General features: G+C 44.1%; 1 protein-coding gene across 2 annotated transcripts; it reads left to right on the top strand.

Annotated features, from left to right (window-relative positions):
• The first annotated feature begins 28,679 nt into the window (after positions 1-28,679).
• Positions 28,680-121,878, top strand: WBP1L (WW domain binding protein 1 like). Of its 2 annotated transcripts, none has more exons than XM_068257531.1 (4): positions 28,680-28,844; positions 103,418-103,520; positions 111,047-111,208; positions 114,248-121,878. In XM_068257531.1, the coding sequence occupies exons 1-4, from the start codon at positions 28,779-28,781 to the stop codon at positions 114,955-114,957; spliced, it is 1,041 nt and encodes a 346-aa protein (XP_068113632.1). In that variant the 5' UTR covers positions 28,680-28,778; the 3' UTR covers positions 114,958-121,878. The 2 variants fall into 2 exon arrangements, with proteins under 2 accessions (XP_068113632.1, XP_068113633.1); XM_068257532.1 differs by lacking the exon at positions 28,680-28,844 and adding an exon at positions 75,696-75,813.
• Positions 121,879-144,179: the final 22,301 nt, after the last annotated feature.

The raw sequence follows: 144,179 nt of genomic DNA, 5'->3' as shown, positions 1-144,179 counted from the left end.
GCTCTCCCAGAACTAACTGCATTCTATCTGACTGGGCTTTTAACAGATCCACATGGACCGTGCTTTCACCTGGGGTGTCAGTTACATGGGGAATGGGTTCACTGGAGTAGTTACCATTCTCCCTGTACACCTGTAGTGGAGCTTCCACTGCTGGCGGCTTAGCGGTCTGGCCACTAAGCGCACGCAGGTTGGAGTCACTCTGTAGTATCCTCACGGATGTGGGACTACAAGTCTCAGCCAGCTGCCTAGTGCGATCTGAGGTCAGCTGCTGAAAATCAAACTCTCTGGGGTCAGAGCTGACAGGAATGCCTGCAGGCTCTGAGCTCAGGTTACCAACAGTACTGTGTGTGTCTGTCTGCACAGGTATACCACAATAAACATCACCTTTTGGGTAAATCAAAATCACGTCAATATTGACATTGGTCTGGGGGTCAGAGATATCAGGGGAAGTCGAGACTCCTCCAGATAGTCCTGAGCCCAGACTACTGGTGACACTGAAGGCGTCATCCAGCGTACTCTCACAAACATGCACAACATTATCAACAGCATTTGCATAACATGATATGTCATTTTTAGCATGAGTGTCACCCGCCTGAAAGTCAGAATTGTCAGAGGGAATCCCTGCTGTCAGCTCTGAGTTCATGCGGCTGGCCATAGAGCATGTAATGGCCAAAGAATGTACAGCGTTTCTATCACAATTATCCCTGACACATGCAATTTCATTAGTAATAACAGGTGCAGAAAGAGATAAAAGACAGTCAGTTGCTGGTACATGTAAATCTGAGGGTACCTCCCGCCCAGCGGCGTTAGGTACAGTAGCATTAGCAGGTAAGGGTTTGACATCTCCCTGTGTTACCAAAGGCTTGTACAGTACCTGGTGGTCAGGGAGTCCTGCTGGGAACTCCTGCATATCAGCAGAAAATTCCGAAGGGCACACAAGCGTGCCTAGATCAGTGCCAAGCACAGGAGGAGAGGGAAACTCAGCAACAGCCCACTCTGGAAAACCCACCCCCCATCCGGCCTTCTCGGGACCTGGGATAACAGGGTTGTGGTGGTTGGGCCTGACTTCAGTCAGGGTGAGGAGATTTTGTGGGAGAATATCTTCCTCTGTGGCAAGGTCGGAACAGACCAAGGAAACATCTGCTTCTGGAGCACTGGAGCAAAAGATGATCTGGTCGTCCACTGGAGCACTGTGACGATTTCCGGAACCGTAGAGCATCTCTGACACGCTGACAGGCAGTGCAGAGGGCGATGCAGGTGACGGATCAGGGTTGCTAGCCATCTTCGGGCTAGGGACGGTCGTTCTCTTCCTCTTGGGACAGAAGAACTTTATGTGGCCAGTTGGGCCACAAAGATTACACGTGCGAATGGCAGGTGTGTCAGACTGGGATGCAGCAATAGCAGCAGCTGCAGGTCTCAGTGGCACAAAGCTCACTGGACCAGGAGGAGCAAATGCAGTAGGCTTACCTCCTTCCAAGTCTTGGGACAGTGTTCTGTGACTGTCCAGCACCAGAGTTCTCTGGCTGTCAGGTACAGGAACCTGATGGTACGCCCTCTCAGAGGTGCGCACAGGAAAGTCTCGTTCCGTGCCCTTTTCCATGGCAGGAAGTTTTGCTGTGGGGGTCACGGGTAGAGGTTTGCGTCTCTCCACCGAAACACATAGTGAAGAGTGCTGATTTGATTGGGTTAGCTGGGCCAACTCCAATTCACGCTGGAGCCGTAGCTCTTCGATCTGGAGATCCCGCTGGCGCAGACACTCTCGGTGCTCCTGGTATCTGCGCAGTTCCTCGCCGGTCAGGTTTGCCAACTCCAATTCCCACTGGAGTCGTCGCTCCTTGGCCTGGAGATCAAACTGGCGCAGCCGCTCTTGGTGCTCTGCTTCACGCTGGAGCATCCTTGCTTCATGCTGGCGCTGACATTCTCGGGACTCCTGGTACAAGCGCAGATCCTCGCCGGTCAGGTTTGCCAACCACTCCGGGGTTATCAGGACTGCAGGGAATAGAGGCATTAAGCAAGGTGGCGACAAGGATTCCATCTCTGGGGTTATGCCACCAGCTCAGCCTTGTTTGTGCTGCAAGCAGCAATGCCGTGTGATTCGCAGAGGGCTTGGAACTGACCAATTTTGGTGAAACTGAACTGAATCAGACATTCAGAAGAGAAGAGTATAAGAAAAAATAGGGTATAGCAAAGAAAAAGTTAGGAAATGTAGACCAATCTATTCGCTATCAATGTGTACCGTTTTGTGCCCAGAACTTCGGTTCTGCAAGACAGGATACTTAGCGACCTGTGTCTTATTATTCTGGTTGCAAAGACTGAGTTTGTCAGATCTTTGCGCTCTGATTTCCCAAAAGCTGGCTATGCCTGGTTTTGGGGTGTGCTATCACCACCACTGCCAACCAATGTGACAATCCAGCCCCGCGATCCCGTCGAGATCTGCTCCCGTTAGCGTACGCAGGAAGTACGGGCGCAGACGGACAACGAGACCGGTTGCTGGATCGTCAGAGGTAAGAAGAAAAGGGCGACAGAGTGTGCCAATCCCGTCTAATCTGCTCCCGTTAGCATACGCAGGAAGTACGGTGAACAGACTGACAATAAAGATTGGTCGCGCAGCTGCCGACAATATGTAATGGGACAAACATCCACCAATCCCGTATTACTAGGCCACTGTTGCCATGCAGGTCTCATGCACTAGAGACTGCTGGAGGCAAATTCACTGTGTGCGTAGTAAACGGTTAAGATTGGTTGGAGGTGCCCATACATGTACAATTCTGATTGTATATACAATCGGTAAACTAAAAATATCGATTTCGCGCTGGAAATCGGGTAAATAAAATAAACTGCCACCACTCTCTCAAGTTCAGGGAGGAAAGAGACTCCCGCTATCATAATACGGTAGCCAGCCCAATCACGTTCAACACGCTCAAGTCACCGTTCGGGGAATAGTCCCTTCCGACGGCTTAAAGACTGTGAGCAATGTGACGTTAAAGAAAGGTTGCTGGGTTCCTATATGATGCAATCTCGAATTGTATTTACAATCGAGGAACGAAAGTTATCGATTTCGCACAGGAAATCTGGTACTAGCTAATCCTAGAAGGAAGAAACGGTTATTTACAACCTAGCTAGCAAATCAACAGTCATAAGCAAATCATAAAACAATGCGGTAGTATGACTGACTCTTCAGAGGGCAGATTCGTTATAGCAGCAATCAGATGACCAGAAAAGGCACACAACTGAACAATAAAATCGTTAGTTTATTTCTAAACTACATACACACAGCTTATTTTAGAACAGATGGATTGGACAGAGAGAAGAGAGGAAGAGAAACAGAATGTCTGATTATATACAGTTCAAATACCGTTATTGGTAGTCCATGCGGCAGTCGCAAGTCTTTGGCGAAAGTCCCAAAATGGCGGTTGCCATGCGGCCAACAGGCCTTTGTTAGAAAGTTCAAAGATGGAGGTTGGCCCGTGTCCCTGCGGGCTGCCAGGATGTTACTAGGCATCAGATTGAAGGTAAAGGACCCTGGACTTTTGGATCATGTCAGTTTTGTTCCTCACTGTAGGTGGGAGGAGTTATGACACATACAAGTCCAGCCTTGCAATTTGAATAAGGCAATGCCCCCTTAGGCAGGGAGAGGTTTTGGGCCAATTCAAATTTTGCCCGCTCTCAGCATGCCCGTAGGTAATATCAAGAACCCGAATGAATATTCACAATCAGCGTAAGTGTGTGAATCTGCTAATACCAAACACGAGGAGTCTGGATCGCTAATAGCACCGTCCCCCCCTTTCACCTTACTGGCACTGGTTCCGAAAGATCCAGAGGGCTAAAAATCTCTCAGGACCAGTGTCATGTGGAATCTAATAAACTCCGTGAATTTGAGGGAACTGCGATCTTGGGAACACCAGAAATATTACCAAATTGTGCCTATTTATTAAATACAGTTTCTACAGTTTGGTTGAATCTTTGGGTGCCCAGATGGCGTGATAAGGATCATTCCTGTCTCCTTTCAACTCAGGCCACAAGGCAGCTAGGTGTCGGACTCCTGGTGGGTCGGTGCCGATCAGGCTGGAGAAAGCTACAATTTATGAGCTTCTGTCAACTGATATCTACCCTTCACCTGATGGATGAGGTCATAAACACCTCAGGGGGTCCCCTGTGCTGGCAGAGAATCTTTTCAACAGGGGGCTCATTAACTGACCATGAAAAGATTTCTCCAGCCCTTTGGTGAAGGGAAAAAAAAGTGTATTTAAACCAAAAACTGTCAGTTTGGGTGGTTTGCGAAGAACTAGCGTTGGTAACTCCATGACGCATTCGATATGTCATATCGACCGCGTCACAGGAGCCTAGAGGCACAGATGTCCTAGCTTCCTAGACTTCACCCTCCACGAGCCTATAAACCCCCACCGAACTGCACCACAAGTGTGCTGGATGGTCCAGCTGTCACTTCTCCTTTAGTTCTCTTGCCCATCAGAGCCACAGGCATCCATTAGTATTAGGTAGCCAGAGCTCTTCAGTATTAAGTAGTTAGAGGTTCCCCCAAGTATTAGGTAGCTAGAGTTGAACCCAACCGAAGGGAGACCTGGTCCGTGGAATGCCAAGAGCCATGTGAGTAACCTCACATTTACACTCTGCTTGGGACTCTGCATAGGAAAGGAGGGAGGGAGGCACTAGGGGAGGGGAGTGAGCCGCCTTTCCATCAGCAGGCACCTGCAGGCACATGCCTACAGTGCCTTATGGTAAATCTGGCCCTGATCGTGGCCCTGGCCCTGAAATTAGAGAATATGCTTGTCTGAAAAAGTGAGTTTTGTGGGAGCCCTTAAAGATTTAAATGCTTGGAGAGATGGATGTGTTTTGAAAGGGGATTCCAGGAGACAGGTGAGATTTGTGAGAAATCTTGAATTTTTAACGCACTTTATATCAATTGGGGTACAGGGGGAGGGGCTATTCCAGAACTATAATTTATAGAACTAGAACTTGTAATCACATTTATTTTGGAAGCAGGTGAAATAGAGTTTGTACATTTGCTATGTTTTGGTTGGGGTGTTCTTAGTCTGCGTATTGCTACAAAGGAAGAAAATGGCAAAGTCCTTGGCCAGTGCTGCAAAGAATCCTGGGTATGTTCTGAGAGAGGCAGAAAACCTTTTCTCCTCTCTGTCAGTGACTATGGTTCCAAATAAGTATCTTACCAAATTAAAAATTTCACTTTTTAAATCAAAACTGATTTGGCTAATTTCCCAGCACATCCATCCTTACCAAGCATGCCCAAAACACAAAAGGGATCCACACCTGCTACAAACATGGGCACACCAAAGCTGAAAGGCAGTGCTTATATTATGAGTGATATAGAGGAGACCAGCACACAGTACCTTTGGTATCTGACCGCAATGCTTAATATGGGTAACTCAGACACAGTGCCACCACCATTACATCCAAACAAGATTCACAAAGAAAGACAGGGCACCGGTATATCTTCCCCATAACTGTCACGAAAATCTTAAACTTTAAAAGACATACAAATAAGAAGTACATTTCTCCCAGAGTAAAATGAGCCAGAAATTACTTTTCTCCTATGTTGCTGTCACTTACAGTAGGTAGTAGAAATCTGACATTACCAACAGATTTTGGGTTAGTCCATCTCTTCATGGGGGATTCTCAGCATGGCCTTTAATCTTTATAAAGACATTCCCTAGAAATGATTAATACAAAGATGCTCGCCAGCCTCCCTGCTCGCTGTACACTATTTTGGCAGTTGGACAGAGCAACTGCCATTCACTAAGTGCTTTTAAAAATAAAGAAAACCCTGAGAACCTCCCTATGAGAAGATGGGCTAGTCCAAAATCTGTCGGTTATGTCAAATTTCTACTACTTACTGTAGTAGTAGTAGAAAAGTAATTTAACATAGGAGAAAAGTAATTTATTGCTCATTTTACTCTGGGAGAAATGTACTTCTTATTTGTATGTGTTTTAAATTTTAAGATTTTTGTGACAGTTCTTCTTAAAAGGCCTTTATTGGCAGCAGATGGTATAGCCATAGGTGGCCCCCGATGGGAAGCGCTCCCCCCATGGGTCCTCCTGACCCCCATTGGTCTGTTAATAGACCAATGGGGAGACTTGGAGCCAAAATTCAAAGATGCTTTTGCTCTAGCTATACAGAATATAGCTAGAGCTGCTCGGGGATTGGCGGTGTGTATCGGTGGGTGCACATCTTTGATCTTCAATCAAGGTAAGGCTTGCAAGATTAGAGTATATTGGCGTGGGACATTTCCAAGGATATTGGTGTGGGAAAAATTTCTTAAAGGTACAAGTAACTATTTATGGTTAAGAAAATAAACAACTTTTTCATGGTTGTGTTTTAACTTCATTTAACCCTTTGTGGAAATGGGTAAGCGGTACTTTGTACCCCTATACTCATTTCTCCTGGGAGGGGTCGGGCATCTGGGGGTCCCCTTCTTAAGGGGGACTCCCAAATGCCACCATGAACTCCCCCAGGGCATCCTCGACCCCCACCTCCTCCTGGGGCACTGGAAGTGGGGAAGAGCCCCTTGTCCATGGATTGGTCAAGGGCACTGGGGGAAGAGGAGGAGGATTGCGGGACCATGTGGGCTGGTATAGCTCAGGGTGCGAAGCCCGATGCATTCTGGCTATTCCACCCTGCATGGGGGACAAGGGGTTAAAGAGGCTTGGAAGGGGGGGCCCCTACGTAATGTTTTTTACAATTTCCCACACTCTGAACATTAAAAATGTAAAAAAAATACATTTATATACATGTTAATACATTATCTGTGATTTTAGCGCAGTGACTTTGCTATAGGCTGCTATTTTTTCTCTGTGACTTTAAAATTGATTTTCTCAAAATCTATAAGGTCTTTTTGACTATAAAACTATAAGGTCTTTTACCGACTATCCTCCTCTACATACCCACAACATACGTTTTTTCTAGCATTTAAGGGGGCTTTGCTATTATCCGCTAAAATCGGCGGCTAGTGATTTCAAAGTAAATACCGTGAACACAAATTTTTTTCTAATTTGCTTTAAACGTGAATGGCGAACAGTCCATGTTTTCAGAGAACTGTTCTCCCGGCGAACTGTTCGGGACACCTCTACACAGAGCCGGGACAAGGTCCCCCAGCACCCAAGGCTGAGGCACCAAAGTGCGCCCCTCCATCCCTCCCACCCCAGCCGTCACACACTGATTGCTATTAGACTAAGAGGCACCCCAGGACCCCCAACACCTTAATCTCTAGTTATCTGGCCTGCAGTCACTGCCATGTATCCCGCTTTCTTTTTTCTCTTTGCTTCAAACACAATAGGGGAATGATAGCTGAGCAAGTTGTGCGCCCTGATGCTGGAGCCTCTCTTGCCTCATCCCGGCCCTGCAGCTACACACACGTGAAAATTAGCGATCTGTTCTGTTGCTATGAAGGGTGGCAGAGGAACGATGATCGGCGGGTGACAGAGTGGCTTTAATCAGTCAGTGGGGGTGGAAATAGCATTGTGATCGGTAATGCTCAGGCATCAGGGGTTGTTAAAGATCTGACAGGACAGATACTTAATGACCCCTGATCCCATAGCAATATCGATTGTCTGCCGCTGTACACACATGACGATTGTAGGCTGAAACGGTCGTTACGAGCCGTGTTAGCTGACAATTATCAAATGTGTGTACAAAGCTTTAAATCACAAGTTGTGAATCTAAAAAACAAAAGAATATCATACTGGAAGCTCCTTAAGAAATGAAATACGAAATTAAATAAAAAGGGGGCTGAATGGCCCCATAAAGAAAACAACCCAGGATTAAAGTTCACACTCCACCTACTACCTCCTGTGGTTTAAATAATCGTAAACAGCAGATGTAATCATGGCTTATAATCTTAGGTAATATTCACAACAAACTGTGCCTGTGTAACAGATTCAGATACGGCTTGCAGCAGCTGCATGTCTGGGGCAGACAAGGACTTTTCTATGTGTGGGGCCAGCTGTTGAAAGAAAATGATGAAAGGCTGTCCAGTTGGACAAGACTCAAGCATGACAGAGTGTAGGTGTTTGGTAACCATCTTTTAAACCAGAGAGCTTGCAGGCATACTGAAAAAAAGGGATTCACGTAAGTGCTATTAGCCTTAGGAATATATAGGTAAAAAACCACTGTGCCCCATACGTATAACGGGCTATGCTGAAACCACAATAGAAAGCATTGAGTAATAATAGGAGTGGCATAGCTCCCAACTGTCCCTCTTTTGGAGGGACAGTCCCTCTTAGGGAACTAAATCCCTCTGTGCCTCTTTCTTCCTCATTTGTCCCTCTTTCAGGACTTATGTACACGTGTACAGATCTGTGTAAATATATGTATTTTTCTCCTTAAAAAATATGTGTTTTATTCAACATAACTTTATACTCATCCTTTAAATGGATATAGTTTCTTATTTTCAAGTGTTAGTAGAAAGGAAAATGAACCAGGATAGAAAGGACCAGTGTGGTATTTTTCTTATCGTATGCGTGACTGGGTGTGTGTCAGGGGCGTGATTAGGGGTGAGCCAGGGGTGTGGCTTAAGTGTCCCTCTTTCTTATCTCAAAATGTTGGTAGGTATGGAGTGGCCTCAATATGAAGTGCAAATATCTGTAATATATATGGTTCAGAGACTGCTCACACCAGACTATGTGTACAAAGACATGAAACACACTGCCTGTCAGCTGCTTGTTTGGAGGCCTAGTGGATACCCCTGTTTAATGTGTGTGGTGGAATAATACAGCACTCTGCTTGCTGATTGGTGGTGGTCATGTTCTCATTGCATGTCATTTGCTTTAGGGTAGGAACACACCAAGCAGAATCGCATATGCGTTTTCTATAGCACATAGTGGGAAACACATATGCGATTCTGCCTAGTGTGTTCCTATCCTTAAGGATTTTTAAAAGAGACCCGAGGTGGGAGACGTATGAAGGTTGCCATATTTAATTCTGTTAAAACAATACCGGTTACCTGGCAGTCCTGCTGATCTTTAGATCAGTAGTCTTTGAAACACACACCTGAAACAAGTATGCAGGAAATCGGGTCAGAACACTTGATCTGCATATGCTTGTTCAGGGTCTATGGCTAAAAGTATTAGAGGCAGTGGATCAGCAGGAAAGCCAGGCAATGTGCATTGTTTAATAGGAAATAAACGTCAGCCTTCATATGTTTCTCACCTTGGGTTCCCGTTAAATGGTCATACACACATCGCTGGCCTGGCCTGTACGGATGAGTGTCAACTGTGTAGCTGCCAGTGGGGGGGGAGGGTTGGAGGGACAACAGAGTGGTGTGAACGTGATTTCATACAGCAAGCAGGGAGCAGCCAAAGACAATGTTGTTCTGCAAGGCGGATTGCTTGTAATGGTTGGGGGCCTCTGTATGCACACCTATTGGATGAAGCGGTAGTTGTTGGCCTTAGTCAGGCATGTGTATGAGGCTTAAAGTGGCTCAAAGATGAAGTAATGTAAAGATTTGATACTTACCCGGGGCTTCCTCCCGCCCCATAAACACGTTTAAGTCCCACGCCGTCCTCCCACGGTCTGCCGTTCAGCCGCAGTGAGCCCCGGTAACAGGCTCAGTCAGGTCTACTGCACATGCACTGGAGGTCTGCGCGTGTGCGGAGTAGACCCAGACTGGCATCGACTGAGCCTGTTACCAAGGCTTACCGTGGCTGAACAGCAGACCACGGGTGGATGGTCTGGGACTTAGATGTGTTTATGGGGTGGGAGGAAGCCCCGGGTAAGTATCAAAGATTTACATTACTTCTGTCACGTTCCTGTAGCGGAGGAGACCGATTTGCTGAGGGCAGCAACCCCTGCGACTTATCAACCAGAGGCCCTGGGTTGGGAACAGGGTCCTCCCATTAACATGGGGCAGGAGTGCTCGCAGAACCAGTAACTGGAGCAGAAAGGAACTGGAGACTCCCGCAGGACGGGTCTGGTAGTGCAATAACCCGTCCACCAGTAGGACTGCAGATGGTCTTGACACGCAGATCCTGTAGGGACTAAACACAGAAGCAGAACCTTGGACAGGCCGGGGTCGGTAACAGACGCCTAACCTGGACAGGTAACTGACCGTGATAATGCCCCCCCCCCCCCCCCCCACTTACGGGCAGCCTCCGGATGCCTCTAGAAGCTGGCTTACGTGGAAATCTTCGATAGAACCTTCTCGCCAATACAGGTGCATGAACAAAGGAAGCTGGTTCCCAGGTGTGACTTTCAGTTCCATAATTCTTCCACTTGATCAGATACTGTAAGTGGTTACCCCTCCATCTGGAGTCCTGAATGCTTTCAACTTCATACTCTTCTTCACCGCCCACAATATCTGGTGGAGGTGGTAACGGATTCTGTCCAGGAAATAGGTCCGGCACAACTGGTTTTAATAAGGAAACATGAAATACAGGGTGTATTTTGAAATGACTAGGAAGTTCCAATTCATAAGAGGCTTGTCCAATCCTTCTCTTGATTCCAAAAGGCCCAATAAATTTGGGACCTAACTTCTTGGATGGGCATGTAAGCTGCAGATTTTTTGTTGACAGATATACCTGATCCCCGACCTCCAGGTCCGGGTCCCCCCTCCTGTGACAATCAGCCTTCTTCTTAAAATCCTCTTGTGCTTGAGCCATGAATTGCTGAAGAAGTTGGTTGTTCTGTGCTAACCAATTGGCCAATTCCTCAGCAGCAGGAACAGGAGATTCTTCTATAATATCTGGCAGAAATGAGGGATTAAATCCATAATTGGCGAAGAATGGAGTATGTTTTGTAGAAGCATGTATGGAGTTATTGTAAGCAAACTCTGCAGATGGTAATAACTGAGACCAGTTGCCCTGTGCGCCTGGGGTGAAACATCTAAGATACTATTCCAGTGTCTGATTGGTGCGCTCTGTCTGTCTATTTGATTGTGGGTGATAAGCTGATGAAAAGTGCAAATGAATATTAAGCAACTGGCATAAGGATTTCCAAAATTGTGACATAAACTGAGTACCCCTATCTGACACGATGTTATTAGGAATGCCATGCAATCGTACAATCTCCTTGATAAACACCATAGCGGTGGTTCTGGCAGAAGGTAACCCCTTCACGGAAATGAAGTGCGCCATCTTCGTTAAACGGTCCACCATGACGAAGACAGTATTGGCGCCATCCGAATTTGGCAATTCTATGATAAAGTCCATTGAAATTGAGTGCCATGGTCTAGGTGGAACAGGTAACGGATCCAACAATCCCCATGGTTTTAGGTTGGAACCTTTACTCCGGTTGCAGACTTGACACGACCTGCTGCTATACATCTCGCATTCCTTCTTCAAGGCAGGCCATCAGAATGAATGTTGAACCAGCTCATATGTCTTAGCACCTCCGAAGTGACCCGTAAATTGGTGGTCATGAAACAACTTAAATATTTCCGGTCGAAACTTTTCTGGCACAAAAACCTTATTCTTGAAGAACCACAAATCATCTTTCAATGTCAATTGTGACTTGACCTTCACTGGAGGATCTGAGTCGTCCCTGCAAAGTCTTTCTACTAAATCAGGTTGGATTAATAAAAAGTTCTGCTTGGAAAGAACAGTGTCCATTTCCTTTGGTAACTCTTCCTCTGGGAACATCCGAGAAAACGCATCTGGCTTGGTGTTCTTTGAGCCTGGTCGATACGTGATATGGAATGAAAATCTTGAAAAAAATGTGCCCATCTTGCTTGCCTTGTATTAAGCCTCTTTGCTGTCTTTAGGTATTCTAGATTCCTATGATCTGTATAAATCAGAATGTCCTGAGAAGCTCCTTCCAATAGATATCTCCATTCTTTCAGAGCGTATTTAATTGCCAATAATTCCCTGTCTCCCACATCGTAATTTCTCTTTGCATCAGTTAAATTCTTAGAGAAAATGCTATAGGATACAAGATAGCCTTTTCACCTGACCTCTGAGACAGAACTGCACCCACTGCTGAGTCTGAAGCGTCCACCTCCAGAGTATATGGTAATGCTGGATCAGGGTGCCTGAGAATAGACGCGGACGTGAACAGTTTCTTCAATTTTTCAAAGGCGCATTGAGCTTCCGTCGTCCATCTAAACGGGACTTGTTGTCATGTTAGTCTCGTAATAGGTAAAATAATGGCAGAAAATGTTTTAATAAATTTTCTGTAAAAGTTTGCAAAACCTACAAATCTCTGCACTGCTTTCTTGTTCACCAGGGCTGGCCACTCCATAATGACCTGAACCTTTGGGGGTCCATAGTGAATCCCTCAGTAGAGATGATGAGGCCCAGAAATTGGATGGTGTGTTGTTCGAATTCGCATTTCTCGGCCTTGGCGTATAGTTTAACCAGCTGAGCGGTCTGGACGAGCTCAGCTCGTCCAACACCGCCAGCGGCTGCCGCTCAGGCCCTGCTGGGCCGATTTTAACGAAATAAAAAGCAGCACACGCAGCCGGCACTTTGCCAGCCGCGTGTGCTGCCTGATCGCCGCCGCTCTGCGGCGATTCGCCGCGAGCAGCGGCGAAAGAGGGTCCCCCCAGCCGCCTGAGCCCAGCGTAGCCGGAACAAAAAGTTCCGGCCAGCGCTAAGGGCTGGATCGGAGGCGGCTGACGTCACGACGTCGGCTGACGTCGATGACGTCACTCCGCTCGTCGCTATGGCGACGATATAAGCAAAACAAGGAAGGCCGCTCATTGCGGCCTTCCTTGTTTATTCTGGGCGCCGGAGGCGATCGGAAGATCGCCTCCGGAGCGCCCTCTAGTGGGCTTTCATGCAGCCAACTTTCAGTTGGCTGCATGAAATAGTTTTTTTTTTATTTAAAAAAAACCCTCCCGCAGCCACCCTGGCGATTTAATCAGAACGCCAGGGTGGTTAAAGAGTCTCAGACATTCCAGAACCTGACAGACTTGTTTCCGGTGCTCCTCTAGTGATGTTGAAAAGATCAGGATGTCATCCAAGTAAACTACCAGAAAATGATCGATAAATTCTCTTAAAACGTCATTGATAAAATGTTGAAACCTGGCTGGTGCGTTACAAAGTCCGAAGGGCATAACCAGGTATTCATAGTGCCCGTAATGTGATCTGAAGGCCGTCTTCCATTCATTCCCTTCTCTTATTCTTACCAGATTATAAACCCCTCTGAGGTCCAGTTTTGTAAAGATCTTAGCATCTCGTAGTTTCTGAAACAATTCCTCCATGAGTGATAGGGGATATCTATTCTTGATGGTAATTATGTTTAGTTCTCTGTAATCAATACAGGGTATCAGAGTCCCATCTTTCTTTTGTACAAAAAAGATTCCAGCACCGGCGGAAGATTTAGAAGGTCGAATGAATCCTTTTCTTACATTTTCTTCAATATATTCTCTTAACACTTCCTGTTCAGGTTCTGATAGAGGAAACATACGGCTGAACGGAATTGCAGATCCAGGAAGTAAATCAATTGGGCAGTCATACGGCCGGTGAGGAGGTAAGGTATCTGCTTTCTTCTTATCAAACACATCCAGGTAGGCATGATAGTGTTCAGGTATGACCTTCTGTAGAGAAGTTATACATAGAAGATCCCCTGTAGATTCAGATTGTGCCGTGATACAGCTCTTGTCACAATAGGTTGAAGGAAAAAAAGTGCCAGATATCCAATTAATAGCAGGATTTTGTGCCTGAAGCCAGGGTAATCCCAGAATAACAGGATGGAGTGGTGATGTGAGAAGATCCAGTTTTAAATGCTCTTTATGCAGCCTTGGATTGTGGTAGCCAGGGGTAATGTTTCCCAGATAACAGGACCAGAGCTGACCTCACTTCCATCTGCCAGATGGATTAGAAGAGGATTTTGTTTGTGTTGTATTGGTATCTTATGAGAGTTGGCGAAAGTGATGTCCATGAAACAGCGGCATGCACCTGAGTCAATTATAGCTGACACCTCGAGACTTCCTTCGGGTAGCTGGAAAGAAATAGGACTAGAAAAATGATTAGTAGAGGGTCTAATGATCTGTAAATTATATGCAGGTTGATTCCATGAGTTTTGTTTTTTCCTACCAGACACACGGCTTGGGCAGTCTTCTAGGAAATGACCTGCAGCACCACAGTAGAAACATAGGTTTTCCCGGCATCGTCTCTGCCTTTCTTCAGGGGACAAATGAGGACGGAGCATGCCAATTTGCATTGGCTCAGGTTGATCTTGGACCGTCACAGGAGAGGGAGGACTAGCGGGTGCAAGGGGTACCCAATTGAGGCCTGGATTTCGTTCACTAGCTCTCTCCAACTGGCGTTCCCGGAAACGTCGATCTATCTAATGGCCGCAGTGATAAGTAATTCTAAGGTAGCAGGTGGGTCAGCTCGGGATAGCTCATCCTTAACATATGCGGATAGCCCTTTCCGGAACTGGTATTTCAGAGCCGAATCATTCCAGTCGGTGTCGGCCGCCCACCGGCGGAACTCCGAGGTATATTCCTCCACCGTCTGGCGTCCTTGGCGAAGATATCCGAAAGCAGACTCAGCAGTAGCGCCACGCTACGGATCGTCATAGAGCACCGCCATGGCATTAAACAGGGTCTCAGAGGTAGCTAATGAAGCGTGCTTCTGATCCATAAGATTGTGTGCCTACGTTTGGGGTTCACCCTGGAGCAGGGAGATGATAAGTCCCACCTTTACCTCTTCACAAAAATACGTGCGTGGTTGAAGGCTGAAGTACAGCTGACAGGAGTGCCAGAATGCTCGGAATTTAGATCTTTCTCCAGAAAATCGATCTGGCATCAGTACCCGTGGCTCAGGAGGAAGCGTTGCAGCTGGGGGCGCAAGAACAGGACTGGTCACTGGTGGAGGGGTGGCTACTGGGGCTGATGTTCCGACTGCCGACAGTGCACTCACTTTTCCCTCCAGACGTGAATGACTGGCTTGTAACTCCTTCATAGCCTCGGTCAGACTGGACATTCGTTCATACAGAGCTGTCAGAACCTTCGCTGCCTCAGCGGTCTCCATTGTTTGGCTGTAGTATTTTGTCACTTACCTGTAGCGGAGGAGACCGCTTTGCTGAGGAAAGCAACCCCTGCAACTTATCAACCAGAGGCCCTGGGTTGGGAACAGGGTCCTCCCATTAACACGGGGCAGGAGTGCTCGCAGAACCAGTAACTGGAGCAGAAAGCAACTGGAGACTCCCGCAGGACGGGTCTGGTAGTGCAATAACCCATCCACCAGTAGGACTGCAGATGGTCTTGACACGCAGATCCTGTAGGGACTAAACACAGAAGCAGATCCTTGGACAGGCCGGGGTCGGTAACAGAGCGGGTAGTCAGACAGGCCGGGGTTCGGCAACAGAGCGGGTTCTCAGACAAGCAAGGTTCGGCAACAGAGCGGGTAGTCGTAAAGAGCATAGGTCAAAGCCAGAGCGGGAAGTCAGACGAGCCAAGGTCAGCATGGAGCAGGATCAGAAACAAGCAGACAAAGTGTCAGGTTACGGGAACCAACTAGCTGCAATACTACAGCAAAGCTGGTAGGGTTCCCCAGGCTTAAATAGGCCTCTTGGCGCGCACCGCGCAACGCGCGCACAGCGTAGCACGACGCAGCGCGTCACACGCGAATGCGCAAACACGAGCGCGCGCACACACGCAAAACAAGCAGATATGCATAAAGCAGCCGTCCCTGCGCGCGCGTGTGCCTAGCATTCACACCAGCACCTTGCAGCGCCAATGTTTCCGTCGTGCAACACAACGCGCACTGGTGAGCACCGACAGACCACCCCGAGAAGCAGCCTGCCGAGGCCCCCCAGCACGACCGCCAGCATCCGTATGTGCCAGCCGCCTCACCTGGACAGGTAACTGTCCGTGACAACTTCATACCTGGGTCTTTTTGATGGTACATTTTTTTTCATCCAATCTTACCATTTCTATGCAATATAAGGGAACTGCCTAAATTATCCTTTCAGTATATTCACTTAATTTACCCTTATACTACATAGAAATTATAAGATTGGATGAAAAAAATTGTACCATGTATGAGCACCATGAGGTTTCATCCCTTGGGCAACAGTTTGCGGGCAAGTGCTGTACAGACACATCACTAGGCTAGCGTCTGTTACTATGCAGGGGGAAAATGCGACATGCGGCACAAGATGGAGCATTTTTTCGCAGGTGGGAACTGGAGGTCAGTGCGTAACCCTTAAAGATTTGGTGTGCTGGAACTTTAGACGATCTAGCCTGTGTACCGAGCTTTAGGCATGTTATTACTTTTATGTCATAATGGTGGCATTTTTTATGCATCAATAAAGCTTTGGATCTTTTTACATACATCCTGCATACAGCATGATGCTTCTGATGAGTCGATATAGGCGACGAAACCGGTAAAGCGCACGCGGCCAGCAGACGTGGAAACAGCACAGGGGGATATGTGAGGTGTCAGAAGGAGGCCAAAACAACCAGCGCAGCCAAGCCGACCCGGCGGCCCACGATTGGGGTAGAGCCCATAAAAACTCTGTGCCTTAAACAACGGACACGTTTGTAAGTTTGCATTTCTTTTAAAATTAAAGTGGTTTTACAATTTTACGCTATGGGAGCTCTGGTTATGTTTTCTTGAGGTGTATTGATACTGCAGCAGAGTGACAACTGTGGAGGAGATTCCTTGAATGACAGGGGCATCCAGATGACCCCATAAGCGCTGGAGACCCATCTAATAGAGGGTCATTTGTATGCGTTGAGTTCCTACTGCTTGGGGTGTGGTGGAGGTGATTTTCCGCAAGAATTGATCACTGCAATCTGGATGTCATTTAGGAAGGACTCTACACTATTTGTCTTGTGGGACTGACCTGCATGAGAGAGAGAGACACTAGCTTAACAGTATCTAAGTGCGCAGCTATTGGTTGAATATGTAAATATTTAGCTTCCCGGCTCCAGCGCAGGCGCAGTATCGGCTCTCCGCTCGGAGATAGGAGGAAAAAGCCTGCACCTGCGTAGTAGAGCGGACCCGACAGAGATCGGCTATTTCCGCCTATCTCCGTGCTGAGAGCCACAACAGTGCGCCCGCTGGAGCCAGGGAAGGTAACTATATCAAGCTTTGTCAGGCTTGTTGAGCCAGGATTGCGGGACGTTTCGGGGAGCCAGCGCTGGATTGCCTGCAGCTACAGGGATGGGGGGAGCATCATTGGGACCCTGAGGCTTCCCCCTCCCGAGGTACACAGGCCCATACGCAATTAACTGTTTCTCCTGAGTTATCTCCTAGGAGATATTTTTATATTCTCTTTAAAATAACTTTTAAGCATTTTAATTCATTAATTGAAAGAGTACCTAAAAATTGGTGGAATAGGTACTATTGAAATTATTTTGAGTATTTTCTTGCTTGTTGGGGGGTTAAAGGGCATTTTATGGCAATGGCCCATATGCAATTCACTTTTTCTCCTTAGTTTAAAATAAAATAACTTTTTAGCATTTTACAATTGAAAAAGTACCCATGAGTTAAAAAAAAAAGTACAATCAAAATTGTTTAAAGTCTTTTCTGGAGGCTTTAAACGCATGTTATGCAAAGGTGTGAAATTAGCACCAAAAAGTGAATTGCATGTGGGCTAGAGTGTATGCTTTTAACTTCATACATACCCCCAAATATTTCAATAGCGTGTCAAGCTTCTTGGCCGGTATCACAAGTCAGACTCAGGGTGGAAAAAACAAGCCAGGAAAGGTAACCCCGAGCATGACTAGTGGTAGCTGCCAGTAGGTCTGTACATAGTGTAGTAGGTCTGAGTATAGTCGCGGGGGACATTTCCACTCACCTCCCTGGGGATCCAGACACTGGCAGCCATTCTCCTTCATGTCCTCTGAGTCTCTGCAACCCTCAGGTGAGATTGCTGTTTGTTGTCATGACCGCAATCTCACTACAGGGTTACAGCGCCATCCGGAAGACGGAGGGAGAACTGCAGCGCTGGATCCCAGGGAGGTGAGTTAGTGCTGGGGCTGCTGCAGATCTCTCTGCGGTGTGATTTTTTGATCTAAAAGCCTGTAAAAAATTTGCACTGCTTTAGACCCTAAAATCTGGAAAGAATCAGACCGCCAGAGAGGGAGGTTACACTCGTAACCTCTGTGACTTCCCTATATGCTAGGCTTCTCTTTTTATTTGACTACAGAGTTTCCTTAAAGCAGATGGCAAGGTTTCTTTCATCTCCTTGGGGATTTGTAAGGGGGGGGGGGGTCATAGCCATACCATTGCCTCAGGGACCTCCCCTTTCTCAAGAGAACCCTTCAACAACCTCCTATACACTCCCCTCCACAGCCATTTACATTATTGCCAGACCCTGGGGAGTTATGGAGGTGGGCCACTGCACTACTCAGCCTTTCCCCATAGTGTTGTGTCTCTCCTGTGGCAATTTAGAGGGCACAGCTAGGGTGTAGGGAGTAGATGGAGGGGAAAGTTAGAGGAGCATAATTGTTGAATGCAGTGCTTGAGGGGCCAGTGCTGGCATACCATTCAAATCGTCCTCCAGTGTGGGCCTATGAAAAGGGATACTGTATATAGCCCAGAGCTATAGGAGCCCCAGTGCAATGTTTTTATAGGCCCCCTCAAGAACTTGTTCCCTTAACAATATATTTTAAAAATGCTGAGCTTTGGATTTAAATGAAGAAAGCCGGTGAAAATGATAAAAGCAGACAGAAAGAATGCTGTCAGCAGTTACCCTGTATGTTCCCCATGATTCATGAATGTGGACACGTTTCCAGTGTAGTCCAAAACAAGTTTGTTGTCTCACATGACTGTGGTATTGGATTGTCTGTGCCTTTTGTATACAGCGATCCAAGTGAATGCATATGTGTAATGTGTAGTGCTCAGTGGTAAAGTCACCATCATATCATATAAATTAATATGATAAATATAAACTGACAAACGCTTTTGATAGACTCAATAACAATACAAATTGATGTGGTGTAATTTTTCAAATCACAGCTGTTTTGCAAGAGGCAAAAATAAGCAAGCAATAATACTGATGTCTACCACCGTCACATAGCATTGCTGTGCTCTAGAAATAGCTCTTCTTAGCATAGAATAAAAACAACACGGTACTTCCCACATCCTGTCCCTTTAAACATAGTCAGCTGATTTCTACAAGAAAACAAGCTGCCTACGCCCAGACTGTTAGTGCAGCCTAGCGTGCTGGATTGGCCTTTCTAACCTCAATGTTGTATGAGTGGCAAGAGGTGACAGATGCATTTTATGGTTGCCATAGAGACCTGAGGGTGATTGGTGGAGGGAAGGAGATTTACAATAGAGCTTTGCAGAAATGCCACACATCATTTAAGCCTTGATGGGTGCAGCTTGGATACAAATACTAGTTTTTCTTGGAAAGGTTTCTTTAGATCTGCACATTACATGGCTATTGTAAGCCTTTAAAGTGTATGTTAATATGTTTTACTGTATTTCTGTATCTTATTATAGATATTAATCAAAACTTTTATATAGGCAGCACGGTGGCGTAGTGGTTAGCTCTCTCGCCTTGCAGCGCTGGGTCCCTGGTTCGAATCCCAGCCAGGGCACTATCTGCAAAGAGTTTGTATGTTCTCTCCGTGTCTGCGTGGGTTTCCTCCGGGCACTCCGGTTTCCTCCCACATTCCAAAAACATACAGATAGGTTAATTGGCTCCCCCTAAAAAAATTGGCCCTAGACTACAGTACTTACACTACATAATATAGACATATGGCAATGGTAGGGATTAGATTGTGAGCTCCTTTGAGGGACAGTTAGTGACAAGATATATATATATATATACATTGTACAGCGCTGCGTAATATGTCGGCGCTATATAAATACTAAATAATAATAATAATAATAATATAGCAGAAAAAGGCATTCCCATCAGACTATAATCCCCATCATAGAACTCAACTCTTATTATTAGGTTTTATTTATAACACATATTATGCTGCATAATACTGTACAATAAATAGGGGCTGAGATGACAAACTTGCGTTGACAAACTTACACTTATTGTGTAAAATATATCATGATTTGCATCCAAAATATTTTGTGCATTACACGTAAACCATTTTTGCATCAAGCATTTTTTTTTTTACCTGTCTCACAATACTGATTTCCTGTGTGAATGTCAGATGCAGCTAGATTAGACTGAACAGCAGACTGTAAATTGTCCACACTCCTTTTTGTATCCCATTATTTGACATTTGAGATTGTCATGGAAGAGCTGGGACAGAGCACCAGCTAGTTTGTTTTTTTCCTGGAAACACAGAGCTGACCATGCCCACCTTCCTTTTCTATGCAGGAAGAGATCTTGAATCCGTGATGTACAACAGTGCCTCAATAGCAGTGTACGGACTAGTGGTGCTGTACAGACCCAGTTTGATAGCAAAGCAGGAAGATTTTGAATCCGGGAGGGGGGAAAAAAAGGAACAAATATATGGCCCCCGTAACGCAATGTAACTTAACTTTTACCTTTGGAATTGTTAACAATAAGATCAAGCGCCTACATGGACTAATGCTGGCAGTAGACGCGTGTGGGTGTGTGTGTGTGTATGTGTGTGAGTGTGTGTGTGTGTGTGTGTGGGGGGGGGGGTATTTTTCATACACTCCAAGTATATAATTTTATCCCCTGACAAAGACCTCTTTAGGGCGAAACACGTTGGGTGTTTACCTTGCAGTGAGGTTTATGTTGCTTTAATGATATAGTGCTCAATGCATTTATGACACTACTGTGTATCAGAGTTAATTGGGGCAGTTAATATATTTGATGGAGCCTTTGTAAACCACTATCACATGGTTGTATATGATCTGCTTCTATACATACCCCCACTTTTGACTATTGTTACTAGTTGTTGGGTGCCTGAACCCATATTTCTGTCTTATTTCCACTGATACATGTGTTGCCTGTATATCTGACCACCTATTCGGACAGCAAACATTTGTATGTACAAGTAGGCTAGACAGGATAACCTCATGCCTAACCTTGTTGTCCTCATCTGTGTTATATGTTGTTGCCCTTGAATTTAATGTTAACAAAGTTTTAGGGCCAGGTCGGATTTATACTTTTTGTGCCCCTAGGCCAAGTATGTTGTGACTCCCCTTCCTTATGCAGCAGAGCCCCTCCCATTCCATGTCCAGGCCCTCTTCCATGTGTATCATCCATGCACAGCAAACCCGCTCTTTTATATACAACTCACTTCAGCATTAGTTTCTGTTTTTCATGTGTTGCCCACCATTCTCTGCCTCCTCTTTCGTATGAGCAACCCCTCTTTCATGTCCAGGTGCCCTCTTGTGCTACAGCCACCCAAGGCCCAACAAGTCATTGTTGTAGTGGCGGCCCTTATACTGTATGTCACTGTAACTCAGAATAATGCGCTTTGACCATGTCTGGTGGGTTTGGACTTTCTGTCACACTTGAGAGGCTGTGCCATTAACATTTGTGGAAGTGTATGAATGCAGAGCTTTTTTTATTTCCTATAGCAACCATTCTGCTTCATTCTTGCATTTCTGACCTGAAGTTGAACTCTGAAAGGAAGATTTTGCTGCAGTGCTGGTTAATTGCACACACAAAATCCCACGCTATCATTTTATGAGCTGTATTCTCTCCCATAGCGCAAGAACCTAATGTGAGTAGTCTGACTTAGGCCGTTTCCACTAGCGCTGTCTGTCCATACCCGAGATAGACGTTGGCACTTATGTACTGCTATTACGTACCCAAATCTTTATCTATAGGGATTCGGATGCATTGTCCGGAATTCTGAAGCAGTGTTTCAGGTTTTTTTTAACGGACGCGAATTTGGAATCAGCCTATAGATTTAAGTATGTGTGCGTGAGATTGGGCACAATCAGCTGTAGTGAAAATATGCCCTAAAAGTAGTGTGGGGTCTAAGAACAGTGACCTTACCGGATTCAGACGTTTCCCTTTTGCTGACCAGGAGTATACAGAAATGCTTTGCATAGCTATTCCTTCCATGCAATGTTGTAGTCATTTTCAGTAGAGGAGTTTTAGGTTCCTTCAAGCCCACTAAAAAAATCCTCGTACTTTTGGTTCTCCCATTAACTGTGATCATGAACACCCAGGGCTTAACATATAATAGCCTCCCCTCAAGTGTAGCCACACTGCCCCATAAGGATTCTTGTCATATGGTAAGTAGAGATGTAGCGAACGGTTCGCCGGCGAACGGTTCCAGGCGAACTTAGGTGGTTCGCATTCGCTTGCACCAGGCAAACTTTTGCGGAAGTTCGATTCGCCCCATAATGCACTATGAGGGTCAACTTTGACCCTCTGCATCACAGTCAGCAGGCACATTGTAGCCATTCAGGCTACACTAAGCCCTGGAGCCCCACCCCCCTTATATAAGGCAGGCTTGCCGACCATTACACTCACTTGTGTGCCTGCTAGAGACAGACTAGGGACAGCTGCTGCAGACTTGTTCTCCTAGGAAAAGATTAGTTAGGCTCTTGGCTTGCTCCTGGATGATTGTTATTGCTAAAATAGCACCCCTCAACAGCTCTTTTGAGAGCTAATGTTTTCCAGATGTGTTTTTTTTTGTTTTTGTGTTGCTCACTGACATTATACAGCCCTATCTGTTGCAGCTGGACCTTGGTAATTGTTATTACTGTGCCAACCAGGCCCTGCCTAACTATCTATACTGGGACACTTACCTATGCCTACCTAACTACTGGGGCACCTACTTACCTATACGGGGACACCTACCTATGCTAGGGGACCTACCTATGCCTACCTACCTATACTGGGACTCCTACCTACCTATAATGGGTCTCCTACCTATGCCTAGCTAACTACTGGGACACCTACCTATGCCCACCTACCTATACTGGGTCTCCTACCTATGTCTAGCTAACTACTGAGGCACCTACCTATGCCTACCTACCTATACTGGGACACCTACCTATGCCTAGCTTACTACTGAGGCACCTACCTATGCCTACCTACCTATACTGGGACTCCTACCTATGCCTACCTACCTATACTGGGACTCCTACCTATGCCTAGCTAACTACTGAGGCACCTACCTATGCCTACCTACCTATACTGGGACTCCTACCTATGCCTACCTACCTATACTGGGACTCCTACCTATGCCTAGCTAACTACTGAGGCACCTACCTATGCCTACCTACCTATACTGGGACTCCTACCTATGCCTACCTACCTATACTGGGACTCCTACCTATGCCTAGCTAACTACTGAGGCACCTACCTATGCCTACATACCTATACTGGGACTCCTACCTATGCCTACCTACCTATCCTGGGACTCCTACCTATGCCTACCTACCTATACTGGGACTCCTACCTATGCCTACCTACATACAAGAAGATAATAAGGTCGTTGCTTCATTGTGGACAGACCAAATTTGATCAGCTGGATAGTCACTGTTGTTCTATCATTGAGCTACCACAGCCCGGCAAGCATATGGGCTGGAAAACTGCCACGGCCTGCACTCTGGCCATGTTGCGCATCAGTCCAGCACGGCCGTCACTACACAAACAGCTGTTTGCGGTGCGTTACACAGTGAGTTTGGTGTGTCAGTGTGAAGCAGAACTCTAATTACACTCCCTGATTGATGTATACACATGCAAGATGTTTTAAAGCACTTTAGGCCTGCAATTTAGCATTCAATGTGATTTCTGCCCTTAAAACGCTGCTTTGCGTCACATCCAGATTTTTCCCTGGGACTTTGGCCATGTATCCCACTCCGCCATGCCCCCCTCCAGGTGTTAGACCCCTTGAAACATCTTTTCCATCACTTTTGTGGCCAGCATAATTTTTTCTATTTTTCAAAGTTCGCATCCCCATTGAAGTCTATTGCGGTTCGCGAACTTTTCCGCAAACCGAACCTTCTGCGAAGGTTCGAGAACAAGGTTCGCGAACCTAAAATCGGAGGTTCGCGACATCTCTAATGGTAAGGTGTACGTGCTAGGGGCACACCCCTAGTCACGCATATCACAAAGAATTCATAAGCAAAATATATTGTTTTATCATTAGAGCCATGCTGGTTCTATCTATCATTATTCATTTTATTTCATAATAACATTTAAAAGTAAGAAACATATTGATTTAAAGGAAACCTGAAGATACCCCCCCCCCCCCCCCCAAAAAAAGAGTTTCACTTACCTGGGGCTTCTGCCCGTCCCCTGCAGCCACCCTGTGCCTACGCCGGTCTTCAATAATCCTTCAGTCCCCCGCTGTAGTTTCACTTTCGCTATGTAGAGATGCCGCCCACTGCGCCTGCGCACGTCCACTTCCGTCGCCAGGAGTGCCCTGTGCAGATGCAGTGGAGATTTTATCTTACTGTGCCTACGCAGAACGCTACCGGTGACGGGAGCATGAACAAGGACGTGCACGGCCAAGTACACGTAGGCGCAGTGGATGTCAACGTACAAGTTGGCGAAACCGAAACTGCGCCACAGCAGGGGACCGAAGGATGGTTGAGGACCGGTGAGGGCACAAGGCAGCTGCAGGGGGCTGGCAGAAGCCCCAGGTAAGTGAAACTCTTTTTTTTTGGTGTATCTTTAGGTTCCCTTTAAATGAATATGTTTCTTACTTTTAAATGTTATTATGAAATAAAACGAAATAAAACTAATAATGAAAGATAGAGCCAGCGTGTTTCAAATGATAAAACAATATCTTCTGCTTATGAATTCTTTGTGATATGCATGGCTAGGGGTGTGTCTGGACATGGCTGAAATGGATTAAAATAAAGTTTAGAGTCAATTTAAAACATTTTTTAGGAGAAAACTACGTATATTTACATAGATCTGTATATCAGTCCTGAAAGAGGGAGACATGAGGAAAAACGAGGGACAAAGGGATTTGGTTCCCAAAGAGGGACTGTCTCTCCAAGAAAGGGACAGTAGGGAGCTATGAAGTACTAGGCCACGGCAGTCTGGTGTCATCCAAAACTAAATTAATTGCAAGTGGTAAGGAATAATGCCTACTAGAACTGGTAAATGAAGGTAAGCCTCTCAGTGGCACAGCAACAGGGGACTCAGAGGTTGTGACTACACCTGAGCCCCTGGTCCTATGTGCCCACCTAAGGCTCTTTGTTGGCGCTATGGCAGATTTGTACTGTATGTGGTGATTATTAACAAACTATTTCCCTCCTCTTGCTTACATTTCTCTTAGGATAAGTTCACACTAGAGGCCAAATAGGACCTTGTTCAGCAATGGTCAAACAGACATATCAATGGGTCCCATGTCAAAGGTCAACTGTAGCAAGAGGGATATGGAGGCTGCCATATTTATTTCCTTTTAAACAATACCAGTTGCCTGGAAGCCCTGCTGTTCTATTTGAGTGCAGTAGTGTCTGAATTACACCAGAATCAAGCATGGAGCTAATCTTGTCAGATCTGACAATGATGTCAAGAATGCCTGATCTGCATATGCTTGTTCAGGGTCTATGGCTAAAAGTATTAGAGGCAGAGGATCAGCAGGATAGCCAGGCAACTGTATTGCTTAACAGGAAATAAATATGGCAGCCTCCATATCTCTTTCACTTGAGTTTTCCTTTAACTATTGGATTCATTCACACATCTGTTGTGTTGTAACAAGGTAAACAGAGGCGCCACAAGGATAAAATGCAAGAAAAATTTTAAAACATAGAAGTGGTGGAGGTGGATCCTTACCCACTCCAAAGGAGCATACAGCTAAAGCCGTCCAAGTCTAAGAAGAGCGCCTCTATCTTAGACTTGGACGACTTTAACTGTATGCTCATTTTTACTGCCTAATGAAGCGGGGTCACTCCGTGAAACATGTTGCAACCTTTGTGGAGTGTATAAATACATTTTGTGTTATTCCTTAACATGTTCCTATTGTCGTGTCCTTTGGAGTGGGTAAGAATCCACCTCCACCATGTCCATGTTTTAAAAATGTTATTGCATTTTATCCTTGTGGCGCCTCTGTTAATCTTGCTACCAGTCCACCCTTGGCGGAAGGGCGGATTTTCTTCTGATTCTCTGCCTCTAATACTTTGAGCCTTAGCCTCTGAACAAGCATGCAGCAAATCAGGTGTTTCTCACATTATTGTCAGAACTGACAAGATTAGCTGCATGTTTGATTTTGGTGTAATTCAGAGACTGCTGCAGCCAAATAGATCAGCAGGGCTGCCAGGCAACTGGCATTGTTTAAAAGGAAATAAATATGGCACCCTCCATATCCCTCTCACTTCAGTTGTCCTTTAAATAGAGAATATGATTCCAGTAAAGTATGGACTATAGAAACAATTGTTTATCCTGTCAATTTATTTTAACTTCAGGTTTGCTTTCGACCCTTATGCACTAGGTTAATTCCAGGATGAGTTTAAAATGGAGGGGGGGGGGGGGGGGGGGGGTCCACAATATAAATAACCTAGTTCTGTTGTAATTGGGGAACACATGACTTATCTTCAGAAAATCCATATCCAAGGCATAAAATGCCAGATTTTACTCCTGTGACAGTGTGACGGCATCTTGCACAATGTTATCTCTATTTGATGTGTTGCAATGCAGATGTTTTTCAGGATCACACTGCTTGACTTGCATGAGAATATATTGTAATACACTATCAGGTTTGGTTCCCGCTATGTCAAAACTCAATTTTGATAGATTTCAGCTGAATGAAGTGCAACGCTATAGACCATCCCTTCCCCCACTGCTCCTGCTCTTGCATTGAGAGTTTCCAACATGCCCGATCAGACTTTTGAATGATAAACTACAGTGTTCTCCCCATGATCTTTTAGCTGGGTGCTCCACCCTGTTCATTTTGGGGAGCCCCCGGCTCGCCACCTCCTCCTCCTCCTCCTCCTGCTGTAAGCCAAGTTGTGCTGGCCCTGCATTCTACCCCTCGCACCCCACTGGGACACTTTTTCATGCCACCCCTCTGGAAAACTTTTCTGGGGAGAATGCTGAACTGCACAGAATTGATCAAAAGTGGATCAGATATGTTATTTTTTTTTTTTTACCACAGAAAAGGTACAACAGAGTAGAATTATAATTGCAGTAAGCTTTGTGATGCTTATGGTCGTTTAACGTATGTATACTGGATGTCCAGCAATAAAGGATTGAATCTCTAAGGCAAGTGCAGACCTCCTTCCTTACCTTGATGCTTCAGGCTTTGCTGACCTGGTCGGGCTCTGTTTTGAGAGCAGGAGGGTAGCGGTGTTTACCCACTAAGTTCAGTCAGCTCGACAAGCATGCAGTTCAGCCACCTCTCTGAAAGAGGCCTTATGCTGGATACTTTCGATACATTTTTTCCGCTCTATTTTTCACCTGATCATTTTTCTGCTCGATTATCTGCTTGATTCTCTTATCTTCCGCGCGTTTTTCTTATCTTCTTCTAGTTGTTCTTATCTTCTTCTATTCACTTCTTTGAGAAATCGAGCCAAAAACCGATAGGAAGGAATATCTGACATGTCGGAAATTATCTATCGAACCGATCTATCGGGGATAAAAACGTATGTGGTGTTTTCCCAGCATTAGTATGAACCAAAAAGTCTACCAGACCACATGCAATCTCCAGTGCCTGTGGCTTTACCTGTCTGACAAGATCTAGCTCATAGCACTGAACCTCAGTTTCTCTACATAGCAAAAAGAAGGACTGCCTCTTTGGGGGTTGCTAGCTGATAGGCACAGGACAAACAAAAATTGTCTAATGTGAAAAAAGCCCTAAAATAAATTTTTGCAATCCATAATCTGAAGGTTTTTCAACCTCCCCCCTTCACAAAAAAAAAAAAAATTAAAAAAATTAAATGACTACTTTCTCAAAGGACTTATACTAGGCACAGCAAGAGGCAGACAGATGTTTGCACGCTCAAAGGTGAAGCTATCAGTCAGTTAATTGCTCTTTTTCTTTGAAAAAGGGGCAGAGGCAGAAAATCCTCTTTGGCAAACTATATATATATATATATATATATATATATATATATATATATATATATATATATATATATATATATATATATACTGTGTATTCCCGTATTGTAATATTGCTGTATGTCACCCCTAAATATTGTCTGTAACCTAAATTAATGTTCAGCGCTGCGGAATATGTTGGCGCTTTATAAATACAATAAATAAATAGATAAATATATATCCTGCTAGTCATATCACAGCCATGGCTGATTAGCTGTGCAGAATTTTTCTTCCAGAGCACTTGGGGAAACCAGGTGTAACGGCTACGGAACACTAAGTAAACAAACATTCCGCATAGATGCACCTGACAGCGCTAAAGTTGTTGCCGCCTTTGATACATTTCAGAATGTAAATCAGAGAGAGGAAAGGGTGAGGAAAGATTTTACAATGGGCAAACACTGACTACATAATGTAGAAAGTAATATTGTAATAAAAAATAATTTTATTCATTATTTTTAGTAGAGTTCCTCTTTAACTTGCAATCCGGAGTGAAGAGGAGGTGGGATCCCATGGGAAGTATCAGATCAGTTGTCATTTCCTGAAATGACTCTGCAGTCATGTAGTGTGGTCACCCTTCTTCCACGAAACGCGAAAATGTAACAAAGCGCTTACAGTTTCCTTTTTGATAATGATCTTTTGTTATGTAGTTTGCACGCCACACTCAACATGGCTTCCCAAACCAGACAAGATTTCCTCCAATCGCCAGCGACTTCCTGTGCCGGTACCAGCCTATCAGAGCTGTTCTCTTTGTTAGCTTTTGACTAGAGCCTGCGTTTCCTCCCAATCAGCTGGTCAGAGCGGTGAGAAGGGGGCGTGGCCGTGGCTGTCTATCTGAGTGCAAGTACAAGTTAGGTGGCTGTTGGTTTGCCTGTGTGCAGCAGCAGGAGGGGGCTGTGTTGGCTGCACGCACAGGAAGGACTGGAGACAGGGACAAGAAAGGGATCAGGACATGAAGATGTCTCTGCTGCTGTCTCAATCTGTCCCAAGTAGCACATCTGGCAGTATGGAGTCCCAGGTAAGGGGCTGCAATGCTTAGCTATTGATATGGAACAATCACATTCCTGTACACAGTGTAGACAAGGAGATGGTCACCAGCACTGCAAATGTCACCCTCTTCCCCAGTCTGCTCCTGGCACTTTGCTGCCATGTAGGCAGTGATATGACTCTCCTGTGCCCAGACATGTTAACTTACTGACAGCTGTGCCCTGATCTGGCATCTTCTTTTGACTGTGTAGCAAAATACTGCAGGTGTTTTGTTATGATATTGTTGATGGTCTTTTAAAGTGTTTGTTATAGCTTGTTGATCACTATGGCCTGTTGTGTATTTTACATTGTTTTTCTTATTTATTTGTATATATGTTAGTAGACTTTATTTTTCAAGAGCCCAGGAAAAGGCATAACTAAAACATCCTCTCAAAACTTCACCCTTCACCATAGGTGTTAGCTTTTATTATTAATAGTAGTTTTATTGCTATTTTTACATATTGATGATATATACCACAGTGCTTTACATAGTGAATTGAGCTGTTAATGTCCCTCAAGATTGCTCACAATCTAAGGTGATTATCATTGTTCTTGCCATGTATTTATACAGAGCTGACATTTTCCCCAGGACTGTACATTGAACAATTCATGTCACTTATGTTAGAGAGGCTTCCAGTCTAATGTATCTTCTGTTGTCGCAGGTTCAATGAGATGCTAATAATTATGGCTTGCATACAAATTGTATGCAGCTAGGAATTTGGCCAACACAATGCACTACTTTCATATTTTGATCCAATGCCAAGCTATATAATCTGTATGAAATTTAATTTAAGCCAGAAATATTGGCACTAGTATGGTTTATGCAACCCCACAGGAAACCTCATAGGGAAATTCCACTAATTTGATTGAGTGGACAGCCCCCGCTTGAACTTTTAGGTTTCAGATAGGTTGTAGTAATAATACACCCACTTTATTAAGCCAATTAGAAAGCTTCAAGTTGTAGATAAGGCTGTGATTGGAGAACTGTTTCCTGTGAAGTTTCCCCGCTGGGTCACCAAAAACCAGAACTATTTGTAGAGATGGAACGAACAGTCCGCCTATCCCTGTGACAAACTTTGTTCTCTGCAGCTACTTTCGGGTCGTGAGGTCTTTAAATAATGAGCAGGCGCTGGCTGGTGGAGCTCGCCCTTGATTGTGCGCCTGCAATCGGGAGCACTCTGTGCATGCGCACAAGTAGTCACGACTACGTATGACAATGTTGTGCGCAGGTGCAGAGTGCTCCCGGCTGTGAAGCATGGCCACTCCTGGGCACTGCAGCTAGCTCATTACCGGTTTCTATATATTGTCTGTTTAACATTTGCCCAGCTACCATCTCTGACCCTGATTTGGGGGCATTTGCGATCTGCAGACAGAGGATTAGTGTATTCAATTTGCTGCAGGAAGTACCCGCCCCTACAGGTCTCCATGAGGGAAAAATATCTCCATGGGACAGAACATACTGTACATGCTCAGCCAGATTAAGACTGGTTGTGTATACAAGTACCTTTAGGCTGAGGGTGGGTTTACATTTTTAAAAATTTGCATGCGAATGTGTGAAAGCATGTTCACTGCACATCTAATGAAAGTCAATGGAGAATCGCACATAAACATATCTTGCAGCATGATTTTGCAGGTCGCATGCAAATTCCCTTTGACCCTTTGCAGTAAGGAAAAAAAAAGCATGAACATTTGCATACAAATGCAAATTTTAACACAAAAAACACAAGGATGAGTGTGAACCCTGCCTTAAAGAAAATGTGTATTCAGATAATTGATGGTTTGCTTGATATTATGGGTAAATTATATAATACTGCAGGATGTCTCCAAAGCTAGCATTGGTGGTTGTGTATTGAATCCTTACAAATGCACTCTTCGGCCTTGTTCACACCAAGAGCGTTTTGAGGATTTATTTTTTTTTTATTTTTTTTTTAACGCACCAGCGATTTTGAAAATTGCCCTAAAAGCGCTTGGATTCCCCATGAGAGTGACACACATGAGCAGTTCGATTTCGATCCACTCCCCATTGCGCTGCCTGTACCATTTTTCTGGGAGATTTGCCTTTAATGAAAGACATAGGGAAATGGCAAAATGCTTGAAAAAGTGCTTTGTATAGCGATTTCCCCAGCACTTTTATGAATAAATTATTTTTTTATTATTTAGTTTTTATATAGCGCCGCCATCTTGCGCAGCGCTGTACATTGTATTTATTTCCGGGTACAAGAGTTCACTGATGTCAGGAAGTGGAAAAAAAAATCCCTGCAAAAGCGCTTTAAAAAGCACTTTATACAGTGCAGGGAAAGGCGATTTAAAAATAAAATAATAGCAAAAAATTGCTCAGCGCTTGAAAAAGCACTATTTATAGTGGGAACATAGCCTTACAGAAGGAAAAAAAATTATGCCAAAAATGTCTTTTATTCACTGAGTACAGAGATTAGTAGCTTTGGTTGGTGCCTTACTTTTAACTCTTGACATTTTTTTTGACAATATTTTGGAAGCATTTTCCTCATCCTAAGACACGTACCAGAGCTGAAATAATAGCAAGAATCGATACTTACCCTGGGCTTCTTCCAGCCCCATAAGCACATCTGAGTCCCTCGCCATCTTCCCACGGTCTGCGGTTCAGCCGGTAACAGGCTCATTCGCGTTAGTTGGTGCCTTTTGCACATGCGGCAGCGCATACAACGTGAAGGACCTGCTGCGTCCCCCCCTGGCTATACTGCAAGTACCTATCTTTCCTACACCTATCCCTGGCTACCTATGCTGCGGCCACCTACTACTGGCTACTCCTATCCCTGGCTACCTATGCTGCAGCCACCTATCCTGCCTACACCTATCCCTGGCTACCTATGCTGCGAGCACCTACTACTGCCTACACAATCCCTGGCTACCTATGCTTCAGGCATCTATCCTGGCTACATCTATTCCTGGCTTCCTATGCTGCAGCCACTTACTACTGGCTACATCTATCCCTGGCTACCTATGCTGCAGCCACCTATCCTGTCTACATCTATCCCTGGCTACCTATGCTGTGGCCACTTACTACTGGCTATACCTATCCCTGGCTACCTATGCTGCGGCCACCTTCTACTGGCTACACCTATCCCTGGCTACCTATGCTGCGGCCACTTACTACTGGCTACATCTATCCTTGGCTACCTATGCTGCAGCCACCTATCCTGCCTAAACCTATCCCTGGCTACCTATGCTTCAGGCACCTATCCTGGCTACATCTATCCCTGGCTTCCTATGCTGTGGCCACTTACTACTGGCTATACCTATCCCTGGCTACCTATGCTGCGGCCACCTTCTACTGGCTACACCTATCACGGGCTACCTATGCTGAGTCCACCTACTACTGGCTACACCTATCACGGGCTACCTATGCTGAGTCCACCTACTACTGGCTACACCTATCACGGGCTACCTATGCTGCGGCCACTTACTACTGGCTACAGCTATCCCTGGCTACCTATGCTGAGTCCACCTACTACTGGCTGCACCTATCCCTGGCAAAATTTTTTTTTTTTTTTTTTTTTTTTTTTTTTTTTTTTTTTTTTACGGTTATCATACCGTTGCAACCCTAATCCACACTGTTTACTTTTCAGGTATGCTTTAAAAATTACAGCTAGAGCTTTACTTTAGCTTTTATTTGTTTGTTTTTCTTTCAATGGAACTGGCTTAATAGAAGAATTGCTATTTTGGAGGTCATACCATTAGCATTAGTTAATACAAATGTCTTGCATCAGCCAGGTCTGGAACATTGTGATATGACTTGTTTGATTATTTATAGTGTGCCAAGGGTTTGGATGCTGGTGGTCATTTTTCATTTTGAATGAAGTAACTATTTTCTGTATCATTTCCTTGTAATTGTTTGTCTCGTATTCATAATGTATCCCTCTCCTTCCGTGTAGGATAAAATGGTTTTAGCTAAATTGAGCTTAAGCTGGCCATACAATTATAGATTTGCACCCAGTGTTATAAAACGATCGATTCCGTTCAGAATTAAATTGATTCCTGTAACTGTAACACACAACACGTGAAAGCAGGGAATCTGTTGTAAATCGATCGACCACAGCGTAACACTGTTCGATTCATTGCAACGCTTATGGGCTATCGCTTGTCCGCTGCTCCTGTCCCAGCCTCAATCGACCTAGATTTTCCATCCTGTCCAATTGATACTTTCGATCAATTCGGCAAAATCAATCAACCATTTAAAGGAAAAGGAATTTATCTCCATCCGGTTCAACTAAGTGATTAAATCTGCAGGGAATCGAGTAGGGAAATCTATTTGTTGGGGCACCTCTGGTTCTCACCAAGTGCTGCAAGGTTTGCGCACTCGCCTTGCAGCACTTGGCACCTGGCTCATATCCCAGCCAGGGCACTATCTGCATGGAGTTTGTATGTTCTCCTGGTGCCTGCATGGGTTTCCTCCGGCACTTCAGTTTCATTCTACCTCCCAAAAACATACTAATAAGTTAAATGGAACCCAAGGTGTGAGGGATATAGAGGCTGCCATATTTATTTTCTTTTAAACTATACCAGTTGCCTGGCAGTCCTGATCCTATAGTTCTAATACTTTTAGCCATAGACCCTGAACAAGCATGCAGCAGATCAGTAGAGATGGCCCGAACGGTTCCCCGGAGAACTTGTTCACGCAAACTTAGCTGGTTCGAGTTCACAGTGAACTGTGAACACTTGGCTAGTTCCACCTGCCCCCCTATACTACATAATTGGGCTGAACTTTGACCCTCTACATCACAGTCAGCAGACACATGGCAGCCAATCAGGCTGCACTCCCTCCTGGAGCCCCCCCCCCCTTATAAAAGGCAGCAGCGTCGGCCATGTTCTCACTCTGTGTGCTGCTGTATTAATGAGAGAAGGGAGAGACATTGGAGAGATACGGAAAGCGATAGTGAGGTCTGTTAGCTTGCTCCTTGCTGATATTTGTTGATGAAAAGCACCCCAAAACAGCTCTTTTGAGAGCTAATGTTCTTCTGATGCGTGTGTGCGTGTGTGTGTGTGTGTGTGTGTGTGTGTGTGTGTGTGTGTGTGTGTGTGTGTGTGTGTGTGTGTGTGTGTGTGTGTCACTGACACTGCATATACAGCCCTGTCTGTCGCAGCTGGCCCTTGCTAATTGCTGTACTGTGCCAGGCCCAGCACATTCAGTGCATACCTTTCACTGCCTCTGTGTGACTGCACTTTGTTTTATACAATACCACCACCAGTCACTGCATACCTTTTCCCTGCACCTGTGTGACTGCACAATTGTATTATACAATAATTAGCGAAGGACAGGGCGCTCAACAAAGGTTATACAATCAGGGATTCCTATTTTACAATATACATATCATAAAATTCTAAAAAGTCCACATAAGAAAAGTCCTCCAATAAACTTGATGGTGTATTCAGACTATTCCACAGCTTCCATACATCAATAGTACCAGTGTACGCTCACCAGAATATGTGGCTGATCCACTGAAAATCAGCAGTATGCGCCTCTGGCCTCGCCAGCTCAATCAAAATCCTGTAGCTTTACGTCCTGCAATCTTTAATACTCCATACATGCAAAAACATAATGGAATGGCAATAGTGTAATACTGTTTGGTTTACACACACATATTGACACCAGTGCTCCCCGCAATAACCATAAGCACCCAGTGATCCGCCACCAAACAGTAACTAAAGCCTCTCACCAGATCTTGTTGCTAACCCAGTCCAGATCAGCAAAACAGCGCTTATCATAAATGTCACATCCACTTCTTCCAGTTGCCCAGTTACTATTTCCTGGCCCACACAACCACAGGAAGCCGCCTCACTGGCCACGCAGCGCGCTCCTGTCACCAAAGGGTCACAATTGTATTATAGCAGCAGTCACTGCATACCTTTTCCCTGCACCTGTGTGACTGCACAATTGTATTATAACACCAGCAGTCAGGTAAAAAAAGTGTTCAGTACCTCACCTTTATCAAAATGAATAAGACCTGGATCCCGGAGGGCCACTGCCCGTCCGAAGACTAAGTCAGTCTCCAAACAGCATCTCTGCCTGCAGGCCGCTTGACTGCCTTCTCCGCCACCACCAACAGGGTCCAGGACTCCAGGTGGATTCCTGAAGCAGCGGCCGCTAAAAAAAAATTTTTTCTGGCTGCCCTGCAGCTGCAACAACAAAACAAAAGGCATGTACATGTGTTTAATTCCCCTTCGTGATCATTACCTTGCCGCGGTGAAGGGGCTTGCGTATCACAATGCAGCAACGACTGGCTATATGAGTGTGTTGGGGGGCACACCTGACCCAAGATAATAAGGTTGTTGCTTCATTGTGGACAGTTGTTCTGTCATTGAGCTACTTCAGCCAGACCATATGGGCTTGAAAACCGTCATCGTGCGTACCAGTCCAGCACGGCCATCACTACACAAACAGCTGTTTGCGGTGCATTACACAGTGAGTTTGGTCTGTCAGTGTGAAGCATTATACTACTTACACTAACTGCTGATCCATGTATACACACGCAAGATGTTTTCAAGCACTTTAGGCCTCCAATTTAGCACTGCAGTGTGATTTCTGCCTTTTAGGGATTATGACTCTGCTGTGCGTCAAATCCATAATTTTCCCCGGAACTTTTGTCGTGTATCCCACTCCGCCATGCCCCCCTCCAGGTGTTAGATCCTTTGAAACATCTTTTCCATCACTTTTGTGGCCAGAAACAGTGTTTTGTAATTTTTTCAAGTTCGCCTGCCCATTGAAGTCTATTGCGGTTCGAAAAGTTTACAGGTTTGCAAACTTTTTCAGAAGTTCGAATTCGAGGTTCGCGAACCAAAAATCGGAGGTTCGAGCCATCTCTACAGATCAGGCACTCTGAATCAGCCGATTCAGGTTTTACTGGATTAACGATGTGCTTGTTCCAGGGTTTTGACTACTTATGCCAGAAGATCATCAGGGCTGCCAAGCAACATTATTTACAAGGCAATAAATGTCAGCCTCCATATCGCTCTCACCTCTGGTTCCCTTTAATTGTCTCCCCTCTAAATTGGCCCTAGATTAGGTCGGCCATATTACTATGTAAGGGATTACAGTGTAAGATCCTCTGAGGGACAATGTGGATATTGTACTGCCTTGGCTGTCTGTTGTAGTGTAATGCTGGGTACACACAATGAGAGTTTCTGGCAGATTTACTGTCAGATCGATTATTTCTAACATGTCCGATCTGATTTCCGATCATTTTCCAAAAGAAGTAAGCGTAAATTGTCTGGGAAATGATTGGAAATCAGATCGTACATGTTGGAAATAATCGATCTGACTGTAAATCTGACAGAAAATCTTAGTGTGTACCTAGCATAAAGCTTCATTTTCCAACTTCAAACTGATGTTGACAGTGTGTCCAGTTTCCAAGCTTGTAGCTCCAGACTTGTAATCTCCATCTCCTCTAGGTGAGGGCTTCCATTGACTGAGCTGCCACACACTTAGGGCTCAGACACACTATGTAAGCGATTTTCTGAGCGCTTTTTGTCCATCATTGCTTTCTGACAGCTCCCATTGACTTACAGTAAAATCGTGCAGTTTTACAGTTATCACGATTTTTACTGCGATTTTACTGTCAGTTGGAGCATTTTTTGAAAAGCTCTCAAAAAGCTTTGATGGCTAAAAAGTGCTCAGAAAAGCGCTTATAGTGTGTCTGAGCCCTTACTTGATATGCCTGGAAGGGTCAGATAAGACAGACATAAACAGATGCTGTCACAGAGATCTGGCCACTGCATCCTATTAACTCTCCAAATCAAAATGCCAATAATAGGAATAGACCACAGTAAAGTGGGCCATACATGATAGCATTTTACAGCAATAGTTAAAAATGATTGGTTGTACAAGAACATTTAAATTATTATTATTATTATTATTATTATTCTAATGAGAAATCTGATTACATTTCCTATTTGTGGCTGATTTTGATCAATTTTTTACGAAAATTGAATGGTGTAGGGTAGATAGTCTATTTCTTTATTTATAGACCCAAGCTTTTTTTTTTTTTTTTTTTTTTTGTTTTTTTTTTTGGCCTTCAGTCATAATTTTTTTTTTTTTTTATCATAGGTGTAATTACAGTATATTGGGCTGATTTCTCAAATGTTACAATCAGAAATATTGAAATTGCTAATTGATTTGAAATGTGGTACACAAAATATGATTTGTGGCCACCTTTTGAAGACTTTACTGATACTAGACTCTATGAAGCTTAAAGTGTACTAGAGATTAAGGAAGAGAAAGTATCGATACTTACCCAGGACTTCCTCCAGCCCCATAAACCCATCCCTCGCTTTCCTCCCGTGGTTTGCCGTTCAGCCGCGATCAGCCCCGGTAACCGGCTCAGTCGGGTCCAGTCTGGGTCTTCTGCGCATTCTGATATGACTCAGGTGTTCTCTTTATTCCTGACCTGACTTGCTGACTTTGTCCTTTCTGTCTCATTGACAAGCCTTCCTGATATCTGACTTGCCTTGTCTGCCGCTTGCCTCAACCATTGCTTATTGCTGACTTGTTTTGTCTTCTGCCTATCTAGACTACTGCGTTATTGCTGACATACCTCTTCTGCCAACTGCCTGTACTACTGCCTGATTACTAATTTAGCATTGTCTGCTGCCTGGGCCTGAAGTGCCAACTATGCTACTTGCCAGTCATCAGCCATCTGTAGACTGTCCTGTTCTTCTTTTCTCCAATGGGCCAATCTCTGTACCTGGTAGTCACTTTCAGCAAAGTAGTGCAATGCCCACGAGGGGTAGTGGCCCAAAGACCCTTGTGGAATGCTTCGGGGGAAAACCTCTGACAACTTAAGCCTGGTTAACACCTTCAGTTTTGATTGGCCAATCACTGATCATTTTACCACCTCCATGTAGTATGAGAGTTTTCCTACACAATTTGTACATGGTATTGAAAATCTGTTGACTGTTATACTACATGGAGGAGATAAAATGGGTCAATCATTGGCCAATCAAAATGGAAGGTGTGTACCAGGGTTTAGACTGCGCGTCCTGAGAAATCCTGTGTTTACCATTATTACAAGAGGGAACAGGTACCGTAGCGTCTTCTGTGACGCACGTAAACCGTATTGCTTTACAACCTTCTTCATCTCGAAATTAGCTTCTCTTCCGAGAAAAATATTTTTTGCTAAGTATCAAACGTTAACTAAGCAGATAAGCTGCCACGTTTTAATAAGTCATAATCTTGTTTTCATTAAGAAGCCTTAATATAGAATATTGTGTAATACCTGATTTCAAAAAGATAAGGCCGATAAAATATTGTTTTGTAGAATATTTGTACTGTCTCTGGATTGTATTATTTGCAGCAGCCTGGTACCCTCTTGTCCCCAACAGGATCAATATGCTAACGGAGCATCATGGGGTGACATCACCCTACCGCCAGGGAGTGGGGAGAATGGCACCCTCGGCCAAATTGATTTGCTGGGCGAGGCGTCAGGGAGCGTTGGGGGGGGGGGGGGGGGGCGCGCTACACATTCTAGATATACGGCAGAGGTGGTCATTATTGGCTGCCTCGGCCTAGTTTCATCGTGTGTGTGTGTGTGTGTGTACACAGCAAGGATTCAATTGGGAGCTCCTCTGAGGCAGTTAGTGACATGAATATGTACAGTGCTATGTAAATGGATCACCTGAGGTTCCAGAATTTTACTGCTGCATAGAGGTATTATGTACAAATGAAACATTCATTCACGATCCTTTCAGCAATATTAGAATAGCTGAAAGGATCTTGAAGGTGATATCTGTTCTGGCATCTCTAGTCTTCTCCTCCTACCCTCAAAATGTTTGTGATAAGCATTTGGCCTTGGTGGAACTTTTCAGGCAACGGTTTTCTCTCCAGGAAGTGCAGGGAGGCTTTAGCTTCCCCTACCCTCAATAGGAACTGAACATGCAGCTTAAAGGAACACTATTGATTAACTTGTGTGTTGTTTTTTTTTGTTGTTTTTTTTTTTGTTGTTGTTTTTTTTTTTGTTTGTTTTTTCCTGGGATTGTGAGAGATCCTGAAGTGCTGGTATATAATGTATACATTTCATTTGCTTATCTCTTGTTTACTATAACAAATTTTCACTCTAAACTGATGGGAGTCTGCTAATCTGAGGACAGAGTGAGCCATTAGATGAGGGGGAATTCCCTCACAGTGCATCTGTTAACCCTGTGTCTGTGAGAGAGAGAAAGTCTTGTGTCTCTGACTGAAGTAAGTAGAGAGATGAAGAGAGGCACACTTATCCTTGTGTTACTTCAGGTGCATAACTTTGGATGCTAAGCAACATCCCAGCAGAATCCAAGTAGTAGAAAGGGTCAGTTAGCACACCAGCTTCTCAATGAGCGTAATTTATTCTCAAATCGCATGTCAACACTACGGTTAACAATTGTTTCGGGGCCACTCAAGGTTCCCTTCTTCAGAACAGTGTCTGCACTGTTCTGAAGTAGGGGACCCTGAGTGGCCCTGAAACAATTGTTAACCGTAGTGTTGACGTGATTTGAGAATAAATTAGGCTCATTGAGAAGCTGGTGTGCTTACCGACCCTTTCTACTACTTAGTCTCTGACTGAAGTGTCTGAAGAGATTGTTATAAACATTTGTAATTGTGACACCACAGCTTTTCATACTTATTTTTTTTTTCCCTTCAGAAAAAATACTCTGTAATCTGATATGCAAAAAAAACCAAAAAAAAAAACCACTAGCTGTGCATTGAAGCAGACACCCCTTTTGAGAATTTTGTCCCAATAGAGCTAAATCCTACACACAATAAATTAAAGATTTTTGCCTCTGATATTTAACATGAAAAGTAGGAAAATGTTTACACAGCTACATAGACATAATTTGGACGTTGTCATTTTAGAACACTTGGTTTGATGGTGTTCTTTTAAGGGCTTGTTCACATCCTTCACGCTGCTGTGCGTATTTTATTATTATTATTATTATTATTATTATTATTATTATTATTATTATTATTATTATTATTATTATTATTATTATTTTTTATTTATATAGCGCCAACATCTTCCGTAGCGCTGTACATAGTACAAACAAATAATGGGGAACAAATATACATAAGAAATACAAGGCACTGTACAGTCATGACATTGAATAGAGTAAATACAGATACATACATAGTTGATATGTGGTTGGTACATTTACATATGTTAAAATAACAGCAGTATGAGAAACACTAGGAGGAGGTCCCTGCCCTTGCGGGCTTACAATCTAGAGGGTAGTGGGGAGGAAACAAAAGGGAAGGAAACACAAGGATTAGTGGGTGAGCCAGTGTGCCTTCAGTGCTGCCTATAGCAAATTATAGGCTTGTCTGAACAGGTGTGTTTTCAGAGTACGTTTGAAGGTTTCCAGACTTGAGGCATGACGAACCGGCTGAGGGAGAGAGTTCCAAAGGAGAGGGACAGCCCGTGAGAAGTCTTGGATGCGAGAGTGAGAGGAGGTGACTAGGCTGGAGGACAAAAGGGTCTCCTGTGAGGAACGGAGGGTCCGGGCGGGGAGGTATCTGTAGATTAAAGAGGAAATGTATGGAGGCGATAGCTTGTGTAGAGCTTTGTATGCAAGTGTGAGAAGTTTAAACTGGATCCTTTGGGCAACTGGTAGCCAATGGAGGGATTAGCAGAGAGGGGCTGCCGCATTTTGGCAGCGTGTGTGGTGTGCAACACGCAAGAACAGCAGAAGTGCATGGGCTGCACTTCTGCCGTTCATGTCGTGTGCTTTGCAGCAGTGTGATGCGCTATCGCACTGCTGCATGCATTTTCTTGCCAAGTGCAGCGCTGACCCATTCACTGTAGTGAATGGGATCAGCAGTGCAGTGCACAGATGGGTGCATTGCGTCCCGTTCACACAGCCAGTCTGCATGAATGATGTGAATGAGTCCTAACTGAACACTGTGCATGAAAACTGTCACTAGCTGCTGGAAGACTGTGAGTATAATCATGAACATAGTTTCGGCCAGTAAAGTCCTTAATTTCTATATGGGGCTTAACCTCCTGACGGTAACCCTGACCTACACTCGGGGTAGCCGCCGCAGAGGATTGCATGGCCCCGGGAGGGATTTTTGTAATAAAACTTGTTGTAATAGTTGTAGCTAGCACTAGGTAAGCTACCAGTGTCCCCCAGTCCTCCGCACCTCTCTGATTTCCCCCCCCCCCTCTCGATCGCTGCTGCTTAGATTTACCCAGCTCATCGACGTCATGCGCAGTCCCGACCCTCCCTATAGCGAAGCCTGGAGCTGATTGGGAGGCTGCGCCTTTGCGGGATCCCTAGGGGGGGTACGTATACCGGAGGTGATTTGGGGCGATCGGAGGGACTTTGGGGACACAGGTAGCTAGCCTAGTGCTAGCTACAACTATTACAACAAGTTTTATTACAAAAATCCCTCCCGGGGCCATGCAATCCTCTGCGGCGGCTACCCCGAGTGTAGGTCGGGGTTACCGCCAGGAGTTCTAAGTACCCCCCCCCCCCCCCCCCCAGGGATCCCGTGATGGCGCAGCCTTCCAATCAGCTCCAGGTTTTGCTATAGGGAGGATCGGGACTGCGCATGACGTAGATGACGTCATCTCCGATTGTCGCCATGGCGACGACTGAAGCTGATTGCGGAGGCTGCGGCTCTCATGGGATCGCGGCTGGGTAAATCTAAGCAGCGGCGATCGGGGGGATCAGAGAGGTGCGGAGGACTGGGGGACACTGGTAGCTTACCTAGTGCTAGTTACAACTATTACAACAAGTTTTATTACAAAAATCCCTCCCGCGGACGCAGCCACCGAAACTGCGTACTGCCAGGAGGGTTAAGATTCCTCTCTATATTGACAGTTTCAGTTGTGTACAGAGATGGTATTTTAGGGTTTCAGAATGCACAGGGCAAGTCTTTGCGGTTCCTGTGTTGTTAGGTGTAGGGATAATTTACAGGCAGCTGAATGAATTTAGAGGATTTGTATTTTTATTTTGTGTGTCTAGGAGTTTAAGGTGACATTGATTGATGACCTTCCTTTGTTTGGAGAGAGATGGCTCTAGCCAGCTATGGTAATAGAGCCCTAGCAGGTCATGATGAATCTAGGCAAACAATTAGGAGATTGCAAGAGCCAAAGGACATGGGGGATGTGTAGGAGAACAGTGGAAGGCATGGAAATGTCTCAGAAATGTACATGTTTACTGAGAATATAAATGTTGTGAAGCCAACCCTACAATTTAAACCACCTGTCATTGTATTGAAAAATGTCATTTATTTTGGTCCTCATTCAGTTTAGAATTTACCCTTAAAGCGCAAGTACTTTCACGTCTTGCATGTTTTGATTTGTGTTTACAGAAGTGCTTCTTTACTGGGGTGGCCCTGTAAAGCCTTTAAAGGGGGTTGTAAAAAAAAATAAATAAAAATTAAAAACCTAGAAATAGTTAGTGTCCCAAATATATATTTGTGTGTGTAAATTATTATTTTTTTTGCCTTTACTGAACTGTGCCGAACTGTGCATTGCAGTGCCAACAGGATTGTGGGAAGTTGTTGAAAGTTAAAAAAAAAAAAATACATAAATAAAATACAGAAGTGATGACCGTTTTGGCATCACAGAGAAACAGTAAAGATGGAAATCAGCAGAAATATTATTTAATTTTTGTCTCTTGTTCATTTCACATTTCTTTTAAAAGATGCATCCGGCAATCTTAAAAAAAAGTTTCACTCACCTGGGGCTTCTTCCAGCCCCTAGACATCTATTAGATCCCACAGCACAGTTCCGCTCTGAGTGAGGCGGCCTCTCTCCCCTCCGTGAGATCGTGACCTGCTGCTGGGTCAGGATCTTCTGCTCCACGCGCCCCTCCTGTCGCCGGGAGTGCTCTGCGCTTGCGCAGCTCAATTCTCTCTGAGCTGCACAGAGCACTCCCGGCAAAAGGAGTGCGATCACGAGAGGTGCGCCCACGCATTGCAGAAGCTCCCGATCCAGCCGTGGTTTGCGATCATACGGAGGGGAGAGCAGAGGCTTGGGTTAGAGCGGAACTGCGTTTAATAAAAAATTAAAAACGCCATTTATGCATTTAATAAACATGCAGTTCAAGCCAATTATAAACATTTTGTACAATTTTTTTTTTTTTTTATTTTGGTACAATACAACGCCTACTGTCCCCAGTTTATAGAATACCCTCATCTGCTTCTCCCGAACACTCCTCACTGCTGTCGGTCTGTAATATTGACATGCAGCTTAACACATATTGGGAGGCAACTTAAGGTTACTAAGAATCTATGAATTGGTGCAGCTGGCAATTTACCTTTTCATTTTACAAAACCTTTTGTTTTATTTAAAATGTTTTATTTAATGCACATAAACTATGACTGATTTTAAAAAAAACAAAAACAAAAAAACAACAACCAGAAAGTCGCCACTCAAGTTGGTAAAAACAAACAAACCAACCAGCCATTTCAGTAGATTATTGGCGTTGGGCCGAAGTGTTTACACTCTAAGGATGTGTACTCCGAGTCTGACCCTGGATGCATGTCCATGTTTGTTTCTTTTGGGAAAACTGTGGGAAATGTTTTTGATGATCCCAGTTTTCCTACACACAGATGAAAATGCCACATTTTTCATCAGTTCACATCGTCAGCACTGAATGATCCAAAGCTTCATTGCTTGTGATGGGATTATGGGTTGTCAGTCTTGTGTCCCTGTGGGCCATGTGGTGACGTCCGTGTTGTACGATTGACGCAGCATCATGGAAGGGAAAGTGTAAGGACTTCAATATGTGGCCTTTAAAAAAGGCCATGAAATCTGCTTACTTCCAGAGCTATGAGGAAGCTAAAGTAGGTCCATGAGGGGAGCTCTGGAATTTTATGGAATTGGTTTGGGCAGAAGACTAATGTGTTCACAGTGCTAACAGTATATTTAGTTGTGGTTGCGTTTTTAATAGTGGATAAATGGTCCCTGAAAGTATATTCCATGGTCATTTCTTGTTGACAGTATACCCACTGTCCCTGTACAGCCATTGCTGGGCTCACTACCAAGAAGTTTGTATAGTCCTATGCAGTGAGAGAGACTGTAACCAGGAAGCCCTCTCCATTGCCATGGTAATATAATGGCATTGGGGGCGGATTTTCCATCTCGGCAGACTGCAGAAGAAAAGTGGTCTGTGGTTGGGAGACAACTAGATGGACGCACAGTAGATTCTCAAAGGACGATGCAGATTGCCTGGCTGTCGTGCTGACCCTCTGCTGCTAACACTAGGGGGCAGGAGGCGAGGCAGCAGATTCGTCCAATTCCGACAAATTTCATGCTGCAATCAATCGGGAATCTGCCTGCGGTGTATGGGCAGCCGACAGAGCCCTCTCTAATCAGATTTGGTCAAAGAGCGATCTGTGTCTTGGTCGAATCTGCCCATCACCACCAAATCTATGGGCACCATTATCCGTGAACAAGCATGCAGATCAGGTGCTCTGACTGAAGTCTGACTGAATGAGCTGCATGCTTGTTTCAGGTGTGTGATTCAGACATTACTGATGCATGAGAGTTCAGCAGGATGCCAGGAAACTGGTATTGTCTAAAAAGAAAGTAATATGGCAGTTTCCATATCCCTCTGAGGTCAGTTGTAGGTGAAAGGTACACAAACCATTGTGTATGAGTACTGTAGTTCATATTTTCACTGATAACAAGGTAAGATAAATGCTATTGTTTTTCAACACCATAACCTGTACTGAAAGCTAATGTGATTTACATTGTTGCATGTTTTGTGGAGACTATTTGTAACTAAGCAATGAAATGCCTTTACGTTCTGTTTTCTTGTTTGTGCTGACACAATTGATAATTAATGATGGTCTGGTTTTCTTTCCTGGTTTAGGATCCTGCATAGCATCTCTGAACCTTATGTATGTAATCAGACCAGGCAGGCAGTGCGCACAGATATTTAATAGATTTCATGCTGAAACCTATTGAAAAATCTGTGTACAGAGGGTATGGAGGAATTCAATCAGATAGATCCCTCTATGATCAGATTATGATTTGAGAGAGGGGCCTATCTGTAGGACACATCAACCAGTCTATAGGGGCCCATACACTGGTCGATTTCAGCCATCGATCGATTCTATGGAACCGATCAGAAATTGATTCGATCGATAGATTTGCATCCGATTTCAATGGATTTGATCTATCTCGCAGGATGGAAAATCTAGGTTGATCTGCTGCTGGTAGCAGGTCCATAGCCCATAGAGTTGCATTGGATGTAATGGTCCAATAATGCATTTAGATGCATTCATTCTGAAATCTATTGGAAATCTGTTCCTAGTGTGTGGCACACATCAGATAGATTTTTGTCAGATTCAACTTGACAGGCATCTGACAGAAATCTATCTGATGGGTCGAATCTGCTGCAAATCTATGTGTATGGCCACCTTATGCCCAGATTTAAAGCTCCATATGCATGCTAGATTAAAGCTGGTGGAGGTGGCCGATAATTACCGCCTCAGCCATTAATCCGATGTGTGTGTACAGCGGCACCTGACCAGCAATCACCGCTCCGCTAGGCGGATCAACTCAGCTGAGCAATGGTCGGTTACCTTCAACTCACTACTGTGCTGTTCCGCTGGCTCTACACCTCCTTGCACCTAAACAGGCGTAACTACGCGTCTGGTCAGCCTGGCCCAGAGGTGTGGTCAGTTGGGCGATATCAGACGGGTGTGTTTCATGCTGAAACTTATGGAAAATCTGTGTGCAGCATGTGGAGGGGTTTGCTCAGATAGATCCCCATTATCTGATAAAGATCTGAGAGATCTATCTAGAGCACAGGTGTGGAACTCCAGGCCTGGAGGGTTTAGGATGTTTAGGATGGACTGAGAAAGAGAGGAATGTGTTCTACTTGCTGGACCACACCTTTCCTGATTCAGACGCATCAATTCATTTGAGCTGTACCAAAAATGTGTGAGGATCTCGACCCTCGTAGGACCGGTTTGACATCCCTGATCTAGCGCTATCTGCTGGCTGCATCAACCAGTGTATGGTAAGCTTAAATTTTTTTTTTTCCATCTAGGCTCCATGCTGCATTTACCACAGAAGCTGGTGTCCATATAGCGGCTCAGTACCAAATCTCTTCCCTCTGATGATGCACATGGTCCACCTTCTCCTCCCAGATCTTGGATTGGTGCAGAGGGTATGCAGTAAGTGCTGGCTGCTCCCTTGTACCACACTCAGCATGTACTGGGAATGGAGGGGGCTGGGTATGGTCCTTTTATAATTAAGAACACTGGAGAAATGGCAATTTGGAGGCATTAAGGGGTAATGGGTATAAGATACAGTGCCTTCAATTTGGATAGCGGGCCTTAAAGAGACTCTGTAACAATTTTTTCAGCCTTAGTTCTTCTATCCTATAAGTTCCTATGCCTGTTCTAATCTGCTCTGGCTTACTGCAGTCTTTCCTAACTGCACTGTCTCTGTAATAAATCAATGTATCTTTCCTCTGTCCTGTTTGTCGGGCTAAAGCTTGATTGTGTGGAATGTGCAGGGCTACTTGTGATTGGTAGAAGCGATACACACCCTCTGCAGGCCCCCTGCATACTCTGAATGACTCATACACTATGCTTAGCTGAGCCTATTAGAAGCTGGTTAGTTTGTTTGTAAACACTGCCTAAAACTGTTAATTACAAGCCAGGATTGCAGCAGAGAGTGGCAGAAACAGCACAGAGGGGCACAGGAGAAAATAATGAATAGAATGGTATGCTTTTTATTGTAAGAATATTAGAGTACAGATTCTCTTTAAGTTGTAATTTAAATGTGACCTTATCTGTATCTTGAAGTAACAGATTTGCTTACTACACTATGTTTCCATCTTTACTTCTTTCTCATATCTGATTTCTGCTGTTGATCCTTTTTTTTGTTTTTGTTTTTTTTCCTGCTTATGAGAGCTGCCATCTGAAATGATCCGTATTCTGTGTGCAGTTAGCACAGTGGCAGCTGCTAATCAGTGACTGTTACTGGCATAGTGGCAGCTACTACAGTGATGCCTGATAACCTACAGGCGAGCAAAGGTAGAGGCCAAGTGGTGACAAATGGTGGCCCCTGCATGCTGCATCACAGCTATAGCCTGCAGACCGCATGGAGTTAAAAACTGTAGAGTGCTTTGTGGGCCATATTTGACCCCCGGGCCAGGCTTAGGACATGCCTGCCTTAGACAATGTAGAAACACACCACAACAGTTTAACCCATTGACAGCAATGAACAAATGAATCTCAACATTGCGCCTCACAGTCTCTGCACCCAGATGACATGATTTAAATCGGTGTGATCTCTACTCTCATGAACAGTACTGGCCGGTTGCTACTGTATACATTTATGCCAGCTCTGCGAAGCAAGCTCAAACTATATGAAAATCCTTTATTTTTTTTTTATTTTTTTTTTATTTTTTTCATATTCAAGTCGCTAACGGTTCCTTAGAGGAGGTCAGTCAATCCCTTTTATTGCCATAGTCTAGAGTTTCTATCGTAACTTAAGATCAGTTTTTGAGGAAACCGTTGAACTTCTCTCTATGTTTTGGGAATATGGCTGGAATCTGTAGTGCCTGGAGGAAACCTACACAAACATGGGGAAGACCTACAAACACCATGCAGAAAGTTTGAGGCCCAGATTTGAACTGGGGACTTTAGGGCTGCTAGGTAAGAGTGCTATGGTAGTGTGGAGCTGGAGGGACACTAACCTTTTCCTCTATACGTCCAATGTCTGACAGAGTCCAACAGAGAAAAAAGTGGAAGCAACTAGATGGTGATATTGCCAATAAAATCCAGCATGGCGTCATCCTCTTCAGACCAGTGTCCAGACTAAGGCTGGTTTCACAGTGGGACGTTAAAGTCCCACGTTACAGCAGCCAGTAACACAGCCTAACTCACAGCACTGTAAAATCAATGTGCTGTTCACAGTGCACACCTTGTGTTACATAGTAACGCAGCACGTTTAAACAAAGTGCTGCATGCTGTACGTTATACTCGGCTACGCAGCGTTAGACTGTTTGCACATGCTCAGTAATGTTGGAGGAGGAGGTCTCCCCTCCTCCTCCGCGGCCAACCACATGGCTAATTAATATTCACTGCACTGTGGTGACTCATGGTAGCACTGTAGTGTTGTCCGGATCATGAACGAATCGTTCATTTGATCCGGATCTTTTTTGTGAGTCGAATCATCCAGATCATCACAATGAAAGATTCAGTTCACAGTGGATGTCTGTCTGGAAGAAACAGGAACATACAGAATGTACAGTGCAGGGAAAGTCCTGTCTTGCAAGTCACTTCACCCAGTCTGCTTCCCTAGTAAAATGATTCAAATGATTTGGTTCAAAGATCTGGATCTTTTCAATGATCCGAATCCTTAAAAAGACCTGGACTTTCCTATCACTAACCTGGAGCGGCTGCTTTGAGAGCTGCATAACGCAGCTCAATCTGACGTCCAACTTCAACACCACCATGCGTTGCGTTAGGGGCACGTTATGCAACCATAACGTCTCCTAAAACGCAACGTCTTGGTGGGAAAGTAGCCTAAAGGTGCATACACACATCCAATTTTGATTGGCCATTCACGGACCAATTTTACTGCTTCAATGGAGTATGAGAGCCAACAAACTTTGAATGCTATGAACAGACTGTGTAGGTAAGCTCTCATATTACAAGAAGGTGGACAGAGATTTGCTTAAGTCCAACACTCTGATCGCCACTGGCCCCATCCACCAACCCAATAAATATTATGTGGGTGCATTTGGATTGGCTGCGGGGGTACTGCTAATGGATCTGGTCCGGCATGGAGTCCCCCTATGTGGATCAAAGTGTTGGATAATAATAGTAGAATTACGCTGGAGTATGTGCAAGGGGGTGGAGCTACAGCAGGAAAGCTGGCCCCGCCACTGATGCTGGGTTTCCTAATCCCTCTAGTGCGAGGTGGTGCAGAACATCTGCACCGCCAAACCTTCAGCTGCCCCATAGCCAAAAAAAGACAAATTTGTGTTCAGTTCACTGTCCCGTGGTTGGTCGGGACAATGAATGATAATCCCATGAATAAATGAGACTGTTTGATTTGCATTAGAGAGGATCCTGATTCTGCTGCATCTTTCCCTGATAAACTTCTCCCACTGAGGGGAATAGGTTGTGTCCGAACAGTAAGGATTGGTAGAAATAAGTTACAGATGGTCTTTATTTCCACTGTAGGGCCTGATTGAGAGATACCGTAAGTGTCTTTTCTTGCCAATAAAACCCAGACACGGGTAAATCTCTTCACGTTACATATTGTTGGCTTGTGTTTAGCCTGCAGCTCTTTCAGTGTCTGTTATTGCTCCCACACTGTTTCTCTTGGAAACTTTTTTGCTCTAAAACTGAGAATGGTGTTTTTAGCCTTTGCAGCCTTTCCAGATGGCCCTGTTTGTATAATGCAATAGGCTGTAATGTGGAATCGGCTGCTCTTTCTCTTTCACTTACAGTGGTATTCCTGTACTCAGAGCGAAGGCCCTGAGGTATGCAGGTATCTGGAACGCTGTTATCGGCAACGTGCTGAGCAGTGATGACATGCATGAACAGGAACCTATCCAGATAGCATTTTATCCACAAATAACAGAATTCCCAGGAGAACCAGATGCCTTCGTTTGGTACTGTGGGTAATTCGTAACACCATTTATCATTCTCATTAACTGCGATAAACAGAGCAGCTGCCAAGGTTTTGTGGCACGAATGATTAGATTGCAAGCTTTAGAGAACAGGGGATGCTAATTGGTGCTTCAGCCATAATCTGAGTGTGCAGTGCCAACTATTCCAAAGCAATAAGCTTGTCAGCTGCCATGCCAGCAGCTGGTATATAGCATGCCTTTGTCCTGAATATAAAAGACAATGCACCCCTTGGCTGTTAGTTCTTTCCATTCAAACAATCTGATGATATGTTAAGGGGCTCTCCACTTGGGATAAACATTTGTATGGTATCACACCCACGATTTCCTAGTTCTGTAAAAATAATTCTTGGGGGAAAGGCACCTATAGAAAGTCTATTGTGTCTCTCCAAAAAAGTGTGTATAGCACCAAGGTGTCATGAGTAGCGATAAAGTTTTTTATTGCTGGTTGAATAGGGCATAGCTAAAACGTGAAAACTGCTCTAGTGTTATATTCACTGGTCCCGGGTCTGACTGACGATCCCGTCCTCCTCGTGAGCTGGTGCATATGTGTACTAATGACTGTGTGCGACTCTCTCCCAACCTTGTAGCCGCAGTATAACTGTGCACCTGATTGGCTGACAGGCGCCTGCTGACCAGATAGATAGGACATTTCTAGAGCTGGGAGTTAACAATTGTGTGTTGCAGTCAGCATTCAGTATAGAGGCAGTGGGGGTGAATACCCTTGTGGGGAGAGGTCCAGGGCCCACCTGCACTTCCCTCTGGGTATTGCATGTTGGTTTGGGGGCCCCGGTCAGTGAGGTAGTCTGAGACCACCAGCTGTCGTGTGAACCAGCGTTTGTGGTTTTAAATTTTTATCTTTTTTTTGTGCAGCTTCCATGATACTAATGACAGGTGAGTGGTTAGGGAGGGAACCCTGTGGGAGGGATGCATGCACTGGGCGGTCCTGCTAGCGATGTAATCTACGATTACGTCCAACTGAAGCCTGCCACCTGAATGCTACCCAATTTATGCAATTCCTGCTAGGTACGGCAGGCAAAGGGTGTATAACTGTGCACCTGATTGGCTGACAGGCGCCTGCTGACCAGATAAAGGTAGGAAATTGCTAGAGAGGTGTGTGTGTGTGTGTGTGTGTGTGTGTGTGTGTGTGTGTGTGTGTGTGTGTGTGTGTGTGTGTGTGTGTGTGTGTGTGTGTGTGTGTGTGTGTGTGTGTGTGTGTGTGTGTGTGTGTGTGTGTGTGTGTGTGTGTGTGTGTGTGTGTGTGTGTGTGTGTGTGTGTGTTAGCCACAGCGGGCTACAGCACTGGCACGAAGGCCAGGGGATTCAAACCCTGGTCAATTGCTACTCCATGTTGTTCAGTTTTGAGCAGTTGCAGCGTGTTGCCAAGCTGTCTGTGACCATGCCAGTCCTGTCAGCCAGTCCCGTCTTCAACCAGGTTTCACATTAATTCATCCTCCTTCCCACATCGCAGGGTTCCCTCCTCCTGCTGTTCTAGTCCTTGGTGGTGGGGCATCCCTGGGGGTTGTGACCTGGTGGGCACCAGGCAGCAAAGTAGTCCATCATTTGCTAGGGGTAATGGACCATCATCCCTTACGGGGTGCGCTGGTGAAGACCTGTGCTCAGACGCTACACCTCAGGGGCACCCGCACTGATCACTCAGTGGTGTAGCTAAGGAGCTATAGGCCCCGGTGCAAGTTTTACACTGGGGCCCCCAAGCACTCTATACATAATTGATACAGCACACAAAAACCTGCCAAGGACAACCACATTATGTTAGGTGCAAGAGTTGGAGGGGAACAGTTTTTTAAAGCTAATGGGAATCCATATTTAAATAAAGTCAGATACTCACCTAAGGAAAGGGAGGACTCTGGGTCCTAATGAGCCTTCCCTCTCCTCTCCCGGTGCCCTCTGTGTTGCACTGGCTCCCCCGGTCTAATTCCCCACCGCGGGGACTTCAGAAGTCTTCGGGAGCCGAGTCCTCCCGAAGACAGGCGGCTCCACACTGCGCATGTGCGAGTGCGTCATAGAGGGCGCTCGTGCGTGCGCAGTGTAGAGCGGCCCGTCTTCGGGAGCACTCGGGGTCCCGAAGCATTTCCGAAGCCTCCCTTCGGCAGGGAAACAGCGGTATTTGATCGAAACGGTCGAATACCGCTACGGGGGAGCCAGCGCAACAGCGGGGACCGGGAGAGGAGAGGGAATGCTCTATATGGGACCCAGAGCCTACCTCTCCTTAGGTGAGTATCTGACTTTTTTTTATTTAAATTAGCTTTAATGATTACAACTATTAAGCAGCTATAGAATTTTTATAATTACCAAGGGGGAAACAGGTCTAGGTGCAAAGTGGTTAAGTAGCCTACAATATTTTATTTTTGATAGATTTTCAAGAGAAATTACACTTTTGCTCAAAATAAAGTACTGTGAACACAGGTGCTGCTCAATCACAAGTCTTTTTTTCATGGTAATGTTGCTAAAAGAAATCTTTCAGCTTCTTTCTAAGGCCAGCTAAATATTTCTCAACCCTGGCAGTAAGCTTCATACTGCTCTTCTTTGCAGCCTTGTAGTGTGTTGGGAGTACAGTTGCCATAAGACTGTCAGGAACCTCCCACCTTGCTACAGGAGGAATTGGCTGCACAGGGCAGCCTCTGTAAAGCCCAATCTACACGATACGATTCTTTATACGATTCAATTACGATTCTATTTATGATCCAATTAAATCCGATTTGTCTGTTCGGGATTCAATTCGATTTGCCATTGCAAAACAATGGCAAATTTAATTTAAACGAATTAAATCCCGATCGGACATGTCGGATTTAATCAGATCGTAAATAGAATCGTAATCCAATCGTATCGAGTAGATTGGGCTTAAAGTGTTTTCAGCATCCACACTAATCCATTGACTGGCAGCTCTGTGGAATGCTCATGTGTTAAATATTAATAATCAGCTGACAGTCTTTCATCATTTACATCTGTGCCTTTTCATTCTGATGAATGTAAAGCCTCATCTACACGGGTAGATGAGGCTGCGATCCGGTGGCTCGATTAGCCGCCAGATCGCCTCTTCCGCGTCCCCGCTCGACGCGCGTGCACCGGTTCGATTCCCCGCTCGTCCCCGCCGGCGCCGCTTATCTTCCGCTCGATTCCCTGCTATTGTCCCCTCGCGGGGAACAAGCAGGGAATCGGCGGTGGGGAGATCCGTCCTGTCGGTGCTGATGCGGCACGATTGATAAGGAACATCGCCGCCGCATCTACGCGTGTAGATGCGGCTTAGAAACCATATGCTTGTTGTGGACCTGAATTTTTTTTTTATTTTTTTTTTTAAACAAGGGGATAAGTGGACTCGGTGAATAGAAAAAGGAGAATGAGTTTGTTATGCTCCATCAGTGGATGTTTCACCAGAAGTCCCTAACCTAACGCTAGCGCAGAACTACGTTACCGTACAGGATCTGCGTCTGCACGGAATACATGTTAATCTATGGCGATGTAGGTTTTTTGTTTTGAAAAATTTACGGTGGACATACGCGGAAGCGTATTTTTACAATATGCTTCTGTGCACTTATGTATACCCCGAAGCAGGAAGTGACCGCAAGTGTGAGTCACTTCCTGCTTGTTTGGTGGCCAGACAGCGAGTACCACGTACTAACACAGTGCTCCCTGAATGCCTGTTTCTGGCGGTACGGCGGGCGAGACGTACCACATCGCTGCAGCCAGTTTGCTGTGTGAAACTGGCCTGAGTTATGCTTATTAAACATCCTCCCTGATGTTATCACTAGTAAATCCACTAAGATTCTTCTTTATGTATCTGTGAACCTTGCTTTTAAGTTATATGCTAAATTCTGCATCCAACCTTTGGTCCCTACAATGGAAGATTGGATCAGGTAAACAATACTCTCCCATACCATAGCAATATACCAATCTAGAGGTGTTCACTATAGATAACAAGATTGGGTCTGGATGACAGCAAGTCCTTATATACCAAAATACAGTACAGTATACCATTAGACATTAGATTCTTAACTGGAGGCGGTGGGGGGGGGGGGGGGGGTGATACCACTGCTATCGCCTGAAATTTCACCAAAGAATTATTCAATTATTCCGCTACAGTGTCAGGTTTACCTTTTTTCTGAATACTGTCCATTGTATTTAATGAGTAATTATATGATGATTACCACTGGCTTTTTCCTTAACGTTTTGTTTTTGACTCTCTTTTTATTGTTACTATTGTTATTATTTTGTACATACAGTCTGCAGGTTCTTCCTGCAGTGTGGTAATGCTCGGTTGATATGCCTTTCTACCAATAAATCTGTGTTAAGCAAAAATAAATAAAATAATTTTATGTTGAAAAAAAATGTTCCATTATGCCTTGCAATAAATAGCCACATTGGTAACCTAGTGTCGAAAACAAACAAACCTGCCTGCATGCAAGCTTTATCCGGACATTTCATGTGGTTTACAATCAAATACATAACAGCTGAAGAAAATGTTGGTTGTTTTTGGTAGTATCGCGCATGGTGTGTGGAAAACGCAGATCTCCAGTTTCCTCATGCCTCAAGTGTGCTCCCAGCCTTCACCACAGACCCAGAAATAGTACACAACAGGTGCTCTTCACACTGGTTTTTTTTTTTTATTTATTTATTTTTTTCTCTCCAAGGCGTATGATTCAGACAGTGTGGGAACCAAAAAGTTTAGCCAGGCCACAGACATTGTTTAAAAGGAAATAAATAGAACAGCCTACGGACAGTATACATCTCACTACAGGTTCACTTTAATTGGCTTTTTATGACATGGCCTTTCATGGTAGAGAGGATGATTGAAAGCTTGTCACAAGAGATCCCCACAATCCTGTGTCCTTAGCAATGCTGTATAACACAAATCTTGTGTACAACTAACGTAATGTATGTCTAGCAGCAGATCATGTGACAGCGGTTGGCTGCTGGTAGTGTCAGGTCAGGGCATGGTAGTGGTGACTTAGCACACCTTGTAACAGAGTGGAAAATGATCTGAGCCTGTCCTTGGTGTGAACATATTTATTTCTACATTATGATTCATCGCAGTCCTCCTCAGCATCTCCTCCTCTCTAGATCTGCTGCTCTGAGCTGGGCTTTGCATCATGTGATCTAGCTGGTGTCTGCTCATTGTCTTGGAATTTCTTCCCTCTCAGTGTGAAGCAATAGAAATGCAATATCTGCAGTGTATACTTCTTGAGTAGATGTATAGTGTGGTAATCATACTGCTATACTGTAAACCAGGGATGTCCAGTTTCAATTTATTTTCTGAAAGTAAAGCTGTATTTACTGCAGGTCCTGGGTATGCCGAGTCAGCAGGGCACTGAGAACCTCCTACCATCTTTGCACATGTATTAGGACAGCTTGTAGCTGTGGCTCTAACAATGCAGTATCAGCACTGTGGGAAGCCTCAAATACTGACAGTGTTTGAAAAAATTAGAATTTGGACATATATAATCTGTTTAGTTGTTGGTTTTTAATTTGCTTTTTAACTATTTATAACAGTTTATACAATACTGTAACATTTAACAAAAATATGTAATAAAAAAACTATTGTATATTTTGTACATGAATACAACTTTGTATCTGTGAAACATTGTAAGGGCTGGTTCAGACGGACGTTTTTGCGGCGTTAAACGCGGGCTTTCAAACGCGACGTTTTTTTGGATCTACCGCCGTCTCATTCAAGTGAATGGGAGCGTTTATGGCTGGCTTTTGCAAGCTTTCATAAATGCCTGGCGGTTGATCCCGGCGTCGCGTCTAGTCCTGAAAGCAACATGCAGCTTCTGGAAGGCGGTTGCGTCTGGCCGCGTAGCGTTCGAACGTGCTCGAACGCCAGTGAAAGCTTGTGAAAGTCTGCAAAGGCGTCTGGAGGAGGGGACAGAACAGGAAGGAGAACCATAATTCCATGCGAAAGGAAGTGATGATGTGAAAGGAAGTGATGAGACAGGCTAGAGCGATGGCGACAGCAGCAGAGCGCAATGTGGAGCTGGGAGAGCTGGTTGAGCAGGTACATGGCCGCCCTGCCATTTGGGACAGTACCTGCAGGGAATACAGCAACAATGTACGGAAGGCACGCGCTTGGGAGGAAGTTTGCAAACATTTTTTTGAGCTGTATCCGGAGTATAGTGCATCTACTAGAGACAACATTTGTAAGTACATGATGCGGCTCACTGTATGATCTTATAATACATTGTACCTCCCACTGAATGCATTGTACCTCCCCACGGGCCCACCGAATGCATTGTACCTCCCCACGGGCCCACTGAATGCATTGTACCTCCCCACGGGCCCACTAAATGCATTGTACCTCCCCACGGGCACAGTGAATGCATTGTACCTCCCCACTGGCACAGTGAATGCATTGTACCTCCCCACGGGCCCACTGAATGCATTGTACCTCCCCACGGGCACAGTGAATGCATTGTACCTCCCCACTGGCACAGTGAATGCATTGTACCTCCCCACGGGCCCACTAAATGCATTGTACCTCCCCACGGGCCCACTGAATGCATTGTACCTCCCCACGGGCACAGTGAATGCATTGTACCTCCCCACTGGCACAGTGAATGCATTGTACCTCCCCACGGGCCCACTAAATGCATTGTACCTCCCCACGGGCACAGTGAATGCATTGTACCTCCCCACTGGCACAGTGAATGCATTGTACCTCCCCACGGGCCCACTGAATGCATTGTACCTCCCCACGGGCCCACTGAATGCATTGTACCTCCCCACGGGCACAGTGAATGCATTGTACCTCCCCACTGGCACAGTGAATGCATTGTACCTCCCCACTGGCACAGTGAATGCATTGTACCTCCCCACGGGCACAGTGAATGCATTGTACCTCCCCACTGGCACAGTGAATGCATTGTACCTCCCCACGGGCCCACTGAATGCATTGTACCTCCCCACGGGCACAGTGAATGCATTGTACCTCCCCACTGGCACAGTGAATGCATTGTACCTCCCCACGGGCCCACTGAATGCATTGTACCTCCCCACGGGCCCACCCAATGCATTGTACCTCCCCACCTTACAATCAGGATAAGTAATTGAAAGCATATTGTTTTTTTTGTACGGAACCGATGTGAAAGTTACACATATTTGATCAAGTTTCTCTGCCTTTGTTTTCCAGTAAAAATGCTTAAAAAAAAATGGAAGTCCATAAGGGACCGCTACGGGAAAGACCTCCGCCACAGCAGGGAAAGCAGGAGTGGGCAAGCTCCTAGTCGATACCGCTACCACCCACTTTTCGATCAGCTAGGTTTTCTCCGCAACACACAGGAGAGGAGAAGGTAATAAAATAACCATTCTTGTTTGGAAAACTATACTATCCAAAGTTAGTAGTTTTCTGCTTTTTCAGCTAATACTGCAAAATAATATATATATTTTTTGTATATCTTTTCTTATAATTCCAGAACAACGACAAATGCAGCTAGAAGTGAGGCACAGGAGGAACCTGAGGAGGAAGATGACGGCAGTATTGCATCTCTCAGTCAATCCTTGAGGTCATCATCTGAGAACAGAGAGACAGAGGAGGAGGACGACAATGCAAATGTGAGCACACAGTCAACATCCACACCGACTAGTGCGCAACGACCCACATCACCTGTGGTAACTGTCTCTAGACGGAATAGGCCCAGAACCGTCCCGGAAGCTGCTAATGCGGATGTCGTTTCTTTAATTAAAGATGTGGAGAAGAATGTTGCCAAAATAATGGAGCCACAGGATAGTTTGGGGACATTTTTAGGGCTCTAGAAAAGGAGGCACGGGAGGTTCCAAAAAGCAAATGGGACGACATGAAACAGAAACTGTTTACTATGGTTATGCAAATGAAAACCACTAGTGCACCCACCTCAACTTAAACAACGCAACCTTGGCAAACTCAAGCAACACAAGAAGCAGGACCACCTTACTATGGCCCACCCCCCGGCACTTACACCCTTACCAAGCAAGCTGGTATCCGTATAGTCAACAGCAAAGCACTTACGACCAAGGACAGTCCAATCTTCCAGCGCGTGCACCAACATCAACTGTTACCAGTTTAGAAAGTACTGCAGAGGCTGTATCTGCCGCTCTACGGATGCAGTCCAGGAGTGATTCACCAATAATAGACGACATATAACTACACTGCTTTGCTAAGTTGATTGTTACTATGTGTACGTGCCTTGTGTGGTTGAGGGGGAGATGGTCCATCTCCTCATGGTAGGACCATCTGTCTGTGGCTTTGGTAGGCTGCTTAGCTTCCCCCCAGGCCACAGGCAGAGGGTCCCCCATGAGGTGATGGACTGTCTCTTCCTCAGCCACTGACCTCCTTCTTGTGAGGCTATCCCCTGGTGCCTGGTAAGGTGTGTGCTATTTTTGTTTACAGCATATGTGGTTGAGGGGGAGATGGTCCATCTCCTCATGGTAGGACCATCTGTCTGTGGCTTTGGTAGGCTGCTTAGCTTCCCCCAGGCCACAGGCAGAGGGTCCCCCATGAGGTGATGGACTTTCTCTCCATCAGCCACAAACCTTGGCCCTCTCAGGCTCTCCTCCTGTGCCTCCTACTGTGTGAGCTACTGTTGTAGCACAGCATACACATTTATGTGCTCCCACTGTAAACACCATGTGTGGTTGAGGGGGAGATGGTCCATCTCCTCATGGTAGGACCATCTGTCTGTGGCTTTGGTAGGCTGCTTAGCTTCCCCCAGGCCACAGGCAGAGGGTCCCCCATGAGGTGATGGACTTTCTCTCCATCAGCCACAAACCTTGGCCCTCTCAGGCTCTCCTCCTGTGCCTCCTACTGTGTGAGCTACTGTTGTAGCACAGCATACACATTTATGTGCTCCCACTGTAAACACCATGTGTGGCTGAGGGGGAGATGGTCCATCTCCTCATGGTAGGACCATCTGTCTGTGGCTTTGGTAGGCTGCTTAGCTTCCCCCAGGCCACAGGCAGAGGGTCCCCCATGAGGTGATGGACTTTCTCTCCATCAGCCACAAACCTTGGCCCTCTCAGGCTCTCCTCCTGTGCCTCCTACTGTGTGAGCTACTGTTGTAGCACAGCATACACATTTATGTGCTCCCACTGTAAACACCATGTGTGGTTGAGGGGGAGATGGTCCATCTCCTCATGGTAGGACCATCTGTCTGTGGCTTTGGTAGGCTGCTTAGCTTCCCCCAGGCCACAGGCAGAGGGTCCCCCATGAGGTGATGGACTTTCTCTCCATCAGCCACAAACCTTGGCCCTCTAAGGCTCTCCTCCTGTGCCTGTTGTTAGCACATCAAGGCTTTGTAAATATTTTTTGTACATACAGTTACATATAGTTCATATATGAATAATATTGAAACGGAGAATGTTTTCTGTTAATTTTTTTTTATTAAAAAGAAATAATTCAGAAAAACAATGTCAGTTTTTACTTTATTCAATGTGTATTGTTCCCCCAGGATTTTTCCGGGAAGTGGCAAGTGGCTATTGCTTCCCAATGCTACCCGCCCCACCACCCTTTACAAAGCGAGTAAGTAAGCATCACAATATGGACCAGCATGCCATATTTTGCTGCTTCCCCAAGGCCCACTATAACCACATGCTTGTTCCCAAGGATTTTTCCGGGAAGTGGCAAGTGGCTATTGCTTCCCAATGCTACCCGCCCCACCACCCTTTACAAAGCGAGTAAGTAAGCATCACAATATGGACCAGCATGCCATATTTTGCTGCTTCCCCAAGGGTCACTATAACCGCATGCTTGTTCCCCAGGATTTTTCCGGGAAGTGGCAAGTGGCTATTGCTTCCCAATGCTACCCGCCCCACCACCCTTTACAAAGCGAGTAAGTAAGCATCACAATATGGACCAGCATGCCATATTTTGCTGCTTCCCCAAGGGTCACTATAACCGCATGCTTGTTCCCAAGGATTTTTCCGGGAAGTGGCAAGTGGCTATTGCTTCCCAATGCTACCCGCCCCACCACCCTTTACAAAGCGAGTAAGTAAGCATCACAATATGGACCAGCATGCCATATTTTGTTGCTTCCCCAAGGCCCACTATAACCGCATGCTTGTTCCCAAGGATTTTTCCGGGAAGTGGCAAGTGGCTATTGCTTCCCAATGCTACCCGCCCCACCACCCTTTACAAAGCGAGTAAGTAAGCATCACAATATGGACCAGCATGCCATATTTTGCTGCTTCCCCAAGGGTCACTATAACCGCATGCTTGTTCCCCAGGATTTTTCCGGGAAGTGGCAAGTGGCTATTGCTTCCCAATGCTACCCGCCCCACCACCCTTTACAAAGCGAGTAAGTAAGCATCACAATATGGACCAGCATGCCATATTTTGCTGCTTCCCCAAGGCCCACTATAACCGCATGCTTGTTCCCAAGGATTTTTCCGGGAAGTGGCAAGTGGCTATTGCTTCCCAATGCTACCCGCCCCACCACCCTTTACAAAGCGAGTAAGTAAGCATCACAATATGGACCAGCATGCCATATTTTGCTGCTTCCCCAAGGGTCACTATAACCGCATGCTTGTTCCCCAGGATTTTTCCGGGAAGTGGCAAGTGGCTATTGCTTCCCAATGCTACCCGCCCCACCACCCTTTACAAAGCGAGTAAGTAAGCATCACAATATGGACCAGCATGCCATATTTTGCTGCTTCCCCAAGGGTCACTATAACCGCATGCTTGTTCCCCAGGATTTTTCCGGGAAGTGGCAAGTGGCTATTGCTTCCCAATGCTACCCGCCCCACCACCCTTTACAAAGCGAGTAAGTAAGCATCACAATATGGACCAGCATGCCATATTTTGCTGCTTCCCCAAGGGTCACTATAACCGCATGCTTGTTCCCAAGGATTTTTCCGGGAAGTGGCAAGTGGCTATTTCTTCCCAATGCTACCCGCCCCACCACCCTTTACAAAGCGAGTAAGTAAGCATCACAATATGGACCAGCATGCCATATTTTGCTGCTTCCCCAAGGCCCACTATAACCGCATGCTTGTTCCCAAGGATTTTTCCGGGAAGTGGCAAGTGGCTATTGCTTCCCAATGCTACCCGCCCCACCACCCTTTACAAAGCGAGTAAGTAAGCATCACAATATGGACCAGCATGCCATATTTTGCTGCTTCCCCAAGGGTCACTATAACCGCATGCTTGTTCCCAAGGATTTTTCCGGGAAGTGGCAAGTGGCTATTGCTTCCCAATGCTACCCGCCCCACCACCCTTTACAAAGCGAGTAAGTAAGCATCACAATATGGACCAGCATGCCATATTTTGCTGCTTCCCCAAGGGTCACTATAACCGCATGCTTGTTCCGAAGGATTTTTCCGGGAAGTGGCAAGTGGCTATTGCTTCCCAATGCTACCCGCCCCACCACCCTTTACAAAGCGAGTAAGTAAGCATCACAATATGGACCAGCATGCCATATTTTGCTGCTTCCCCAAGGGTCACTATAACCGCATGCTTTTTCCGAAGGATTTTTCCGGGAAGTGGCAAGTGGCTATTGCTTCCCAATGCTACCCGCCCCACCACCCTTTACAAAGCGAGTAAGTAAGCATCACAATATGGACCAGCATGCCATATTTTGCTGCTTCCCCAAGGGTCACTATAACCGCATGCTTGTTCCGAAGGATTTTTCCGGGAAGTGGCAAGTGGCTATTGCTTCCCAATGCTACCCGCCCCACCACCCTTTACAAAGCGAGTAAGTAAGCATCACAATATGGACCAGCATGCCATATTTTGCTGCTTCCCCAAGGCCCACTATAACCGCATGCTTGTTCCCAAGGATTTTTCCAGGAAGTGGCATGCGGTTATTACAGGCAACATGCAGTAAGAAAACATACAACCATACAATTCACAGGGGAAAAAAAAAAAAGGAATTTTTTTTTTTAAATTAAATCTGGCTATATTGAAAGGGGTCTTCTCCCACAGAAGATACAAAATAGTTTGCAAATTTGTCACGGACAGTTCCAGCTGCTGAGGTGTGACGTACGAAGCTGCCAGTGTGATCTGTGAAGGCCGCATCCACAATTTCATCGTAATTCACACCTTCCTTTTCACGCACAAAGTTGTGCAGTACACATGCTGCTTTTACAACATTGTCTACATGGTCAGGGGTCATCACCAGAGTGCTGTGGAAAACCCGCCATTTGTTAGACAACACTCCAAACACACACTCCACAAAACGGCGGGCTTTGGTGAGACGGTAATTAAACACCTTCTTCTTTGTGTCCAGATCTCTCTTTGGGTATGGCTTCATCAAATTGACATGAAGTGCAAAGGCTTCATCTCCGACCATCACATGTGGCATTGGTTCCCCATGTTCCTGGATTGGTTTAGGCCCCGGAAGGTTCAAAGTACCATTGTACAACCGGCTGCCAATGAGAGACGATCGGAAGATGTTGGAATCTGCAGTACTGCCATAGGATCCTACATCAATCGTCAGAAACTTATAGTTGGCATCGACAACTGCCATGAGCACCACTGAAAAGTACTTCTTATAGTTGTAGTACCGTGATCCAGAACCACTTGGAAGTTGTATCCGAATATGTTTTCCATCCACGGCACCAACACAATTTGGAAACTTGGCCTTTTTAAGGAAGGAGTCTGCAGCATCCTTCCACAACTGCTCAGTCGGTGAAGGCATGAAGATTGGCTGCAAGACTTCCCATATCTTCTGGCACGTGTCGTGAACAATCCCTTGCACTGTTGATCTACCCAAACGAAACTGGTAGTGTAAGGAGGCAAAAGTCTCACCCGTAGCAAGGAATCTAGAAAAATGGGAAAAAAAAATTAGCCTTCACAAACACAAAAAAACACTTGTAACACACAGCGAATAAACTACATACATTAGGTGTACTCACCGCAGTGTCACCAGGAGACGCTCAGCAGGACTCACTGGTGAACGCATGTTGGTATGCTGCCTGTGAAGGGAAGGAGATAGCAGGACCAACAGCTCGTCAAAGGAATCCACGGTCATCCGCACGTAGCCAAAGAAACGAGCAGGATGTCTTCTGAGATCGTGGTAAAGGGACATAAATGCACCTCTACTGGATCTCTCTGCAACAATAGGATGAACCCACAGCCTCCCAGCACTCACCCTGTGACCCGTCGGAGGCCTCGACAGAAGCGCCCTGAGAGTCACAAGCTTCAGCTGAACAAGGCACGCTTGAATCTCATCCATATCTCCAGCAAGAAAAACGCAATTCACAATACAAACCAGAGCTCTGGGCAAAGTATGTCACCAGCACTCGGAGTACAGGAAGTACAAAGGTATTTCCGCTTCCTGCAGACACATAACCAAGCCCTTTCCCTTTAAAAACGCCCACTTCCTGTAAAAGCCAGCAAAAGCCAAGAAAACGCAACGCTAGCAAACGCTACTACATGAAAGCTAATAAAAGCCTGTAAACGCTTAGCAGTTAAACGCAAGCGTTCTTGAAAAAAAAACGCGGGCGTTTGAACGCGGCGTTTAAAAACGCTCCGCAGACGTCCGTCTGAACCAGCCCTAACATGAGTTGTTTGCTAGTAGGGGCTGTCTGTATACTACTCTAGTATTTATGTATTGCTACTATTTAGTATTATTGATTTATTGCTAGATGCTAAGCGTCTTCTAATCAAGAGCAAATAGAACTCCAGCTTGAGCTTCTCTATGGGGTTCATATTTAGCATCTCCTCTTCCTGCACAAACTCATTTTTATCTGCATGTATAAAAAGTTAAATGAAAACCAGACGCTACAACAAAAGTGTTTTATACATATCTGGGGCTTCCTCCAGCCCCATGCGCACGGATAGCTCCCACTCCGCCATCCTCAGTCTTCTGTATCGCCGGTACCGGGTCCTGTAACTTCGGCCAGTTGCTGCTAGTCTGGTGCAAGAGAAGTGCGCTCTCTACGTATCTCTCCGGCAGCTGCCGGAATGATACGCAGAGAGCTCACTTCTCTTGCGCAGACTGGCCGAAGTTACGGGACCCAGTACCGGAGGTGGAGATGGCTGCAGACGGCGGCGTGGGAGCAATCCGTGCAGATGGAGCTGGAGGAGAAGCCCCAGGTACGTATAAAACTTTTATGTTCTAGCGTCTCTGGTACACTTTAAGGTAGATACTTACCTCAGTAGCTAGAAGCCTCTGATGGTCCAGAGCTGAACCTACCGTCCCAGCACAGGGTCACGCCTTCTCTCCTGGACATGCTCCTTAGCATAGGCTAGCACATTTGGGGTAAGGTCCGTGCATGACCAGTAAAACACAGCTGCTTGTGCATGGCTGTTTCCTCCTGTATAATCCTATATGATAAACTCCCTGTGTCGCTGCATCCTCCTCTGGTGTGTCACAGTGCCCGTGCTTTCGCGTACCACACATGCGCGACAGGCGGGCGAACTTTAGAGCAGGAGGAGGATGGGACCAGGCAGGCAGTGCGTGGGGGCGCACATGCGCGGTGACGGGCGGGAGGGGAGGCTGGTTGTGAGGATGGCCTAGAGCCCGTTATTGTAACGGGCTGAGGTCCACTAGTAATAATATAATGAGAGCTTAGTTCTACTGGGCATGTCCGGACCTTGCTTGAGCATGCCTAGCTTGAGTGTACTCTTCCATGGCATGGCCGGGAGCGCGACCACAAGAAACCTTTTCGACAAGCTTTTTCAGGAGAATTCTGATGGAATATTGAAACATCGCCAGCGAGTGCTTGCTTTGTACTGCTCAATGCAATGCAAAAGTTTGTAGCTTTTGATAACACCCCCTCACTTCTGCGGCTCTCCACATTCCTGCCGCACTCAATTGTTAAAAAGAATGGGCTCTTCTAATAAAGTTTGGATTGACATTTTGAAGAGAAATCCATGAAAGGCCGAAGCTTTCAATACCATATATCACCGCGGAAAGGCAAATTTTGGGTGTAAAGTGGGAGGTCGGCCTATCCACGGGCAATATACTGTGTGTGACATGTCTGGCGGCCCCATATGCAGAGTGCAATGTGGCGCGTGCTGCAGCATGTATAACTTCCTGTCCTTGCTCCGGCTTGCATCCTCTAGTGTTCCCAGCAGCTTTTCAAACTGACCGCTAGAGCTCCAGGCTCATTGCGGTTACATGACAATGAGCCTGGAGCTCTATTGGCCAGTTCCGAAGCTGCATGGGACACTAGAGGATGCAATGACTGGTATCGCCCCAAAAAAGCACATACTCTAACTATTGTGGGTTTAAATTGCACACCGTCAATAATTGTATAAAGCGTAACTTTTAATATCGTCAATACATCAATAGTTGTATAAAGCATAATTTTTAATATCCAACAAATTATAGGACAGATGCATAAAAACAATTGTACTGCAGTATTGTTTTGCTGGTGCAACCTGATGTGTTGTAATCAAAGTGCCTCTTTTCAACTGATAGAATTCCTTTTTAACCCAAACGCTAATTTTGCGCATGCTACATTTTTGCCTTTGGGCTAAAGCTAATGGGAGCGCAAGAAAATTGCATACTAAATGCAGTGCTATGCGATTTTTCTTGCCTTTTCCCCATTAAACTGCCTAGTGGTATTGACGGTTATACACGTCCATACATAACATGCTGTGAACAGTATTGACGTGCACACAAGTTAATACTCTCCTGCATTGTATACTAGACCCTTGCTTGACACATTTTGGTAAGTTGCAGGGAAAAAAAAAATTATGAAAATTGGTTGGATCACTTTTTGCACCTGGGGAAATTGAACGCCAGGGAGGTTAAATGTTTGTTCTAACGGAACTGTTGGAAAAATGCAAATACAATCACTGCACGAAAATGAATGTAAAACCTGCTAAAACCGGCTTGATATAAATTACAAGAAAATAGTGATCAGTGTGTTTTGTGATTGTGATTTTCAGTGGAAAAAGGCCCCAAAGGAGGGTGTTTAGTTCACCAAGCACCATATAGTGTATTGGAGGCCTGGGTGAGCTCCGAGCTTCTTGAAATTTTACATTCAGGTGCATTTTAGGGATTATCTGGCTGCTTCGTTTTACCAATTGTGCTTCACCAAATAAGCTTGTGTAAGTTTCTGATGATCACTCTGTTTATAATTTCTTATTGTTCCGCTGTGCTTATTGATACTCACGCATAAGTGAAGCCTAAGATATGAATGTTTATTTTTTATTTATTTTATTTTATTTATTTTTTTGCTTTTTTCTTTTTTTTGTTCTTCCACAGGCACATTTTATATGTAATTAGCTGCACGTGGCTGCAAAATCACATGTATGTATCAATCAAACAACAAATGAAAAATACTGGAGCAATACTGAGAAGTGTAACACTGAGATGTGCATAGAAAGAGCTGTTAAAGTTGCAGTCACTTTATTTTGATAAACATACAGCCTATTCATTAATATTACTCCCTGTTATGTTGCTATTTTTTATATACAGCGAAAAAATTGGTAGTAACACTAGTCACAGAAATAGTGGTAATCATTGTGGTTCGGCTGGAGCCAAAAGTTATCGCATTTAATATTTTTTACACAAGGCTTTAAGGTGCCCAATGCCCATGGGCAGATTGACTAAAAGAAAAATCTCTCTCTGATTGGAGAGAGATCTGTTGGGTGCCCATAGACTGCAGGACTATTCACGATCAACTTCAGCATGAAATCTCTCTAGAATTGGCCTAGTGATGCTGCTGTACCCCCAAATGTTAATGCCTCCCCACCCCTCAACTGTGCCTGTGCATTGTAATCTCATCTGCTTCATCTGCTGCGACTGTCCAGCTGCTCCTGGTCTCCTCAGCTGTCTACCTCAAGCGCCGCCATCCTACATAGTGGCGCTTATAGCACGTGCCTAGTGGCGCTCGGAGGAGATGGTGGACTAAGATGGTGGATGCATAGCTTCTGAATGGAGCAAGAATCTCCTTTTAGCACTGTTCAAGATCTCATGTCGTATTTCTCATAATCCTCCTCCTGAAGAGGAGCATCTCCTCTGATTTTTGTTTTGGTGAAATTAGTGGCTGTTGTATATTAGGGCTGCCTGTAGCCAGCAGAGGGCAATCTGATTGGCTGGCTTGGCCTGACTGCCCTCAGTACTTATGGTCCTCTAGGTGCATTACAGACAGGAATGCTTGGCACCACTGGCAGGACTTGTTCCTGCTATGGCAAAAAGGAGAGAGACACTTTGCACAGTCACTGATTGCATTGGCTGGTCCTAGAAGAAACACGGAATTGTACCTGTAACAGCATTCCCCAGAAATGTTTTCCAGCCGGTTGGCATGAAAAAGTAGCCGGGTGGGGTGAGATGACAGAATGCAGGGCCGGTGCTTCTCTGCACAACTCTGCTTACAAAAGAGGAGGAGGTGAGCTGATAACAGCCGGGTGCTCACCAAAACTAGCCGGGTGGACCACCCGCCTAAAAGCCTGGGGAGAACACTGCATATAAAACAAGATCTGCTGAATTATTTCACAGAACTGATGACCCTGACCACATTCTCTAAGAGTAAGGTGATTTTTTTTTTTTTTTTTTTTTTTAACATAAGTATGCTTCATCACAGTCAGCCAAATGAGACCTTGTTACTTTTGGGGTAAACCATCAACACTGATGCAAACAGCTACAGCAGCACTGTTCTCGCTGCAGCATTTTGAGAAAATTGAAAACACGTGCTGCTTGTACCATTTTAAGATCGATTTTTCCTTAAAGAGAACCTGAACTGAAAATAAAATGTCAACATAACCATACACAAGTCATACTTCCTTAAAGTGAACCTTAAGTCAGAAAAAAAAGTTTTACTCACCTGGGGCTTCTACCAGCCCCCTGCAGCAGTCCTGTGCCCTTGCAGCCACTCACTAATCCTCTGGTCCCCCGCAGCCAGCTAGTTTCGTTTTTGCCAACAGGCCCGTCAGGACTGGCCACGCGTAGCTTTTTCCGCATTCCCGACTGTAATTAGCGCTATTGCGGGCCGCAACGCGTACAAAAATACGCGTTGCCGCATATCTATGCGTTTGTAATGTGGCAACGCGTATTTTTGTACTTGTTGCGGCCCGCAATAGCGCTAATTACAGTCCGGAATGCGGAAAAAGCTACGCGTGGCCAGTCCTGACAGGCCTGTCGGCAAAAACGAAACAGCTGGCAGTGGGGGACCAGAGGATTAGTGAGTGGCTGCGAGGGCGCAGGACTGCTGCAGGGGGCTGGTAGAAGCCCCAGGTGAGTAAAACTAATTTTTTTTTTCCTGGCTTAAGTGTCTCTTTAACTGTAATATCACCCACTTGAGCCATAGGGAAACATGGACATTACCTTGCACATTCAGTTGTAACTGACAGCTGCTGATATATAACTGACAGCAACTGGTCTATTTCATTTCTGACAAAATATTGTCAGAACTGGAAGGGATCATTGTAAGAAGAAAATTGTGAGCTTCTGAGAGGAACTGACAGTGAGGTTAGTATGTAATATTCATTTGCAGCTACATCATGTGTTTATTTTAAACTAGCTGACCTAAGCCCATTTAAAAACGGGCTCTAGGTCTTTCGCCGCCCGCCCACCCGTCCGTCACGCGCCCGCCTGCAGGTCGGCTGGCCTGCCTCCTGCCCGTCCTGCGTCCTGTGTCGGTGCAGGACATGCGCAAAAGCACTGACACAGGGACACTTGTATTTTATACATAGAGATAATTTTACTTGCTTCAGGTTCCCTTAAAAGAAATGTGCAAAACGCACATTCATTTAACCCTTTAGCAGCCAATTTATTTATAAGCTTGAAAGTGCTTTAGCCCAATTTATTTTAGCACTTTTTTATTATTTATTACATTTCCTTGTTACTAATTAGTGCTGATGTAATGTGTGTATATATGGCCACTTGTCACTAGGAGGCAGTGTGAGACAACAACAGAGGACCTCTGCTTTCAGTTTCTATATCCTCTGCTAGCAGAGAGACATCAGAGCATTCCAAGAATTTACAGCACGAGTTCTGCTGACTGAGGTCAAAAGCAGTGCACTTATCTCAAACCAGATCATTCCTTTGAATCTGCTAATGGATTAAAAATCGCTCTGAAAATAGTTTTACAAAATTGCAATTGCTAAGCGCTTATCGATTACGCTTTGTAGTGTGAGCTAGGCTTTGAGTTCAAGAAAACATAGGAGAGATTGTTTTTAGTTTATTTTTTCCCCAGTCTCAAAACTTCATATTCTGATCATTTTATTGCATTGGTGCTTATTTAAGAGTCTTATGAGTTTAAACAGATATTTCTGCATAAATGTCTTCTGAGGCATAAACAGGGACAGTATTAATGTGGCTACACTTTGTGGTTAGAAGCTGAGAAGCTTTACAAAATCTTGCAGCTTTTGTGTTTACATAACAGGCACTCCTTAGATCCGGGCTGCTGCTGGTGAGCACTGTGTTTCTGCTGTCTGTGGTGGCACAACATCCATCTTCTAATAAAGCCTCACAAAAGCCATTATAAATGTTTATAATAGGATAGACAAAAGATTCAATAAAACCATCAAATAGAACAAAAACCAACAGAAAAAAGAGCCACTACCACCCCACCCTTCCCCATCTGCTTATAGACCCATTACCAGGCAAAGCTTCAAGAAACGGACACCGTAATTTGTAGTATTTCATGTTTCTAGTTAGCAAATGGTGTTATGTATTAATAAATAGATTGATTGATTTTATATAGTATTTTTTTTTGTACTGTGTGTATGTTTATTGCACTCTAGGCAGCTCCAAAATACAAGCCACTTGCCTAAAGTTGTGTAGGTCCTCTTTGTGTTGCCAAAACAGCTCTGACCTGCCATGGTGTGGAACACATGAGACCAAAGAAGGTGTCCTGTTATCTGGCACCAAGTTGTTGGCAGCATATCCTTAAACTCTTGTCAACTGGAAGTTGGGGCCTTCTTAGATCAGACTTGTTTTTCCAGTACACGCCATGAATGCTTGGTCGGACTGAGATCCAAGAAATTTGGAGGCCCAAGACGCAGCAGACTAGGCCACCACCTTTCATTGTTCCGTAGTTCATTTTTTACTCTTGCCCATTTTAGGAGCTTTTATTAGTAGACCAAGACTATAGACATTCTGGTCTTCAGCTATGCTGCCTCTGTTTACAGCAGATTTTTATTTATTTATTTTAAATTCCTCCAGCACCTCAAATTCAAGATTTGACTCTTCACTTGCGATCTAATCTATCCGCTTCTCTTTCCTTGACAGGCACCATTGTAACAAGATGGTCATTGTTAAGGCTCGTGCACACGCCTGACTGCAGCCTACGACGGGTCCATCGGCACCTCCCGTTGAGCGGGTTTTCAGCAGCCAGTACAGCGTGTGTACAGTCTGTCGGCGGACTAATAAGGCTGTTTCTGAGGGCGGATCGTTACTTGCGTTAGTAAGTCGGGGACTACCTGTATTTACAGTTAAAATGGTCTTCTACCCCAACCATTTTATTTTATCGATGCAGATGCTAAAAGGGAAATTTTTTTTTTCAAAACTTCCAAATTCCATCTAAAAGTGAACAAAGCATAACTGCATGAAGTATCTGTAATGTAAGGCAAGGGGTCACAGAGGGCAGGGAGATGCTGAGGTCCCCTCTATCGAATAGATTAATCCTTGCAAAGATAAAGACAGGAAACGGGCCTCCCATTTCCTGTAAACTGCAAAATGTTGGTGACTTTTGTGCGTTATTTCTTTAAATTCCTGTACCAAACCATGGGAAAATGAAATCTCATGGCATGACTCCTTATGGAGGAAAGGGGCACCTTTCCGTATAACAAGTGGCTCTTTGGTCGGCCAGTGCTGAAATCATGTATGTGCTAGTCCCCGAAGTAATAAAACAAACCACAAAGTTGCCATCAAGTTTATTTTATTGCGTTCTGTGAATGACCGAGCAAACAAAAGCCAACCAAAATATGTGAGCATTGTTCATCAATTCATTAAAACCTATATTTTCATTTATTTGCTGTTCCTGAACACCTGGGTTTAAAGTAACCCCGAGGTAAGAATTTATCTGAAAGCTGCCATATTTATTTCCTTCTAAGCAATACCAGATGCCTGGCTATCCTGCTGATCATCTGCCTCTAATACTTTTATCTGTAGACCCAGAACAAGCATGCAGGAGATCAGATGTTTCTGTCAGTATTGTCCGATCTGATAAGATTAGCTGCATGCTTGTTTCTGGTGTACTTCAGACACTATTAGAGTCAAATAGATCAGCAGGAGAGGAGAGGCGCCCAATGCTTTTTACTACAGCACACCTGGCCTGATGAAGTGATACATTTTGGGCTCACGAAACGCGTTGCCTTTTTGAACAATACTGTAATTTCTGTCTGAGGTAGGCCACCTCAATTTTAACCTTTTTGTTTTATACTCTTGGGTGCCTCACCATCGTGCGTGTGTGTATATACAGATCAAATGTTCTGACAATTTTGTCACATCTGACAAGATTATCGGCATGCTTGTTTATGCTGTGATTCAGACTCTACTGCAGCCAAATAGATCAGCAGGGCTGCCAGGCAACTGGTATTGTTTAGAGAGCCCAGGGTCGGCTCAAAAAAAATAAAAAAAAAAATAGGCTACCTGATCCGTAGGGCTGAGTGGATCAGATAGCTGCAAAAAACGCAGCTCCCGAGGGCCGCAATGGCCCACTTTCACTTGCGTGACCCCTGGATTACGACGCTGCCCTGAGAGACTGTGTTGTCTCTCTTAGTGTGCAGGGGAGCGGCAGGAGGCGTGGCCAGCGGAGAGAGCTGCCCAATGGCAGCTCAGGAAACCCTGTAAGAACGCCCCTGGTGGGCGTTTTAAACAGGGAATTCTCTGGGCAGCTCATTCTATCCTAGGGAGCAGTACATTTGCTGTTGAATTTCTCAGTGGGCACTACAATAGTGGTTGGCTGAGAGATGTCTGTACATTTATAAATTCATGAAGCGCTAAAGGATATATACAGACATCGGGAAATGGGGACAATCACATTCGATTTTCACAGGAAGTATCACAAATGATTGTGAAAATCTAGCTTGTGTATGTAGCCTATTTCTTCATCACTGTACAAAAAATAGGGCTGTTTTGTATTCTCCCTTTTTTTTTTTTTTTTTTTTTTAGCCCCTGTTTTGAGAGATTCTTCATGGCACAATATATACCCAAAGAGGTGATGCCATTCCACCTCCTCCACAACTGCATAAAAACACCACCTTATGTTGGAAGTTACCGTAATATTCTTCTTGGCATTATTGAAACAGTTGGAAGAGCTATATTTATTTATTTAGCTATATTTTTCCTCCCATTTAGCAGTACTGGATACAGTGTGAAAACATTTGATGTTTTCTCAATAATTTCCCTCTATACTTCCATTGAGGTGAAGCAGTTAAAGGACACCTGAAGAGAGAGGGATTTGGAGACTGTTCTATTTACCGTATTTCCTTTTAGGCTGCTTACACACCAAGACGTTACAGGCGCACGTTAGTGCGCCTGTAACGCTCCCCCAACGCACAGCAATGTAACACAAGTGGGCTGTTCACACAGCCCACGTTGCGTTACATGTAACGCTGCACGTTCTGTGCACAGTGCAGCATGCTACGGCGTTGGAGCGGCTATAGCCGCGTTAGACTGTTTGCACATGCGCAGTGGGGGGCGGAGAGGAGGCGGGGAGAGCCAGCTACAGTAGCCGCGCACATGGCTACTTAATATTCACTGCACTGGCGGCAGCTGATTGGCCGGCGGGACCACGTGATGCGGAGTGTCTCGCTCCGCATCACGTGGTCCCGCTGGCCAATCAGCGCCACTCTGGGAGACATTATAGGACTCGAGCCGCCTAACGCGGCTCACTCTACCGTCGGCTTTTGCAGCACCATACGTTGTGTTAGGTGCACGTTATGCGACCTTAACGTGGCACCTAACACAACGTCTTGGTGTGCAAGAAGCCTTATACCATACCAGTTGCCTGGCATCCTCTTTCATACATTTAATAGTGGCTGAATCATCCACCTGAAACAGCATGCGGCTTCAGTCAAACACCTGATCTGCTGCATGCTTGTTCAGGGTTTATGGCTGAAAGCAGTAGAGACAGAGTATCAGCAGGACAGGTAGTGAGGCCTTGGGCACACCAAAAACCACAAGCAGATCCGCAAAACGCTAGTGTTTTTAGCTGCGTTTTTTCTTCTTATATTGAAGCGTTTTGCGCTGCGGTTTTTGGTACAGCAGATTACAGACATTGTTATAGTAAAGCTGTTACTGAACAGCTTCTATAACAAAAACGCCTGGCAAACCGCTCTGAAAAATGCTACATCAGAGCGGGTTGCGTTTTTTTCCTATACTTTACAATGAGGCAGAAACGCCTCCGCAATCCAAAATCTGTAGCAGCCCGGGAGTATGCGTTTCTGCAAAACGCCTCCCACTCTGGTGTGCACCACCCCATTGAAATACATTACCCTAGCGTTTCCACATCCGCAATCGGATCTGAAAACGCTGCCGAACCGCTCTGGTGTGCACTAGGCCTTAATGTGCATTGCTTAAGGAAGGAAATAAACATGTCAGTCTCCATATCGCTCTCCCTTATGCTGGGGATACACTGTACGTTTCTGTACTGTGTATCGACCAGCTGATCCGGCCAGCTGACTATATTCAGCTGGCCCGATCAAGCTGCTCGACCCCCGCCCGCTCGATTCCCGCCTGCGGACAATGGCAGGGAATCGAGCGCTGATAAGGAAGCGGGGACGAGCGGGAATCGATCCGGGTGCACGCGCGGACGAGCGGGGACGCGGCTGGGGTCAATCCGGCGGCTAATTGAGCTGCCAGTCGACCCGTCTATCCCCAGGTGTCCTCTTGGCTGTGTGTGTACTAGAAGTACTGTATGTGAGTGCGAATCTTGTAAATTTTAAAATGCAAAAATACCCATGTAAATGCAAAATCGCATATGCATATATTTTTACATGCAAACTTGCAATCTCAGTTGCCATTTTTTGTGTGTGTTTTTTTGTTTTATTCTAAAGTATTCCTATTGTTGATTGCGTATGTATAAACTTACGCGCTAACACAATTTCATCACACCTGATTCTCCTGCATGCAAAGTTATGGATGCAATTTTTGGATCTAATTGTTATTACATTATTATTATTGATTTATAAAGCACCAACCTATTCTGTGGTGCTGTACCAAGTAAGACACGAACATGGGGTAAATTATAATACAGACAAATGGTATGGACCAATATACAAAATACAGAATTTGGTACAAAATACCAATTTTTTTTTTATTTTTTTTTAGAATGGGCACTGTATTGAAATTCTATGAGGGTTTATTGGCTAACTTATTGCTTTTATTTTCTACTTCTTTTCTGCATTTATGCAACACTTGTATATATATGGTGCTTGTGATCTTTTGATTGCACTTTATCTCCTGATGTTTGTATTACTGGATTATCTGTCAGTACGTCTAAGGACAAGTAATTTTTGTACTACTTACCTTTTCTGACCGTGAAACGTTTTTAAGTGGAGTAGACCTTCAATCAAGAACTATGGCCTTTACCAATTGATTTTTAACTGAAAAACTCTGAACATTGATCAGGTGGTTTTTATCTCCATCAAGGGACAGCAGCGTGGGATAGGGGGGAGTGCAGGTGGGACCGGAAGATGGTCAACTTCTTCATAGCTCTGAACGGCATTATGCAAATTGTTTTGATCAACAATTACATCACGTGGTGCAGGGACGTAAAATGATCCACATTCCCTGATCAACCTGGTCAGGGAAATATTGATCGATTGGAACATCTGCTGACAATCTGTTGTGTATGGCTACCTAAAGAGGGAGTGAGAGGGGATTCGCTTTCAAAAAATTTGCAATTCATTTTTTTCCCTAGGAGATAATTTTTCATTTTCTCTTTAAAATAACTTTTCAGCACTTTGCAAATAAAAGTACCCAAAAATAGATGAGAAAGTACTATCAAAATTATTTTAAGCATTTTCTTGCTTTCTGGTGGCTTAACCACTTATGCCCTTCGTGGCAGTATATCTACACCCTGCAGGACTTCAGTTCTGCCCAGTGGCGTAGATAGTCGTCCATTGCGGCAGGCGGCAGTTGCTCGCGCGCTTGCTCGCTCCTGTGCATGTTCTGGTCGCCGCCCGTTAGACCAGAGATCAATGAATGGGAACACCGTTCCTATTCACCGATCTAAGTACCTGTGATCAATGGCCACCGTTATCAATGAGATGATGTGGTCATTGATAAAAATGAAGTAACACGTACACGCGTTATTTCCTCTAAGCGCACAGGAAGAAAAAGTGGGTGGACATCTTGTGGCCAAATAGTAAAATTAACCCCTTACCTCCTCCACTCTCTCATAGTTACCAAAATCAAACATTTACATAGAAAAAAAAAAAACTACATTAAAAAAAAAATAGTTACCTTAATATGTATATCCTGATGGTATATTACTGTTATGTTTGTAAATATGGGCTTGTAATTAGTGATGGGCGCAAAACAGAAAAAATACACCTTTATTTCCAAATAAAATATTGTCGGCCTACATTGTACTAGGGGAATATTTTTAAATGTTGTAATAACTGGGACAAATAAAATGTGTAGGTGTTATCCCTAGTAGAACATTTTATTTTAAAACTAATGATATTTTTTCCCATTTTTTTTTGTCCTTATTATTCCCATCAAAATGCATTTAGAATAAAATAATTCTTAGCAAAAGGTACCACCCAAAGAAAGCCTACCGGTAATTGGTGGTGAAAAAAAAAAAGATATAGATCATTTTCGTTGTGATAAGTAGTTATAAAATTATTGGCGAATGAATGGGAGGAGCGTTGAAATGTGAAAATTGCTCTGGCACAGAAGGGGGAAAAACCTCTTAGTAGGGAAGTGATTAAAAGGCATTTTATTTACAAGTTCTGAAAATATCACCTAGGAGAAAAAGTGAATTACATATGGCCCAGGTCTTCAGATTGAGACTGGGTTCACACCTAAAAGGTGCACAGTTCCAATCCTGTCAGGTAAAACTGATAGAAAACTGAAAGGACAAGATTGGAATGGAAATGTACAGATTTATGTGTGAGCCAAGCCTTGCAGCTTGGAGCTATGCAATATCCATTTCGTAGGGCTTTAACTGCCTCTGTGATCGTGAAAGACGAGAAGTATTTGGGCTTTTTTTCTTTCTCTAGTTGTGAAACTGTTAATAACAGCTGTTTTGGCCTCTGACATGATGTCATTTCCAGCTTGGCAGGAGTCTCAGATCTGTCATGGTAGGGAGGGGGTTACAGCCAGTGCATGCTGTGTCCCAGGACCCTGTTTACTTTCTGTTCCCTGCCAATAAAGGCCCTGTTTAAATAGGACGGCAGCACGGCTGCCCAGCACACATGAGGAAGCTCTGCGGCTTGTGCTCTTTGTCAGATGAAACGCTGCTGTGGAGAATGAGACTGCAGGATGCCTTTTCTTCTAGGCCTGAGACAGGTAAGGCCCCCCTGGACGGCAGCGGTTTCACTCAAGGAAGCTGTCTGGGTGTCTCCATGGCTGTCGCTGAGAGTTTAGACTTCAGAGGTCTCACATACAAACATAGCACAGGAGACAAACAAGCCTTGCAAGGCTGCCTTCCTTCTAGCACTGCGTTCTACAGCTCAGGCAGACCACAGCTAGTTCTCTGAAACTCGTGCTGAAAAAGTGCTGTCTTTGTGTAAGTGACAACAGGCAGTCACACAGGGTTCCCTGGAATGTGTTTTTGTTGTATGAAATCTATGATCTAAACTTCAAGCACGTTATACATTTTGTAAACCTCAAACTTGTGCAGTCCCCCAACTTTTCCCGTGTCACATATTTGTGATTGATTATCTAAGTGTGTAAACAAGTCTCTTTATTGTACAGCAGCGGCACTGCATTTTATATAAACAAATATTAATAATTATTATTTAGTATTTATATTGTCGTCATCTTCCGCAGTGCTGTACAGAGTATATTGTCTTGTCGCTTAACTGTCCTTCAGAGGGGTTCACAATCTAATTCCTACCATAGTCGTATATCTATGTATGTATTATGTAGGGTATGTATCGTAATCTAGGGTCAATTTAGGGGGAAGCCAATTAACCTGTATGTTTTTGGGATGTGGGAGTTAATTGGAGTGCTCAGAGGAAACCCACACAGACATGGGAGAACATACACACTGTCGACAGCAAGAAATGCGTGGTGAACAGCTGTGCAGGTCACTGAGAACCTGTGTCTCTACCGGTGCCCAGTCTCGGCCGGATTGCTCTAACGGCTTCGGTAGTATCCAAACAAAAAGGAAGAGACCGGCTGCAAAATCGCAGTTCCTGTTCGCTAAATACAAAGCAAGTGATTTTTGCAGCCGGTAGTGTGCCGTCTCTTCCTTTTTGTTTGCATACAAACTCTGTGCAGATAATTCTCTGGCTGGGATTTGAATCGGGGACCCAGTGCTGTATGGCGAGGGTGCTAACCACTATGCCATCGTGCTGCCCAAATAATAATATTGGAACTTATTAAGATGATGTGGACCCTCATTCCATAAAGCTTTCTCCAAAACTTTCAAACAGGGAGTGCTTTGCACTTTGACAATAAAATATCAGCAAGCAACGTATGCAAAAGCTGTTGTATGATTATTCTTGCTTCTTTCTACTCTTCACTAGCTTGATGCTAGTTTAGCAGTTAAGATAAGGGAGCATCTCAGAGAAATCAGAAGAAAAGTTTATAGAATTAGGGCAAAATAAGAAATTTGATTTTGGTCAGAGGAAATCACTTTAGGAATTCTAGATGCATAATGGGAGACCTGAGGATATCTACTTGGACAGTGGGAAACCAGAAGAGGAACTGGTACAAAGTGTACCGGAAGACATATAGTATTGCAGCGATAGCCCTGTCTGTGTATGTATGGACCACTTCATTCAGTTAGTGTGTGTGGACAATGCAGTATTTAAGCTGCACACACACGCTGGGGTGAACTCAAAGGTGGTGAATGTTAAAGGCTGCCTGACATCTGCTAAAGATCTAGTATGCTTGATCTAGAGGTCCTTGATCCCAAGCACTGCCCAATCACCTTGTTTACCTCCTCTCCCCCGCCCAAGGGAATCCGCTTTGCTGTGCGCTGCTAGTTCTCCCTCCAAATCCCTACTCAGCAACAGACTCATCGCTAGCCTGGAGGTTAGTGATGTGTCTGTACAGTGTCAGCACTGCACTGCCGCCCGATGGATCGAATATGAGGCTTATGTAAAGGTGACATACAACACAGTACAGTAATAGCAAGTTTGACTTGGTGAACAATAACACGATTGGTTGCCTTTAGGCTTAGTCCACTTCCAATCAGATGACTGGATTGTCCAAAAATGTGGATGTGAGTTCTGCTTTATTCTGATCACAAACTTCTGATAAGTAGATCTTCAGTTGGAGTGATCTTACAGTACTATGTGTACAGGGGAACAATTCATTTAATCTGCAGACATTTCTTTCTGAGTAGCTTCTTGTGCCTGGAAAGTGTAATGGTTAAGGGCTCTGCCTCTGACACGGGAGACCTGGGTTCGAATCTCGGCTCAGTAAGCCAGCACCTATTCAGTAGGAGACCTTGGGCAAGTCTCCCCAACACTGCTACTGCCTATAGAGCGCGTCCTAGTGGCTGCAGCTCTGGCGCTTTGAGTCCGCCAGGAGAAAAGCGCTATATAAGTGTTTGTCTTTTTTGTGGCAACCAACAAAATTCCATCATAAATATGGAATTCCCATCAAAACAGTTAACTATCAGTACATTGATTAGAAGGTTGATAGACCACGTGATTGTATTGGGATCTGACTGTTTGTTTTAAGCCCCATACAAACACTTAACAGCAGTATTATATGCTTTCACAACTTTTGTTGAAATACCTAAAAAAAAAAAAAAAAAAAAAAAAAAAAGTATTTTGCTATTGTTCAAAGAGCTGATAACACTGATAAGAAGTCAATCCAACTGTTAGATTGACTTCTTATCAGTCTTATCAGCTCTTTGAACAATCGCAAAAGATGTTTTTAGGTGTTTCAACTTGTTTCACAACAAAAGTTGTGAAAGCATAAAAGACCGCTGTTGAGCAGGTGTATGGGGCTTTAGGCCTTATTTACTTCAGTTGGGCGCCTGACTGCTCTTTGGGATAATAAAGGAAATCTGTAGTGGAAGGACACTACTGATGTATGAAAGATCAACATGTCAGGCAACTGGTATGGTTTAAAAGGAAATAAATATGACAGCCTGAGCCTCCATATCTCTCTCGCTTGAGGTGTCCTTCAAATAACCCTTAGTAAAAGCCTGTACACATTTGTAACTTAGGTTGCCACAAACTGATCCTTCCTTTATTTGGGTGCCTTTCCTAAATTTGTACAAGAATCTCCTGCTATCTGCCAAGAACTTATAGAACGTGATGAAAAACTGTGCTCAGTCCCAACTAGGGAAGGCCTGTAGGAATGTGAGATATGATGTAATCTTCAATGGGATATTTTGAATTGGATAAAAAACGCTGGAATTTCTGAACTGGTCTCATTGTCAGCTAGGAGAAGTGCGGAAAATGTCGCTGGTTCTAGCGATAACAGACTTTTTGAGCCAAGCTACCCTGCTTGCTTATCATATATTCTGGCAACATAGTGTGTTTCAGCATTTGTCTATTCTCACCACCTTGCTAAAAAGTGACTTCTGAAAGGCATTTACAGGATAAAGCCCTAGCAGGAAGTGTACCTTAACCCAGGAACTCTTTAACAAAAGCAATGTTTAAGGTTCCCTCAGAGACGTGGTTCCACAAATACCATTGGTGGTTCAATGGAACCTCCTTTCAAGAGAAGTTTCGCTATCCAGTCTTTTTGTGTACTCCAGTGCTGCCTCACTATTGTCCTTGCTGTACTTAAAGGGAACCAGAGATGACGCACCCTCATGTATTTTACTATATATATCAGTGGGAACATTAGAGAAAACGCCTAACCTGCTCTCTGTTTCATTCTGCACTGCACAGCTTGCTTCTAATCGGCCCTGATAAATCCTCGACTCAGCATTCAGTCTGGCTTTGCTCAGGAATATTTATAGCTCAGTCTGTGTTCTCTCATGTCTTTTCAAGCCCAGGCCTGCCCCCTGCTGGCTCTGCTCAGGAATCCTTATATCTGAGTCATTATAGCAAAGCCAGACTGAATGTTCAGTCGGGGATTTTATCAGGGCTGATTAGAAACAAGTTGTGCAGTGCAGAATGAAACAGAAAGCAGGGTAGGTGTTTTCTCTAATGTTCCCACTGATCTATATGGTAAAATACATGAGGGTGCTTCGTCTCTGGTTCACTTTAAAGCGGAGCTGAACCCAGAACTTCCTCTCTGCTCTAAAGGATACACAACAGCATGATAACCTTTACAGAAAAACATTTTTGTTACAGCTGATACAAATCCTGCAATAAATCTGCTGTGCGTCTACTTCCTACTTTCATGGAAGCAGACAGTTAACATCCTATGTTTACAAATTAGCTGCTCTGCTAAGGCAGCCAGCTGGCACAGCTGAGAGATCAAATTACAGTTGTGATTTAAATAAATGTCCAGGCTTTGCAAAAGGAAAGAAGGCACCCCTAACAAAATACAGCAGATCCTACAGCCCCGGCAAGCAAGGTGATATGCCACTTGTGCTAGTGAGGTTATTTTTATTGTAGAACATCACAAAGATGGGATAGAGTAAAGTTTTTTTTTTTTTTTTTTTTTTAGTTCAGATTTGCTTTAGTTTTATAATGTGAAAATATTTGTATGCTTGCATTATTTAGCCCCCTTTTTAAAAATACAGGCTGGATTCACAGTGGTCAGTTGTATAATGCACCTGTTATGAGTAAGAACTGCATTGGAGATTGGGCATAGCATTTAATACAAAGCCTGCATGCAGCGCATTAGAATAACGCCATCAGTTACAGCGCAGTACTGTGAATAGGCCCATAGATTTGTATGGGCAGCGAGTTGACATTCAGAATTGCAGGCATGTCATCCACATTATGCCCAGTATAAGCTATTGAATTGCGATTATATATTTGATTCATGGGCGCATAGCATTGTACAGCACTAAGTGAAATATATTTCTGCTGAAAAAGTGGAGAAGGTGGTGGTGTTGATCACTAACAGGCAAACTATACCGCAACAGACGCTCCAGCTGCAAGAGTGACACCATTGTTCTGGCCTTTCGGGAATGGGTGGAAACAAATCATTGCAGGGAAGTCTCGTCACTGATATCCATTTGAAAACAAAAACTTTAATAAACTCTTGTAAGTGTCGAACATATGAGCTAACACTAGACTAAACTATAATGGGCTGGTAAAGTGATTCAGCCCACGGTTTCCTGCTTACAGCTGAAATATTAGTTTTGGAAGGAAATGAATTATAACTGCAAGTCCACACAGTACACCAATTTTTTTCAATAACTTTATTATTTTCTGTATCTGTTTTATCCTCACATGACCGAAGTCCCTTTATTTCTGAAGGGAAAAAGCCAGGTTCATTTGGCCTATTTATTGGAGAGTTCTAAGCTGGTTTCCCCTCATTTCAATCTGTTTTTAATAGAGCGCTGCCAGAGTGAGGCTTGAATAAATAGCAGGTTTTTTTGGGTCACCCTGAAAGACCTTGCACTGTGCTCGCCCTGACTTTCAGTGAGCTCAGCAACCACTATCCAAATAAGAAAGTAAATAATTTTACAGGCTGCGTCCTGAAAGGGGAAACAGTAGCGAATGACTCTGGTGGTTCCCGATTGGGAATAGGATCCTTGCCAAGCATTTGTCCCGAAGCTTCTCTGAGCGGCACGCAGAGCCCGGCAATGGATTCCAGGCCTCCTTCCTGACATGTTTTCCCCCGACAGATAAACCACAGAACTCGGCAGGCCACCTTGTAAGTAACCATGTTGCCAGGGTGATAAGAGTTTTAAAATGACAGCGGCCCTATGGCTAGCTACTTAACACGATATCCAACAAACCAGCCACAGTGCAAACATTCATGGAATGGAAACATCTAGCATAACTCTTCTTTATGCTTGAGACCTTGGAATGCCAGTGCTAGTTGTATGACTAAGGGCCTTTTCACACTATACATCTCCCAGTGATGTGCTTTCTCATGGATCAGCCTTTCTCAAACTTCTTATCCTGGAGGAACCCCTTCAAATCATTTTCGTATCTCAGGGAACTTCTGCATTAACAGAGGGAGAGGCAATTTATTTTATATTAGGATTGGTTGTTAGCGGACACCCATTTCATGCTCTCCATCATTGCGATTCCCATTATAGTTGCCCAGTGTTTGGGTTTTCTCTCTTTCCTCTTCATCTGCTGTACACACATCCTTAGTTCTGGCATCCCACATGCCACATGTTATTCATCACCAATGTAATGTGTCATACCAGTCATGTGGCCACTGTACCATTTAAAGTGAACTGAGCATCTTTTTTATCACTCAGGACATTTCTATAGCACATGAAAAATGCATGCCGACAATCTGTTTCATTAATAAAAAAAACTTTTATTTTACCTTGTATTATACATTCAAAGTAGTTTTAGTAGCCTGTTTCAGCAGGCCTGCCCGACCGTCCCCAACCACAGAGACTTCAGCAACCTAATTGTTTTATTGAGCTAATTACCAAGAGGTAAACAATGCCTTTTCATCAGCATAGGGGGTGAGTAATTAAGGCTGTTTCTTCAAAGCCATTGCGTGTGTCAACGTGTCAAGATAGCATCTCTAACTTCTGTAAATAAGGAATGTGAGAAGGGGAGTGGGGAACAAGGCAGCTTCTATGCCAGGAGAGATTCCAGTGAAAGAGAATGTGCTCAGTTCCCTTTAAGAACAAGTAAGCCAGCTAGAATTTAGGATGGACAGAAAATTAGTGAAGAGGATATTGAGAAGCTAGGGACGTCAATTTGAAACTTTCTCAACCTGCCATCTGATTCTGTTCATCTCGAAGGGGGAAAATGCCAGGGAAGTCCTCAAGTAACCATGGAGTTCTAGAGAACCCTGGTTGAGAAACTCTGTCATAGATGGTGTGCTTTGGAAAGCGCAGCATGCTACTTCAGAGTGTGCGCACCATGCACTTCTGATGTACCCGAGGATCGCTTCACTTCGTGTTGACGAAATCGCAGCTGAAACCACCAGGGCTGTGGAGTCGAAATTTTGGTTACTTGGAGTTAGAGTCGGTGGTTTGATGTACTGAGGAGTCTGAGTCCGATGATTTTCGTACCGACTCCACAGCCCTGTAAATCACACAAGTGGAAACGACCTCAAACCTGCAGTTGCATGTGTATCTTACACTGACCACTATAAAGCACGAAAGCCAACCACAATGACATGTTCTGGTATGAATGTGCTATAATATCCAAGTACAGGATGTGCAATGGAGGCATGGACAACCTGAGAGTGCTCAACTTCCCAACTTCACAAAATAAGTTTTATTGCAGTTAAAGGAGAACTGTAGTGAGAGGTAGATAGAGGCTGCCATATTGATTTCCTTTTAAGCAATACCAGTTGCCTGGCTATCCAGCTGATCACCTGCCTCTAATACTTTTTGCCCTAGACCCTGAACAAGCATGCAGCAGATCAGATTTTCTGACATTTTTGTCAGATCTGACAAGATTAGCTGCATGCTTGTTTCTGGTGTGATTCTGCAGGCAAATGGCTCAGCAGGACTGCCAGGTAACTGGTATTGCTTAAAAGGAAATCAATATGGCAGCCTCCATATCCCTTTCACTACAGTTCTCCTTTAAGGTGGGTTGTAACAGTTTGCCCACATGAAATAACCAGGCTATTGGTTAAAAGAAGACAGAGATCAGCATTGGTTGTTCTGGGCTTCTGTTCCACTTTGCTCTAGTCTGCTTTGCAACTGTCCCATTATGTAGGCCCCTCTGTGTCATATTTAGCAGGATTTACTATGCAAGTGGCTAGAGAATGCCAGGCATCCAGGATGAGGGGTTAGTCAGAAATGCTCTGGCTGCTTCCTCCTGACCCTACATGCATCCAAACCGCTAGACTGTCTGAGGCTCATAAGGCTGCTCAGGTTTTGATGCTGTACCTTTCCTCTAGAGAAGGACCAGGAGGGAGTGGTCAGATTAATAATATTATTTATTCATTATTGGAAACTAAAAGTCAGAAGACATACTGTAGGGGCTGCAATATGTCAATTTCCTGGCCGTCAAAACAGACTTGAAGCTAAAATAAAATACAAACCAACTTCCCTCAGAAGTGGTAACAATCTGAATAATCTGGAGGCTCCACTGATCTTCTTACTAGCGTTGGTGCATTCGATATATTCAAATCTTCCCAGAGCAGGATCATCCACCAGGAAACCTAGGTAGGTGCTTGGGGTCTGTGTGTCAAGGGGCCCACCAGCCACCACCTTTGACCTCTCTCCACAGCTTACCAAAAGGACCACAAGGCCCCAAATCTACTACCTTGCCTAGGACCAAATTACCGTACATCTTAATCCAACTCTGCTTGTTCGAAATTCTGCTGATCTGAACCTGAATGTTCCTGCATGCACACCGCAGCAGGGAGTGTTAACTCACCCTTGTCACTGCTGCCCTCCACGTCACTTTCCAGCTCTTGTATACTTCCACCTTCCTGAAGATCTTTCATGAGGAAGTATATGAGAGCTGGAACACGGAGGGCAGCACACAGAAATGGTGACAAGGGTCGACACTGCCTGGTGCGGTGCGCATGCACAACAATTCAGGTTCAGAATTCGAATATGCTGAATGTACCAACCCTACCTCTTCCAACCCACCATTCCAGTGCTGGGTCCATTGAAACATATTTGTCAAGTGCTTGTTAAATATGCTTCTCATGGCTACACTTCCATCATGTATGAGTTCATCTGTACTGGGTATGCTTGGGTAGGCTCCACACATGCCCAGTAGAATGAAGCGGCTCATGAGCGGCTTAGTTTTACTAAGCATGTGTGGCGCTTACTTGCACATGCCCAGTACAGATAAGCTCATACATGGATGGGAGCACGTCCACCAGAAGAAGTGTCCTGGGCAGCAACTGTGGGCTGAAAGAGGATCTAGGAAGCCTCTGGAACAGTGTTTGGACTCCTTACCAAGTATTTAACAAGTGATTTAATTTGTGTTTTAACAAGTTAGCCACTGAGCTTCTTTATAGACCTAAACATATTGATGTGGGAATACAGAGGCTTCCCCCTTCTAAGGTGCTTCTTCCCTACAGGTACACTTTAATTGGTAGATTTTAAAGTGGACCTGAACTGTTGCACATGACAGAAAACCTAGAGAAATGCACCCTGTATGTATTTACGAAGTTTAGCCTGTCTAATCCCCCCCCCCCCACCCCCTGTGACTAAAGGTGCGTACACACGCACGCACCACGGCCGCCAATGACTGGTTCGGCAGACCCTCCCGCTGGGCGGACTTTCAGGCGACTGATAAGGCTGTTTCTGAGCGATCCGCTCAGCGGATTGTTCAGAAACAGCCTTATCAGTTTGCCGACAGTGCGTACACACGCACTACTGTCGCCTGAAAGTCCGCCCAGCGGGAGGGTCTGACGGACCCGTCGTTGGCGGCCGTAGTGCGTGTGTACGCAAATTAATCACAACTGTAATTTCACGTCTTCACTGTGCCATCTGGCTGCCTCGGCAGAGCAGCTAATTTTTTTTATTTATTTATTTTTAACTCAGCAAGTCCTTTTATTGAGGAAAGTGGCAGTTAAAGGGGTCATTCTCTGCATGCAGGCAGGATAGCAAATAAAGTATAAACGTTTCATCATACAGTGGAAATGTAATGCAGCAGAGAAAAGGCTTCAATACCTTGCTGGAGAGCAGTAGAGAGCAGCTAATTTCTAAACACAGGAGGTTAACCCTATGTCTGCTTCCATGAAAGCAGGAAGTAGACACACTGCAGATTTATTGCAGGATTTGTATCAGCTGTAACAAAAGTTTTTTTTTGCTTTAAAGGTAATTATGCTGTTGCGTATCTTTTAGAGCGGAGAGGAAGTTCTGAGTTCATAGACAATAAGGTTATGAGATTGCAGAAAAGTCCTATTTAGGGTTTGGACTATAGATGCAATTATTTATCTCATCCGTTTATTTTCATTTTAGGTTTGCTTTAAAGGGAACCTGAAGGGAGAGGCATACAGAGGCTGCCATCTTCATTCATTAATAATCCTGCCAGTTGCCTGGACACTGGCCCAGAATGAGCCTGCAGATCAGACGCTGTGACTGGTCTAACACCGCGGGCTGCATGCTTGTTGCAGGGGTGTGACTCAAAAAAAAAACCACGCCAAAAGCTCAGCATGACAGCCAGGCAAGTGAAATGCATTACATTTTCCAGAACACTGCTGCGCCAAGGATGCAGGCTGTCTGTGAGGAGAAGCTTGCAGCCTGTGATCCATTGCAGCCATAAGATGCTATGAAAAACTTGTAAATGAAAATAATAGGGTGATTGAATTTCTGTGGTCATGGCTAGATGCCAGGCATCCCTGTGTATTGCTGTGGTTATACTCTGTACGTGAGCATGATCACACCATGCGCTGTGAATGTGGCCATTTCATAATGCAAGCTCAAGTACTCGCTGTTTCTGGATCTATGATGATCAGGCTCCATGTAGATCACCATACATAAGCAACATTTGCTGGTTGTTCTTTATGCAGGTGTTTTGTTACACCAAGCGAAGCAATTGCTGTAGTCAGTCAGCAGAGCTGATAATCTAAAATCTACAACCGATTAGAATTCTGATCAAGAAAGTTGATTATTCATCATCATCATCATCATCATCATATTAGAAGCAAAAATGTTGGAGAAATTATACCACTAAGCAGGGGCGTTGCTAGGATGTGAAGAGATCCGGGGCATTTTTGGGCACTCTGCCAGAAAATGGGTGTGGCCATGCAGCAGAATGTAGGTGTAGTCATGGGTGTAGGCAAATTTTAAATGAACTTAAAGGGGAACTTCAGCCTAAACAAACATACTGTCATCAAGTTACATTAGTTATGTTAAGTAGAATAGATAGGTAATCTCTTACCCACCCTGTTTTAAAAGAATAGGCAAATTTTTGTGATTCATGGGGGCTGCCATGTTTGTCATGGGGGCAGCCATCTTTTTGGTTGAAAGGAGGTGACAAGGAGGATGAGACACAGTTCCAACTGTCCTGTGTCCTGATTACCCCTCCCAGCTGCACACGCTAGGTTTCAAATGTCAAATTCAAATTGTAAAAAAAAAAATTGCACCAAAACAGCAGAACGAGAGCAACAACATCAGAAATCCCATCACGCTTTTTACAGCATCAGGGGAAAAAAGCCCGGGCAGTTTTCTTCTGTGCAGCTAAAAATGAGGTTTTATAAGAGAAACAAAGTTCTGATGCTGTGAAACTGTTAAAGAAACACCAAGCCTTTTCAGTGCAGAGTCGATTTTTAGTCCGGATGTTCACTTTAACAGCGGTTGAAGTAGGCCTGCCCAGCAAAATGCCCCCGTAGAAGAACCACAGCTCCCTGATTGCCCCCATAAAGGCATCACAGTGCCCAGTATGCCCACATAGAGGCATTGCAGCACCCAGCATATCCCCAACTGATGCACCACATCTCCCAGCATGCCCCCTATTGAGGCACAACCACTGACTCTGCCTGGGGGACATCCAGGGCACGTGCCACTGATCTTTGGGCCTAGCAACGCCCCTGCCGCTAAGGAGGTTTATAAACGTGGCTGGACAGGAGCTTTAACCAAACCCAGAATACTTGCACAAGCTTTTTTTTTTTTTTTATTGCCTTCTTCTGAGGCCTGGAATCCACTAGAAATCGCAATCGCTAGCGTTTTTAATGAGCGTTTTGTAATCGATTTCATGAGTGTTTTCTGGTGACTTTGGTAGTGATTTTAACCACTTAAGCCCAAAGGGTTGAATTTTTTTTTTTTACATCCGAGCAACTTTCACCTCCCATTCATTTTCCAATAACTTTATCACTACTCATCACAATGAATTGATCTATATCTTGTTTTTTCCGCCACCAATTAGGCTTTCTGTGGGTGGTACATTTTGCTAAGAGCCACTTTACTGTAAATGCATTTTAACAGGAAGAATAAGAAAAAAACGGAAAAAATGCATTATTTCTCAGTTTTCAGCCATTATAGTTTTAAAATAATACATGCCTCCATAATTAAAACTCACGTATTGTATTTGCCCATATGCCCCAGGTATTACACCGTTAAAATTTATGTCCCTATCACAATGTATGGCGACAATATTTTATTTGGAAATAAAGGTGCATTTTTTCAATTTGCGTCCATCACTATTTAGAAGCCCATAATTTATTAAATCGTATTGATATACTCCTTTGACATGCATATTTAAAAAGTTCAGACCCTTAGGTAACTATTTATGTTTTGTTTTTTTGTTTTTTATTGTAATTTTTTTTTTTTTTTATTTAAACTTGTATGTGGGTATTTTTTGGTGTAGGAGGTAAACAGGGAATTGTAAATGTTTGTAAATGTATTTTATTCAGGTGTAAGTGTTTTTGGTGTAGTTAGCGATTTGGCCACAAGATGGCCACAATCAAAAAGTCCCGGGAGCGATCGATCTCGCTCCCAGGCAGAAGAAAGGAGACCAGAGCTCAGAAAAGCCGCAGCGTCTGAAGAGACGCTGTCGGCTTTTCTCCGGGGGGGTCCGATCAGCGAAAGGGATTTATAATCCCTTTCACTGATCGGTGGGCTAGCGGCCAGCAGCGGGGGCGCGCACGGGGAGGCCCGCGGGAGCACCCGCGGGAGTGCGCGCAGCCTAACTGGACGAAGATTTTTGTCCAGTTAGGCTTAAGTGGTTAAAAAGTGTAAGCTTTTTGCCAGCGATTTGCGATTAGCGTTTTAATTCTGATTGGTCTTTTCAATTTATTTATTTTTACAGTGTGCAATAATGTAAAAATGCTAGCAAATCGCTCTGGTGAGTTTCAGCCCTAAGGGTTTATGATTTGCTTCTGCTTGTCTTGGGCCCATCCATGGTACCCTTTTCTCCCAGCACAGTCAACCCTATAATGCTGACACATATATATTCAGCATAAAGTTGGCCAAACATGCACGGTCAGCCCACTTGCATAACAACCGACTTGTAGAAGGTAGAGTTAGGGAAGCTGATGACAATCTGTGTCATTTTTAAAGGGGAACTTCAGCCTAAACAAACATACTGTCATCAAGTTACATTAGTTATGTTAATTAGAATAGATAGGTAATATAATCTTTTACCCACCCTGTTTTAAAAGAACAGGCAAATGTTTGTGATTCATGGGGGCTGCCATCTTTGTCATGGGGGCAGCCATCTTTTTGGTTGAAAGGAGGTGACAAGGAGCAGGAGACACAGTTCCGACTGTCCTGTATCCTGATAACTCCTCCCAGCTGCACACGCTAGGCTTCAAATGTCAAATTCAAAATGTAAAAAAAAAAAAATTGCACCAAAACAGCAGAACGAGAACAACAAAATCAGAAATCCCATCATGCTTTGCACAGCATCAGGGGAAAAAAGCCCGGGCAGTTTTCTTCTGTGCAGCTAAAAATGAGGCTTGTATAAGAGAAACAAAGTTCTGATGCTGGGAAACTGTTAAAGAAACACAAAGCCTTTTCAGTGCTGCTGAGTCGATTTTTAGTCCGGAGGTTCACTTTAAGAGAGAAAAAAAGGCCATGTATTCTCTTATGTAAACACCAAAATTACGCACAGGGTGGAGTTCTAAATTGGGTCAATAAAATGCAGCCCTGAAACCCAATAAGTCCTAATTCCCCCAACCACGCTGTCTCACAGAATTCACATCTCAGCTGTAAAAGCAGCTTGAATTTCCTCCCCTGTAATTGGAAATCTTTGTTTCTTCTCTGGAAGAAAATCCTCACAAAGTATTTCATTAAATGTGTTTAAAAGCCTGCAGGTCTGTCTTCAATTTCAAGTAAAACCTGAAAGTAAAGCAGCGTCCTGCAGGAAGAGTATCCCGCTTTCAGTGCGTCCAGTCTCCTAGTGTACTTCCTACTTATGTGAGGAGAGTCAGGATTGTTGGGTGGAAACAGAAAGCAGCTGCTTGGTCTGGCACTGGAAAACATTATAGGGGCCTATTAAAGCAGACCTGAACTCAGAACTTCCTCTCTGCTCTATAGAAGCATAATAACCTTTTAAAGAAAAAGATATTTTTTTTACAGCTAAATCCAGCAATAAATCTGAAGTGTCTACTTCCTGCTATCATGGAAGCAGACATAGGGTTAACATCCTGTGTTTACAAATTAGCTGCTCTGCTGAGACAGCCAGCTGACACAGCTGGGAGATCAAATTACAGTAGTAATTAGTCACAGATGAGGTAGCATTAGATGGGCTAAACTCTCTAAATACATACAGGGTGCATATCTCTGTTTTTTTTCTGTCCTGGGCCAGAGTTCAGGTCCACTTTAAGCTGGCCATACACCGTACAATATTTTTTGCAATTTGACATTCAAACATCGATTGGGCAAAAAATGCTTTACTGCTGGAGCACATTGATGCTGCAAACAGCCCGTGATCGAGCCACGGGCAGCATTCAGTGATTGGGGTGGGGTTCTTGGCTGACCTCATGCGTGATACTGACTGTAATATCAATCGCGGGACAAATGTGGTCTGATCAGCGCCTGGGTAGAGTAGTGTATGGGTAACTTTAGACCTTTTGTCTGGCATTTTTTAAATCCATTTCACCACTTTTATAATGCACAATTTATAAGGAGGGGGATATATTTGCCAAGCACTCAAAACCCCCAAAACGGACAATATTTGCATCTTATCAGCACTTTTCTAAATATTAGTTTCAGCGGGTCAAAATGCCCAGACATTGAAGTCCTTTATTGTAGCTGGGAAAACATGCTGTAAATGCAACACTAAGGTGTTGTGAGAGTAAAAAAAGTAACCTGCTTTGAGAAAATATACATATAATTCAGTATTATTACACCAGTAGATCTTAGACCAGGTTTCTGCAAAAATCTTGGTAATGTCAATCAGACTGCTTTTATCTTTCTTTTGTATGAAGTACAAAACCATGAAGCCCTCGCTAGCATACCTTTCCTGCTCTCTCACCAGCATCAGTCAATCAAACAAACATCGGACATACCTGATCAGTGCTCAGTTGGTAAAGCCCTAGCCTTTGGTAGTTGTTTGGGTAGATTAGACTTTACATTCAATAGAAACATCAAAGCTATTAAAAAATATTGTATAGTCACTATACAATATTTTTTAATAGCTGACCGCACTATTTTTTAATAGCAGACCGCACTCTGAAAATTGGGCTGACCGTACACTATACTATACTATAGTGTACGGTCAGCCCAATTTTCAGAGTGCGGTCTTCATGGATTGGACTTCTTTTTCCAGCACATTACACAGGAGTGTATCTGCATCCAGGACATTTGGAAATGTGATTCCTCAGACCAGACCATAGTCTTCTGTGGGATCAGAGCAGATTGTGTAGCCTTCACTCCCCACATTCAGCAATGAGCCTTGGGTGCCCATTATGTATCACAGACTCTCCAGTTAGGGCCCTTTTCCTCTGAAAAGCCCAATTTCGGTGCTGTGATGCAGGCATGATCTTCTTGTGTGCTTTTCCCCTGTCATTTAGCAGTTATTGCTATAGTCAGTCACAACCGCACGAAAAATGCAGCATAAAGCGCATATCGCAGTGAAGCGAAGCGCAGCAGTGGAAAACTGGAACATTGATTAACCCTTTAATCATGATGCCCTTGCAATAAGCAAAACATAAGCCCTCTGATTATTGAATCAGAGCACAGCCGGTGGGAAAAGGGCCTTAATTCTTCCTTGTGCTACTTTTGTACTTAAGGGTATCTTACCCTATAACAGTGGAGTGTCTGTTATTACAGCTATAAATAATCTTTGTTCTTTCTTATTTCTACTTATTTTAATTATTTGCTAACAAAAATAACGTTTTAACTATGGTATCTTCTACCATAACCAGGAACATCTCCACAGATCTATTACATTTGTAATTTACCTCAAAAACCCCATTACCTTCAAGAACTGGCTGTATTATTTTCCATGTTCAATGTGCGAATCGCATCCAATGGAAACACAGGAAAATTGCGTTCAGTTTGCAAAAATAGCATGCCAATTTGAAGTTGGATATAATTTCATGTAAATGAACTGTTATTGGCATGCACAGAGGATTCACATTCTGGAAACACCCATAGAAAAAATGCACAAAAAAATGCCAAAAGTGAAAAATCACAAAACATAGAATCGGGTATGTGAAAAAAAGCCATAAATTCCATGTGGAATTTCCATGTATAAGTGTGAAGGACCACTTGAAGGACAACTAAAGTGAGAGGGATATGAAGGCGGCCATATTTATTTCCTTTAAAGCAATACCAGCTTCCTGGCAGCAATGCTGATCCTCTGCCTCTAATACTTGTAGCCATAGCCCCTGAACAAGCATGCAGCAGATCAGGTGTTTCTGACATTTTTGTCAAATCTGACAGTATTATCTGCATGCTTATTTCTGGTTTGATTCAGATAATACTGCAGGTAAATGTGATCCATTAGTAGTAAGGCTGCCAAGCGATTGGTATTGTTTAAAAGGAAATAAATATGGCAGCCTCCATACAACTCTCACTTTTAGTTGTCCTTTAAAGAGGAACTGTAACAAAGAATTGAACTTCATTCCAATCAGTAGCTGGTTTCCCATGAGAAATCTTTACCTTTTCTCATATAGATTATCGGGAAGGTCTACATGGCTGATATTGTGGTGAAACAGTACCACAATATCAGCCATACAGAGTGATGTCAGGACCTAGGTCCTAGGTTTCCTGTCTGTGAACCTTGTTGCACTATGGGAAATAACAGATGTTTCCAACTGCCAAGCAACCAGTACCTCCCTCTTTGCGGATGTATAGCTATAAAAACAAACAAAAAACCTTTTAGCCTATCGCATTCTTAGTGGGTGTGGTTATAGATAATGGTAGTTGGTGCGGTCTAGTTTTTTTTTTTTTTTACTTGTCTGCCAGTGGTAAAGATGATGAAATGCAGGCTCATTGTGGATCAAACCACATGAACAAATTACATGGCGAATATCAATAATGTCTTGATCTCTCTCTCCTATTTTTTTTAACTTCTCACTTTGCAATGTATTGATTTACTTTATTGATTTACTTTTAAAGTTCCTCATTAAGTATGGCAGAGACTAGAGAGACGGCCAGGTTCATACTAGGGCGTTGCGCTGAATACCCTGTAAAAACAAGTGCAACGGAGGAGAAAAGTTGTACGTGAGATGGAACGCATACAGTGCATTAAAAGTATGCTTCACGGCAACAGTAAACGCGCAAGTCAGTGATTATATTGTCCGCCACAACACATTGTAACGTGTCAGTGTGAATGTAACCTAGGGTGCGTTTTCCAGCAGGAATCTGCATAGTGGTGAATGATCAGTGCAATGATGTAGCCTGGACTGCCGCTAGGGCTGCTTTTTAGATGCACCCAAAGTAAAATAGTGACGTTACATGCTCCGGTACACTCTCTCTATGTTTTGGCAAATGGCATAGGAGCATTAGTAGTTAATATTGGCTCCATTCACACCTGGCAGGCTGCCATGATTTCCTATACCCTCCCCCACTGTTTACAATACAGTGAGCAAACTGTAGGCAAAGTTGTAGCAAATCAGTTGTTACCTGTTCTTTGAAGGCGGGAGCGAATGAGATGAGACCGATTTTTCCAATACAAAACACTTGTGCTACAGTAAGCTCACTGACTCAGCTGTTCCATCAGATTATATTCATACTGGATTATTTAACTCTTTAGGGCCTGTTTCCACTACACGCGGATTCTGGATGCAGAAAAACTGACTCCAATGAATGTCAATGGGCCTGTTTCCACTAAACGCGATTTTTCTGATGCAGATTTTCCCATAGGTATTCGTTGGAGTCAGTTTTCTGCATTTAGAATCTGCATGTATTGGAATTAGGCACCTTTGTCTCCAATGGAAATTTTTCAGTTTGGCTTGTTGCCATAAGGCACAAGCCAAACTGAAGACACACATAAGAAAAGGATGAACAATTATGTTCTGCAGAGGAACAGGTGCTTCCTCTGTAACTATAGAAATGTCTGGATAATGCAATGGGTCATCATCCCTTTTTTTTTTTCTCCTGCCTTCCTTCTGGACTTAATAATGGCTTGGCAAGAGCTCCTATTTACAGTTTACCATCCTGAGACTGTATTACTCTTCATCCATCATGGATATAGAATGGTAAAGCTAGTGCTTGGATTTAGTGATGAGATCTGAGCCATAGCTGGCCTGTAGGGTTATGTTAAAATGGAAAAAAAATCCTAAAATCTCCAGTGTTTATTGTTCCTCATCAAATTAGCTTATCTGCAATCTCTGACATGGCAGTCATGTGACACGGAGAGATTAAATTACAATTTGTGATTAGACACAAATGAGGGGGAATTAAACAGGCTAAACTCTCTAAATACATACAGTGTGTATTTCTCTGTTTTCGTTCTGTCCTGTGCTTCTGTCCTGAGTTCAGGTTCATTTTAACAGATGTGACTGTGAACCAGCCTTAAAGCGGATCCGAGATGAAAAACTAATTATAACAAGTAACTAACTTGTCTATATATCTTATCTAAAGTGTAGATAGTTTACACAGCAAATCTAGCTGAAATCAGCTTTAATAGAATATGATTATTTCTTCCTGTGATACGACAGCAGCCATGTTGTTTGTAAACATTACACAGAGGCAGGCTTATCTGCATCTTGAGCAAAAAAAAACTAATCCCCCCTCCTTCCTCCCCTCTGCCTCTGAAATCTCTGGCTAGTAATACCTCCCTCTCCTCCTGCCCAGACTGAGCTCCCATGAGTCCTTGCACTGTCTGAAAGTGCCTTGGCTGTCTGAAAACCTGAGGGCGTGGCTTGTTTAGTTTATAGGGAATTAGAGTATTAAAACAAAAAAGTATTTGGCTTGAGGAATGCCCTATAAACTATATGAAAGAAACACAATTATGCAATGAGTAAAAGTTCATCTCGGATCCACTTTAAAGAGGAACTCCAGTTAAAATAATGTAATAAAAAAAAAGTGCTTAATTTTTACTATAATTATGTATAAATCCCTGATTTACATTCTGACATTTACCACATGGTGACATTTTTACTGCTGTGAGGTGATGTCAGTGGAAGGAGATGCTGCTTGCTTTTTTGGCAGTTGGAAACTGCTGTAAACAGCTGTTATGTCCCACAATGCAATGAGCTTCACAGACAGGAAACTATCAGGACCATGGTCCTGACATCACACTGTGGGAGGGGTTTCACCCCAATATCAGCCATACAGAGCCCCTGATGATCAGTTTGTGAAAAGGAAAGATTTCTCATGGGAAAGGGGGTGTTGGCTACTGATTGGGATGAAGATCAGTTCTTGGTCACGGTTTCTCTTTAAGCTTTGAATGGGTATAAAACAGTATAACAGTTTGCTGGTCCAGCAATGTTCTTGCTACACATCCCATTCATGAAACCTCTGTCCTCTTGCTGCAGCTGTATAGGTTTCTGATCGCTCTGTAGTTTTTTGCTACAAAATTGGGGTCTGCCAAAGCTGCAGCATTTATGGTACAATATTTGGGTCTGCCAGTACCACAACCTTTATGCTACAATACTGTGTTCTGCGTTTGCTCCAACATTAATGCTACACGATAATGACACCTACTGCTACAGAGCAGGGACTGAGCACCATGGAGCAGGAGGGGTAAGGAGGAGGGACGGCACACCATGGAGCAGGAGGGGTAAGGAGGAGGGACGGTGCACCATGGGGGAGGGACTGAGCACCATGGAACAGGAGGGGTGAGGAGAAGGGACTGAGCACCATGGAGCAGGAGGGGGTAAAGAGGAGGGACGACGCACCGAGGAGTAAGGAGGGATGGCGCACCATGGAGTAGGAGGGGTAAGGAGAAGGGGCAGTAAACCATGGAGCAGGATGGGTAAGGAAGTGGGACAGTAAACCATTGAGCAGGAGGGTTAAGGAGGAGGTATGTCGCAACATGGAGTGGGAGGGGTAAGTTGGATGGACAATGCACCATGGAGCGGTAGGGTTAAGGAGAGGAATAGTGTCCTCAGCCTTTGCTTGGCTGAGATAACCCGGCAAGCTCTGGGTGCTGCATTGGAGAGAGTCAGGACCACCAAACTAATAATAGAATCTTGTCAGAGTTGGCTCCTACCACTGCCCCGGTCGTGAAACATCTAGCGTATACAAGGCTTTAGGTGATGAAGATCCATTGGTTTGGTTTTTTATAATATGATAACTTTTGTATGTTCTCATTCCATCTCTTCTCCTCTTCTATGGTGTCCTCTTCTAAGTCACCATGAGCTCTCTAGATACTCTGCATTAAACCATCAAGATACATTCCTAATAGCCAAAGCTACTTTTCTATTGTTGTCCTAACAATGGGGTATCTCTTGCTTAACCTCTCCACTCCACTCCACTCCATGGAACAAATGGCTTCGGGAGATGGTGGAACAGCATGTCTGTACAGTGGTTGTTCCTACGCTGTCACTTAAAAAGTTCTTCAATAATTGTTGCCCCCAAAAAATGGCACAAGGTGTATAAGAAGTTCGAGCCAGTGCTTCTTACACACCCTGAAGTTATGCTAGCACTGCCAGGTGCATTCTGGGTAGTATTCCTTATACCCTACCAGCAGCAGCTCTGGATTGCCTGAGAAGTTGTTACCTGGCATTGCAGTAGCAGCTATGTGGTGTGTGTTTTGTTTACAGGTTGCTGCTTGTATACAGAACTGCACAGGTGACTTCCAGCAATCCTTTGGGAGGTGGCATGATCCGGAGCATGGCACCCAGAGACTGTGCCAGGCAGAGACTTGCCGCACTGGAATAGCCACCGTACTTCTCCTGTTTAGACAGCTGAATATTATGGTTACTATGTGCCCATCCCTGCAGCCACACAACCCAGCTGTCTGAAATTGTTATTTAAGTAGTCCTGGGTATGCTTCTCCTATCTACTACTACTTAAAACAGCTCATTCTGTAAAGTTAAACCAGCTGCAGTAAAGTAGTGAATCTGGAAAAAAAAAATGTGTGTTGTGCTGATAGATTTTTAGCACAGATACTGACCTCAATAAACAAAGGTATAACATTTACTGTTTTCGCCCTGATCAATATCCAATAGCTGTGTACACACCTTCAAACAGCGTTGCCCATAAAGGTCGAGCTTCATCTTGAGGATGACACTGCTGGCAATGAGCTCTGTAGAGACACATCACTTGGGTACACCCATCATATCTTATTAAAAATCGGCACACCTCGCCTAAAATAAAATTTGGAGTGCGATGAATGTTTTTCCCTTTTCTTATTGTTTGCAATTTTTCACAACTCTATTCCCTGACTTAATTATATGAAAACTGACGGTCAGAATTTATCGGCTTTGCATGATGGGCCGTAATGAAAACCTTTTTTGTCATGGTAACACTCAAAAGTGAGTCTAGTTCATTCCTGTGATGTATTTTGGTAAATGACTTATTTGCACATCAAAATTTCAGGATAACATGATATGCAAAACAAACTTTGCCTTCTTAAAACAGAAGGTATATTTTGCGATTATTCAGAATGGAGTGAGTATATGATGTCTCCCAACGATGCATCATTGCTGCATCTGCAAATCATTCTTTGTTGTCCCTGTAAGATAAACACCCCTCCAGAACCACTGGAATGCAATGATGTGTCAGCTTGCATAGCATGGATTATTGTAGCTCTATGGAGTAGGACTTGAAACGCCCAAAGTTACAGATCACCCAGCAAGCTCATGGTGAACCAGAACTTCTAGGTGTGTGTTAGGGGCTACAAAGGACCAGAAAGCCTTCTTACTATGCAAAACAAAGCTTTGCCTTCTTAAAACGGAAGGTATTTCCGATCATTCAGATTGAAGTGAGCATATGATGTCTCCCACAATGCATCACTGCTGAATATGCAAATCATCCTTTGTGCCTGCAAGCTAACCACACCTCCAGAACTGCTGGAATGCCATGACGTGTCAGCTTGTTAAAAGTACAGAGCCACAATACTCCAACATGCATACAGACCTTTTCAGATTGGTTGATCCACATTAATAGAATCATGAAGATGGGTGCAGATTTTGTCCCCACGCAACTGCTACATTGACATGCCCCATAGATTTACCCAGCCAGCAGGTTCTCCAGACTCCATACCCCTCCTGTAGTTGAAATTTCACTTTCAAGTGGCAGTGGTAACTCTCTCTATATAACAGACTAGTGCCTCTGTGTTTACGTATGCTGGAATGTAGCCTGTTCACAGCCAGAGCTGAGTCCTGGAGGAATAGCTGATCTTCTGCTTTCCGTGCCATGGTGTAATTGGATGATGATGAAACTGGAAAAGGCGCTTGTTTACCCTTAAGATTATTGCTGCCTGCCATGTGGGATGTTTATTGTTTTTCCTTCTTAAAGCTATTTCATCTCCACTGTTTTTGTAATCTGTTTCCCAGAGGGTAAAAATAGAACAAATGGGTTTTGTCATCAGTGGGAGACACAAAAACTGCAAGTTACAAATATGAGATTGGAGCAATGAGATTGGAATTGCTATAGGCCTGCTTTCAGGGGAGAGGTGGGGATGGTAGTAGCCCAGCATGGAATTGCTATAGGCCTGCTTTCAGGGGAGAGGTGGGGATGGTAGTAGCCCAGCATGGAATTGCTATAGGCCTGCTTTCAGGGGAGAGGTGGGTGTGGTGTGTTCAGAAGGAAAGCACAAGCTGGTGGCTCAACTGCAACTACATGGTTATTCCATTCTTCTGAAATATCAACCTATCACAATACAGACCATGAATGTTTCAGAGGCCATTCGTCAGATCCTCTGTATAGGGGCTATTGCATAAAGCATTTGCTCCATCAGGCTGTGATTAGTTCTCCATGTTGGCATTAGCTTAGCGGTACCCAGCTTTAGCCCTCTAAATGCCTAAGCTAAAGCAGGTCTCATACGTGCAACTAGTGTCTGCTGATAGTAGGCCATCAAGCCTTCTGCAGACTTGCCTATAGGCTCTCAAGGCTGATGCCTGCAGGAGCAGTGCCAACTGATCCTATTTTTTCCAAAACCTTTTTGGTAGTGGTGAGCAGATGCAGAGTACAATTAATTTTATTCAGTCACCACTGATGTTGCCATTGTCATTGTTAAGCAAACAGTCTTTGGCAGAACCTTAACTGCTGGGACAGGACTTCCTATAGCTGCAGAAGGAACTCCACCTCTTTCCACTCCTCTAGCCAATACAGGGGGTCCTCCTCCCTCCAGAGCAGAGGTTTTGGCTTGCCATGGGTGGCAGAGCCCTGTTGGTTTTAAAAGAATAAAGATGGCAGCTTCTATTGTCCTCTCTCCTCAGGCACACTTTAAAACAAAATATACTAGTCTTTGGTTTCATTAAATTTAATGTTTTATAAGCTTGAATTTGGTAATCTATATTTTCATATTATAAATTACTTGTGTAGATTATTTTTTTCTTAGAGGTTTAAATTGGACCTGAACTCAGACCTCCTTTCTGCTCTAAAAGATACAAAACAGCATAATAACCTTTAAACTAAAAAACATATTTGTTACAGCTAATACAAATCCTAAAATAAATCTGCTCAGTTTCTACTTCCTGATTCATGGAAGCAGACATATTGTTTGTAGCCTGTGCTTTCAAATGGGCTTATCTGCTTATCTGCCATAGGCAGTTATGTGACACAGGGGAGGATCAAATTACAACCTGTGATTAGACACCATCAGAGCCGGGACAAGGTCCTCCAGCACCCAAGGCTGAGACACCAAAGTGCGCCCCTCCATCCCTCCCACCCCAGCCGTCACACACTGATTGCTATTAGACTAAGAGGCGCCACAGGGCCCACAACCTCCCCAAAACCTTAATATCTAGTTATATGGCTTGCAGTCACTGCCATGTATCCCCTTTTCTTATTTCTTTCTGCTTCAAAAACAATTAGGAATGACAGCTGAATGAATTCTGCGCCCCCTCCTACACTGCGCCCTGAGGCTGGAGCCTCTCCAGCCTATGCCTCGGCCCGGCCCTGGACACCATGCATGCTCAAATCCGAATTCGGGAGATACCCGGATAGTTCTATCCGGATATCTCCCAGTAAAGCTGTGCAGGGGGGGGGGGGGGGGGGGGGTGTCAATCTTACCTGTATGACTTCTTCTCCGGTCCATCCCTGGCGCCTCCCACGATGCGCTCCAAGCGACGGTCACGTAACTACAAACACTACCTCCTTCCGGGTTTAAGGAGAAAGTGTTCGTAGTCCCGGGGACGGACCAAAGAGGACGTCATACAGGTAAGATTGCCCCCACCCAGGTTTAGAAGGTTTACTAGGTTATAGAACTATCCGGGTATCTCCCGAATTTGGATTTGAGCAACTCTATATAATGAGGGGGAATTAGACAGCCTAAACTCTCTGAACACATACAGGATGCATTTCTCTGGTTTCCTTCTGTCCTGTGCAAGAGCAAAAAAAAAAAAAAAAGCAGAGATGACTAGGACAGCTGTTGGCAGTAACCACAGCTGTGGTTCTCTGAGGCTAATGAATCCCAGTCTGCTTGGTTAGTAATCTTATCTCACGCAGGTTATAAACCAAGGGTTGCTAGTCAATTATTTTTGCTAAGGAGCTCCTCCTACTGGCTTGAAAAGTAAACATGCTACTGTTAATTAATATTTATAATGTTATTGTTACCCTATTTTAAAAAAAAAAACTAATTTCAAGAAATGTTTTTATAAAGAATAGTTTAATTTTTATTTAAGATCTCAAAATAAAGGCTATTGCTGGACATTCATGACTTTTGCACATTGTTGTTGTCCACATATGGTGCAATGTGCGATTGCTGCATACACTGGCGAACACCTAGTGAGGCAAAGTGCAAGATCATACACTAGTGGATCTCCGTAAATCAGGCTCTATATGTATAAAGCTTGTAGGAGTATCAACCAAAGAATTGCAGAAAAAGTTAGATCGTCGTGCATGTCTAATTTCAGAACTAAAAAAAATTGAGAAAAAGTTGGTTGCTGCTGCCTTATTTTTCCTGTCCCGAAAGTGCCTGGTTCTTTGTGGATGATGAGTTAGGGGGAGGAGTTTGGACACCTTCTTCAATAACAGTTTAATCTCAGCAGGAAATTGATTGTGTTTAGCCAACAGCCAGGTATTTTAAAAATATTTATTGCAAGAAGTACAGGCATGCATTGCACAATCCTTCATACATTGTTAATTAGTTAAAATTTCATATGCATTCAAAAATGGGGAGCTGAACTTGGGTTTTTACCATGTTGCACATGATGAAGATTTCAGGGACCTGAAATGCAGCATCTGTTAAAGTACACGTGAGGAGAAAAAGATATAAAGTGACACTGAAGCGGAAAAAAATGATGATATAATGAATTGGTTGTGTAGTACGGATGATTACTAGAACATTAGTAGCAAAGAAAATATTCTCATTTTTATTTTCAGTTAGGAAAAACAAAAGTTTGCTTTCCTAAAACAGAAAGAATTTGCGATAATTCAGGTTGGAGTGAGCTCAAGATGTCTCCCAGGCACCACTGCTGAATATATGCAAATTAACCATTGTACCCTTAGAAGCTAAACACACCTCCAGAACCGCTGGAATGCAATGATGTGTCAGCTTGTTAATATGTACAGAGCCAAAATAATCCAACATGCATACAGACTGTTTCGGATTGTTTGATCCTCATCAGTGCATGGCATGGATTAATTTGGCTCTATGGAGTAGGGCTTGTAAATCCGAGAGGCACAGACTAACCAGCAAGCTTATGGTGACCCAGAACTCATTGGGGTGTGTAAGGGACTACAATGGTCCTAAAAGCCCCCTTACTAAGATGTTAAGAAAAACAAAAGTTTGCTTTCCTAAAACAGAAAGAATTTGCGATAATTCAGGTTGGAGTGAGCTCGAGATGTCTCCCAGGCATATAGTGTTTTTATAACATTGCATAATTCTCTAATATTTGCAGTTTACACACTACTCAGCATTCTAAATGATTTTACAGAGCAGGCCAGTGAACTATTGACCTGTCCTGGAGAGAAAAATAAATTACAGTGACTGACAGTTGAGATAATAAGCTTCAGAAGACAGAGCTCTCGTTTGTGGAGCTCAACGGCTCTTTTGCATAGAAAACTGGAGTTTCTTAACTCTTCCTGTACTGGAAATAATATTAGACTTATGTCTCTGCTAATGTTTTATTTCTTGGCTGTACTATACATACAAATCATTATCTCATAATTTTTGTTGTGGATGCTCCAGAGGTTTCCCAGATGCTCTGCTAGCCCACCACTGCTGCCCGGGACCCTCTTAATCCCCTTGGCCGCGCTCCTATTTGTGTACAAGCGAGACCATACTACCTGTACGCGAGTATGGTCCACGCATGCCCAGTCGCATTAACCCCCTTGGCGGTATGAAAAATACCGCCAGGGGGCAGCGCAGCAGTTTTTTTTTAATTATTTTTTTTTAAATCGTGTAGCGAGCCGAGGGCTCGCTACATGATAGCCGCTGCTCAGCGGCATCCCCCCAGCCCCGCCGATCGCCTCCGGCGATAGGCGATCAGGAAATCCCGTTCAAAGAACGGGATTTCCTGGAGGGCTTCCCCCGTCGCCATGGCGACGGGGCGGGAAATGACGTCACCGACGTCAGCGACGTCGGGACGTCATTGGGAGACCCGATCCACCCCTCGGCGCTGCCTGGCACTGATTGGCCAGGCAGCGCTCGGGGTCTGGGGGGGGGGGGGCCGCGCGCCGCACCGGATAGCGGCGATCGGGCGCGCGGCGGCGGCGATCGGGGTGCTGGCGCAGCTAGCAAAGTGCTAGCTGCGTCCAGCAAAAAAAAAATTAAGTAAATCGGCCCAGCAGGGCCTGAGCGGCACCCTCCGGCGGCTTACCCCGTGTCACACACGGGGTTACCGCTAAGGAGGTTAAGCGGCTTGTGCATGGATCATAGAGAGGCGCACAAGCGGCTTTGCACTATTGAGTATGCATGGGCCAAACTTGCACCTGTGCAGTATGGTTTTGCTCTTACGGGAACATGGCCACGAAAGCAAATGTGATTAGAGGGACCCAGTGCTGGAAAGGTGGGCCACAGGACTCCCTGGGATGCATCTGGAGTATGCAGAGGCCTTCCTCTACGGCGGGAAGTATCTTATTTTTGTTTCTATTCCTGCCTCACGTATGTTTTTTAAGTTTTTCCCTTTCATGTTGAAATATAGTTTGCAATTTAGTAGTTGTGGATCTCTTCATTCTGCCTGCACCTTCAACAGTGAACTCTCACCTTATGGACTGTTGGGAAACACGTACTTTTGTTAATTATTTATTTTTGTACTTGAAATTGTCTACTATGCATGTTGTAGGGTTAATGCAGACAGCTAAACTGCACAGCGGTTCTAATACAAAAGGGTAATCGCTTGTGTAATGCCAAATGATGCTGGCAAATGCTGCAAATCTCACGTCTGTGGAAACTGGCCCATATGATGGCATCTTAGTTGTCCAAAACCCCATGCACCACAAACCTGACTGTGTATCTTCTTGCAGTCTGCATTTTGTAGACTTTACCGTATGGCTGAATATTGGTGTACTGTCCTTCACAATGTGGTTGCCATTATTTGGATGGGCATTAAGACAAGTCAGTCTGTGTAACATGCTCTTCGACTAGTGTCCTTCAGCCTGATCCGTAATCTTGTTCCATACCTGATAGAAACTAGATATATATATGTTAGGGATGACCAATATTATTGTACAGAAATTCTGCTTAAAGGGGAATTCATGGAGAAGCATATAGCCAATTTGATCAGGTGACTGATTTAAGTGTTATGTGTAGCTCATGTGGTCTTGTCTCTCTTCTGCTTCTTGCCTTGGCTAAAATGGGAAGAAGAATTACCTGATCCACATGATTGTGACCAGCCAATTGGGAGCTTATAAATAACTCTCTTGCAAAATGCTGGGCTAAACAAGTTTATCTCTAATGTAATTTTACTCCCATGGTACTCTATGTATTTAAGTGTATTCTGACATTTGCTATATATGTTAAGTGTTCATATCAGTTACTAAACTTTTGTGTTTGGTTTTTCTTCTCCTTTTTAGGATAAGGAAACATGCATTGGCGTGAACAATCAAAGCTACATTTGTGAAACGGGTCACTGCTGTGGACAATCTCAGTGCTGCAATTACTACTATGAGCTTTGGTGTAAGTGGTTGTGCATCTCATTCTCTAGCTGTTTGTTGTACAACAGTGATGGCAAGTCTCTCATAAAATTAGTTTTTCTGATGGCCCCTCGGTATATTATCACTAGCAGTTGAAACATCTGTAGAATGAGGGATGGCAATGCTTACAGTGTTCTCCCCAGGCTCTTTTAGCCGGGTGCTCCACCCAGCTAGTTTTGGTGTGCACCCGGCTGTCATCGGCTGACCTCCTCCCCTGCTGTAAGCAGAGTTGCTCACAGAAGCACCAGCCCTGCATTCTCATCTCGCCCAACCCGGCTACTTTTCCATGCCACCCGGCTACTATTTCATGCCACCCGGCTGGAAACATTTTCTGGGGAGAACACTGGCTTAGGAGAACTCGAGGAGAAGCATGTGATCTGTTTGTTCAGCTGATACATTTGTAAGGCTCTAATTTGTTGGTCCTGATTATGCAATAAACCAGGAAGTCATCACAGCAAATCAGAACCTTAAATCTGTCAGCTGATCAAATTGATCACCTGTTTCTCCATGATTTCTTCTAAGCATTGCTATCCCTAATCAGAATATAGGGGTTATTAGTATATAAGATAAAAACTTCTTTATAACTTGGCCATCCTGCTTTTTAGTTATACTGTTCAGGCTTTGCTTCCCAACCTACAGGTAGTTATAGACCTATAGCGTTTATTTTTTTCATTTCTGGTGGACTGCCTCAGCTATGTGTCTTCAGATGCGAGGACTGATCAGATAAAGTACAAATTGCAGATAGTCCAGAACAGGTTTGTAGGATCTCGTGTGTCCTTTGGGATCTATAGACCTGGGGAATCGAAGTACATGAGCCCTGTGGTCTCTTTGTAGAGTTGATGCATGATTATGCAAGTTTTGTATGCAAATTTATGCAGATTGAAATGGACCAATCAAATGATGCTGAAGTGGAATTTTATTGCCCATTTTTAAGGTCAATACATTTAGATACAAACTTTTCATTGCCCTGAAATAACTTGGAATTATTTGCATCTCATTGGTCTTCCCTGTTTCCAGCAATAACTACAGGAGTGGCCTAATCAGGCCCAATTCTGTGTGGATCTTTTGTTGCTGACACAAAATTGATCTGCAGACATTTTGGGGCACTCAAACAAAACTGTGTAACATGAGTCAGCTGGATTCAATCAAATTTGAATAGTAGATCCTCACAATGCATAACTGATGGTAAAGTTGCTCAGATTCAGGGCCAGGCAGCGGCGAGAGAGGCTCCAGCTTTGGGGCGCAGTGTAGGAGGGGGCACACAACTTTCAGCTATCATTCTCCTATTGTGTTTAAAGCAGAGAGAAATAAGAAAAGGGCATACATGGCAGTGACTGCAAGCCAGATAACTAGATTAAGGTTTTGGGGGCCCTGGGGCACCCCTTAGTCTAATAGCAATCAGTGTATGATGGCTGGGGTAGGAGGGATGGAGGGGCGCACTTTGGTGTCTCAGCCTTAGGTGCTGGAAAACCTTGTCTCAGCTCTGCTCAGATTAGTACATGTGGCCATCACAACAGTAAACCCAAACTGCCACCATATTACCAATTATGTATTCAGTGAAAAGGGAAAAAATATACACATTAAGTGTAAATGTCCAGACCTGGTCAGTGTCTTACTAATGGCTGTTGGCACCATGGGAATGCGACCAAACATACACATAAACCCACCCCATCCCATTTCCTTCTTTCTCCCCTCACTGGTTTTCAGTGGTAACCATTACTATAATATAGACGTCTCTGAGCCATGGGTTAGTCCTGCCTTTCAGTAATACCATATTTATATCATATTCTATGCAGTTCACTTCAATTTGAGCAGTGACTAATTGGAACTGAAATGTGCAGGAAGTGATGTCAACTGACTTGTTGCCACGTCTCCTTTGATTGGTCCTACTACTCACTCCTCTGAGACAAATTAATGCTGTGTAGGAATCGGGATCTAAGGTAATGGATTACTGCTGTATTAGGGTGACCTGCAGTGAAGGGTCCCTGCATGATGAACAAGGTCAGGTGGTTTGAGTCCCTAATGGTCTTTCTCTGGGCAGTGCCTAGGAATGCTGACCACCCCTGCTCCACCCATCTTTAGTACTCCACTAGATAATCTGGTTTCACCGTACTCAGAAGTACAGTTTATATTATTGATCGTAAGAAAATGGTGTGCTCTTTAATTTACCACCACGTGTATTACATTTGGAAAATAGACCATGCACACATGACTGTTATTATTTTGCATTTCTATAGCACTGTCATCTTCCACAGCACTTTGTTGGCTAATTAGTGACATGATTATGTTTTCTGCAGAAGAGCCCACAGTCTAAAAATACCTTTATTGTCAAACTACAATACAATGTAATATTGTTTACAGCAACCCTAGATGCCTTATATAAAGAATAGATATTAAACTTACCGTAGCTAAAAATATTACACTATAGCAGTTATTATTTAACAATTCCCAGAATACACAGAGTAAAAGTCTAAGTGGAAAGTATGCATGAATAAACATATGAACAAAATTTAAATTGGCCTTCTTAAAACATTAGGCATTTGTAATTATTCAGGTTGGAGTATGCTTTTGAGGTGTCCCACAATGCACTGCTGAATATGCAGATCATCCCTTTCTTGTCCCTGATAGCTAAGCACACTTCCAGAACCACTGGAATGCAATGATATGAGCTGGATAAAAATCCTCCTCTGTTAGGCTGTGAAAGGAGCTGGGGTGACACATACTGAGGAATTAGAGACACCGGGCAGAGCTGTCTGCAGGAAGAAACGATCAGCCTGGCTGTCACTATTCAGTGGATGAGAGCTGCAGGGGACAAAAGGTAAACTCACAAATGATCTTTTGAGATTCAAAAGGAAGGCTGTATACAGCCTGCTTGTGTATGGATGTATTTTTTATGTGTGGACATACTGTACATCAACCTACTTCCTGTTTTGGTGGCCATTTTGTTTGTTTATAAACAAACTTTTTAAAACTGTTTTTGACTACTTTTAATGCGGCGGGGAACGGAGAAATTGTGACAGAGGGGAATAGGAGATATCCCCTAACGCACTGGTATGTTTACTTTTGTGCGATTTTGACAATACAGATTCTCTTTAACATCCTTTATTTACAAATTAGCTGCTCTACTGAGGCAGCCAGTTGACACAGCTGAGACATCAAATTACAGTTGTGATTAGTGACAGATGAGGGGGAATTAGACAGGCTAATCTCTCTAAATACATGCAGGGTGCATTTCTGTTTTCCTTCTGTCCTGTACAAGAGTTCAGGTCCACTGTAAAATGGATAACTTTGAAGGAGAATATGAAGAATGGCGATGCTGATGGCAGTTAGATCATCCCATTTTCTCTGCTGATATATACTGCCCTGCTTAGTTTATGATCTGGCATTGTGCAGTGATTTTTATCTGGAAGTCTGAAGGGCTGTAGATTCTAGAAAAGTCAGAAGTGCAGAACATAGTGTGACCTCTGTGTAACATGATCAGCCGTTAAAGAGTATCTGTGGTTCTTATAAACAGGTCAGCCCTCTCTCCTCCGCCTTGTATGAGTGGTGGGCGTAAAAGTATTTTGGATGTTCAGTTGGGGTAAACAAGACCTGCCAGATCCAGACATCTCTCGTGATGAGCAAACTGTTTCAGCAAACCCTAGACATGTCTTCAGGAATAATATCCCATCACCCTTTGCAGCCATCACCGCCTTTCCAAATTACATCCATGCGGCCAGGGATTAAAGAATATGATACATCAGCAGGTGGGAGGACTGTGGATAAAACTGGAAACTGCGCTTGATGTGGAAGAATTTCCTCCAGCTCCTACCCACCGGCAATATTAGATTGGAAGGGTGTGATAAGTGGAATGTATTAAATAGGTTTCACTGAAATGTCAAATTTATTTATTGTATTTATAAAGCGCCATCCTATTACACAGCGCTGAAATCAGATGTCAATATTTTATAGTCCCCAGAACTGCAGTCTGTATTACTTTGACTGGAATAATCTTATGTGTTCCCACTCGCATAATTGCAAGAACACCCAATTCCAAGAAAAAAAAGTTTTCATTTTGGACAGTGTGGTTAGGGGTTAGAACCTCTTTACTGCTGACCTGTATCCCACCTATGAGAAATCCTGCTACTTCCTATGTTGATAACTCTGCAGCAGTGAAAGTCGGCAAAAAATATAAATGAAGCATACAGTAAAGTTTAAAGGGACTCCGAGCAGTGCAGAAACTGTGGAAAGATGCATACCATTTTGAAGCTCTCTTTCTCCTCTTTCCATCTTTCCACAGTTGTTTGTATTACACAGGACGACTTTTCCCCAAAGTCAGCAGCTGAATGGAGCTCAGTGCGCAGGGGAGTTCCGGAGGGGGGGGGGGGGGGGGGGGGGGGGATGGCGTACAAAAACGCGAAACGTTTGCTTTTTAGTTGTGAACGAGGCCTCACAGTATGATGCAATGTTATAAAAAAAGAAACCAACTAAAAATAAAAATTAGACACTTTCATAGTTATTTTTTTTATTATTTTGGTTTAAAAAAGACATACGTCCATCGAGTTCAACCTTCTTTTGCTACTAGTGTTCTATTCCGTATTACATATATAATTTATTATATAATTTTTTTTTTCACTACAGGTTTGCTTTAGTGAGCATCTGTGGTTCCCTGTAATGTATCATTAATGTACTTCACTTTATGCTCCTGAAAGCAAGGCTGCAAATCCAGAGTTCGGAGTTTATGCAGATATGAAATATCAGTTCCAACACTAAGCATTAAAGATAGAACAAAAATGAAATGAAGTTGCATATTCCCTTGTAGTATACAAAACTTGCTATAACCTCTACATGGCACGTTATCTATGGCCATGCATGGCCTGGAGAGCTTACTACAGGTATACTACATTAAATGTTCTCCTTAGTACAGTATGTACAGTAGTAAAATTGCAGCTTCCCAAGGGTATAAAAAGACGTAATTAGATTCTGTATTCTTTTAGTGAGTTATTAATTTTAAGTGACGTTCATTTTAATGTTTATTTTTAATAGGATTTCCTTAATATACTTTGGCTTTAATGCATGGCACTACATCAAAGCAAATGTAAAGAAGGACTTACTCTTTATTTCCAATATGTGTCAGATCTTTATACAGTATATGCTTTTGTAGTGGACCAGGTTTGGCTTCTCTTACATTGCTATGTGCAGAAGACCCTTGTAATATATAATTCACACTTTGACAGCTATCAAAAAAACCTCCCTCTGACCAAGGTCACCTGTCAGAATGTATATCATTCCCAGGCCAGTTTCTACTCTGAGAAGTTTCTACCAAGAGAAGAATGGAGCATGGTGGAGACAGCTTGGAGGCGAAAATGTAAGGGTGGCCGACCAGGAAGAGAAGCAGATGGAGGGGCCGGTGTAATGTCTGATTGTGCTGCCCGGAAGCTCCCTTCCACACTGAGTAGCACGCATGCTCAGTGTGAAGTTAATGATGCTGCTGGAGGTAAAATACTAAATATCTTCATTTGCACACCTCTTACACTCCCCAAATTTTCAGGGTAGGGAGAGGACCCCCAGAACTACCTCTATACCAAATTGCAGCCCCCGAGCCCCGCTGGTTCAGGAGATAGGTTTCTGTAATCTGTCTCGGGAACCAGTGGGTCTGGGGGGCTGCAATGTGGCATAGAGGTCGTTCTGGGGGTTCCCTCCCTACCCTGGAAATTTGGGGAGTGTAAGAGGTGTGGGAGCAGAGATATTTAGTATTGTACCACCAGCAGCATCATTCAATAGGAAATGTGGCCGCACAGTCTCCTACTGCGCATGCGGGGCATCGCAAATCAGCAGGCAGCGTAATCGGACACAACACCGGAAAGCCAAAAAGAGGACACCAGGTGGTGGTGGCCTGCCAGGAAGAAGACAGAGGGTGGGGGCAGAAGGTCAGGAAGAGAAATGGGGTGATGGTGGTAGGACAGGATGAGGACACAGAGGGGTGAGGATGGCTGGCCAGGAAGAGGATACAATGTTGGGGCAGCATGCTAGGAAGATGGCACAGGGTTGGGGTAGCAGGCCAGGAAGAGAACATAGGATTGGGTCAGCCAGCCAAGAAGAGGGCACGGGTGAGGGTGGCCAGCCAAGGAGAGATCACTGGGGGGGGGGGGGGGGGAGTGGTGGCCAGCCAGGAAGAGGACACTGGGTGGTAGGGGCTGGCCAGGGAGAGGACACAGGGTGGTGGCAGCTGGCCAGGAAGAGAACATGGGGTGGGGCAGGCATCCAGCAAGAGGACACATGGCGGGGGCGGCCATCCTGGAAGAGAACACCACAGAAGTGGTCAGTGAAAAATTATAGAATATGCTAATTGTCTTCTCCAGGCAATGAGAAGCTTGGTGTAGTTAAATAACTAAACATTTAGCACAACTGTGTGTTTTTTTTTTTTTGTTTGTTTTTTTTTTTTTTTTGTCACTACAGTATGGGGAAAGCATACATGGAGAACAATAGACTGCTTCAACAATATAGGACAATTTAAACCCTTTCCTTTGCCATTCCAGAAAACAACCTCATATAATTTTCTTCCCAAACAGGATCAGAGCCACGTATGTGTGTTTGTTTGTTCTGTGACTGTGCAATGTGTGTGGTACCTGCATTACTACTGTATATCATGTCAGCTGTACACAATGCTCTGCCTGGGTGTGCCTGAGAGATATCAACATGTTGTTTCAAGCTGACCACCACAATTTGGAGGCACCACTGACAGCTGCACTGCACCAGCTATCTGCAGTATTCCCTTCTCTCTTCCACATTCCGATCATAGTGCTTTGTGTGTGGAAGAATCAAACAGATGGGGTAAGCTGCTCCGAGAGCTGGAAGACGATGGTATATGGCATGGATGGGAAGGTCATAGGAATAATCCAGTAGTCTATACATGAGCGAAAAAAAAACCTTGTAAGCAGTAGTTGACAGGGATGTATGGGGGAGAATATGAATTTCATTATCTGAAGGGATTGGATAGAGAAAAATGTAACTTGATAAGTGGAGTGGGAAAGGGTTTACTCAGGTACATAATGATATTATAACTCGTAGCCCCCCCCCCCCTTATAGAGCAGTGCACATTGCTTGATTTGGAAATTAACTGCATGTCTTTACAACACTCATTTACACACTTCTATTTTGACAGCTCCTCCAGCTTTGGAAATAGTGGATTCATGGTGGCTTAGTAGTTAGCACTCTCGCCTTGCACCGCTGGGTCCCTGGTTCAAATCCCATCAAATCCCAGAGTTAATTGGCTTCCCCCTAAACAATGCCCTAGACTTTGATGTACATTTGACTATGGTTGGATTGGGAGTCCTTCTGAGGGTTGGTTAAAGGACAAGCTTGTATACTCCATACAGCACTGTGGAAGAAGTCAGCACTATATCAATGCTAAATAATAATTATGTTTACAGATCTAAACAGCTCTTCTGCTATAAACAAAAATAGTGTATTGAGTAGAAGTCTTACTAAGCACTGTTAAATTTTGTTGTCTTTCTTTCTCCTGTGTAGGGTTTTGGTTGGTGTGGACAATAATCATAATACTCAGCTGCTGTTGTGTCTGCCATCACCGGAGAGCCAAGCACAGACTTCAAGCACAGCAACGCCAACATGAGATCAACCTCATAGCTTACCGTGAAGCACACAGCTACTCTTCAGTGCCATTTTACTTCCGTATGTTACTGCTCATGTGACATCTTCTATTTACATTCTTTTCAACAGTTCTGTTTAAAAGGTTCCTAATTGAGATGGGCAATGAGATGCTAACCGTTGCAATTTGAACGCAGCTTGGAATTTGGCCAGTTAAAGCAAACCTGTCAGATCCAGACTAGAAAAAGATAAGATACTTGGGTGGGGGGGAGGGGAGTGATTCTCCAGAGGCTTCCCACATCCTGCTCGAAACCACCGATCCATCGATGGACCCTTTTGAAGTTAGCGCCTGTGCTCTCATCCGTGAATGAGTGTGGCGGCACTTGATGGACAAAGCCGAGCTCAATATGCTACTGTGCAGGTGTGGGGTGTTTTGTACCTGAGCAGTTTGGACACTCATTCATGGACCGGAGCGTGGCCGCGCACACTGCTCAACAAAACCCTTGTCAGGTAGGTTAGAGGGTCCCAGTGCTGAATCCATAGAGGCGAGGGGGATGGGGGAAGCCTCTGGATTATCTACTTTTTTCCCTTCATGCAGGAGTGCTGCTAAAGTTTTTGTGGCCTCAAGCGACACATGATTTGTGCCCCCCCCCCCCCCCAAATAAGCAGCGCTTCAGTATAGGTAGAAAGCCAAAGGGTGCACCCCCTACAATAAAGGTATCCACCCCTGTAAAGGTAGCCAATGGTACCCCCCCCCCCCATATAGGTAACCTGTCCCCTGTATAGGTAGCCAAAGGTGTTCTCGCCCATATAGGGCATTGGTGTCAGTGGGGGTATGTAGCTTCCCCATCACTCACAGACCTGCAGATCCGGGGCAGCCTGTAGAGAGTAGAGCAGCGCACAGTAATCATGTGACACCCTTCAAATGCAGGAAATGAGCAATGACCTCACTTCTGCATCTGAAGTGTACTTTGTGGTCACTGCACCACTCTCCTCTCTTCACATTGCTGCTGATCTCAGTTCTGTGTGAGTGAGAAGGAGGCAGTGGCAACTGTACAAGTCAGACGGGGTGGCACTGGCAGCATGGAAATGCCCCTGCTGTGGGTGAGGCCTCATGCGGCTGCTTGGCCTGGGCCAAGCTGCACCCCTACCTTCATGTATACTTTAAAATTATCAGGCAGTTCATTTGACTGACTCAGACCCAGGTAGCATAAAATGTGTATGCAAAATGGAATTATTTGCATCTTATTGACCATCTGTAGTTCCTATAGCTATAAAATTACGATTTGCTAATCCAGCTGAAAATGGCTGCTCTGGTGCTGATCTATGGTGTGAGTAGATGAATAAGAGCTCTTGTGGGTGGGGACAGTGATCAGGCAGGGTTGAACATTAGTACTGATCACTATTCCCCTTCTAGGGCAAGTGCTCCAGACTATGTGGTCCCTGCTCCTCCCCTCTCCATAGACCTACCTGGTCACTCAGCAAAACCAAGCTTTCAAGCGTTTTCAAAGTCCCTTCATTTTTTATCTTTATTTTATCTGATTTCACCTATAGGGGAAACTGTTCATTTCTACTTAAGGATACCTGCCCTGTAAAGTGACCCTCGAGTTAGGTTCACTGGTCAGTTGCATATAAATCACACGTTCTAATGACTGTGAACTGCAATAGAGACTGGCCATAGATGTTAATACGAAGCCTGCATGCAGCAAGTTAGAATAACCCTATCCGTTACTGTGAACAGGCCCATATAATTGTATGTGCAGTGAGTTGACATGCAGAATTATTCTGCAACGCAACTGAGTACTGTGGACAGGGCCTCAAGCTAACATGATTAGTTTAGAGTTAGACTGATCATGTAATACATAAGACGACAATGGACAATGAAAATTGCTAGTCTAACTTTTTAGCAATACCACATATTGGCTTCCCCATTAGTCCTGTCTGCAGCAACAGACTATTTTCCCTGCTTATAGCTAATGAGGAGGCCACCCCGTGATCTCCAGAGGGTGTTGCACAATGGAAAATTTAGTTCCAAGTAAACAACTCTTCGGTAAAAAAAAATTGCTGTGGTAGAAATGCCAAGCGATGTGCAACACACCCACGCTGAGGTCAGGTCATAAACGTGACAAGAGCCTCCTCCCTACTGATTGAATCAATTTTAAGATATAAATACAATGCTTCTTCTAGATGCACTGTAATGACCTATAGTGGAATGTAATACATTATTCAGGATACCCAACTTTACATTAATTATCCTGCTTTTAGCATCAGAAACACTTTCTATATTTATATATTGATGTATTTACTACAAGTAAATGCAGTTTTAAATCCTGATCCAGCTTTAAATCCTGATTCTACTTTTAAAAAAATTAACATTTTCAAAGTGGAGAACAAGTTTTATTTACTCCATTTGGTATGGCCACTGGCCTTATATGTAACAACTCGGGCCCAATTCATATACCCTCCAACTTGCTTCTGACTTTCATCTTCCAGGTAAATTTGAGGCCGTGCTTCCTTATAGGTGAGTGTGGCTTATGAGACCAAATTAGAAGCAAATGCAGACTGAGGGCTGGAACCCACTAGGAGCACTTTAGTAGTGCTTGGCAATCAGCAAAGCACTTTGGCAGTCGATCCCGATGGAGGTGGTTTTGTAATGATCCCTGAGCGATCAGTGACTACAGTAGCCAAATTGCGATCGCTCTGTGAAAATCACATTTCCGTGATTATGCAAAATGTAGGCGCTTTGCTCTTTCACAAAGAGCTTGTAGTGGTTCCCAGCTCTAAAGCCCCATTCACATGTTCAACTGCAGTATTTTATGCAGCACAATTGTTAAACAACTTTTGTTGTGAAACAAATTGAAACAACTAAAAAAAAGTATTTTGCTGTTGTGCAAACAGCTGATAAGACTGATAAGTCAATCCAACTGTTAGCAATGTTTCCAAATTTACACTGCATAATCTTAATTATCATTAATCTGTTTAATGTCCCAGGACTGGGGCTTTCAGAGGTTTGTTTGCTGTCACTGTTTTTTATGCATATCAGAAATGCAGCCTAGTGATAATGTTGTCTTTTGGCAATCCAGATATTCAACAAATTGTTCATTTTTTTTTTTTCTTCCGTAGGATTTTTGCCTAATTATTTGCTACCTCCATATGAAGAAGTGGTGAACAGACCTCCAACTCCACCTCCCCCATACACTGTTTTACATCAGCAATGTGTTGCGGCATGTTCTAGCACTGTAGCTACTGAGCCCATTCGGAACACACAGCACAGCCAAACAAGTTCTCCAGCTGCAGCGAGTTGTAGTGGAGCACAGCCTCCAAGTGTCGTAGATTGTGAGCCTTCTACAACATGTCTAGAGAGGGTAGCATTTAAACCAAGTGGCCTTGAGTCTAACGACCCAACTGGTGGTGCCGAGTTGGATGAAATGGCAGATCAAGTGTCCTTCTTAGACAAAGATTCAAAGGAATTCTTAAAGGACTACAGCTCTGAAAGCTTTGATCAGAGTGGCTTTTTTGATGGCAAAGACAAAACACCAGGCAGGCACCGAAGGTTTACCGGTGACTCCGGCATCGAAGTTTGCCTTTGCAACCGGGGCCATCACGATGACTTTAAAGAACTTGACGGTTTAATTGACGACATCGGGGAAAACTTTTGTGACAGCTGTGCATCATGTGATTCTCACCCCCATAGAGATGAAGAGGAAGGCATGTTTGATCATGCGGAGGTCTCCAGAGATCTAGAACATCCACGACAGCCTTTGAGTTTGTTAAACACCATCAATGAACAGGACTCGCCAAATTCTCACAACAGCAGCAGCTCCCGTAGCTAAAGGATCGTCCGTTCCTTCTTGATAAGCTTAATTGAGTGACTTCTTACCACCTGTTTTAATTTTTATTTTGTTCTTCTTTTTTTTCCATTGTCCTGTATGTTTAACAAAGAAAAAAACTAAGACTTGGAATTGCTCTACCAAAGCGGGCATAAGAAGTTAAGATCTGAGCCCATTGCTTTAACTAATCTTGGTGATGGAATTCTAGGACAAGAACAGCAGAAGCCAGAGCTTTACGCGCACAGGTGGAGGCTTCAGTATGTGAAACGTAAAGTTTAAATGCATTCATTTTCTATGAACAAAAAATTTTTTCTTCTTGTTCCATTGCTACTTTTGTTATAGGATATTATGGTATTTTTTTTTTTAATAGAATACCAGCATGTTAGCTGGAACGGAAGGAAAGCTATGTGGAAATGCTGAGATGAGATGGACGAGGTGGAATGTCACTTTGTGCAGGAGAGAAATGAGTAATGGAGGAGAAGCGCCAGTATTGATGGAAGGATGTGAACAAATAAGACCACAGGTGGGGGTGGGGACTTTTTCTTTTGTAGCAAGGGGTATACAAAGTGTTTTCTTGTGCTTATTATAGACACAAGCAAACGGCAGCCACTGGTTCTCCACTAATTAATGATATGTTACATGGTGGAAATCCATCATTCACCTCAAGGGGGAAGGGACTGATTTTTCAATTGTTCTCACTGTCATTGAAAGTGGGTCATTTTGTAGCCTTAAAAAGAATAAGCTTCAACTCCCATCACCCCTTTTTTTTCTCTTATTTTTTAAAATGTTTTTCCTTTTCATTACTTTGATGGTAAAGCTGCCATTACATTGATTTTTGTTTTTCCTCCAATGGACATAAATGCAATGTGCAGCTGGTCTGCTCAGAACATACTGTAGTTGCCTCTCTCTCCGCTGTTTGGAGATGGCTGTAGCGCACATAGATTACTGCATGGGTTGGAAGCCACAAATGCTGAGTAGAAGCTGTCCCAGGTGTGGTCACTTCCAGGGGACATGGCACTAGTGATGTCATGCTCAGCAGAAAATCAGCCCTTTCCATCCATGGTCTGCGATGAGCACAGCAACGTTAATGAGCAGTATTTTCACTTTGTTGCGTAAAGAAAAAACCAATGTAGATCCTACAATGACCACTAAGACGAAATGGTCACACTTTTAGCTATGCCTAAGGGAATGCATGCCTATGTAAGTCTGTATTCCATACCGTAAGAGGTAGTAATGTTACTGCAATTTTTATTTCTGATATTTTGTTTTTTTTTTCTCTTTAAGCATTGAACATTCCCTTGATTAAGACAGAACAGCCAGAAATTGTGCTTTGTAAATCTAGTAGAGATTTTGGAATCCTTCTCCGATTGTAACTGTATATAGTGAACCGTAACTGAAAAGAACAAGCGTTTCACTTTCCTGGGGCTGCGACCAGCCCCTGCAGCCGTCCTGAGCCCGCAGAGTGCCAAACCGATCCTGTTCCCCCGCTGCAGCTTAGATGTGTTTTGGTCGACTGATCAGTCGGCGGTCCACTGTGCCTGCTTGGCCCTAGCCGCGCACATCCTCGAATGCTTTCACATCGGTGAGCGCATCCTGCACAGGCGCAATTAGAGGCTGAAATTAAACTAAGACGTGGCGGGGGAACGGAGGATTGTTCCGTGACGACGCTGGCACAGGATGGCTGCAGGGAGCTGGTCGAAACACCAGGTAATGAAACTCTTGTTCTTCTTTTCAGTTAAGGTTCACTTTAACACATTTTCCTGTTGACTGAGGCTTGGAACCCACTAGCAGTGCTTTTCTAAGTGCTTGTGATGTGAAAAGCTCTTGCTGATATTAGTAATGCTTTGGGTGTCATTCCACTTAAAGAGAACCTGTACTGAGTAAAATTATTTAAAATAAACACATGAGGTAACTTTAAAGGAACATTACATAGTTACCTTGCCATCAGTTCCTCTCAGAAGCTCACCATTTTCTTCTTACAGTGATCCCTTCCAGTTCTGACAACATTTTGTCAGAACTGAAATATATCAGCTGCTGTCAGTTACAGCTGAGAGGAGAACTGATGTGTCCATGTTTCCCTATGGCTCAAGTGAGCGATGTTACAGTTTAACAGTGTGCTGACCAGGAAGCTGTTATGGGGTAATAGCCATTTTCAAAATGGAGGACGGAGAATTCCATTGATCACAGTGGACAAACAGGATGCAGGAGAGGAAAAATAGATTGAGAAGTAGACTACATGGGAGGTAAGTATGACTTGTGTATGTTTATTTTGACTTTTAATGTTTAGTTCAGGTTTTCTTTAAGGGATGTGACTTTAAAAAAAAAATAAAAAAAAATCACCCACAGCACTATTTTAGCAAGAGTTTTTCAAATCACAAGTGCTTAAAAAAGCGCTGCTAGTGGGTCCCAGGCCTGACACTAACTCAAAGGGGTATTTTAAGTTTTTATTTTTTTTAAAGAAAACATGTCAAGATAGACATGGTATAGCTGGCAGTGTGTGTATGTGTTTTTAATGGACAAGTGTACGTTTTAAGTAGACTTGCCCTATTCCTGTTCCCTTGGAGAAATGCACACAAAAAAAAGCCAAAGGTAATGCTCATCATTTCTAATGTTTTCTAGCTCTCCCATCATCCAGGACCTGCAGCTAATACTCAGTCCATAAATAAAATGGTCTAGGACAGATGGGGTCTTCATCCCTAGGAGTGTAAGACACCCTAGATACTTATATTTCTCAGGTCAAATTGGTCTGTTACAGAAAGTTCCAAATATGCCCCACACTATCACCATGGGCATGGGGAGCCTTTCATTTCAAGGAAATAAAAGGAATAATATAAAATGGGGCTCTAGGCAAGTTAAGTTTTTGCATTTTTGCCCACTGCTAATGGTCACCTGTGTTTTTTTTTATTTTTTTTTTATTTTAAGCAAGATGTGGTGGTGGGGTGGCATCCGCTAGGCCCATAGTCTCTGTCCAGGCCCTAGGAATCTGCCTAGGGTAGCCTTGCGGGTAAGACGGCTCTGATGAAATCAATAGTTCTATAGTTAATTCCTTCTTGGAGTGGTGCTGTATAGAGATTATGGTGGATTCCAACTTGCGCGTTTTTTGCTTCACAGAAAGAGTAATTCACCTGGGCTGAACTAAAACTTTGTGAGGGGTTAAGCAAATTCAGAAGGAAATATTAACTGATCGCTAACAAATTAGTAAAGGTGATGGCCATTGATCATTTAGCTTTCCAAACCTGATTAGTCCTGCATAAAGATCCAGTTCAACCCTATGGATTTGTGTTAAAAAACTGCAATTCATTACCAAAATACCCTTTTTAGTGCTATATTTGTTTGGCTGTTAATGGACTGTAAGAAGTAATTTATTTAACTTGCCTTTGTGTTTTGTACGATATTTTGGCACTTTAAATACAATACTTTCTGTTCAGGACCTGTAGCAACAGCAGAGCCGGGACAAGGTCCTCCAGCACCCAAGGCTGAGACACCAAAGTGCGCCTCCCACCCCAGCCGTTACACACTGATTGCTATTAAGTGGCGCCCCAGGGCCCCCCACACCTTAATCTCTAGTTATGTGGCTTGCAGTCACTGCCATGTATACCTTTCTTATTTCTCTCTGCTTCAAACACAATAGGGGAATGATAGCTGAGTGAGTTGTGCGCCCCTCCTACACTGCGCCCTGAGGCTGGAGCCTCTCTCGCCACGGCTCGGCCCTGAGCAACAGCACATTTGAGTGTGGTAAACTACTTCTACACTTCAGGATACCAGAGGGATCTCTTCTTCTGTTTTTGAATGTCCAGTCTTTCACTCAGGGCCCTTTTCCACTAGCAATCGCAATCACAAATCACAAACGCCAGCGATTGCGATTTTTCATTCATTCTGTTATGCGATTGTGATTTGTGATTTTCATTTGCATTGCATTATCATTGTAAAAATCGCTCCATCAAGCGATTGCGATTTGCGATTAGCAATTTCCAAATCGAATCACTGTAGTGGAAAATACTTCTCGTGATTTCTATGATAAAGTAACAACTCTAGCGATTTAAAAATCACTAGCGATTTGCGATTTTGCGATTCAGCAATCACAATTGCTCTAGTGGAAAAGGGCCCTCAGAGTAACAAAAATCTGGGCCCTCTGTCAACAGAGCTCTCTCCAGTGGCTAGAGAATCAGAATCTGTTTTCCACTAGTATGATGGGAGGTCCAGAAAGCTTTAGAAATGCTATTAGCTATTTACTTCCCTAGTTTCCCAGGGTAGTCGGATTAGAACACATTTACTTAGAGAACATCTGAACTCTGCATGTTTTTTTTTATTTTTTTTTTTTTTTTTTTTAAACACAAGGCATTTATTTGCTGTATAACTTTGTCTCTATGAAGCCGCATTCCTTATGTTTTCATACTTTGTCAGGCCACAGAAAGGAAGTTGGAAAATCTAAGGTATAAGACTTCATAAAGACAAAGCAAAGTTGTGTAACTAACTTTAGAGGAGAAAGCATCTTTTAATTTTACGATTATTTTTTTTTTTTAAAAGGCATCTATGGTTGGGTAAGCTTTAAAGGAAACTTCAAGAGAGTAGATTATGGAGGCTGTATTCATTATTCCTTTAAAAAAATGCTAATTGGCTGTTAGGTTTATATTTTGCCTTTAGCAAAGTCTGAGTCAAGCATTTGCAATAAACATTTTGGCCACTGAAGACAGTTTTAAGCCTAAAAACAATTAACCCTTCGCACACTCGCATGCAAATGTTCAAACAAATGCATTCACAGATTCACTCATCCAGGCACCACTGTTATCCTTACAGCTAAGTTAAAAGCCAGGGTCTTCGTTCACAGAAGAATGCATTATTTTGCTTAGTCACCTACACTACGCAGAAGTACCCAGGTAATCATAGGTGTCCTAACTCTGGCCCTGTAACATGCATAGTGCAAACATTCATTCATTGCATCAAACCTATCAAGGGATTAGGAGCACACATCCTGACGTCCTCTCCTGGGACAGATAGCGCATTATACCAATCGCACAAGGGAGCTAACTTAATGTATCCATGTGCACCATGCACATACACCATAAGCTGTGTGCATGCTGACAAAAAAACACATACAGGGGATGGAGGGAGTGGCCTTATGGCCAGGGTTTTAATCCAGTGCACTCCCTCCTTCCCCCTACTGGTACTCGCTCAGTGTGTCAAAGCATTAGAGAATCCGCACAAAAGCTAGGCAAATGGCATTTAAAAAAAAAAAAAAGGAAGTTATGACGGCAGCCTCCACAAACATGTTACAGGTTTTCTTTAACTATGCAGCTCTTTAAATGCTGTGTCTTGCATACTGTTACCTAAAGCCCAATCTCCACTATACGATTCTTTGTACGATTCGATTACGATTCTATTTACGATCCGATTAAATCCGACATGTCCGATCGGGATTCGATTTGCCATTGCAAACAATGGCAAATCGAATTGAATCGAATACTGATCGGACATGTTGGATTTACTAGAATCGTAATCTAATCGTACAAAGAATCGTATTGTGTAGATGGGGCTTAAAGGCTCATACACACATGCAACTTTTCCGCCCAACTATCAGCCAGACTGTTGGACGATAGTTGGGCGCGTAAACGTGTTACAAATGACTAGATGAGCGACTGGTAACAGGCGGGTTGCCCAATCCAACAGGCGGGTCGTCTCAAACAGCTGTTGGGCTGACATTGTGTAGTTGGCCGCTTGTCTTCAAATCGTTTGAACGATTTGTACTTGTTTTGAATGTGGCCATATCTTGCAGTCCATCATGCCGCTTGCATGCGTAGTATGCAAATGAGTTGGTCGTTCAGTTGGTTGGTGCGTGGAAAATACAATTGTGCGGTCGGTCATGTTATCGGGTTGGTCGTGCAGAAAAACACGTGTATATGAGCCTTTACTTCTTAGCATCATTGATGTTGAGCGGGGATGATCAATGAGATGCAAATATCTCCGAGTTCATTTAAACTTTGGTGGATTGACTTGATTGGTCCATTTTCAAGTTGCATATATTTGCATAAATTGCACATACATATGCAAATACTTCCGTGTTTTTGCAAATCATTGATCATCCCTAATGTTGAGGTCAAGTGACCTGCCTGTCATGCTAGTCTCAGGTGAGGTGGTTGCCAAATCATGAAGCAAGTATACAGATGTCAGCCCTGCAGCTATAAAACATGGCAATGTACATGCCCATGTTGGTAAGCTGACAGTATTCCTTTAACTGTAAATGTCCTAACTACTTGGGATCGATCTGTGTAGTTATAAAAGGTGCTCTCTACTTCTCTACCTGGAGCTGTGATTTCACATTTAACATGCAGTGCCACCTGCTGGTAAAATCTGGTGTTGTGTAACCATAAAATGCTATGGTTCTCTGAGAGTCCTCATTTCTCACTGGTTGGCCTCCAGTCATCCAAGCATTGTAAAGAACAGTAGGAAGTCCCACTGTTTACCAGGAGGTAGTGGGAGGATGCCATACAGCGGGCTGCCAGGCAATTAAGATCTAAAATGGAAACCCCATTTAAAGTGTGCCTTTCACCCATGCTGATTGCTCCAAAATTTCTGTAGAAATTGGTTAACTGGTGACTATATTTCACTAGTCCCTATTGCATCAGTAGACTTTGCATTGCCTCGTCATCTGCGACATGGCTGCTGCCTGTCTGTGGGCGGATGATGGGCACACTCTTAAACAGGTCAATGTTGTCAAGTTTCCTCTTGAAAAGTGCAAACATTTTCTTCTTTGAACTACAAAGGTTCTGTCCTTAGGGAAATCTTAATTTTTTTTATGTTTTATTGAAATGCAAGCAATGTGCACTTCTGATATTTACAACACAATATCTGTGTGGCATTGACAGCCTTCTTGCACTGGATATTGTCATTTTGTTGTTTAATTAAAGGAAACTTTTGAGAATATAATTTTGTCTGTCTTATTCTGCCTCAGATAACTCTCCACTTTTGCCTGACTGCACCATGCATTGACGTTGCTTAGACATTTATTAGATTAAGGCCTTGAGAGATGCAATTTACCATGCAGCCCACAGACTTTCATTTAAAGGATAATTGTAAGGCATTAAAAAAAAGTTTAACTTACCTTGGGCTTCTACCAGCCCCCTGGAGACATCCTGTGCGGTGCCCGCGCTCCTCTGGTCCCCCGCCGCACCTCACTTCCCTTTTCTGGGACTTTCATGTCACGGGCTACTGCACGTCCCGGCCGTGCACGTCCTTTCTCCCGCACCTGCGCAGGACACACCCAGGGACGGGAGCGAGGACACATGCAGCCAGGGCCATTAAAGTCGCAGAAAAAGTGAGCCATGGCGGGGGACCGGAGGATAGTTTTGTCCCAGCACGGGCACAGGACAACTCCCGGGTGGGGTTGTAGAAGTTTAAAAAAAATTTTTTTTTAATACCTTACAATTGTCTTTTATATGCAATTTTGTCTGCAGTTTCTGCTATATTTTAAAACACATGCAATTTGAAAACACGTATTCTCCTAGGCCTAAGGGCGTGGACAGCAGTGTTAAGTTGGCAGAGGCAGTTATACACAATGTAATACAGCTCAGTGTTATGAACTCGCTTCACGTTCTACATGATAACAATACATTACACCCATCATGTGAACTTGAATAGAGCTAAATAAAATAGTCAAAATGGTTGAATCCCAAATTCATAAATTCTGCACACTAAATGTGTTTTGTGAACAAGATTCACTTCCTCTGGAGTTCAACATCAAATCAGTTTTACCACCAATTAATAATAGATTTTATTATGTATCAAAAAGCACACAAGAGCCATAAGCAATGTTCAAACCAATTAAATAACATGAGTTAGCAGTCTCCCCTGAAAACCTGATAGTAAAGGTGCCCATACACTCGTCAGATTGGCAGCAGATAGATAAGAAATGCATCTGATGATCTATCTGATGCGTTTTCAGAGCATTTTTTTTACCAGGATAGAATTCCAATAGATGTCAGTTTGAAATCTATTGAAATTCGATCTGATGGCATTTTTTTGCCATCAGATTTCCATTAAGGCCAATGCAAACTGATAAGCAATCTCATCAGATCGACCTAAATTTTCCACCCTGCCAGTTCGATGGAAATCCATGGAAATCGATTGAAATCGGCTGTCGATCGGTCGATTAGCCAACCGACTTTTGATCGATCGGGATCGATCGGTCGGCCAGAAAATCGGCAGTGTGTATGGGCCCCTTAAGTATATGGGATGACTCCTTACAGACTGCCTCCCTCTCTGAATCTGCCCTGATGCCTGCACAGACTTCCAAATCCAGATCTATAGATCCAGAGGGGAATCAGACTTGGCTCCAGGAGAACAATGATGTGAATGTTTACAGCAATGAATATGAACTACAACCAAAGTGTCAGTGCTTTTATAATAAATATGCTCACTAAGAAATTGTACCATGGAAGGTAATTAGATAAGAAAGCGTATAAAATGCTATTTAGAAAGTGGTGACAATATGTAAATGATAAGGATGACTCATACCAAGGTCAGAGGAGATAACTGTGCTGCTGCCTGCAAGCACATGTCCGGGCTTAGAGGAGGTGGGCAATGCACCACGCGTGGCGAGCTCCTTGTGACCGCTTTGTCAGGACCCATAATCCCTCAGGAATTCAATTATAGGGAAACTGAGAGGGAAAAAAATGCTACCCATATATCCAACCTGCATTCCTGTCTTCTTCCTGCCTACCTTTTTTCTTCCTTTTTTCTCTTTACATGAATAGCAACCTGTGTAGACTTTCTAATGCAGCTTCCCATTTAACTGTCCAGATGTTTAAGAGGTATTGCACAGCCTTATGGTGACACTAAAGGTGGCCGCTAAGGATCCAATCTTTTTCATCAAATTTTATCAAATATCTGTAGGAGAAGGGTAAATTGAGTGATTATATTGAATGGATAATTTAAGCAGTTTCGTATAAGACAGAAATGGTAAGATTGGGTGAAAAAGATTGGCTCATTACTGGCCACCATAAGGGACTGTTTCCACTTGTGCTGACATGCATCTCCAAGATGTGTTGTTTCAATTCCAGACTTTAGTTTCATCCCAATTTGCAGCCAGCTCTGTATTGTAGTAGATGGTTCTAGCGTGAGTACAGTGTATCCGATCACAAAAGGTTTTAGCTGAAATGGGACCCTTGGCCAAAACTACACAGAGCCCTCCTGATCCGCACCTCCACCCAGGAGTGGCATTAGGTTGCTCTTTTGTCCCCTAAACTCTCCACCCCCCAGATAGTATTATATATTCCCCAGGACCCAAGAGATTACGAGCAGAACCATCAGGCCCCACCCCCAATGAATAGTGGTCTTCGGGGCCCCTGCATAGTATTGGCAGTGAAGCAAACTCACCTGTCCACCCATCACGCTCCTCCAGTTTGTGTGCTTCCCTCTTCATCCTCTAGGGCGGCTCTTCTCGGTGACCCCGCCGCATTTTACATATTAGTGTAAATGCTGCCAGGTCATGGAGAGGTGGTGTGTGGCAGTAATGAAGACAGAAGCACATCTGTAACGCATTCTGCCTGCAACTGTCTTCTAAAGGGATCGAGTCTTGACTCCTGCGGGTGACATTCTTCTTGCGTGTGTGTATGCGGCCTGCACAGGAAAGGAGCACACACTCACTCTCTCTCTCTCTCTCTCTCTCTCTCTCTCGACAGTATCTTATGGGCTGTGTTTGTGCTGGCATATGCTTTGCCTACATGGAAGATCTATATAAGGCTTGCCTTTTTCTCAGTATTAGTGAAGTTTCCCTTTAAGCAGATGCAATCTCGGTGAAATGACAATATGCTTGTAAAGGAGACCACCAGTAAATGCACATCTCTCTCTGTTGTTTCCTCTATTAGAATAAGTGGCTTTACAGGTTTAGTCACACGAGGGAATTCAAGCTGTACACATCTGCTGGCTGTTCCTCTATTCCTAGAATATGACCTCAGTAGAGAGCTCTCTCTCCATTGGTTTTTCTTAAACTCTGAGAAAATGAAGGACAACAGTATGACTGATGTGATTCATATGCTTTGGTTAATAAATCATTTTTAGTAACTGTTTCATAACCACCAGTAATTACAGTGGGCCTGAACTCTTGCACAGGAGAGAAGAAAATCGAGAGAAATGCACTGTGTGTATCTAGACAGTTTAGCCTGTCTAATTCCCCCTCACCTGTGACTAATGACAACTGTAATTTGATCTCTTAGCTGTGACAGCTGACTGCCTCAGCAAAGCAGCTGGTTTTTAAACACAGGATGTTACCCTTATGTCTGCTTCCATGAAAGCAGGAAGTAGACACTGCATATGTAATGCAGGATTTGTATCAGGTGGAACAAATAAATGTTTTTCTTTAATGGTTATTATGCTGTTGCTTACCTTTTAGAGTTCAGTTTCACTTTAAACATGGCCTTTACATAAGATTGCCTGTCAAACACATACATATATATATTATATACCCACCTTGCCCTGAATGGGTAACTTCACCCAAGTGTGCGTTTTTTCCTTTTTCTCTGCTCATGGTGTGGCTGAGACCTTTGATAATGTAAAAACAACATATTTATGCAACTTCGGTCGCATGCATTAATATCTTAATTTGCTAAACCAGCAGCCCTGTCAGTATTTCTAATCTGCTATTAAGGCTGTCATCGCCTGCCCATAGGATGGAACAGGCTGCTCAGCAAATAGCTGGTATTTGAAGCAATCACTAATGATCTTTTCAGGTGAGATTAATTTAGTATGTACATAGCTTTATCCCACTCCAGCAGGGTCCAGCCAGCCAGGCATTTAAAATATATTTACTACAAAAGGTACTGACATGCAATGCCCAAAACACTGGGCAATGACAGATAATACATGTTTACTATCCAAGGAAATTAAAAATGGCAGGTTTACCAAAGGTTTTAAATTATTTAACTACTGTATATAACCAGATTGCTTAATTTAAAATAACACAGAGTGATAGGTAGAAAATGATTTTGCCTTCTGCAGCAGGCACAGTACAAAGAATTTCACCAACATTAAAACTTTATTTCTGTGTACAAGTTATTTACAATTTACACAGGAAACAAAATGTAAACAATCTTCGCACTAGATGTGCAAAATCAATGTGAATTATAACATACAATTGAGAATCCTCTCTACTAGGTGCAAACATAATGTTTGTCCCAAACAAAACAGAAATGAACAGTTTTTTTACCAGCAAAAAAATCGAAATATTTGTTGATCAGTCTATCATCAATATGTGGCTCTCAGAGCAGGGCCATTTTGACTGACCTTTTAATCTCGCCTGAGCACCTGTCTCAGAGAGAACACTATATCCCGGAGCGGACTTGCAAAAATGGCTATGCAGCCGACAGAAATCTGGAAAATTGCTTTCCCTGCAACTGCCACAAAAGTTATTGTAAACCTGGCCTGGATTGATTAATTAAAAAAAAAAAAAGAGACTCCAGTTAAGTGGATCATGTTTACAATCGCCACCACGTTCATATCAGACCCCATCAAAGACTGCTCAAATATTTGTAAGCTAGGAGTTTTGCCGCTCTGGTCACATGCCCAGCAAGAACATGCCCTACTTAAACCCAGGCCCGTTCACATTACTTTGGTTGTATCATCCTATGATCTCCAGCGCAAGAAACTCTTAATAAATCAGGCCATTTTGTTTGCAGGTGGGAAGTCAGCAATTTTTAACCTAAGCTGCCTTGGATATGATACAGAATAGAGGAAAGGGGGAGGAGGGTTGGGAAGATTGCTGGCATCTGCAATAGAAAGTTGATTTCGTTACAGAACTGCAGGACATTTTCATTGTTGGAGTTTTTTTCCCCTCTGCAACAGAAAATGTAATGTCTAGGGAGTTCACTTGAAGGTCACATATGAAGTTCACACAGACTAAAGAACAGACACCACATTGTACCTTGAACAGCCAGTGTTGGTGAGGGCTGACACAAGAGAATGTGCTGTGTGACCAGCTGAGTTGGGGGTGGATGAGTGGAGATTGTGCCCTGGTCTCTATTGTACACGATATGCAAACAGTTCCATGAAGGACACAAAAATAAACCTGTGGCAGCTGCGATAAGCTCATTGCGACTGGACTTCAACACCTGAGAGATCATTTTATCAAAGTGCTGGAAATATAAAGTGTTAGACTAGGTTCAGACTTAAAGTAAAATAACACTCCGATTCAGTGGGACACAAGCGGATGTGTAAACAGTTCCTATATTAAGCATGGGGGCTATTCACATTTTCCTAAGCTGAGTGCATGCTCCCGATCACCAGGATTTTTGAGGAAACCACAGATGCTGCGGATGCACATGGAATCCATGTAAGCCGCATGCGGTCCGGCTCCGGCACGGCGATTCTGGACGGCGACCGCTAATGTGAACCGGGCCTTAGCGATAGGTTAGCAAATTCAGGGGGGGGGGGGGTTGATGTTAGGTTCAGATATTGGTAGGTTAATGTTAAAAGTAGATATAGGGAGGGCAAGTGTGAGAGGAAGGTTGGGTAAGGCGACGATAGAACATTGGTAAAATTAGAAAAAAGGGCAGCAGAGAGCCAAGTACAGGACAGTGCAGAACTAGACATTCTGGGCCATATGCAATTTATTTTTTCACCTGAGTTTTCTCCTAGGTGATATTTTCATAACCTGTAAAAAATTCAATTGTAAGCAGTTGCAAGCAAGAAAATACTCAAAATCATTTTGATAGTAGTTTTTCAACTAGTTTTTGGTACTTTTTCAATTCCAAAATGCTGAAAAGTTATTTTAAATGTAAAGATGACAAATTATCTCCTACGACAAAACTGGAGTGAAAAAGTGGGCCCCTATGTTTTTTTTAAGTTTTTTGTTTAAGTGGGCTTTGGTTTAGCATGGCTGCAGTTTATACTGGCTGATATGTTTGGACTTTTTACACACTGCTGGCAGAACTTCATCTACCATTGTTGGAAAGATCCCATCAATGTCTACTCAAGGACTACCTTTCTTGCTGTTTGTGAGTTGTGGTGCTGTTGTATGATTTGTTGTGCCGGTGTGTGACCTGTGGTGCTGTCGGGGCTGGCGCTACAATAGAGGAAAAAGGGGGTAACTGCTCCAGGACCCCCGACCTGTGCAGAGGCCTGTCGCCACCGATCTTGCTAAATTATGCCTGCTCCCCCCACTCGCACTGCTCCCTGGGGCCCTTGTGTGAAGCTGCAACAGTAATTAACCTATCCTGGCGGACGGCGGCTACACAGTCCGGTGCACTCTCTCTCCACGCAGTCCTCCTCCTCTATGACCTGGCGCATGTTTACACATAACACATGCCGGGTCATAGAGAAGGAGGAGGACTGCGTGGAGAGAGAGTGCCCTGGACTGTGTAGCCACCGCCCGCCGGGATAGGTTCATTACTGTTGCAGCTTCACACAAAGGCCCCAGGGTGCAGAGAAGAAGGGGGTGTATCAGTCAGGGGCCCCCGATTTAGTTTGCCCCAGGGCCCCGGAACCCCTTAAACCGACCCTGGGTGCTGTTGTATAATATGATGTTCTTGACTAGTGGTGCTGTTGTATGATCTGCTGTGCTTGTGTGTGACTTGTGCTGTTGTATATGTTGTGTGATTTGTTGTGCTGTTGTATTATCTGTTGTGTGATTTGTGATGCTGTTGTATGATCTGTTGTGTGATTTGTGATGCTGTTGTATGATCTGTTGTGTGATTTGTGGTGCTGTTGTATGATCTGTTGTGTGATTTGTGGTGCTGTTGTATGATCTGTTGTGTGATTTGTGGTGCTGTTGTATGATCTGTTGTGTGATTTGTGATGCTGTTGTATGATCTGTTGTGTGATTTGTGGTGCTGTTGTATGATCTGTTGTGTGATTTGTGATGCTGTTGTATGATCTGTTGTGTTGTTGTATGATCTGTTGTGTGATTTGTGATGCTGTTGTATGATCTGTTGTGTGATTTGTGGTGCTGTTGTATGATCTGTTGTGTGATTTGTGGTGCTGTTGTATGATCTGTTGTGTGATTTGTGATGCTGTTGTATGATCTGTTGTGTGATTTGTGGTGCTGTTGTATGATTTGTTGTGTGATTTGTGGTGCTGTTGTATGATTTGTTGTGCTAATGTATGACCAGTTGCACTATTGTGTATATGACATTTTCAAAGGGCCTTGGCAATTATTGTTTCTCTAGAAATGGTATCATATCCTACAGATATAGCGGTATTTGTGAAAGGGATTAATATGTACAGCTTAATCCCCCCATTACATAGGTTCACTGCAGACTGACCTTCAGGTAGTGCAATTTAGATTTAAAATCAGCCTAAGCTGAGCATTTTTTAGAGGCTTACAGCTCATATTTCCTGCAGAGGATGGGGGTGGCCATTATACATGCTGTACTATTGCTGGCAAACACTTCACATAAGCAAATAAAAAAATGAAACCCACAATAGGGAGTTTATCTAGCTTTTCCAAGATCTGCAAGTGAACACATTCTGCCAGTGTCCAGTCCCCTCAGACTAGCCAAACTGCCATTAGTTTTGTGTCCTCAGAGGCCCAGATGCAGGGCGAAGAGCTGACACAACCAGTCAGGGAGATTTGTAGCTGGCTCCTGTAAAGAGCCACTATAGCAAACCTTTTGCCTTTCCGGCACCCCTATTTTACTGTTCCTATAAAAGCAAATGAATGAAATTTTTAATATTCTTTGTGTCAAAGTTATACTGCTATTCAGCTAACAGTAAGCTATCTACTGCTATCCAACTAACAAATCCTTGTGTGATCAGCACCCTTGTGCAAGATGAAATGGAGTGCTATGACCTGGCCGTCCTTTCGCACCACACAGACCCCGGCTGGAACACAGCCACCCACTATTTATACCTTTTAATGACTCTACAATAAAGAGCTATGTTTTAAAAGAGCTATAATTTACCGGAGGTGCTGACCTATTTGGAGAACCAACCTACTGCTATCCAACTGGCAGAGAGCTGTCTACTACTATCCAACTGACAGCGAGATGTCTACTGCTATCTGACAGCTGTCTACTAGTATCCAAATGACATAGCTGCCTACTGCTATCCATCTAACAGAGAGCTATCTACTGATATCCAACTGACAAAGCTCTCTACTATGGGCTCTATTCATAAAACATTTGCGGTAAAAAAAATCATGGAGGGAAAACCCTGCATCAGTATTTTAGACTTCTGTGTGCTAATTCATAAAAAAGTTTACACTTGCGATAAAAGGTCGGGGAATTCCCGCACTAAACTAGCGCTGCTGGCTAAGTTGATACATTTTCTCTGTGCAGAGAGAGAGAGCTACTATAAAAGAGGCAGCCCCAACTTCTCTTTAGATGTGCATTTTTTTTAAAACTGCCTCTCCTTGCCCTGAATCGTCTCTGAATCTGTCTAATAGTCTTTCTAAACAATCTATTTAATTGCCGCAGCTTAGAAGAACTTCAAGAAATGTTACACATGCAGGCTTTCTGATGTGAAATTTATCTGAAAACAGGTACCCAAGAGGTTAAAAAACACAGCCTGGGTATTCCAGAAAGCCTTTTTGTTCTGTTCTCACTGCTGCTGCCTGGGAGGTCTGTCTATATTAACTTGGCTGTTATCCGCATGCTTATCTCCTTTTCTAAACAGCCCCAGCCGGTATTCTCTGTCCCAATTCCGCTTGCTCTAATCTTTATGAATTGACATCTAGTGACGTGTTGTTATAATCACCGCATAAGGCGGTAATTTCCCGCACTGCTCAGGAATGTCAGCTTTTCATGCGGAAACAGCTTTTATTAATTGACACTTTGCTAAATGGTCGGTAAAGTCAGCTGTTTTGAGCATTACCGCATGTGGGAATGCTTTATGAATAGAGGCCTTTGTTTACTAATATTCAACTGACAGAGAGCTGTCTACTACTATCCAAATGACAGAGCTGCCTACCATTCAACTGACAGAGCTGTCTACTACTATCCAACTGCACGAGAGCTGTCAGTTGTCATTTTCAACTTCTCAATATAGGACAGCTCTCATTCATTTGTATAGTTGAACAAAATGGTGACATCTAGATCAAAGTCGCAAACTACCCAATAATCGGCAGCTGTTTGGTTAGGGGTCCCGTCACACTGCACACGTTGCGTTGTGATGCCATCGGTTAGATCATTACATCGGGTTTTAGATGTGTGGTACAACCATACAGTGAAGCACACAGTACAATGAAAGTGTATCACTGCCACTGTAAATGTGCAGGTTGTCCAGGACCTGCAAAGCTGTCTTTATGTACAAAATGTACTGTTTTTATTACATATTTTTGTTGTTACATGTTACAATATTTTATAAATGGTTGTAAGTACAATGAATTATAAATGCATAGAAAACAAAACAAAAAAAGTTTCACTATGCATAGCACATGACTCCACTTCCAAACAAATTCATCTTACAAACAACCTTTTGGAAAATAACCTGTTTGTAAGTAGGGGATAGCCTGACTGTACAAACAAACTGTACAAACATCACTTACATCATGGGTCCATATAACCAGTAATTTAACCAGCACTCTAATCAACTAAAAAGAGTTGCCTGAGTTGGACAGGCTCCACCCTCTCATTAACAGTCACTACTCAGCTGGGCCCCACCCTCCTTCCTGTCCAACTGCCCACTAGTTTCCCCTCTCAAAGCAACTGTGTGTGAACTGCAACTGTACATGATGACAGTCCAGCACAGCCCACTGAATGGTAACCAGGACGGAATATATAGCAGGTGCGATACATCGGAGCTAGTATGGTGCTGTGAGCCAGCATGAAAGTCCATAGGCAACCTTTCTCTAATCAAAGCAACGTCTACAAGTTGAAGCGTTGTAGTTGGTCAAATAGTGTGGGAGCATTATTACTGCAACCTATCTGAAACCTAGCAGATCAAGTGAGGCAGGGCTTCTTGGCCCATGGTGCTTGCCACATAGCGCCTGAATTGGGCGCAGCTATGGCCACAATGCTATAGTGTGCAACCCACACAGCCTTAATATGGGGCTGCAGTTGCCAGACCACGAATTACATCTCCCGCCAAGTTGCAACGACTCAGACTCACCTTAGTAATTAATGCCGCCCTGCAATAAAGTGACCAGGCGGCAAACTGACATGTTTGCCAGTTCGGGAGGGTGCTGTCCAACCAATCACATTAGCAGAATTTCCCTATGAACTTTCATGCTGGCTCACCTAAACCATATACCACCGAGAAACCTACCACTGCCTGACCCATTACCTTGTAGTCCCCATTACCAATTCTGTCCTTGATACCCATCATCTACCACATTGCTCCAATATTAGTTTAGATATGATTTTAGAAGAGATCTGATTTCAGTTGCTCCTGGACAATTCTGACGGTGCTCACGCCACCACCCACACAAATTAAATAGCCCTCATTTGCAGAAATAGATAATGCCTATTTGCAGATTCTGACTGGCCGGCATGGCACCTGCATTGCTCTCTGTTGCAGTGCTAATCCCATTCTCTGACACCTGGATAGGACAGCGCTACATTTGGACAAAAATGCATGCAACAGTGCATTACACAGAAATGTGCGCAGCATGCGTATTATTTGAACAAGGCCTCATTTCTTGAGCTGGTTGCATCTACTTTGAGGGATTTTGCCAAATGAGTGCTCACAGCTCTTTTGCAGTTACACTTAATTCAGTTTCAGCGAGGTCTGGCAGAGACTGGGCGGCAGGATGTTTTGGATGCCAACAGGCTGTTGCAAACGGGTCTCAACGAGCCATTTGGCGAATCTGCCGGTCTGTGCGTTCTGTCAAATGTGTTGTCTGATGTTCCCGCTTCCTATTGCATCTCACACATCACTGGATGGTATTCCTGTCATGCCCAACACATCATGTGGTAATTGCATGCATCAACATATTCATGCAGCTCCAGGATACAGTCTAACCCCAAACTGGGCGTCACATGACCTAATACATATGGAAACTTGATCAATTAAATGTAACTCTCTCTTTTACTTGTACTTTGATTTGCATATGGCTACGTGCATTTCTTCATGGTGGTGACATTTTATTTGTGTAGTGTAATGAATAGCGGAGATGCCGCCGCGCGGTCTGGTGGCGGGGCGGCTGTCTCCGCGTTCAGACAGGTGGTTTCCGCACAGCAACATATGTCTGGTTTGCCTGAGCCTTCTAGTTCACACAGATGGAGAGCTACGCCAGAAGACAGGACCTTTATGCCAGCAGGAGAGGTATCAGCTGATCAGGACGATCAGCTGATCCCAGCGGAACTCCTGATTGGCTGAGTGGCTGGGGGCGGCGCTGCAGAGCGCTGTAGTATATATAGATCTTCCTTGTCAGTTGCTGGTTGTCTGCCGTTGCGAATACTTACGTGTGAGCACTCAGACCTCAGTCAGATCCTACAGTGTGTTAGAACCAGTTGGAACTGGGAATTCACACTTAGCCAGATTCCGCTCTTGATGTTTACTTTGTCATCACTGTGTTATACTTTAGACCAGTTCCAGGGTGTTGAGACCAAGGACCTCACACCCAAGCATAGGATTACTGTGTCATTACTGTGTTATACTTTAGATTAGTTCCAGGGTGTTGAGACCAAGGACCTCACACCCAAGCATAGGATACTGTGTTGTTCTTTAGACTAGTTCCTGGGTGTCGAGACCAAGGATCTCACACCTCAGACTAGGATTGTGCTTGATATCTGTTATGACCTCTGGCTCTGTTGACCTCGCTCTTGCTTTCTGATTCGGTACCTCTGCCTATCTGTCTTTTAGTTGCCAACCTTGCCTGTACCCGGTTACCGAATCAGCCTTCTGTCTCTGTACCTTATCTGCTCGTGTGTTGCCGACCCGGCCTGTCTGACCCTTCTGACTGTCACTCATCCCTCGAGTGATCAGTCCGTCTGTATTACCCGTGACACTAATCCACCAGGTGTCAGCTGCAAGGACCTCCTGCTCCTCAGAGAGTCCTTCCTGCAGTTCAGCCAGTGGCCTCTACCCCATAGGAGTCCACTGGCTGCAGTACAGTCTGATTCCCAATCCACCTGGCAATCCTTGGCTGCAAGATTATCTCTATCTTCTTAAAGAGATAGTCCCTGCACAGCCAGAGGCCACCTGCCCCTCAGGTGGTCACTGGCTGCAGTAGTATCTGTGTCTCTCACTCCACGGGAGATAGTCCTACAGTTGCACCAAGCACTTACACTTCATTAGGTGTCCAGAGGTTAGTCATACTTGTATTATTGGTGATTCTGCAGATCATCCATAATCAGGTATACATCTGTATTGTTGGTGATACTGCAGATCAGGGCAGGGTTGCCAACCCAATTTCTTATTTTTCCTGGACAAAATGGTCAAAAAATCTGGACACCCCAAGGTTTGGACGGACAGGGGGCGGAGTAAGTAGCGGGCTTTTTAGAAAACGTCTTGTGAATTTCAGGAGGAGAGAAACATAGCTGAACCTATGTGTGGGCACATTTCAGCACTAAGTACACTATGTGGGCACATTTCACCAGTAAATACACTATGTGGGCACATTTCACCAGTAAATACACTATGTGGGCACATTTCACCTGTAAATACACTGTGGGCACATTTCACCTGTAAATACACTATGTGGGCACATTTCACCCGTAAATACACTGTGGGCACATTTCACCTGTAAATACACTGTGGGCACATTTCACCTGTAAATACACTGTGGGCTCATTTCACCAGTAAGTACACTATACATCTACCTTACAATTAAAACAAAAGTTTTTGTGTGCAGCACCAGACTACATAGCTCTAATTTGCATAACATTTTACTTTTGGTCAGATTCACATCTATTACTTTGCCAGCTAGCAGTGTATGTGTGACATGCAGCCCTGCCTTGGCTGTCAGGGCTCTGCACTATGTCAAACATACACACAGCAGCACTGTAAGCATGGGGATTCTGTGCTTCTGGCTGCAGAAGCCATGTATACGCAGAGCAGATGTCACAGATTAAATTGATCATTGATTATAGTACCTGGCTAGCAGGGGGAGAACTAATTAAGAAGGCTTTTCCCAGACAGCACAGCATGCAGCTCTCTTCTGTCGCTGCTACTCTGGACGGAGTTTGTAAGGGCGGACTCCATCGGCTCAGCTGGCAGCCTCTCTCTAATTGACTGGAGAGCGGCACCAGCAAAACAAAAAGAGCCCTCCTCATTGGAGGGCGGAAGGGAATGGAAAAAACGAAGCTCCTGATTGGAGGGTGGGAGGGAAGGGTGGAAAAAAGCTGCTGATTGGAGGGCGGGAGGCAAAGAAGCTCCTGATTGGAGGGCGGGAGGCAAAGAAGCTCCTGATTGGAGGGCGGGAGGCAAAGAAGCTCCTGATTGGAGGGCGGCCAGGGGAGGGAAGGGGAAAAAGATGCCTGAAGCTTCTTGCAGCGCAGCCACCAGCACCTAAGGACCTGGATTACTATAGCCACGATGCGCGGCAATAAGTACTTGTTTTAACGGACGCATGTCCGAAAAATACGGGCAGTACGGACAGGGGAAATTTAATGTTATATAGACGGACTGCCCGTATTTTGACGGACGGTTGGCAACCCAGCTGCAGATCATCAATAATCAGATACTCTCTGTGTGCTGACACCGATTGTTACAGAACGGCAGACCTAAAAAACAAAATGGACGTACTCAACAGCCGTATTGATGGACTAACCACCTCGGTGGAGAATTTCATCAGGGTGTTGGATGGCCAACAGACCCAGATCACCGCTTTGTCTGGGTCCATACATGTCCTACAAACGGCTGTGAATGCAGTGCGATCTCCTCCTGTTACAGACTTGCGTATGTCTGTACCCGAAAGGTTTTCTGGGCATAGATCTGACTTTCAGAACTTTAGAAATCGAGTATTGTCTTATTTTGAGTTAAGACCTAATTTATCGGGAACTGAGGCACAGAGAATTACTTTTATAAAGACCCTTTTGTCAGGGGACTCACAAACATGGGCATATAGCCTTCAGGCAGGGCATGAGGTTTTGTCATCAGTTGAGGAATTTTTTAAGGCTATGGCCATAATTTATGATGATCCGGACATTTCTTCCACCGCTGAGCGGAAGCTTAAGACTTTGTGTCAGGGTAAAGATCCGGTAGAAGTTTATGTAGCTGAATTCAGGAAGTGGGCTGTGTCAGCTAGGTGGGGGACATTTGCATTATTAGACTGCTTTTTGTCAGGTTTATCAGATGCAGTTTCTGATTTGATGTTGGGACATCCTGAACCGAAATCTATTGATGAGGCAATCTCTTTAGCAGTACGGGTTGATCGCCGTTCACGCTATCAAAAACAAACCTGGGGTAAGAACACTGTAAGATATGTCTCCTACACCTCTCCTCCACCTGTGTCGCCAGCGCCAGAGCCAATGCAAATTGGACATTCAAGATTGACACAGGTGAAAAGAATCACAGGAAAACAGAACAGCTCTGTTTGTACTGTGCAGGGGAGGGTCATAAGGTACAGAATTGTCTTAAAAATTCGGGAAACGCTGCCGCCTAGGTGTAGTCAGAGGTAATACCCTAGGCGTGCAGTCATTACCTCTAAACAGTAATCGTCTGCTCCTTCCCTGCTCTATCACATGGGAGGGTCAGACTGTTCCCACTGAAGCTTTTTTAGACTCTGGTTCAGAGGCTAACTTTATAGACTACGAGTTTGCAAAGAATTTGGGGATTCCCTTACTCCCATTAGACCAACAGCTTTTGGTCACTGCTGTAGGAGATGACTCTCCTCTGCAAAGTAGACAACCCCTTTCTCGAACCCCTGAGTTGATGTGTAATATTGGGGTGCTACACAAAGAGAGTTTACAGTTTCTGGTCCTGCGTATGAAAACCTCCACCATTATTCTTGGCATGCCATGGTTACAACTTCACTCCACTCAGATTGACTGGGCTTCAGGTCAGCTAACGAGCTGGTCTACCCATTGCCATCATCACTGTTTAGCGAAAGTAACCGTAGGGAACACCAAGATTCAGGTTAAAGGTGTGCCAACTCAGTACGCAGAATTTGCTCATGTATTCTGTCCTAAATCGGCAGATAAACTTCCCCCTCACCGTACCTTCGACTGTCCCATCGATTTAAGATCTGGTTGTATGCCTCCAAGGGGTCACGTCTATAATATATCTGGGCCTGAGAAAGTGGCAATGCAGGAATACATCAAAGAGAACTTGGCCAAGGGTTTCATCCGTCCCTCTCGTTCACCAGCAGGGGCAGGATTATTTTTTGTAAAAAAAAAAGGATGGAGGCCTTCGTCCCTGCATTGATTATCGAGGTTTGAACAAGATTACAGTGAAAAATCGTTATCCATTGCCCTTGATTGACGATTTGTTCACTCAGGTTACCAACGCCAAGATTTTCTCTAAACTAGATTTAAGAGGCGCATACAACCTAGTTCGAATTAGAGATGGTGACGAATGGAAGACGACCTTCAACACACCCGACGGGCACTACGAGTATCTGGTGATGCCCTTCGGGTTGTGTAACGCTCCGGCCGTCTTCCAGGAGTTGATAAATGAGGTATTCAGCGAGGTGTTGGGGAAGTTCGTCTTAGTATATCTGGACGACATACTGATCTTCTCTTCCAGTCTGTTGGAACATCGAAGACATGTCAAGTTTGTGTTAATGAAATTAAGACAGAATTCACTTTACGCTAAACTGGAAAAATGCCTCTTCGAGGTAACCTCTGTTGCTTTCCTGGGGTACATTATCTCTACGTCTGGCCTCTCCATGGATACAGGAAAAGTCTCTGCTGTTTTGGAGTGGCCTCAGCCTGTGGAATTGAAGGCACTCCAAAGATTTTTAGGCTTTGCCAACTACTACAGGAGATGTATAAAGGGGTACTCCTCAGTGGTCTCACCTCTCACCAGTCTCACCAAGAACGGAGCTGATACTTACCACTGGTCAGCAGAGGCACATTCTGCTTTCTCTGAAGGGACTGTTCTGTTCTGCACCCATTCTGGGATATGTGGATGTCACCTTCCCCTTTATCGTAGAGGTTGATGCCTCAGAGGTTGGGGTGGGGGCTGTATTGTCTCAGCGCTCTGGTTTGCAGGACAAACTTCATCCATGCGCTTACTTTTCTCGTAGGTTTTCACCCACAGAGAAAAACTACGATATTGGCAATCGGGAGCTTTTAGCTATTAAATTAGCTTTCGAAGAATGGCGACATTGGCTAGAAGGTGCATAGCATACTATCACAGTTTATACAGATCATAAAAACCTGGAGTACATAGAGGGTGCCAAGAGACTTAGCCCTCGTCAGGCCCGGGGGTCTTTGTTCTTTTCAAGATTCAGATTTGTAATAACGTATACCCCAGGTAGTAAGAACATTAAAGCTGACGCCTTGTCCAGGTGTTTCGAGCCTGAGACAGTACAGCCCTCAGCCCCTGAGACCATTCTACATCAGAAGGTAGCCCTGGCAGCTACTGAGACCTGGAAAGATTGGACAGTCACTCTGAGTCCCTACCAACAGGATGTTCCAGAGGGGAAGCCCGAGGGGGTGATGATTGTACCACTACCTTTTCGTCTGCAACTCTTACATCTGTTTCATTCCCATAAGAATGCAGGTCATCCCGGGGCCACCAGAACTTAGGATTTGCTGGCCAGATGCGCTTGGTGGCCTACATTAGCAACAGATTGTAAGGAGTTTGTGAGAGAATGTGCAGTATGTGCTAGGAGTAAGCCTTCTCGCCAGGCACCTGTGGGTACGTTACAATCTTTACCAGTGCCAAGTGAACCATGGACTCATCTGTCCATGGATTTTGTAGGAGAACTCCCCAGGTCTGAGGGCAAGACAGTCATCTGGGTGGTAGTGGATAGATTCAGTAAGATGGCCCCTTTTGTCCCATTGAAAGGACTCCCCTCGGCCCAAGAGTTGGCTGATCTCTTCATCCAGCACGTTTTCCGGCTGCATGGCATTCCGGAAAATGTAGTGTCAGATTGGGGAGTCTAATTTGTATCAAAGTTTTGGAAAGCTTTATGCCATCAGCTGGATATGGACCTTGCATTTTCATCAGGCTACCACCCACAGACTAATGGCCAGACCGAGAGAGTTAACCAGTCCCTGGAGTAATTTCTCAGATGTTATGTCGCAGATGCTCAGTCTGATTGGGTAACATTTTTACCATGTGCGGAATTTGCGCACAACAATCTGAAGAGTTCCTCTTCAGGATTTTCCCCATTCCAGGTAGTTTCAGGAAGATCACCCAAGTTTGCCCCGTTACCTGTAGCGTCTACACCATTCCCAGCCTTGGAGGATTGGCAGAGAGCTTTGAGGGAGATTTGGGGAATGGTTAAGAGGAACTTGGGGAAAGCTTTCCAGACCCAGAAGAAACGGGCAGATAAAAGGCGGTCTGTGGAATGGAAGTTTTCTCCAGGAGACATGGTATGGGTATCCACTCGGCATTTGGCCTTGAAGCAACTGTCACCCAAGCTGGGTCCTAGATTCATAGGACCATTTCCAGTGACCAGAAAGATTAATAATGTCACTTATGTGATTGACCTCCCAGCCAGCATGAGAGGTGTGAGATCATTCCATGTGTCTCTGTTGAAGCCGGCAGTGCACGTGGATTCCTCTCCCCCCCTGTGTTGATAACTAACCTGAATATGAGATCGAAAAGATTCTGGACTCTCGCTTAGTGCAAAATTCTGTGTAGTATCTGGTCCACTGGAAGGGATATGGTGTGGAGGAAAGAACTTGGATGCCTGATTGTCGCATGCATGCGGAGGAATTAAAGAAAGAATTTCATGACTCACATCCTGGGAAGCCGGGTGGGAAGTGTCCGGAGTCCACTCCTCAGGGGGGGGCTACTGTAATAAATAGCGGAGATGCCGCCGCGCGGTCTGGCGGCGGGGCGGCTGTCTCCGCATTCAGACCGGCGGTTTCTGCACAGCAACATATGTCTGGTTTGCCTGGGCCTTCTAGTTCACACAGATGGAGAGCTACGCGCGCGCGTGCCAGAAGACAGGACCTTTATGCCAGCAGGAGAGGTATCAGCTGATCAGGACGATCAGCTGATCCCAGCGGAACTCCTGATTGGCTGAGTGGCTGGGGGCGCCACTGCGGAGCGCTGTAGTATATATAGATCTTCCTTGTCAGTTGCTGGTTGTCTGCCGTTGCGAATACTTACGTGTGAGCACTCAGACCTCTTATTCTTTAGACTAGTTCCCGGGTGTCGAGACCAAGGACCTCACACCTCAGACTAGGATTGTGCTTGATATCTGTTATGACCTCTGGCTCTGTTGACCTCGCTCTTGCTTTCTGATTTGGTACCTCTGCCTATCTGTCTTTTAGTTGCCAACCTTGCCTGTACCCGGTTACCGAATCAGCCTTCTGTCTCTGTACCTTATCTGCTCATATGTTGCCGACCTGGCCTTTCTGACCCTTCTGACTATCATCCCTCGAGTGATCAGTCTGTCTGTACTACCCGTGACACTAATCCACCAGGTGTCAGTTAGTTGCAAGGACCTCCTGCTCCTCAGAGAGTCCTTCCTGCAGTTCAGCCAGCGGCCTCTACCCCATAGGAGTCCACTGGCTGCAGTACAGTCTGATTCCCAATCCACCTGGGAATCCTTGGCTGCAAGATTATCTCTATCCTCTTAAAGAGATAGTCCCTGCACAGCCAGAGGCCACCTGCCCCTCAGGTGGTCACTGGCTGCAGTAGTATCTGTGTCTCTCACTCCATGGGAGATAGTCCTACAGTTGCACCAAGCACTTACACTTCATTAGGTGTCCAGAGGTTAGTCATACTTGTATTATTGGTGATTCTGCAGATCATCCATAATCAGGTATACATCTGTATTGTTGGTGATACTGCAGATCATCAATAATCAGATACTCTCTGTGTGCTGACACCGATCGTTACATGTAGAGTGTATATTGCATGGACTTATAGCAAGCACTATAGCTTGCTTACTAGATATGGTCAAACATGCAAATAATTCAAGCTATCATGAAAATTTCATGTAAATTGTATGCCACTTGGAATTGGGACAGACAAATTCACTTCCTGTCACTTTTGATTGGTCCAGTTCCAAGTTGCATACAATTTGCACAAAATTTACATGCAAGCCAGAATTAATTGATTCTTATTGACCATCTGTCATGCTTGCTTTGTTTTTAGGTACACGCAAATGCTCCCAAAATGCTTCATGTCCTGCGATTGCGATTTTGCTAATCTCAATCGCTAGTGTGGAATTTGTTACAATTATTTACATTGGCAAAGCGTTTAGGGAAATTTCTAGCGATTTAAAGTACTCCCTAAACGCTCAAAAAAGCGCTCTTGTGGGTTCCAGGCCTGATAATGTTTGCTGCTAGTCAGGGGAGATGTTGAAAAGGAGTTAAGCCTGGTACACACCTTCAACTTTAATTGGCCAATCACTGTCCAATGTTACCACCTCCATGTAGTATAAAAGTTTACCTACACTATCTGCTCATAGTATTCAAAATTTGTTGACATACTACATGGATGTGGTAAAATTGGTCAGTGATTGATCAATCAAAATTGAAGGTGAGTACCAGGCGTTACAATGACTCCTACCCGATGCAGGAAAATACTGCTAGAAGCTGAGAGTTTGTGGACAATCTGTATGCCAGAGCACTGTTTGGTTACAAAGAAGATAAGTTTGAGCTTGTGGTCAGTTTTGTAATTTATTAGCTGGCTGGGTGTGGGAAATCAGGAGTGTGAATGGGAAGTCAGTAGTGGGGGTGGGAAATCAGAAGTGGGTGTGGGAATTCAGGAGTGCAAATGAGAACTCAGTAGTAGGGTTGGGAAATCAGAAGTGCGTGTGGAAAGTTTTTTTTTTTCTAGGACACCATGGAGTCCATGGAGTGTTTACATCACTGGGAGCTAATTTTGCATTCCACATGCCTGTAATATGCATGCATGCATGACCTCTTCCAAACACACTGGAAGAAATGAACTTTAGAGAGTGACAGCAGAAAGACCTTACAAGTGGGAGCTCAGAAATTAGACAGGCATGTTTTTATGGTGAGCCTGAAGAATGCGTCCAAATTGCATTGGCAATGGTGTATCTAAATATTGCATGATGCTGACATCTCTGATTCATGACCTCTCTGAGTGTCTGTGGGGAATTGGGGGATATCTACAGTTGTTTACTTTTCTAAGACATTGAAAAAAGATAAGAAGGAAGCTCTCCTTGTGTTGAAAGGTATAAAATAGATCCTCGCCTCTCAATGCAAAGAGCGTCTCACCTTATTAGATGGCTGAAAATGCCAATAGTGACAGTTCAGCATATAAGCGTATTAGTGGATACATCACTGTTGTTCTGTCTGACTTCTATCGTCCTGTCTGTGTGGAAGCACTGTGCAGGGATCCAATATGGAAGCAGTTGATGCTCTCCAGATGAGTCCTCAGCCAGATCAAGATATTAGTAAATCACGGGGTATTTGTGCCAATAACCAAGTAACAAACATTTATCGGACAAAAAAAAATACATCTGTTGACCCTCATACTATATGGAAATGGGAAAATTGGTCAGTAATCGACCAATCATAATTGAAAGTGTGTACCAGGCTTTACTCAAAGATGCTTAGATCTGAACTGAACTGTGAAAGCCATACCATCTATTCCATGATGCGGATAGTCTTTTGCCTGAAGACAGATTATTATGGTGTTGTGTTCAGTGTGTTGTCATGCTACAGAATGTTGTAACCTGTCAGATGCTGTCTGTCCAATATGATTGCATTATGGATAAGATTCTGCCTGTAGTTCCCGGAGGTGACCAGGTGCCATCAGTACTGAACAAATGATCAACTCCATTTTTGTATGCAGCTCCAGCCCCAGAGGGAACATCCACCGTACTTCACTGTTGTCTGCAGACATTAATCCAGGTACTGTTCTACAGTGCTTCCACACACAAACTGCCTAGTGCCTTCTGTATCCACTTAAACCCCCCTAGTCACCAGGCCATTTTTTACAAAATAGGCCACTGCAGCCTTAAGGCATCGCTGCAGGGCCATACAACTCAGCACACAAGTGATTCCCCCCCCCCCTTTTCTGCCCACTAACAGATCTTTCTGTTGGTGGGCTGTGATGGCTCCCAGGATGATTGTGTTTTTGTTTTTAATAAATATTTATTTATTTTTTAAATTAAAAAAAGCTATTTTTTTTTATTATTTTTATACCCCTCCCTCCCTCTTCCAGCCTATGACAGCGATCGGCTGTCATAGGCTTCAGCCAATGAGAGCTGATTGCTCTCCTGCTTCCCAGGAGACACGGCTGTCCCCAGTATAGCACTGCTGTAGATTGCAGCGCTGTACAGACTACATAGACAGCAGTTTCGCAGTCTAACAGTCTCCTAGCGGCTATCAGCACTGGGAGACTGATGATGGAGTGGAGCTCTGTCATCCAAGCGGAGGTGCAGTGCTCACGATCTCCTGCATATCCTCACCCCAGGACTTTGCACCCCAGCTCTTCTCTGACCACATCTTTAAACTTTTCTGTTCTCCCAACAGCAAGAAAAGTAAAAGGACAAACACAACTAGATCATTTAAAGAGAATCTGTACTCTAAGATTTTTACAGCAAAAAGCATATCATTCTATTCATTAAATTCTCCTGGGCCCCTCTGTGCTGTTTCTGCCACTCCCTGCTGCAATCATGGCTTGTAATTAACAGTTTTATGCAGTGTCTACAAACAAACTAACCAGCTTGTGATAGGCTCACATAAGCAGAGTGTGTGAGTCATACAGAGCCTGCAGGGGGCCTGCAGAGGGTGTGTATCGCTTCTATCCAATCACAAGCAGCCCTGCACATTCCACACATTCAAGCCTTAGCCCGACAGAGCCGACAGAAGAAACCAGATTAGATCATATAACAGAGATAACACAGCCACTGTGCAATTAGGAAAGGCTGCAGTAAGACAGAGCACATTAGAACAGGCAAAGGAACTTATAGGTTAGAAGAACTAAGGCTGAAAATTTTGTTACAGAGTCTCTTTAAGTATATTCATTGCAAAAAGTACAGAAGTGCAATGCACAAAACACTGTGTATTTGCTAATTTGTGCAAATGGACTTTCATATATTAATGAACGTTTAGCTACATTTAAAGGTTCCATCTTTAAAGTGGCAGATTTACTGACAGCATTTTCTTTCTCCTAGTCAGATTGAGGAGTATTTTATGACTGCACAAAAGATAATCTGAGATTAGATCACAGCTACCAGCCATTATGGCTACTTGTTGCTTGCTGGAAGAAATGTTTTTCAGAGCAGTGCTGCTTTCTAACAAAAATTC

This window comes from Hyperolius riggenbachi, chromosome 10 (assembly GCF_040937935.1).
Source record: "Hyperolius riggenbachi isolate aHypRig1 chromosome 10, aHypRig1.pri, whole genome shotgun sequence".
Taxonomy (NCBI): Eukaryota; Metazoa; Chordata; class Amphibia; order Anura; family Hyperoliidae; genus Hyperolius; species Hyperolius riggenbachi.
This window is presented reverse-complemented; position numbering and strand designations above follow the sequence as displayed.

Coding starts and splice junctions, on each gene's coding strand:
- WBP1L (XM_068257531.1), top strand. CDS start 28,779: ATGAAGATGTCTCTGCTGCTGTCTCAATCTGTCCCAAGTAGCACATCT. Junction 103,521..111,046: donor TTACTACTATGAGCTTTGGT/GTAAGTGGTTGT, acceptor TCTCCTGTGTAG/GGTTTTGGTTGGTGTGGACA. Junction 111,209..114,247: donor TTCAGTGCCATTTTACTTCC/GTATGTTACTGC, acceptor TTTCTTCCGTAG/GATTTTTGCCTAATTATTTG.